Consider the following 144,179-nt stretch of genomic DNA (forward strand, 5'->3'; position numbering starts at 1 on the left):
AAATAAAAACCATAGTGGAAGAAATTAATTTTCTAGGAGTTAGTGCAATGAAGTTCCTGCTCTGTTTAGTTGCATAATATACATAAAAAGTAATCTAAACACACAAATCACAATGGAACACAAAAATAACACAAGATCCACCAACTTCATTAGCAAGACACGGCAACACCATAGGAATACAAGATTCCAAATTCAAGTCCAGCAACACAGTTCATTACTCAAGTCTAGCAACACACGGCACCAACAGTCCATATAAATACCTCTTTATATACCAAAAGAGTCAGAAAAGTTACCAAAACAATCCACAAATTACCAACAGAGTTCAGTTTCTAGTACAAAGATAATATCCACAGTCCACGCATTTAGTTGCTGCCCAGCCACATATTTATCCAGCCCACATGTGGCTAGGCAGCCACTAAATTCTCAAAAAATTTAGTTCTATAAATATTAAAAGTTAGATATCTACATAGTAAGGTATCGAAGGAGAGTTAGATCTACCTCCGGAATTGGACTTCGATTCCTCAAAAATTGCTAGTTGAATATTACGGAAATATTCTTATTGCATGGCATTCATGCCACGTAGATCTAGCATCATCATCATCTTGCCTTCAAATTTCTTATTCTCTAGTTCAAACTTCTTCTTCTTTAGTTTAAATACTTTCTCGCTTTTTTGGTCTGCCTTCAACGCAGCATTTCTCTGCTCTTTCATGGTCGTGGCTCTATCATCGGTCATTTTAGCTAAGGAAATGATGATCTTAGACTCTTTGTCTTCCATCGACTTCTGCTTCCTCTCCCTTTCTTTATCAGTTTTTTTGCCTAAAGGTCTCTCAGTAAAACCTCCATGTTCTCCTCCACCGTGTCAATAGCAACTTTACCGTGCGGTTTTTCTTGTGGCCTTCTCCTCATCCCAAGGGTGGAGATGTGTTGCTACCATTTTGGTTGATGTCTTCTTAGATACCAGCAGTGTTCCATTGTGAAGTTACTCTTCTCCATCTCTTTGTACAAAATTTTTGCCTTCTCAATCTACAAATCTATAGGAATATTGTTAGTTCATAAATCAGTCCTACATAATTGTGATAATTAAAGGAAATGTTACATACCTTGTCTTGCTCCGTTTCACCACTCAGATGCAATGACTCTACTTGTGCTAAAAATGCACAAAACTTATTTGTGCATTTCTAAATCGAGGACCACCGATTCATCAAAGAAACTACAGAACAGTTCACATTGTTCGGTTTTTTATATTGATGATAAAATTCTGAAATTTTGTCCCACATTTGAGTGGACTTTTGATCAGTACCCTTTATTGCATCAATACTAATGTTGAGCCAAGCTGAGATGATGGAGTTATTCTCCTCTGCAGTGAAAGATGTACTCTTTTGAACTTTTTTTGGAGGATGCCTATTTTCACAGTCATTGAATGTTGCTTGGAGCACAACATTAAAATGTTGCATTGGGCTGCTATTACAATCATTTCCTCCACTTTGTAATAGAGTGGTGAAAAAGGGATTATCATCAATTTGTGTGTTCATCCTTGAAAAATATTATATTTTCAAGGAGTCAGAAAAGTTTAAAAATTTTCAAGTCCCACAAAGCAACAAATCATGTTAATGTTCTAATTAATCTAAATCAATATTATCTAAACAATAATAGGCATGCTCACAAACCCTTTATCGTAGCAAATCATGTTATAGATCTCAAATAATAGGATTTAGCTTATGCACATAAAGAAATGCGTACATACCCACATACATATAATTTTTTTTTATTTTTTTATTTTATGAGTGTCTTAACGATGGTAACAAATAATATATGTGGTGTTTCCGGGATCAAATGACATTGAAAGAAACCACCGATCAGGATAGCCACAAACGTTATATGTAGCGTCCAAGCCATTACCCACATACATATATTACTACATACACACATAAATACACCTTAAATCATGCTTACATGAAAGGAGAGCTTAAATTAGGAAAAATCTAGGGCATTTTCAAGAAAAGGAAAAGAAATTAAGAGGCTCTACATGAAAGCATATAAACTAGTAAACAGGAAAATCCCAACATTATCTTTTCATGTTGAGTACAAGCTCAAATCAAAACCCTGAATTAATACAAAAACAACAACAGCTACAACAATACAAAACCAAGTAACCAATAGCGAACCAAAAAAAAAAAAAAAAAAGGAACAGAAAAAAACTCAACAAGATAAAAAGCTTATAGAAAGAGCTTTTGGACCACCACATCCTTAACTGAAAGTTAAAAAGAATTTTTTGCAATCCTTCTTATTGGTATAGAAATATCCTTTCCTTTCCTTTTGAATTCTGTGGAATTCTGTTGAGGCAATTTTACAAGTTTACATGCTTGGCCCTTTTATTGAAGTGGACATTTAATTGTTGATGAATGATAGGAAGAAGCTGGGTGATAATATAATATGAGGTTGCCGGTTCAGAAACTCATTCTTTTATGTTGATGAGATGCATTGAATTTCATTATCACATTTCTTAGTTGGAAGGATGTAGGAGTTCTCTCTTAGCATTTAAAGAAGTTTGACTTGCATTCTATGTCTACTGTGTGCCACATTAGGAGGATCATTCTCTAGAAGAATTAGCCTGAAATCCTTACAATAGCTTCATTACATGATTCACAAAAAAGGTGTTTTGATTCATGTGCACACATAAAAAAAAAAATAGGGGTGTGGTGATGCATACATAAAAAAAAATGAGGCTCTACATGAAAGCATATAAACTAGTAAACAAGAAAATCCCTACATTATATTTTCATGTTGAGTACAAGCTCAAATCAAAACCTTGAATTAATACAAAAACAACAACAGCAGACACAATACAAAACCAAGTAACCAATAGCGAACATAAAACCAATCGATAACCAAAATGACTACTAAAATAACAGAGTGAGACACGAGAAAATGGTCATGCACAAAAAGCAAACAAACCCAAAAAAATGAAAGCAGAAATAGCAGATTGTAGTTACAGAAAAAAAAAATATGGGGGCTCGGTTCTAAGACTCTGAGAGGAGGTTTGGCTGGACGCGATAATAACCAACTGAAGCAAAATCAACAACACTAACTTCAGAAAAATCAGCAACACCAACTGTAGAAAAATCAACAACGATAATAACCAGCTTACGCAAACAAATTCATACCCATTTCACAAATTCATACTCAAAATACTCAATACAAAGCTTACCCAAATAAAGTTTCGGTAGTTTTACCAACCCAAACCGAGAGAGACTGTTGCGTTCTTGAGCCAAGCCGAGAGAGAGAGAGAGAGAGAGGAAATTGCACAACCGTAGAAGATCGACCCAGGAATGGAGAGACAATCGATTGAGGAAGAGAGAAGAGGGAGAGGAGTTTCAGAAAAAAAAAATGGCAAACGGAGAGACGAGCGAGGGAGAGAAGAGGGAGAGGAGTTTCAAAAAAACAAAATAGCAAACAGAGAGAAGAGGGAGAGACGAGAGACGAGGGAAAACACAAGGGAAATATGAGGGAAAGAGAGAGGGGCAGTTGGATGGAAACAATAAAATATACCTTTGATCCTTCTATAGGAACTCGCCAACTATGACTAGGGAGGGAGATTTACTGTAGCTCAAATTAGGAAAATATAGCTTTGGCTACTCCAATGTAGGGATTTTATCTCAGAAAAGGTTAAAATTTAAACTTGGACCTGGCAATGGCTAGTCCATTGCCAAGTGCTCTAATTCCAAATCTGGTTGAAGTTAAGCTGCAAGGATCTATGCCAGTATGCATATTGTTTTGTAAATCACAATTTTGTTCTCTTTGTTGTGGATTTTTTTTTTATTTTGTGAAATATCTTTTCCAGCAAGTAAAATTGGCCGGAAATATTTTTTTTATATAGTAAACTTATTTCCAGCGATCGTATATCGTTGGAAATAATTTTATTGGCGATTTTTATAGTATTTGCGGCAACTAATAGTCACCGCAAAAAATTTTCCCAGCAATTCAATTTGACCATTGGAATAGATCTCCTAATTACCGCCTATTTTTATAGTATTTATGACAACTATAATTTGCCGCAGAAAGTTTCAAGCGATTTAATAGGCAAACTAAATGGGCATTTGCAGCGTTTTATTTGGAATTTGAGACGAAAAAAAATCGCTGGAAAAGATAACCTTTTAGCAGTGATTTTTGACTTTTGTTGAGATAGATCAAAAGTGGAGGGATAATACCAGCAAACATACATCGATTTGTAAATCGCCGAAAAAAGTCAATGGCGGCGATTTATAGGACTTTTCCTATTAAAAATAATCACTGGAAAAAGTGACTTCCCTTGGGGGTTACAAGATACATATCATAGATAAACTAAAAGGTTACAAGATACAAGATTCAATAGAGTGTGAGTCCCCAACAATCATCCCAAGATCAACAAATAAAATACAAGCAAAAAAAAAAAAATGATCTGGAGCCAGAAGTTTAGCTCCCACCCATTTTCCACAAAGGTAAGCCGCTTGAAGTGATTTTTATATAGTCTAATAAACAGACTATAAGACTACGACTAGAAGCCACAATGAAATGATGTGTGCTATATTTTGTTGGGCTAGACTGGCTAAAGTAGACTTTCACCCCCACTTTATCTTGATCATTGGTTAGGGAAAACAGGAACATAAAAAAGTAGCAATTGGAAAATGAGTCGAAAGACCGCCACTGGTTGTGGAGGGCACGTGTAGCTCACGCGCCACCCTTGGCTGTAAAGTATAGGTCAGATCTAATAGATCTGAAGCCTTTGACCCCGATGGTGCCGCACGTTGCAGCAAAAGACCTCCCCTGGGACGACGGCACGTGAGTCTCACACGCAGTGTGAGCTATGCGTGAAATGTACGTGCCGCTTTTTTGGTCAGTTTTCTTTTGCCGTCTAACAGATTGGCAGCTGGAGAATCTGATGGTGGGGTGTGTGGCTGTCGTAGGAGGCCGGTAGGCAGCAGATCGGTGCATTTTGATGCTATAGGCTGGAAACTAAAGGAAAACCAGAAAAAAAAAAATGGACAGGTTAGGAGAATGACGGACAAGGGTGAGAGGGTGGAGCTGACTCTCCACCCCCTCTTGCTGGAAGAAATGGGGTTATACCAAAAACGGTAGTGGGAGGATCATATATCGAGAGAGAAAAGTGGAGTAGAAAGACAATATTTCGTTGTATTGTTTTTATTACTATGACTGACCCACTCGATTTTTTAATATTAAGATTTAAAACATATATTTGCAGATAAAATATTTCCAACCAATTATGTTTCTAATCCAATACAAATTAAGGAAAAAAATATTTTCATCTTATAGTGGTTATTGGCCCTTCATTTCTTACCCATTCAACTTCTTTATCTCTAACTCGTTTATCGTTTTATTATTACTTTCTCAATAAATAATTAAAAAAAACGTTTTTGACAATTGTCAAGAAAATATATCATAAAAATAAACTCACAAACTGACGTGGTTAGATATGATACGTTAGATTGTAAAATTACTTTTACTATAAAGTAAATCTAACGTATAATATGAAGTCATGTCAATTTATGATATTACTTTTTGTAAGATGTCTTTATGACTGTAACAGTACTTCTAGATAAGAAAAGACTTCATCTTATTCTATTGACTCTTTGTTACTTATACTTTTGACTTGTTAGCCGCTTAGCTCTTCTACTTTGAAGTCTTTGTATTCTCTATGGTTAATTTTGATGCTTATTGAGATATCAATATTATCATTCCTTGAGATTATATGAATGTTCTTGCATTCCAGACTCATTGCGACATAAATTTGAAATAATTAATGCTTGATAGTTAGATATGTTGGGTTTGTGGAGTCTGATTTTATTGGCTTGTCGGCCGATTTGATGACCCAACCTAATAAGGATGCATTATGGTTTTTGGGTAGATTTTCAATGAGGCTTGGGCCTATTGAAGTGAAAGTTCGCCTGACGTTCGTCTAACAGGTGACTCGAGTGAATCTCAAGTAGAGATCAGTTCACTTGAGTCTCACTCGACTGGTGGCTCGAGCGAATAATACATAAAAGTAAAAATTAAGATTTTCGTTGTGCGACACTATAAATATGTATTTAATGAACAATTTAGTACACCTTGAATGTTCTAAACAGTGAGATTTTGTCCCAAAGTGTATTTTGTGATTGTTTAGTATAATAATATCATCTACAATTCTGTGGACGTAGGCACGTAGCCAAAGTACGTTAATTTGTATCGTATGATTGATTTGTTTGTGTTTACTTTTACTTATTTGTCATCGTTCTTTCGTTACAGGATAATTATAATTCTCATAGATTGCACGAGTCGCCAACTGGCGTAAAGGTCGAATATAGAAAAACAATCAGAAAAGTTCTATATTCGAAATATAGAGATAAAGTGTATTGATAAGTGAGTCGTTATGAAAAATTCCTTTCATTCCGATCAGTAGTCAAAAGCTTAAAATGTCACCAAGACACCAACCAACCACGTTGTCTAGCAATGCATACATATATGTACTAAGCATTAGGCAATGGTCTGAAAATGATGTTTTACCATCCCTCGATGTCTCTTTCTGTGTTTCTGGCCAACCCTATCTTTTGAAAAAACCCTTCAACTGAGCCATTGGTTTTTAATTTGGTTTGCTCAACCTCATAATTCATTCCCTTTGGCCCAGCCGAGCCGTGATGATGGGATTCTTGATCGACTTTGGTTTGCTTTTAATTTGAAAGGTTGAACAACCCTAATATATATATATATATATATATATATATATATATATATATATATATATATATATATATATATATATGAACCAATTCCGTCTATCTTTAACATGGGAAAAAATTCCAGACTAGAGTTGGTGCAATCTGATTGGAATAGAGTAATGATATACTTATAACTCTATCACAATTATTTTATAACTCATTTTCAATCAACCAATAAAATCACGTCACTCAATTAAAAATAAATTTAATACAAAACTACCCTTTATGTCATATAGAGTTCATGTAAAATAAGCGTGCATTTAAAATTTGGGTTGGACGCTTAAACCAAATCTATCAAGCTAGCTAGTTATAAATTGTACTCAAGATGTAACCCATTAGCTGTCCAATCTGCTGCAACCAAAATATGAATAGTCAAACACTAGAGGAAAAATTAATTAGGTTGAGTTAGTTGCATCAAACTTTGATAAAAACCTCCGAAGATTTTTTGTTTTGTTTTTCAAAAGACAGATTTGGTTAGAAACAAAGACATAGACATTGAGGAATGGTAAAACATCATTTTCAGACCCTTGCCTAATGCCTAGTACATATATAGATCGAGCATGTAGTAGTACTACAACTGCAGCATCCCCCTCACAATATTCCATGTAATCCAACAAATATAGCCACAGTCAAGTCATTTTCTTCATCGTCAATGGCTGTTGCCAGAATAATATTCATGGTCGTAATTGCAGTACTTTTTTTTTTGGTTTTTCATGGGAGTTCTGAAACCTTGGGTACTGCCGACCTTCCTGATCTAGTTCTTGACTATTACAAACAAACTTGTCCCTCAGTTGAACAGATTGTGAGACGCAATGTTGAGGTTGCTGTGTTTAAAGATCCTCGAATGGCTGCTTCTCTCCTCCGCTTACATTTCCATGATTGTTTTGTCATGGTAAATGGCACCTCTCTCTCTCTCTCTCTCTCTCTCTCTCTCTCTCCCTCTGGTTATTGCTTGGTGGCTTTGAGAGCTTGAGGTTGATATATATAATTGAATGATTACATCAAATATAAGAAGTACTACTACATTCTTGAGAGGTTTCAAAGCATAATTAACATCTCTTTTTTGGTATATGATAATACTAGTCTTAGAACTATATAAAGTATAAATCAGTGCCTCAAAAGTGCACTATAAATGTATATATCTATTTATGCACTAAAAAATAAAAATAGTTGCTCATTTGCTGCTTTTTTTTTTTTTCCCCATGTTGAGCTGCTTAGTTATAAGAAGGCTTTATAATGTTCCTACACCGAGATGATATATATAATGAAAACTATATGTTTTAAATGGCTTCATATATCCATGATCACTTAAATAAACAACTGTGCAAAATGTGTCACGTCGATAAATATCAGTGAGGATGACAAAATTTAGATCAAGATCAACATTAATATTGATTGACAATAAGATGATGACTACATTATTTTTTGGGTCCACATGATCTATTATCTATGATCTTAGTTTAAGCCATCTATTGATTCTCAGTGGTTTTAGTTTTAAATATATATTTTAATTAATTTGGCTTATAGGGGTGCGATGCTTCGGTCCTTTTGGAAAGCCAAGGGAGCATGGTTAGTGAAAAGCAAGCAGGACCTAACCTCAACTCCCTACGTGGATTTGAGGTCATTGATGAGATCAAAAATGTTTTGGAAGAGGCTTGTCCCTATACTGTTTCCTGTGCTGATATACTAGCCCTTGTTGCTCGTGATGCAGTTTTATTGGTACCTCTCTCTCTTTCTAATCTCCAATTTGAATATTATATATATATATATATATATATAGGATAATACTTTAGTTACAAAAGAATTACACAAAAGTAAAACTACAAACTAATGCGTCTTGATGCGATCAATATTGTAAAGTTACTTTTTGTTGAGGAATAATCTTACATTGCCTGTAGACAAGGTCTTGGGCGTGTTTATAATGAATGATCAATCCTGTCTTATAGAACTTATTTTATGAGATGAGTTAGGCTTATGAATTTCTTCATGGTATCAGAACCTGCCACAGGATGAATGGGGGCACACACTACTTACTTCGTGACAAGGACAAAAAAAAAAAAATACTAGCCTGCACATGAGGGTGGGTGTTGAGGAATAATCTCACATTGCCTGTAGACATGATCTTAGACATGTTTATAAGGAATGATCAATATTCTTTTATAGAACCGATTTTATGAGATAGGTTAGGCCCATGAATTTCTTCACTTTTATTGTAAAGTAGATCCAACAGATTTCATGAAATCACATCAATTTGTAAGTTTACTTTTATATAATTATTTTATATTTGTAGCAGTTCTCATATATATATATATATATATAAATATATATGTATGTGTTAGATCTACACAGAGATCTTATAAAATTAAACTTATACAATGGTGTGGTTTAATATGATACGTTAGATCGATCGACTTTACCATAAAAAATTATATACAATTTGACATACCAAATCAAGACATATCAGTTTGTAAGTTTTCTTTTACAAAATCTCTGCGGAAACTAAACATTTCTATTTCTAATATTTTCATCAATACTGGTATCATTCAAACTACATCTATATTTTTTGAGTTTTTCTTACAAATTAATATACAGTATTTTTATCTTAAAAGAGAGGAGGGCCAGGATGGAACGTCTTGCTAGGAAGGAGAGACTCCCTGAAAGCAAGCTTTAGTGGTGCCAACCAGTTCATCCCTGCTCCAAATTCCTCTCTGGAGACTCTCATTGCTAATTTTCAAGATCAAGGCCTCGATGTGGCAGACCTGGTTGCTTTATCAGGTGAGATTTTAGCACATCTACATCCATATAACAACAGACTAATTAATTGATACTATTTTCATTATAACTTTTTTTTTTCCTTTTTTATGGAGAAGTAAAGAACTGGAGCCACATGATCATCAGTATTTGGTATGACATGATGATGCTCGTTGAGGAAAATCATCTGCAGGATTCCATCACTTTCTTGGGAATCGAACAGAATCTTAATTCTCCAGATTCTTTTTTTTTTTAATATGTATATTCCCTGCAAGAAACGACTACATATATAACACCTTGCATTATTAATCTTCAAGGGCTTGTCAACAGGTAGCCATACGATGGGAAGGGCAAGGTGTTTAAGCTTCAGGCAAAGGGTATACGATGTGAGCACTGAACATGATTATGATCGTTACAAGAGACACACAACTTTTAGAAGAATCCTACGGTCCATATGCCCAGAATCAGGAAGAGACAACGAGTTTGCACCGCTTGATTTTATGACTCCGGCCAGATTTGACAATCACTACTACCTTAATATTCTCGAGGGAGAAGGTTTGTTAGGATCTGACAATGCGTTGGTAGCAGAAGACGATGAGGGGGAAATAAGAAGGCAGGTGTGGGCTTATGCCTCTAATCAAAAGCTTTTTTTCGAATCATTTGTGAAATCTGTGGTGAAGATGGGGAACATCAATGTACTCACCGGAAATGAAGGAGAAATCAGAAGGAATTGTAGGTTTGTCAACTCCTAGCTGCTGGAAATTGGCTTCTAATTATTAATTAGAACTTTGTATTTGGACCTACATTTTATTGTACTAAGTTAGTACAAGACCCGTACGATATGCAAGAATATTTCAATTTATTAACTAAAAATATTATCTATTAATTTCTTTTCTGTACTTACGATAAAAGAACGAATTTGGCCTCAAAACTCGTGTTTCAATAGGGGGTAGAGAAGAGGAAAGCACTTCAGTACACACCGTTTCTCACGTCTGGGAGTCCAAAGGAAGAGTTGTGAAGGGTGTAACGCTCCGGATGGTTGGAGAGTTACTTCCTTTTAACTTAAAATCATATATCACAGTACATATATAAACTCTAAATTCTCAATACTATAGAAAAATTATTGTTTCAAACCAACTAACTCAATATAATTAACCTCCCAAAATACCAAGTCACAAAATTACTTAATAAAATTTCTCAATACTCATAAAAATCTTTTATGCTTAATCCATTATGCTTAAATCATCTCATCCATGCTCCATAATTTTGATCCTCAGCTGAAATATTCAAATTATCTGAAAAATATTGTGGAGATAAGGGGTGAGTTATCAACAACTCAGTAAGCAGAGAACATATATTAGTATATACACGTGAACCTTTTCACAGAGTTTAGAATGCAGAACTCTGTGAAATGCAGATCCAAAAACATGAACATTTCGTATCAGAAATGCAGATCCAAAAACATATTATCAGAATATCAGAGTGAGTTTCAAATGTTCATATTTTAAAAAAAAATGTCCTTTTGCATAACATGACTAAACATCATCATCTTATCATATTTTATCATATCATATCATAATAGAGACTATGTTTAACCCCCGTGGTAGGGTTATGCATTCTACGGAAAGCCCAACAGAACATAAATCACCATGTTATCAAAGCGATTGCACTTAAAACAGTGACTGTTATATCCCGTGGTAAGACCAGAAGTCACTATTATATCTCGTGACAGGATTAAAGGTCACTATTGTATCTCGTAACAGGGCCAGAGGTCACTATTATCCCGTGACATGTCTAGAGGTCACTATTATATCCCGTGACAGGGCCAGAGGTCGCTATTATATTCCGTGATAGAGTCCGATATCAGAGCAAAATAGAATCAAAATCACCATATCATAATCAGAATCAGAGTCAGAACAAAATAAAAAAAGTCATGTCAAAGGTTTTTCAGATGCCACATCATATCAAAACAAAGTATTGAAATTCAGATCATTTTACATTTTTCAAAACAGATTCAAAACATCTTCACGTCACATGCAAAAATTATCAAATTATCATATTCGCTCATTTTTCTCAGTTCAATAATAGAATGCCAAAAATAAGCTCATGTTTACACCAGTCATGTCTGAAAATACTTTATTCTTATACAGAATATCATGAGTAAATAACTAAGGTCGTTTCAAATTTCTTTTCATAACAAAATATGTATATTTTCCAAAAAGCAACCTCATCATATTTTATTTTTATGCAAAATCTAGCATAGGAATCTCGCTTATCTGAATTTTTTAACTTTTCAGAAATTTTCCACAATTGTGACAAACAACATTAACCATCACCTATAAAATAGTTACGTAACTTTCGTAAGTTTTTAATTGAGCACGTATTTCAATACTTAAACCCGAAATGCTAAATTAACCTATTTTTCCTAAAATTCTAAAATTCTCGTAATCCTAAAATATCGTCACTTTCCAAATTCATCGTCATCAATCAACTCCAGCTTAATATTTACTTTACGAAATTATAATAAAATCTATTACAAAAGAAAAAAATAAAAAGAAAAAAGGACTTCGTTTAATAGAATAGACTTAATCCTATCTAAAGCATTCAAAATTATATTAAACACTTACTACTGAAATTCATTTATAAAAATTCTTATACCAAATAATATAATAATAAGTAATATACTTTAAAACCTAATTAACTTCTGTAATATATATATTAACCAGGGGTATTTTTTAGAATTAACCATAAATATGTATGGTTCTTTGGGAAGGCTGGAATTCAATAAAAACTTCAAAAACTATAACCGCTCCAGACTAACCTGTGCTTTAGAAAGTGAAGTTCTATATCGAGAGAGATGTGAACATGCAACAGCGCCAGGAGATGGGCTGAGGTCGACACTGGTGATGCGGCGGCAGGGCAGGCGCTGAGAAAAAGAGAGAAAGTGATGAGAGAGAGGGAACAGAGAGAGAGAGAGAGAGAGAGAGAGAGAGAGAGAGAGAGAGGGGGAGGGAGGGAGGGAGGGAGGGAGGGAGGGAGAGCTCCGTGAGAGAGACGGAGAGTGATAGAAAGAGAGAACACAGGGGAGGAAGATACAAAAGCTTACGGTAGTGAATGGTGATCGACCTGGCAATGCCTCACAGCTGGGCTATGGTGCACGGCGGCAAGTGGCTGGGAAGCTTCAGTCGTTGGCAGTGGAGGTGCAACGTTTGACTCTGTTTTTGGCCTCCTAAAACAGAGGCTCTGATCGGTTTAAACATGGTGATGGTGCAACGGTTTGAGGCTGTGTTTCCGAAAATAAAAACTGACCTACGGTGGCTTTATGGCTGAGGTAGGCGGCGACAACTGTGTAGTGGCTTAGACCTAGGTGATAGGAGGGTTAAGGGAGGCGGGTTGATGATGGAGGCTACGGTGGTTGGGCGTGCAGTTTTCTGTTTTTCCATGAAGCGTGGTGCGTGATGCTGGTTTACATTTGAGGACACGGAGTGGCTGACGGTGGTTGAAACTGCTGGGCTTCGTGTTTGGTGTGGAGGACGTGCGACAGTGGCTGGGTGACCCACCGTAAACTAGAATAATACCACGCACAACAGACCTTTGCTTTTTTTTTCACCAGCCACTGTCGCACGTCCTCCACACCAAACACGAAGCCCAGCAGTTTCAACCACCGTCAACCACTCCGTGTCCTCAAATGTAAACCAGCATCACGCACCACGCATCACGCACCACGCTTCATGTAAACCAGCCTCCATCATCAGCCCGCCTCCCTCAACCCTCCTATCACCTAGGTCTAAGCCACTACAGTGGTTGTGTGTGGTATTATTCTGGTTTACGGTGGGTGATGCAACGAACGGGAGAGACTTTGAGAGAGAGAACCGATAGCATGAGAGACATGGATATAGAGAGAGTTTGTTGAGAGAGAACTTGAAGGGAGAAACAGGTTGAAAAGGCGTGGGGAGGTGGAACTCGGGGAGGGAGAAAAATGGGGGAGGGGGACTCGGAAGAGGTAACCGTCGAGGAGAAATAAAGGAAAAGGGATCCCTTACCTACACGGCGTCGTTCACCAAAGGGGCTGGGTATTACAAAGAAAATTCTTCTTGCAGCCACATGGACTTCGTGAACAAGGGGTGCACGAAATCGCCTACCTTCAGCTTTTATCAAGTCCTGAGTTCAAATTTTTATTTTCTGCCTCGTCGTTCACTGGTTTTCATTATATTTTCATACAAAACAAGGTAATTTGTCAGGAAGACCGATCGAACTCCCAGAAAAGTTCTCATTGACTTTGCCTCGGGTTCCTTTCCTGGGAGCCAGAGTTATCCATAAACTTTGAGTTTCTGTACCTTTCAGCTTAGTTATTTTAGTGCATAGTAGGGCTTGCACCTTCATTATTTTGTGTTTAGTCAATTGGCTTCTTCTGTATGGTTGCATGTTATACAATTTGTGAGAAAGAAATGGCCGGCTGAGCATCTCTTTTTTCGTCCATACAAACTATTTATAAACAACTCCTTGTTAAATATATAATATAAATAATAAAATCTTTTTTTTTTTATCTGTTTAAACTTTTGAAATAAATTATAATTTAATGTGATATAAAGTCAAAAATCTTGTGTTTGGACTCCGATTTTAGACCTCATTAATTAAATACTCTGTGTTTTTGTTTCGATTAATTAAGAGATTTGACCCACAAATCATGGTGATTATCTTCTAGAGAAGCGGCTGGACCCGAACGCAGACAAAAGAAAGTATCTATTGCCGTCAAGAGCCATTGAATTTCCTTGATTTTGACACATAGACAGTCCAAATGTAGAGCATGTCATCCTGTTATTTACACAAGGTTGGAACTTGAAACATGGTAGGTCTCGCCCTTTCTCTCTCCCTCTCCCTCTGCTCAAACAGCTAGATCATTAAACTGTATCTATATCAGAGAAGTCAATATATATTATCCTCGTAAACATGGAGATCAGTGAGGTGGTTGGCAGAGTAGACTATGGTGGGTCTCTGCCTGTTGAGAATGTGCAAGCTCTTGCTTCCAACAACTTGGAGGAGATCCCACCCAGGTACCTCTGGCCTGAGATGGAGTTTGAGGATCAGTACTGTTCAATCGAAGAGAACCTCCATATTCCAGTTATCGATCTGGGCAAGCTTATTCATCATCAATTTACAAGTCCAGAAGATGAACTTGAAAAACTTGACTTGGCCTGCCGGGACTGGGGCTTCTTTCAGGTATATATGTGTGTGTGTTTCTTTCTTTACACGGTTTATGCTACATAAAGATATTGTTTTCAGTTTGCAGCCCTATAAATAATTCAGACAGGCTCAAAAGTCTGGCAGTTTAGCTCAAAAGTAGGGATTAAAATTATTTATAAAGCATAATATAAATCAATAAATAAATGATTTATACACTCCTAAAGTATGCATGCTCCTTCATTTAGAAAAAAGTAAGAAAAATTCAGAACTCGAGAGAAAAAACTAACTTTTTCACCGTGGATCCATTTTTTTTTAAAACAGAGTGCACGTGACTTGGAAAATTAAAAACTGTATCTAGTATTATCATATAAATATGTGTGTGTTGTATTTTTTTTTAATTTTTTTTTTGTTTTTAATAAAATTATTGATACCTTTATGAGTGAATACAGTAGAGAACAGCTTTTAGCACATTAACAAGTTTTTATGCCCTTTTTTTTTGTTTTCTCAACCATTTTTTTATACTTGCACCCTTTTTTTTTTTTTTTTGTTATTAATTAAGTTTCAAATTCTCATTATAATTTGTCTTCACATCTCAGTAGCCAAGAAGATTTCTTTGTCTCTTTTCACAATTTTTTTTTTTTTATTCATTCTTTTTCTTTGGTGCCTATGCAAGTGATACATTTTTCAGGGAAAGAAATCATCTCAAGACTTTTGAATATATCTTTAGTAATGTGCGCATACTCATAAAAGGAGATCACATGAATCTATATTCTGCCCTGTTTGTATGGGTGTGGTATATAAAGTTTCTAGATTGTATAAATTGAAATTAAATTAGATTATCTTTTTTTAAGTGATGGAATAATCAACTGTAACAGAAAATGATAAAAAGAAAAAGAAAAAAGAAAAGAAACGGCAAATGACCTTGAAGCTCCGAAATATTAGTTATTCTTCAAAGAGTGCTACATCCACAAAGGAATTACATAAAAATAATCTTACAAATTGACGCGTCTTCATCTTATGCGTTAGATCTACTTTACAATAAAAGTAACTTTACAATCTAAACAACCATATCAAGTCACGTTAATTTGTGAAATTACTTTTATATAATATTTTTGTGGCTAAAATATTTTCCTGGTTGAAAACCATGTATTGAGATATGAATTATGTAAGATGGTTCTTCCGTAAGGATTAAACCTAGTATGAGTAATTGTGATTGTGAACAAGAAGGTGATAAACCATGGAGTACCAGAAGAGCTGATTGAGCAAATGAAGACTGATACAGAGGACTTCTTCAAGCTGCCATTGGAGGAAAAGAAGGCTTATGCTCAGCTACCAAACAACATTGAAGGCTATGGCCAAGCCTTTGTTGTGTCTGAAGATCAAAAGCTTGACTGGGGTGACATGCTCTTTATTCTTCCCCAGCCTATCCCCCAAAGGAATTTGAGATTCTGGCCTTCCATTCCCACTTCTTTCAGGTAAACTAACCACAAAAGTCTCAATAAACTAATACAAATATCACCAGATGCAACCATTTGATGGCCACTTTCATATCAGAGCAACTTTGGACAAGTACTCAACAGAGCTGCAGAGAGTCACAATCTGCCTCTTGAGATTGATGGCGCGAAACCTGGGGCTCGAACCCATGAAGCTCGCGAGCATGTTTGAGGAGGGAGTTCAGGGGATCAGAATGAACTATTATCCACCTTGCATTCAGGCTAACAAGGTTATGGGGCTAGCACCCACTCCGATGCCACAGGATTGACTCTGCTAATTCAAGTGAATGATGTCCAAGGTCTGCAAATCAAGAAAAATGATAAATGGGTTCCCATTGAACCCATCCCTGGAGCCTTCATAGTTAACATTGGCGACATCATTGAGGTGATTAATTCAAAACTGAATAGAAAATAACATTGATCTTCACAGCAAATTAACACCTTTGTTATACCATATTTATTGTCCAAGTATACTTACTGTCAATGCAGATCATGAGCAATGGAGAATATAAGAGCATAGAGCACAGAGCTGTTGTGAACCCAAGAAAGGAACGTCTTTCAATTGCAGCATTTCACAGTACAAATATGAGGACAATGATTGGTCCGGTGCCCGATATTGTGAAGGAGAATACAGCAAATTACAAGACTATAAACCATGAAGATTACATAAGACTCGTTGTTGCCAGCAAACTTGATGGCAAAACCCTTTTAGGCCATATGAAATCTCAGCATTGCAAGAGTGATGAATAGTTTAGTTCAAGATATGCCGAAACTCGAAACCCACCATGGCAGAGGAATTGAAGACAGAAGAAGTTGTTTTTAAACTTAGAAATGATTAAAATATTTAATGTTAAGTAAAAAATAATATGAATCATTACTATTGTTCAATGTATTAGTTCGATTGTCTAGATTTAAATAAAAAGATGTCATGGTAACTTTAACCAATGAATGCCTCTTAGGGATATGAGTCTTAACGGCTTACCAACCAAATAAATGGTTGTGTCCTTCAGTGAATTAGAAATATTTTCAACGTATTCTCTAATATTTGAGAAGTTGTGACTTCTCAAAAGTGTTCATTCATTTTAGTTATAACTTTTTACAAATATCCTTTCATATATATAAGTTATGACTTTTCATAAGTATAATTTCATTCTCTATAAATAGGGAACCCCACCCATAAATTTATGAACTCAAAATTCTCTACAAAAATTAAAGAAACACTTCCTCTTTTTTGTCTTTCTTTCTTTGAACTTTGACTATTTTATATTAGATTCGAGGATTTCCTTTTGTGTGCACCGACAATAAGATTAATGGAAACCAACGTTATTGTATCTTGAGAATAAATTATCAAGAAACCTAGTACATGTTAACATTTAAAGGCAACAAAATCTAATCTAAGGAAAGCGTCCACCAGAATATGCCTCTAGCTGAAAAATGAGTAAGAATTGCTTTGTGGGTGGCTTGATGGTTTAATTGGGACCTTGGGACTAGGGGTGAACAAAAAGACCGAATACGCGGCCCGACCGAATTACCGATCCGACCCGAACTAACCAACCCGTGTATGTTTTAAAACGGAAACGGAATACCCGTTACCCGATTCTTTTGTAAACGGGTAAAACCCGTTTACCCGATTTAATCTAAAACACAGTTTCTTCTTCTTCACCGAAAGACTCTCAGCCTTCCTCTCCTTTCTCCCGCTCAACATTCTCTCCCTCGCAGGCGCTCTCCTCCTCGCAGCCTCTCTCTCTCCCTCGCAGCTCACTCTGTCCATCGCAGTTGACTCTCGCAGCTCTCACTCTATCCATCGCAACTCAGAATCAAGGTTAGTGGGTTTGTCGTTTGGTTTATGGGTGTTTGGAGGGTTGGAAACAGAATCTTGCTCCCTTGCATGAGATTAGTTTCTGAGTTTGTTAGTCGTGGGTTTATGGGTGTTTTGAGTATTTTCTGATGAAGGAATCGACTATACTGAATATTTTGGGTTTATGGGTATTTTGAGTTTATGGGTTTTTTGTTTCACCATCCTGGTCTCAAGAAACGTAAGTTATAGATATTGTTTAATTCTTATCATGATTAACTTTGTTGGTTGCCCCTTGTTGACTATGAGCAAAGGGAGGAGAGCGTGAGGGAAAAGGGAGGGGGAGGGGAGATGGTTCTGGTTTTGGTTCTGGTTCAAATGATTTAAGAGTCATGCATGAAAGATAATTTATAGAGTGAAAGTATGTTGTTGAGGAATAGCTACTTTTTTTCCGGCTTTGCTGATTAATGGTTACTGATTACTTACTGTTAATGATGTTGGAGTGGAAGAGAAGAGAGGTTAACAGCTAGAGGGAAGTAATTTTACTTAGTTATGAATGTATGTTAATTGACATTTAATTTCGTTGAAGTGGTAGCCAGAATATTGATTTCATTGTCGCTGACATGTTCTTCACTTTCTTTCTTTCTTTTTTTCTTTTTCTTTTTCTTTTGTTTCTTTTTGTGGGCATGTTCTTCACTTTCTTGCTTGCTTAGTTTCTGTCACCATTAGTTCAAGAAATGATTTGAGTGAAATTTGGTGGGTTACTGCTCATGATTTGATTAATCTTATCCGTTTTCAGCTTATCTAAGTGGTTAAGACAATAATATAATCCGTTTGCTAAACCAAAAGCTAGCTCCCAGATAGGTCAGAATGATCATCCCATGCTTATTTGTCCAAAAGGCTGTCCTCGTTCATTTATAGAGACAATGTCACTGGTGGTGATGGGGTTTGATGTACCTTGGAATGGGGCAGTAAAAACCTCTAAAATGGGGGACCTTATCACTATAATTATTTCACTCAAATCATTTTCTTAGATTAAAAAAGAGATAAATACACACATCATCATGAGTTATATAGAATCTTAGTTCCTAAACTCTTCTTGTCTCATCATCATCATCCTTTTCCCAATGGTTTACTCCTCCTCGTGTAAGTTACAATCTTGTTTGATTATCTCCAATAATTAGCATTAACTTAGTACCTTACTAAAGACATCTCCTTTTGTCCCAAGTTGTGGAGTTATATATATTTTAAAAGTTTGCATTTCTTTAACATCAGGAGCAACCTAAAAGACTCAAGTGAGAGCAAAGCAGGTGCCTAAATTCACCAAATAAAAGAGACTAGTGCTTTGCATCAATCCTAAAAACTACAAAACATTGGAGAAAATCTCATTAAATATAATCAAGTGTTAGACTTCTTGTCTTCCCTCTGCTGCTACTTCTTCTTCTGCCAATTTTCTTTCATTTTATGCACATTGGAGAACTATATTTGCAGCAGTAAATGTCTTCACATGTAAAGATATAAAAAAACTTTTACGATTGTTTGGTAATGTACCTTGATTAAGTTTTCTCCTTCTTCTTCAGAAGCTGAAAGGCCTCATGCTTCTAAAGTTTCATCTGCTCTTCCACTTCCTTTCTGAGGTTGACATCTTCTTCTTTTGATGTTAAAGAAATGCAAACTATTCCGCTACTTTTGGTTTATGCTATATATATATATATATATATATATATATATATATATATAATGCTAACAACTCTTCTAAGAACGTAAAACGATAAGGCATCACTTGGGACTCGTATAAGCTTATGACTTTTTCCTTTTTGGCCTGCAAAAGCCATTAAAAATTTCTTCAATGATGCTTGATAAGAAGAATTACAGCGTGATCTGGGTGCTGATTTGCCACCAACCTAATTCTTTATTTCTATTCAAGGTATTACTTAAAAAAATTGTGTTTCTCGACATTGATTGACTTACGCTTTCATTAGTTTTTTAATCTAAATATATTGGTGTACCTGTAACATAATTTATCTCAAATTGCAGTTGAACTCTATGGAACATAGTGCTACTATGCCTTCATCTGGGTCTGAGTCAATGCCCAATGTGATTCATTTGGATAGTACTCTACCTCCAACTTTGGATAGCTCTCTCCCAACAACTAGTCCTCAAGTTCGCCCTCTTATCACAAGAAAACAAGGAAGATCAGATGTATGGCAACACTTTACAATGATTGATAATATTGATGATCCCAATGAGCCCAAAGCCACGTGCGATTATTGTGGTAAGGTTTTGTTATGTCATCCTAAACAACAAGGTACTTCATCTTTGAAGTACCATCATCAGACATGTAAAGTCTTTAATGCTATTGGAGTTGGAAGGGATAATCCCCAATAAAAAATGACCGGGACTAGGAGGACGGGGGTGGATGGTACAACTAGCAGTCCTAGTGTTGGACTTGCTAAGTACAATGAACAGAAAATATTATTGGGTTGTAGCTAAAATGATAATCATGGACGAGCTACCATTTAGATTTGTAGAAAAACAAGGTTTTAAGGACTTTATGGCCGTAGTTGAGCCTAGATTTCCAATCCCTCTCGCATTACTGTTATGTGAGATTGTATGAAGATGTATATATGTTAGAAAAAAATAAGTTGAAGAACATGTTCATGGCATCTGATTATAAGATTTGCATCACTACTGACATGTAATCTTAACTATATGTGCATAACAGCTCATTTTATTGATGATAATTGGATCTTGCATAAGAGGATTATAGATTTTAAGAAAGTTCTTGATCACAAAGGAATAACAATAGGAAAAGAGATTGAGTCATCTGTATTTGGATGGGGCATAAAGAAGATATTTACAATCACAGTCGACAATGCATCCTCTAATACTACGGCCATCGATTATTTGAGGAAAATTGTCAAATTTAGGGATTGTATGTTATTAGATAATGAACTTATGCATATAAGATGTTGTGCACATATTTTGGATCTTATTGTCCAGGATGGATTGAAAGAAGTTGATAAATCAATTGTCAAGATTCGAAATGCAATTAAATATGTAAAGTCTTCCCCTACAAGACTTAATAAGTTCAAGTCATAAGCAGAGAAGAAAAATATTTTGGGTGGCGGGCTTCTTTGTCTTGACGTTCCAACTATGTGGAACTCAACATATCTAATGTTGAGTGCGGCTCTCAAATATTATGCAGCGTTTGAGGTGATGCAATATGAAGACGAGTTTGGCCTATATTTACATGTGATTGGACAAAGAACACCAACTTTACAAGATTGGGAAACCATCAAGGTTTTTGTACAATTTTTGAAGCTTTGTTATGATATGATTTTGTGGGTTTCAGGCTCAGTTTATGCAACTTCAAATTTATTTATTAAAAAAATATTCTAATTAATAGTGAAATTCGGGTCGGATCGGGTGAACAGTCCAAGTTGGGACCTTGTTTTAGAAATATAATTTTTTTCATTAATATAAATATATATAATCGTAAAAAATCATGAAATATTCTTCAAATATAAATTTAAACTCTCTAATCCTTTAAATCCTATTGTCAGGGCCACTTGAGACAAGTCCAGTGGCCTGCCAAAACTGGTATGCACCTAAATAGATTGCTTCAGTCACCACACAGTTAATTGGACTCCCAGGGCCAAAACCATAAATCATGGGTTCGTTTGTTTTATGAATAAGATGAAATGAATAAAAGGAAATGAATTGGAATTAAAATTAAAAAATTAAAAAAAATATTGTTAGAAAGTATTTTTTAATATTATTTTTATTTTAAAATTTAAAAAAATTGAATTATTTATTTTATTTTATATTAAAAATTAAAAAATTATAATAATTAAATGAAATAAAATAAGATAAGATATTTTTTAAAAATAAACTATCAGATGGCCCAGAATAAATACTCGGCGCATAAAACCACATTTCAAACTAGTAATAAATTAGTAATCCCCAACAGTCCCATCATCTTTATTTTTCCTTCTTTCTTTCTCGTCTGTTCATTTTGGATAGTAGCTCATGAATAGGATTACTGCCATCGCATGATGCCATGAACCAGTAACCTGACAAACCCTCCACAGACCTGATTAAACAAACGTTTCTCTCACACAAGCACAGTTGCTTTTTGAGGAGCTTGATGTAGTTTGCATTTTACGACTCTTTTTTACCCATTTTAAAGCCAATTTGGCAAGCCATGCTCTTACAAGGTACAGGCACCATGGGCGGAGTGGCTTTGGCAGAAGAACCTCCCGAAAAAAGCTGCAATCTGTATATGGAAAGCAAGGTCTAATTGTTTACCGGTGGATGAACGCATTCGTTCCCTTGGAATCCCTTTAGTTTCAAGATGTGATTGTTGTGTAGATAGGAAGGTGGAAACCTTGGATCATATTTTTAGCATGGGGGAGTTGGCGAGGGAAGTCTGAAAGAGGGCTGCATTGGCTCTGGGAGTAAATTGCTTGGGGTCGTCCACTTTGTGGAGCAGAGTGACCATGTGGTATAGTTGCGCCAAAAATTCCTCGCAAAGGAGCGTGTTAATTGGCTTGGTGCCGGGCTTGATTGTCTGGAGATTATGGGCGAGAAGATGCACGGCCCGAATGGAGGGAGTTTTGGGCTCAGTGGACTCAGTGTGGCTATCTATTAATACTGGTTGAGGACCATTTCTGATTCTCTCACGCAGGTGTCGGCTCTATCTCGTGCGGATAGGAAATTACTGGAAGAATTGCAAGTCCCAATTTGCGCTATCAAGTACAGGTTGCCTAGGTTGATTCGGTGGAAAAGACCAGCTGCGGGGTGGGTGAAGCTTAACATAGATGGTAGTTGTAAAGGCAATCCCGGGACGTGTGGTGGAGGAGGGGTGATTAGAGATGACGATGGCCGTTTCTTAGCTGGGTTCTCAGAAAACTAGGGATTCGGCACTAACACAGAAGCTGAGTTGAGAGCTTTACTAGGTGGGGAGCGTCTGTGTCTGGCTTTGGGGTACTCACAAGTAGAGATTGAAGGAGACTCAGCGGTGATTATAAAATGGGCACAAAGGCACGTTTGCACCCTGTGGTACCTCTGGGATTTTTGGAATGAACTGCAGGTGGTGCTTTCGTCGATCTCTTACTCAATCTCACATCAGTTCCGGGAGGCCAATCAAGCGGCGGATTACTTGGCTAGGGAAAGAGAGGTTGGGTTTGCATTGAGGCTTGTTGGTGGGGCTTCGATCCCACGGCGATTAAGGGTCGTTTGGACAGATTGGGTTTGCCTTCGTTTAGAGTCTAGAGGCTAGCTGTCTGATGTATTGCCTGTTAAGAGTGTTTGTATTATGTTTTAAAAGTTTTTGGTTTCGGGGGTCCCTTTTTGGTTTAGAGAGTCTGTACTAAGTTTATCTTGAATAAAGTTTGAAGGTTTTTTTTTTTTTTTTTTACTAAATGCTCTTACAAGGTACAAGGCAAAAAGTTGATTTCAGGGTTTTCCAACCCAAAAAATATATCATCAATCAGTTCAATCGATGATCTGGTCTTAGTCTGAGTGGTTCAAAGTTCAAACTCCCTAACTCAGAAGCATGCTGCATTAAACTAACGCTACGTGCCTTTACAAACAAGAAAAGAGAAAAACGATGATAAAAACAAAAATGAAAATTGAAGTAGACATTGAAGGAGACATTAACCCAAAAGGACACGTATCATAGGAAAAGCTTCACCGAAAAAATGTAGAAAACAATAGAAAATAGCCATAAAACAATTTGTAGATTGACTACTACAATCTATTTTCTCTTCCCTTTTTTTTTTCAGTCATTAAATTCACTGCCTACGGGCAATTAAGTAAAGTGTAAAGCTTTCTATTCCTTAAATTCCTCCTCATCCTTGGTGAATGCAGTACTTGATCCTTATCTCTGGTATGAGTTCAATTGACTTTTACTAGCTAAGCTAATGGATGCCTATGACTCTTCCAATATGATTTCACTGGAAAATGCTACTAACTGAACAATCATCGTGAACACGCCAGATAGTTTCACCCAACAGATTTGCCACTGAAAGAACGGTCAATTGGGGAAAGTAGTTCTTCTCTGCAATTGGGATTGTGTTTGTGATAATCACCTCTTGAAACAGGCCACTTGACAGCCTTTCAATTGCAGGAGGGCTGTAGAGAAAAAAAAAAAGTAAGCATAGAAGAGTCATATGATTGAGATGGTTATACTCAAATTCACTCACTTTTTAAATTTAAACTGAAGGTCCAGTAATAAGATGTTTAATATCTCAATAATCTCTAATCAAAGTGTAGACCACTGCTAATATTTTTGTGATTTTGACAAAAATGAGGATAAACACAGGTGGTTTGGCTGTTCAGTCTTTCTAAAAATTCACTGCAACTTCTGTTCAGCATCAAACTGAAGACCCCCCCCCCCCCCCCCCCCCCCCCAAAAAAAAAAAAAACGAGTAGAAAAAAGCCAGCAGTCAACCATTTCGCTGGGCCCATTTAGAACTGCTAGCCTTATCATAAAGAAGTTAACAAGTCCGAGGTAAACATCTAGGAAAAAAACAAAGGAAAAGATTAACTGCTACAAATGAAGCCAATACCTAAACACAGCGTGAGTGCAGCATGCATATACCTCCCTGGCCCCCTCTTCATGTAATAGAGCTGCACCTTTAGCAATGGTTCCTATAGCAAACAACAAATTCATTAGTTATAAGATGATCTAATTTAAAGGAAACTCGTACAACTAATTATGTCCTCTTTCTAATTTTATTTTTTACTTTTATATTATTTTTAAGCCTTAAAAAAAGAAAATCTCCTCTATGCTGCTCCCTTTAAACGAATTAATTCCCAGGGTACAGCCAAATCGATGATGGTAAACATCAACTCCATGGAGATGCCTAATAATTGGAGGGGAAAAAAATCTGCAATAATCAACCCATTGTATGAACAGAAAAAATACAAAATAAATTTGTCATGATTTCGATCAAAAGGACATAATTGCACACCAGCTTATCTATAAACTGCAAAGGATATAAAGATACTGAGGGAATGGAAAAGTTAGTCAGTCGTGCCTTTATTAAAAATAAAATGGTGAATATACTCACGCCAACCCACAAGGAGAGAGGTAACCCAAATGATAAATTTAAATAGAAAATCATTAGCAATTGAGATATTTTCCAATATTAACTGAACATTAAAGGCTCCAATCTCCATGTGCAGGAAGGTTTAGGATTGGAGTTTGGCACTCAAAGGTACTGACTCACCAGCAGTGTCAATCATGTCATCCAACATCACTGCAACCTTTCCTTTTACATCTCCAATCAGATTCATCACCTGCAATGTAAATATTAGACATGGTTTTAGGATGTGGAAGACAAAACGAACTATAAAAACAAGCTTCATGGGCGTTTAGGCCATGTTTGGTTTACTAGAATTTTCCAAAAAAATTTGAAAATCAAACCAAACATCCTTAAATCTCAAAAAAACAATCTATTTCTAGCTTTCAACTCTTCATCTAATCATACCTAATCAATACTCACACACAAAAATCAGTATAACTTTTATAAATTTCAAAACATAAATAATCTTAAAAAATTATATTCAACCAACTTTTTAACTTTATCTATCCACTTTCACAAACTCCAATACAATACTTATTTTAAAAACGATTTTTATTCAAATTTTTCTCTCTCCTCCAAAACCTAATCTCAAACAAATTCTCAAATATTTCTAACATTTTTGGTAACCAAACATGGCCTTAATTTAAAATAACATTCAAGTGAATAAAAAATTTGATCAAGGCAGATGTAACCTGAAAAATAGATAGTGTCAAAGAGTACTCATGCAAAATTACCTCGGCAACATTGTGTCCATGACGCCTTTTGTCTACAATGGCTAAAGGCGCATCAGATAACTTTTTTGCAAAAGCACGTGCCCTTGCTACCCCACCAACATCAGGGGAAACAACTACCAAATCTTGAGAGTTTATCCTCTTACTGGCAAGATAATCAAGAATCACGGGCTAGAGCACACAACAAACAATAGTATCAGAGACCAATAAACTAGTGAGAGTCAACAATCAAGGCTATGGACTAATTTACCTGAGCGTATACATGGTCCACTGGGATATCAAAGTAACCCATGGACTGCCCAGAATGAAGGTCACAAGCAAGAACACGGTTTGCACCTGCTTCTGTGATAAGGTTTGCGACTAGTTTGGCGGCAATCGATTCACGCCCTTGGGTCTGGAAAGAAAAGTCACAGATGAAGAAGACAATGTTAAATTAGCCTATAAAGAACACAATATAGTGCAAATTCTTATGAACCATTGATTTGCTTAAGATGCAATGCTCAAACCAATCATGTCAATTCGTTGTGTTCAATCAAATCAGATTCAGTCATATCCCCTTCATCGACAACTAGATCATCCAGGCTTTTTTTTTTTTAAATAGATAGAAAAATAATTAAAGGTCATAAAAGTACACTGTAATTTAGAACTTGCCTTTCTGTCAGCTCTGGCATATCCAAAATATGGAATCACGGCAGTAATGGTTTTGGCCGATGCTCTACGACAAGCATCTATCATTATCAAAAGCTCCATGAGATTCTCATTTGCAGGAGGGCAGGTAGGCTGTACTAAGTATACATCACATCCTCTGACACTCTCTCGCAACTGAACATATATTTCGCCATCAGCAAATTGCTTTATGTTGATATTCCCAAGTTCCAGGCCCATATACCAAGCAATTTCCTGGGGATAAAAAACAGAGATTGGCAATATAAGCACAGCATTCCAAGAATTATACACGTATCTTGTGTTGAGAATAATTCTAGAGGATTTTTTAAAAAAAAAACTCATTCTCAGACATGCATAAAGAACTACATTCATCATATTTTGGGAGAATAGTAGCCGTTCAAAGCAAAGATACAACCATTGGTTCTCAGAAAGTAGACATATGGTACCTGAACGGTGAAAGGTTCAATTCCATGTCATGATATAACGAAAAATTCATCCAATGATTCCAAATTTCATAAATTGAAGACAGTGAGCATGCCAGATCACTGGTGTGCAGATAATGTTCAGAATAATATAATCAAAGAGAATTGTGGCGCAACCATTAAAAAAGGGAAAGAAAAACTCTAGAAGCATGACAGAATAAACCATGGAGAACTTGCAAACCTTGAATGATTTATCAATACACTTATTTGTGAACAATCAGAATTGACAATAATATAGAACATGAAGACAAAACCCTTGCCCATTACCTTCTTTCACCACTTAAACAGAAAATAATTCAGTAACAATATCTTACTCGTCCAAAGAATAAAGTACTAATAGTACCTGAGAAAGTGTAGGATTTGCAGTGCCAGAAAATAGTTTCAGCCTGGTACTAGTCCTGTTGATTGTTTTCTCCATACGTGCAGTTTCCAAAAACTTAGGTAGATTCCGCTCGTTAAGGATGGGAACAATCGGCTTCCCATTTACACTTTTGAACGGTGGTTCAGATAGATCACATATCTAACACAACAAAGAAACACCCATATCAATTATATTTGAGGACCTAAATTACATGTACCTCAAAATTTGAGAAGAAAAGCTGCTGGAATAACCATGACAGAGTTTATCCATGCCCCATAATTTTAGTTTTTACTCATATATGTTGCAAAAGTATCACAAAGGATAGATTCAAAATACTTTATAGTCACTAACTTGAAGCTCAGGACAGTGAGGCCATGTTTGGTAGACCAAGTTTTTTCAAATTACAATTAGTTTTTTAATCAAACCAAACATCTACAAATCTCAACTTTTCTCTTTCAACTTTTTCTATTTCAACTTATAAACCTTTTATCTACTCATTACCCAATTATTAACTAAACAAAAAAATGAATACCCCTTTTACAAACTCCAAAAAAAAAAATACTCTTAAAAAATTATATTCAAATAACTTTTCAATTCTACCTATTCACATTCACAAACTTCAATACAAAATTTATTTTTTTAAAAAAGTTATTCAAAATTTTCTCTCTCCTTTCCTAAAAATCAATCTCCATTCTCAAAATATTTCATAACCAAACATGGCCAAAATTTTTTTAATTTTTTAGAATTCTTGAGAAGTTTTGAAATACTTTTTGTAATAACTTTGTAAAGAGTAATGCTCCTCATCATCCTCTCATCATCTCACGATGTAATATCAAATGATTGAAAAACTATTTGTTATGTTTTAATTGTTCCTTAATCCTTTGATGCCACAAGGTAGATAGAATGAGAATTTGTTAGGCCAAAAGTTTCTGGAGATATACTTTGTAATGAGATTTGTAGAAATTGGAAGGTAGAATTAAAATTTTTACTACGAATTATTTATGAGTTTTTGTAAATTTTTTTAACGGAAATTGATGTTTTTTAAGGGATAATATAAATATATATATATATATATATATTTTTTATAAGTAATATATATATATTGATTGAAATAGATTTAAAAAGAAAAAACTGAATTTTTTTTAAAACCAAACGTACACTTAATATCCCATCTTCAAACTAAGAAAATTATACAGCAAACCCAAGCCCACAAATTAAAACAAGGAGAACCCATTGATATTGCAACCACTTAAAAATCACAATTTAAAAATATGACAAAATTTGGCTTAAATTTTTTTCCCATTGGAATTAGACTGAAATTAAACAGAGCCAAAAAATAACCCAAAAACTCACATTTTGAAGCCATGACAGTATTTAAAAAATAAAAAATAAATCTATGCATGTATATATTATGGGGAGACAGAGAGAGTTTACGATGCTGTTAGGGGCTTGAATTCGAGAGAGAGAGTCGCAGGAGACGAAGCGCCTATGGCTGAGGGGGAAGCTAGAGAACAGAGACGAGGCAGCAGCAGAAGAAGACGCAGAACCAGAACCGGCGGCGTAAGAGGAAGAAGAAGTATATGGCAGAGTCAGCGAGGCAGCAGCCATGGCTATTGTATTATGTACGGCTGGGCACAACGAGAGAGAGAGAGAGAGAGAGAGAGAGAGAAAGAGAGAGAGAGGTTACTTTTTAATTCTATGGAGGCTGGCGCTCTCCTCTTTTGCCTTTATTCTTTCTTGTGTATCAATGGCGGGTCTTTGTGTTTTCCACGAGATTCGGATTTTCGCATAATTTACCAAGGGCGGTGCGGCGTGGTGTGGGGAACCAAGTTACGGCGCCGTTTTAAGGTGTTTTATTTATCGGTCAAAATGCGCTAGTAAAAAGTAGCCAAGCCAGACAAGTCTTCCACGTTAATTCACAATTACCGTTAATATAGAAAAGTTTTATAAAAATAAATTTATAAATTTACGATAAATTTATTTTATAATAGAAATAATTTGATAATTTAATATATTATGTTAAATAATATTAATTTATAAATTTATAAATTTAATTTTACATTAATTTATGAATTTAATTTTATAAAATTCTTTATGATATATAAATATATTCCACTAAACAAATCAGAATTCACGTCGAGCCAGACAAATAAGTTTCGTGACAATGAATTTTTATATTAAACTAATACCTTTTTCATTTTCCTTTTTTCAAACATCAAAAAGGATAAAAATATTTTAAATTCTCCCAGTCCACAAGAGTGTTTACTTTATAGAAGTCAATTTTCTTTTCTTAATTTTTCTTTGAGTTTAGATAAGGTTTGAATCATCTTGTTCTACTTTCATGTATACATTTTGGCTCCACCAAAATTAAATAATATTTAAAATGAAAAATACAATGGAAGTTAGATAAAGCTACGAATCATCTTGAGTTTCCTTGATCATGTTCAATGGTAGTATTAAAGAAAAAAAAATGATATTAATAACATTTTAACCCTTATCTTTTTTATATTTTTTGACGTGACATATCTAATCATTTAATGTCATATTAAAAGAAAATAAATAAAATAGGTTGGATTATAAGAATTGTATACTATCAATTGAATATGAGGCCTTTGTTTGTGTTGCAAAAAGGGATGAATGGTATATACAGCAACATGCTAATTCGTGCCACCATAATAATCTCTTTTCCATGTCCAAAATATGTTATGATTTAACATAAAACGCCAAAAATGTGTAATGAATGAGAAGAAACATTCCAAAGAAAGACGCTGTCCACATTCTATGTTCACAACTGAGAAGTGAACGTCACCAAGTCAACATAACTCAGAAGCTGTCTACATTCTATGTTCAGAATTTTTAGATTCTTAATCAGAAAATTTGGAAAACTAGAGAGAGAGAGAGAGAGAGAGAGAGAGAGAGAGAGAGAGAGAGAGATCAGGACCATACTAAGTGGGAAAAGGATGAAACAAGTAGAAAGCGTGACTGAAGCAACACGTTTCCTATTCAAGCCGTAAACGTGTTTCAGACGCTTGGAGAAGTCAATATTGCACATATTCCTCCTGGTTACATATATCACTGCCACAGAGTTCTAGAATATCAGGAACTGGAACATTGCTAGCTTCTTCTTATGCTTGATATCCACACGATTTTAGGTGATATTCAATGTTACACTGAGACTAGGGATAGATCAATGTTGCAATATATATATATATAACAAGTTGGTCATCCTGAGTTAGAATTTGATGGCCTGCCCATGACCATTCTTCTATCTTAATCTGTTATTTCAGGCCTTCGGCAAAGTTGGTTTGGAGTTCAGTCAGCTAAGGCACCTCTGAAGATTTTGCCAAGCCATGTTCCTAAGAAATCACAGAGAATAGAAACATGAATATTACTAACTCTGTGTCTACAAGCTTTCACTCTATTTGCTGAACTTTTTGTGGAGGCAGCTCTATACTCAGAAAAAAATAAAAATAAAAACTGTAATTAGTATGATATGAATTAGGACTCACTAGAGTTGCTGTCTGAACTCTAGGACCTCGAGTTTGAGAGAGATCACCAACACAGAGAGTCCTCATAGACAGCAATATATGTTACACTGAATTTATCTCGCCCCAACTAGATCCTAAAACTCAGTCAAGATGATGTGTGGACCGGGGGTGGTGGGGTGGTGGAAAGAAAGAAAGAGTATACCTCGTGAGAAAGACGAGCTTGAGAGAGAGAATTAAGCTGGCAGCTTTCCATATTTGCAAGTAACTGGACTACTGGTTGCAGATAAGGAACACTGCAAAAAGTTGTTACTTAAATAAGACGAGGTATAAAATATTGTCAACTTAAATATCAGAGTGGCAATCGTTCTCTCTTTTATTCCGTGATATAATTGTCGCTTATGTCCCAAGGCAGCATACATACATGTATGTAATACAGCACATTATTACAGCAATGGTCATACAATGGCATGAAGATTGCGCTGGATGGTTTGTGCTTGAGAATAATTACACGGAAGCTTACATCCAAATCTGAAAAAATGGGGTAAACTGTGTAAAATGGAAGCCTACTTGCCCACAAAAAAACAAAAACTTGAGGAATGCAGTCAACAAAATACAATTTACATTGCATTTTTCTGTCAAGAACAACTGTCAGTTTTGGATAATTCAAAATGCTTCTGTTTGACACACCCCAAATAAAAAATGGCCAAGCAGCTGGGGATGAAGCTGAATTACTCAGAAGGAAATCTCCAACTAATTCCGAATAAATAAGTGCTTTCTTCCAAAGCACAATTGTTTCTATGTTTAAAATTTCAGGATCTAAAATATAACATAAAAACTGCCCCCCTTCTCCAACAAGGAAAGAGACCAAAAGCTTTTCAAAATGTGTTCATGACCCAGAATATGTGCCACGTCTATTTACATGTTTCCTTTAAAGTGAGAGTGACATCAGAAAGTTATTGATGTATTTTAAAGGCCATGTCAAGACCAACTGTAATCTGAAATAAAAATGGTGTTCTACATGCTACAACCTGTGTAATCCATTCTCCATATGTGCATCCAAGGATGAAATGACATGAGGCATCTGCTCCAACACCTGCAGCACAAGAAAAGAAGAATAGAAATATCAGAATGTGGTAAAGATATCCTATTGTTAAGAAACAAAAGAATAAAATAGTCCATATTTATTTTGTGCAGCAGATCTACATACTTGCCCGGTATTCTTGATTATAGAGGTTTTTGCCAAAAGGTTCTTTGGAAGCTTTCTCAGTTGGGCCTGCATATGATACAATAATAATTTATGAGCAACCATGCATAATAAACTATAAAGGAATATCAGTTTTCATTTGACAATTTAAGATCCTTTTGACAAGCACCAATTATGTACATCGTTCACGAAAGACAGAATGTGATTCATGTGTGACCTTAAAAATTGCACCTGATGACATGACTGGTTTTGTTTTGATAAGTAACGATGACATGACTGTACCAGTAAACATAAATGAGGATTCTTCTTATTTTCTCTCTAGTAGATCACAGGTTTTATGTCACATATCTTTTTTTATGGGTAAATAAAATTTTATACAAATGAGGATTCTTCTTATTTTCTCTCTAGTAGATCACAGGTTTTATGTCACATATCTTTTTTTTATGGGTAAATAAAATTTTATTGATTGTAAGAATACGTAAAAGCCCAAGTACAAGGGTCATAGACAAGAGCAACACATAGGAGTGATGTTCTAATGATACAAGAAATTCATGAATGGTCATGCCATTAAAATCAAGTTCAATTGACCATTGGAACAGGTGTTAAAAAAGAAAGTTCTAAGTTCATCCAATGACCGCTCACGATCCTTGAAGCTTCCCTCATTCCTCTCCCTTCAAAGGCACCCCCATAGCCAGATCAGAACCATCTTCCAAATTGCGGCAATCTGCAAAGTGCCTTGAAGACCTCTCCATGAAGCTAAGAGGTCAATCACCCTTATTGGCATCACCCAAGCTACACCCACCCTAGCAAGAAAGTCATTCCACAAGGTCGTGGCAATTTCACAATGTATTAGTAGATGATCGACAGATTCTCCACTCTTTTTACACATACAACACCAATCCAATACTATGATATGGCATTTCCTTTGGTTATCAATAGTGAGAATCTTCCTTAAAGAAGTTGTCCATACAAAAAATGATGTCTTTAAGGGGGCCTTTGTGTTTCAAATGCTCTTCCACGAGAATGGATTGGCATTATGCTTAGGGATGGATTGGTAAAAGGAGCGTACTGTGAAGTTCCCTTTTGCCAAAGGGCACCAAAAAAGCTGGTCTTCACCTCCCCCTCATAAGGATAGAATAGACTAGGTTGTAGAATTCAAAGATTGCGTTAACTTCCCAATCATAGACAGCTCTAAGAAATGTGACATTCCATTGGGGGGTGCCGTTAGAATGGTCAAGGAGGTCCGCAATTGAGGCTTCCTTCATACTTGCTATACCAAAGAAGTCCGGACAGGCTTCCTTCAGTGCTATGTCACTATACTATATGTCATGCCAGAATTTGATTCGGGACCCATTACCCACCTCAAACCAAGTAAAACTAGAAAATTCGGTCCATCCACACCATATGTGCTTCCAAAGACCCACCCAATAAAAATTCACTCACCTCGTTCGAGCACCAACCTCCCCATGTTCTACTATACTTCGAGTCTAAAACCAAAGTTTTGAATTTCGTACCGTACTGGCCGATACAGCTGAAATATACCGTTTCTGTGGTGTAGCCAGTACAGAGAAGTGTATAGTTTCGTATCGGTCAGAAATTCGGCCATTTCAACCCCTACCAGACAATATTTCGACCCGTACCGGCCTATATTTCGGCCTTTACTTTTTCTTCTTTTTTTTTTTTTCATTTCTTCAAATTGCAAGCTCATTTTTTTACGCCCCAATTCAGACCAGATTATTTATAATTTATATATATATATATAATTTATTCATATATAGACTATTATTTTGGAATATAATTTACATATATCTATGTATATAATTTATTCATATATAGATTATTCCGAAATGGTATTCGAAACGGCACCGGTACCGAAATATCTCGTTTCAATGCCTCGACCGAAACGGTCATTGGTACAATGTTCAAAACATTGTCTAAAATTGATCACCACAAAGCTCCATGTTCTAGGGGATATCACCATAGCCATTTTCCCAACAATGCCTTATTAAAAAGCTGCAAATTTCGGATACCCAAACCTCTTTCAGAAATTGGAGAACAAACAGTGCCCATTTTACCGGATGAAATTTGAACTCATCATTCATCCCTCTCCATAGGAAATCCAGCTGTATTTTCTCCATGCGGTAAGCTACTTGTGATGGAAGCGGAAATATAGAGAGGAAATAGGTCGATAAGTTGGATAGAAAGATGAAGAACACCCCATTGGATTGGCAAAGAAAATAGTTGCAAGGGCTGCAAAGTGAAACTAGTTCAACATGTGGGCGAGCAAGCACCTTGTAGAAGGCCTGAAAAATATGTCCCAAAGCGAGGTGGAGATGAGTGTCTTGCCCATGGTAGGCGAGCTAGAAAAGTCGCTAGCTATGAAGATGAGAACGAGGAGCTGAAGAAGCTAGTGGCTCTGATGAGACAAGAGTTACCCGCCCAAGGCAAGCAAGGACTACTCGTCCAGGACGAGTGACGATTTAGGACAGACCAACCTAGACATGGGAACTTTCTGGAATAACACGGAAGTGCTCAGAAGAGTGGCATTGTCGTAAGCAGAATCCCACACTCCACCTGAAGGGTCACATCTGGAGTGGGTCTGCTGAAGGGAGTACAACCCTGGTGGCCATGCGAACTGAACTCAAAAGTATGGCTCAACACCACGTGGAGAACCCTCATTCAAGGAACGACTAAGGAGTTGGCAGACCGTAGGGACGTGCGAACCATACCCTGACCGTCTGTCCCTGTCATCCTGTAGTGTGACAGTCAAGGCGAAAGGACTCGTATTCAAGCATACCTGGAGTCAGAGATAAGTCAGAAGGATGTCTGACGGTCCCACCCTATATAAGAAGACATGGAACAAAATCTCACTTTTAAAATCTTAGACCACCTGAGACCTTGTGGAGCCAAAATTTTCTAAGGAAGTGAGGAAATAGTAGCGCATCGATCCAGCAAACCCAAGTTGTAAGGTAGGTTAGCTTCTAAGACAGGATTGGAAAATGTGGGGTAAATGTTGTATGTAAGAAGCACTTGCATTTTTGTAACCCCCTCGTTTCTGATCATAAATAAATCTATTTTGGATCATTATGTTTATCTTATGTTCATTCCTTGTTTTTAGAGACTTTGCATGTATTTTCTATTTTCATTGAATCATGATCCCGATATGTGTATCTATATCTCTATGTGAGTATGTGTACCCTACATCAACTTTCATGGGGCAGGATAGAGTTCCCTGTGTCCATTCCCATGAGACGTCACCACGAGTTTCAAACGGGTATTCCCTGTGAGGATTGGGGTGGGCTGGTATTGTGGTGCTTGACCACACCTAATAGTCAAGATATAGAATCCCCAGCGTATCATGTGGTGGTGTCCTCAAGTTGGTTGGCTAGGTAGACGTTTCCCTGGTGTGACAAGTGATCTCTGCCTGAGAGTCAACCTGTGTTAGGGTTCAGGGAAGCTAGCTTGCACAAGGCTTAGACAGGTAGAAGAGATTTCCCCGAGACCAATAGTGGAGGGGCTCATTCCCCTAATCGCATTAGGCAACGAATGTCAGTGTGACGAAATGTTTGTGTGATGAGCCTCTGTATGTCGGTTGTTGTACCATTGATACCGATGCGACTTTATGGATTTGACCTATTGAGGAAGGGTGATTCCTCACCATATTATATATTCGTGCTTTGAATAATATTTTGCATAAGAGGGTAACTCCTTAAAGGGTGATTCCTCGCCAAGCTTATATGTATGTGTGGGTGTGTGTGTGTGTGTGTGTGTGTGTGTGTGTTCCACTAAGAGGGTGATTCCTTGTCACATTCTACGGATTCATTAGTTTATACCTCAGAGGGTGATTTCTCGCCAAAGCATGCACATATGTGTCCTTTGATTATTTACATGAACTATTCATTACATCTTCAGGAGCATTATCCCTCATTAGCAGTTTTTGTCATGGTTGTCTAACCTACCCATGGTTTCACTTTCGAAATCATAGACTGTGATATAGAGTTAAAACCGGAGTGATGCCCGAGGAGGAAGAGCCAAACTTGCCCAAACCCTAAAGACGAAAGCCTATCTTTGTCGTAGGCGCCAGCAATAAGGAGATGTACTTAGCCTTTTAGAAGGAGGCGACCTTTGATTATTTACATGAACTATTCATTACATCTTCAGGAGCATTATCCCTCATTAGCAGTTTTTGTCATGGTTGTCTAACCTACCCATGGTTTCACTTTCGAAACCATAGACTGTGATGTAGAGTTGAAACCGGAGTGATGCCCGAGGAGGAAGAGCGAAACTTGCCCTAACCCTAAAGACGAAGGCCTATCTTTGTCGTAGGCGCCAGCAATAAGGAGATGTACTTAACCTTTTAGAAGAAGGAGACCAACTGTATTTGGTCTGCTGCCTATTAGGCGATGAACATATTATTTTGGTTGATTGTAATATTACAAGGAAGGACAGTAATGATTTCCTAAAATATGTCGTAGGCCCCGTTTGGATTAAGAGTTGATCTCAACTCATCCCATCTCATCCCATCTCATCTCATCTCATCTCATGTAATCATTACAACTTTTCCAAATTTTCACACAAAATATAATAAACAATTCAACTTTTTCAAATCTCAAAACAATAATAATATTAAAAAATAATATTCTAACAATATTTTATTTAACTTTCAACTTTCATCTCAACTCACTATCCAAACCTCACCTTAGACTTCTGGTATTGCAAGGTCTACTTACCGACTAGGGCTTGTTTGGAGAAAATTTCCATCCCAAAATTCTCATCTCATCTCATCTCATATCCTTTCCAAACATGACTCAAACACAAATAATTTCAAACTAATCATTACAACTTTTTCAAACTAATTATTACAAATTTTTCAAACTTTCAAACAAAAAATAATAAACAATTCAACTTTTTCAAATCCCAAAACAAAAATAATATTAAAAAACTCTATTCTAATAATATTTTAACTTTATAATATTTTTTATTCAACATTTTCTCTCCTTTACCAAAACCCCATAAAACATTAAGGCTTCGTTTGGTAACTAAAATCATCTCAACTCATCTCAATTCATCATTACAACTTTTTCAAATTACAATACAAAATATAATAAGCAATTCTACTTTTTCAAATCCCAAAATAATAATAATATTAAAAATAATATTCTAACAATATTTTATCATCTCAACTCAACTCAGTTCAACATCCAAACGCAGCCTAACTCAAACTATCTCACTACTATTCACAAACGATTTTATTACTATTCACAAAATTCTCATCTTACTCCCCAAGCTTGTCCTAACCTCTACATTTTCCATTACGATCTTATGATCGAAACCAACACGCGCACTTCCTTTGGATGAGGCACGCCTAACCCAATCAAACTCTAGATGTAGACTGCTTGACTAGCACCCTTGGCACCATGGAACCTCGCCATGACCTTTACACGAGGGACGGGGCACCACAACATCCGCTTCCAACTAGCGAGTTTCCACTCCATCTTTTCTAGGACATCATTTCAAATGGATATCGATTTGTAGTGAGCACCCAACGGGAGACCAATATATTTCATGGGTAAATGAGATATCTTACATCCCAAGATAGAAGTCATACCATCCACATTTTGCACTTGCCCCACCGAAACTACATCTGATTCAGCAAAGTTCACCTTCAATCCAGAAACGACTTCAAAGCATAAGAGGAGAGCCTGCAATGCACGGATATGATCATGGTTGGCCTCACAAAATACTAGGGTATCATCGGCAAATAAGAGATGAGATATATTGAGAGAGCTAGTGTTTACGTCCCCCACTAAGAAGCCGGATATAAAGCCACCCTCGACAACATCGTCGATCATTTTGCTAAATGCTTCCATTACAGAAACAAAAAATAATGGAAATAAGGGATCCCCCTGTCTCAATCCCCGCGAACTTTCAAAGAAACCACTTGTTTTGCTGTTAATCAAAATAGAGAAGAAGCATGTAGTAGAGATGCAATGTTTGATCCAGGAACACCACTTCGCCCAAACCTACATCTCTCGAGCATATAGAGTAAGAAGATCCAATTGACTCAATCATAGGCCTTTTCCATATCTAGATTGCAAATAAGCCCTGGCTCTCCCGATTTGAGTCTACTATCCACGCATTCGTTGGCAATAAGCACTACATCAAGTATTTGCCTCCCTTTCACAAAGGCAATTTACGGCTTTGATATTACTTTCTCCACCACCGTGCTTAACCTGTTCACCAAGACTTTTGAAATGATTTTATACATCCCACTCACCAAACTTATGGGGCAATAATCTTTAGCCTCAACCACCCCTAGTTTTTTCGGAATAAGAGTAATGAAGGTTCAATAAGGCTTTTTTCAAACCTTCCATTTTCATCGAACTCTTGGAAGACCCCCATGATATCAGCCTTGATCACTTCCCAACAGAATTGAAAGAACGCCATAGTGAAACCGTCTGGACCTGGAACTTTATCATCCGCCATGCTTTTTAACACTTTCCGAACCTCCATTTCTTCAAAAGGCCTCTTGAGCCATCCTTTTACTTGTGGGTCGATGGTATCAAATGTAAGTCCATCTATTCTCGGTCGCCAAGGAAATTGATCCAAAAGCAAATTCTCATAGTAGTTGACAATGTGATCTGACCTTGGTTTAATTAGAGATAGTCACCCCATCTACCAACAACATATCAATCACATTGTTTCTCCTGTGTGAGTTAGTCACCCAATGGAAGAAATTCGTACATTTATCCCCCTCCTTCAACCAGAGGGCTCTTGACTTTTGTCTCCAAGATATCGCTTCCATGAGAGATACCCTCTTAAGTTCTACAGACACTTGAGTTTTGCGAGCCCTTTCCCTTACCTCCAATATGTTCTCCAAACCCTTAAGTTCCTCCAAGAATGACTTCTTCTAGCTTTCCACATTACCAAACACCTGTTCATTCCAACTCTTCAAGTCATTTTTCAGTGCCTCCAATTTACACGTTAGGATATAACTTGGAGTTCCATGGAATTTATAAGAAGTCCATCATTGTTTCACTCGATCAATAAAGCCCTCTGTCAAAATGCCGTGATCAGAATAAAGCACTTCTTGCTTTCACTAGTAAACATCTGCAAGGGCATTTATGTGTGGACACTAACACTATGGAAGCCCATTACAAAAAAAAAAAAAAAAAAAAATCAACAGCATAAACGCGGGTAAGAGTAAAGCACTAGCAATGGTGGATGAACTCCAAAATTCCAATCATGTTCTATCCATTTCAAATCATATGACCTGCCTTCAAGACTTTTGGTCCTTTGCCATGTTGAATATTGATGGTCATCATGGCCTCAAGGGACCATCCATCACGTTACTAGATAATAGCTTCTTATCCAGTTCCCAAAGATAAGTCTCACTCTTCATGCTTCACCCAGGTTACCTACAGTATTTGGCTCCATTCCCACGGGCCACCAACATTCACATTTCTTTTTCAGTTAAGTTCCAGTGTATATTTTTATTCCTCTCTTGAACACATTTGCATTTTTGTTTTATACTACATAAGTAGTATATCTTTTGAATTGGTAAGCTACTTGACCTCAACCTTTACCCTGTTCATATAAGGGAGAAAGAGGTATTATTTGAACTAGAACTCACTGGCACATTTATACAAGTATTCTAGGAACCCTTTCATATGACCCAGGATTGATCAAATTATTCCCATACTATCAAATTTCACAATTTATATTAAAGAAATTGATCAGATTTTGCCTCTCACTCTAACTAGCCTCTCTTTCTGCTTCATCTACTTGTCAAACAGTTATTACTAGTTACATACATGCAACACATGGTCTTATAAGAAGAATGGAAGAGATTCAAAAGGTTCAAAAGACCTTGCATCAGAATCAACAGAGAAACAAATTCGTGCCTCTTAATCGCACTACATATGATGTATGCACAAAAAAAATATTGTAGTCGACAGGTCAATCGATCTGGCAAAACAAAAAATAAAAATAAGACAAATATTCGTACTCCGATTCGAATGCGAATTAAATTCGGTGTTTCAACATTCATCGACATGTGCACATATAGAGAGTTCTTTCCGAAGAGGATTCAATCTTTCAAATTTAACCAAAACCGACATACAAAACGGCTTTATTATAGAAAACAGGACAAACGCACTGAGCCACAATGCACTGTATCTTCAAGAACGTAAAAATTATAGAGAGACGGGGGGGAGGGGGATAGGGGGCTAATTGCCTGAGAAGCAGAAGTCTGTTGCATCAAGTGAAGGAGATTGGAGGTGGACTGAACGGTTTGAAAGATCTGATCGGCCACGGAGGCTTTGGCCGCGCCTTCTCTGCTGCTCCCGTGGTTCGCTAACTTCGCTGAGGTTGCCATTGTTTACAAAAAAGTTTCTCCGACCCAATTTGGAAGAAACCTCTAATCTTTAAATAACTGTTATTTAAATAATTGACATTTTAAATTACTAAGCTAATAAAAATAACTGAAAGTCAAAATTTATATAGCATAATTATTACTTTTTAGAGTTTCTGATTTTTTTTTTTTTTTTTAATCAAGAATCATAAAACTGTGTATTAACTTTGAGTAATGTCATCAATACATTATTTTTTCGTATCTATCCTATCAGAAATAAAAGTTGGCATATCTTCCATCCAAATAAGTTTTGATTCTAAACATAAAGCTTGCTTGGCTAATTTATGAGCCACTTCATTTGATGTCTTGTGAACATACTGCACCTTCCATCCTTGCTGCTGTTGAAGCATCTTCTTGGCATCGTGAACTATACTCCCATAGATTGGATAATCAGTATTGTCTTCATTGATAACTTTCACAATATTTTGTGCATCACCCTCGAACATTACTCTATGAAAACCAAGGTCCCTACTGTTCTCCATAGCTTTCCAAAGTGCCATACATTCTGCTGTTGCAGGGTGTTGCACATATTTCTTTTGATCACAGCAGGCTGTTAGTGCTTCCCCCATTTCATCCCTTATAAATATGCCAATGCCCATTTTTTTCCATTTTTTTATCAATAGATGCATCCCAATTAACCTTCACCTGTCCTTTATTAGGTTTCTGCCATCTCGTTGGTCTCCCTATATTGCTGCTATGAAGTTTCTTCTTTATCTCTGATTGAGCCATTTTGAAATCTCTAATCTGTGCTCTTGCTGCATTGATAACCTGGCCAGGGGATATGAATTTGTTTTCAAACACAAGCTGGTTTCTTCTTATCCATATGTTCCACATAATCAAAATCACTTCCTCCATTTCCTCTTTAGCTAATTTCTGCATCAGTTTCTTAAGCAGTTCCAGCAGGTTACCCTCATTGGTTTTCCACTTTTGGATTTTAGAGTAAGTCTCACACCAGACATCATTAGTAGCAACACACTGCCACAACACGTGTATGACAGATTCCTTTTGCTCCTTGCATATTGGGCATGCATCATTCTTTACTAGTTTCTTGCTCAACAAATTAGCTCTAGTGGCTAGAAAGTTGTTCCCAGCTCTCCACAAAAACTGTTTGACTTTCCCTGGTACATCTAGTTGCCATATCTTAACCCATCTTTGGTCATCTTCCATCTCCTTTGAAGATTCACCTTTAAGACTTCTCTTCCTTTCTAGTTCAAGATAATAAGCACTTCTTACTGAGAATTGACCTTTATTAGAAGGGCCCCATACCAGCTTGTCTTCACAATCCATCCTACTCAAATGTAAGCTAAGAATCTGGTTCACCTCATCCACACCAAATAAATCTCGGATCAAGGCTTCATTCCATACCTTCTCCTCTTGCACAATCAGTTCCTCAACATTTGCCTCCTCATTCAATCTTGAAACTGGGGATTGAACTCTGAAAGATGAAGGAGTTGTTAGCCATTTATCCCCCCAAATTTTAATACTTCTTCCATTTCCCACCCTCCACCTCAAACCTTCCTTGATCAGATCAGAAGCCTGCCAGACACTTTTCTAGATTTGTGAAGGTCTACTGCCTAACTTGGCACTTAGGAAGGATGAGTCTTTAAAGTATTTCTGCTTGTAAATCTGAGCCACTAAACTCGAAGGATTATTCAAAAATCTCCATCCTTGCTTGGCTAGTAATGCTAAGTTGAAACACTCTACATTTCTAAACCCAAGCCCTCCTTTTTGTTTTTGTTTTCCCATATTTTCCCAACTACTCCAATGTACCCCTTTTCTGGTTTTATGATTGCACCACCAGAATTTGGCAAACATACTATTAAGCTCATGACAGAGTCTTTTTGGGAGCAGAAAGACACTCATAGTATAGGTTGGGACAGCTTGAAGAACAGCCTTAATTAACACCTCCTTTCCTGCAGTTGATAGAAAGTTGTTTTTCCAATTTGTGATTTTTCTCCAAACCCTTTCCTTTATGCCTCTGAAAGTGTGGTATTTGGACCTTCCAATAACTGGAGGCAACCCCAAGTACTTCTCATAAGTCCCTACCATCACAGCCCCACCAGCTTCTCTTATCAACCTCTTATCAAGAAGGTTTGTATTTGAACTAAAATAAATTGCAGATTTCTCTTTGTTAAGCACCTTGCCAGAGGCAATCTCGTATATCTGCAACATTGCTTGAATTTTCTGCCATTCCTCAACTTTATCCCTTCCAAATAAAACACAGTAATCTGCAAACAATAAATGGTTTACTCTGCAACCCCCTCTTGCCACATTAACCCCTCTTGTATCCCCATGTGAGTCAGAAAAATTGAGAAGAGTGGATAAGCCCTCTGCACAGAGAATAAAAAGATAAGGAGATAGTGGATCTCCTTGTCTCAATCCTCTAGAAGGGTAAAAGTAGAACCAGGCTGTCCATTCACCAATACTGAGTAAGAAACAGTCTGAACACACCTCATTATCAAGTGAATCCACTTATCACAGAACCCCATTCTACCCATGACAGATTCAAGAAAATTCCACTCTATTCTATCATAAGCCTTTGACATGTCCAATTTAATAGCCATGGAACCAATCTTGCCCTTCTTTCTGGCCTTCATAGAGTGCAAAAGTTTATAAGCAACCATAATGTTATCGGTTATTAATCTCCCTGGAATAAAAGCACTTTGGTTTGGAGATATAATGAGGTTTAGAAATTTCTTCATCCTATTTGCCAGCACCTTAGACATGATTTTATAAGCCACATTGCATAAACTAATGGGCCTATACTCACTAACTTTACTGTGGCTCTTAACTTTGGGAATTAGAGCAATTAAAGTATGGTTTAAAGAAGGGTCGAAAGGATTACCATTCAGCCAAGAGAGCACGGAATTGCTGACTTCTTCTCCAATTATGTGCCAGTGTTTCTGATAAAAACAAGCTCCGAATCCATCTGGTCCAGGAGACTTTAAAGGAGTCATTTGGTGTATTGCTTCTTCAATCTCTACTCTAGTAAACACCTTTTCCAGCCCTTCATTCATTTGAGCACTAACTCGAGGTTCCATCTTCAGAAGGCAATTACTTATTTCTGTTTGACTAGGATTAGAAGAAGTAAACAATTTCCCAAAATAATTGTTAAAGGCTGCTTCTACATCTTCTTTTCTTGACCAGTTTCTACCATTTTCATCACTAATTTCACTGATCTTATTCTTGGCTCTTCTCTGGTTTGCACAGCTATGGAAAAATTTTGTGTTTTTGTCCCCTAGCTGATACCAATTTTGTTTTGCTCTCTGCCTCCACCTTAAATCTTCCTTCTCCAATAGCCTCTCCACCTCCTTTTGAATTGTTTTTATAACTTCTACATTACTACTGCATTCCTTTTTTTGTAACCTCCTCAAAACTTTTGTTTTTTCTTCTAACTCCCTTCCCACACTTGATCCCTTCTGTTTACTCCATCTAGTTAGAGCTTGTTTGCTGATTTCTAGTTTGGAAAGCCTCATTGGAGTCTCCTCTTCCCTTATTTCTCCACTACCCCATATCCTTCTCAATATCTCAGAACACTCATCCTTAAGACCCCAACTAGCTTCATATCTAAATATTCTCTTCTTGTTCCTCTCCCTATCAACCATCTGGTTCATAAACCATAATAATGGCCTATGATCAGAACATCTAGCTGCCATTACATCCACCCAACCTTCTTGAAACAGATTTTTCCATCTTTCATTTACAACAGTCCTGTCTAGCCTTTCTTTAGTGAAGGTCTCATCTTCATGTTTATTGCTCCAAGTGTATTTGTCCCCTCTCCATCCCATATCATAAAGACTCCCTTCCTCCAAAGCACTTCTGAATGCTGCCATTTGACTTTCTTGCCGCTGTCTTCCACCCTTTTTTTCATCCTGAGCAATTATTTCATTGAAATCACCAATAACTCCCCACCCAATGTTCATATCAAGTTTAAGGGAGGAGAAAAATCTCCAAGAGGAAGCTCTCTTGCTAGCTTCAGGTTCTCCATAATACCCTGTCAATAACCACTTGTTCAAATCTCCTTCATTGGTAATCCATAAGCTAATGTGTCTATGAGAGTAATTAGCCACCTTAGCTGTCATCGTGTGATCCCAAAACATAATTAAGCCACCCTTCCTACCAACTGGTTCCACTACAAAGAACCCCTCACACTTCAGTCTTTTTTTCATTTTTTCACTTTTATTTTTATTCATCTTAGTTTCCATTAAGAAAACTATGTTGGGCCTCTTCTCCTTCACCATATGGTAAAGGTCTTGAATTGTCTAAGGGTTCCCAAGCCCTTGGCAATTCCAGCTTAGCATTTTCATTGTGGTAGGTGGGGCTGTTCAACAGCCACCACTCATACATTTGTATCTGCTGTACTTTCTTCATCTTCCAGATAACTCATCTTCTTTCTTGCTTTTTTCCTCTCTCCCTCCTCCCCTTGGCTCCCTTTTCTTTTTTTCACTTGGATGAAATCCCCTCTCTGTTTCTGATTTTTTCTTTATATGTTTGCCTGTTGGAATTAAATACTCAAATTTCAAAAGGATGCATAATATATAGAAGTGTTATAAATATAAAAAAATTATACAAAAGTAAATAACTAAAGTGAGGTGTATTCAAGTAATCAGTTAAATTTATTTTATGATAAAAATAATTTTATAATCTAACGTATTATATTAAATCATGTTATTTTTTAATTTTATTTTATATTATTACTTTATGTTTAAAGTACATAGTTGTCGCACTAACATGGGCCGAACGTCACTTATGTGTCTCATTGAATCCATTCTAAACCAATAATAGGAAAGGATGTCATATGTCCCCCAAAGTTAATTTTGGATACTTCATTATGGGGATCAGATTTTCAATGCCTTTAAATACGGATAATTGCAATGCACACTGTCGGATTGATTGATGAATAATGATAGTATTATCACTCTTCTACTTCCCTTCTATTATTTTTTTTAATTTTTTAAATTTTTTTAAAAATTTTCTTTTACTTAATAGTTAAAAAAAATATCTATTAGCGAAATTATATATTTTTAAAATTTTTTTAATTATTAAAGATATTAAAAAAATACTTAAAAGAAAAAAAATACACTAACAATAGTAAAGTGGTGGTAAAAAGATTGTAAGTCTATTACTACCCTAGATAGATTCTCTTTTAATTGACAAAACTGTCTTCGTGATATCGTCTTTTCTTTATCACAAAGAGAGAAATTTTAGAACTCTAATGGCTAGATTTCATTTTATTTATTTATTTCTGTAATGTATTGTTTGTTTGGAATGTTTGTTGAATTTTCCCGCCTCCAATTATTATATATATATATATATATATATATATATATATTATTTTCATTAATTTTAAATTACCCAAAAAAAACTAGGAAAGATATCAACTCGAAATCCAAAAGAAATATATCTCAGTAATTACTGCTCTTAAGCTTAAGATCCTGAAGTTGAGCTGTTAAGCTATTTATGAAATTATCCTTTAATGAAAATTAAAAAAATATATATATGCATTGCAGTCTAACTAATAATAATAAGGGCCTGCTGGATTATCCTTTTCTTGTAACGGGTCTTCTCTTTTCGTATATATATTTTTTTTTCAATAAAATGTTGTTTTAGTTATAAAAAAAATTATTAATATATAATTAGAGCAAAGTATTTCTTGTTAATCACTAATCGGTATCAGAATGTGGTTTTGGGGTGGTTGCAAATAGTCAAATGAATGGATTAGTTAGAGATCTGGGTCTATAACTCATCAAAAGGGAACCTGAAAATGAAGTCTATGGTGAGTGGGGCTGGCTCTCCTTTAGCCCGCCCATGTAGACTTCTCAGCTCCAGTACGTTGCAACAATGGCATCAGATTATGAATAATGTCAGGTACATTCTTGAAACGTGTAAATAATATGTAGTCATTTTGAAATAGTCTATTATTAAAAAATTAATTTTTTTTATATGAGTTTCGTATTTATTTACTTGTTTTAAATTAATTATATGACGTTTACACACTCACAACTGCAATAATCATTTCTCCATATTATTTTTCAATCTACTTTATTTTTATCACTTCTTCTAGTTGTAACTATTCTATAAGTGCAACTTTGACTTTTTAGCCCAATATTCAATTGTAAAGATGTTAAAACATGATTAGGAAAACCGGTTTTATTGGTAATAGGTTTTAATCACATGAACATTTATGACTCCCTTGTATCTTCAGACAATCATATATTGGTGCTGCTATTGTATATGTCTCTGCTTGGATTATGGTTACTCTTCACATTTATTTTTTGTTTGTCTCTGCTTGGATCGGTTCGGGCGGGGGGGCGGGGAGGACATTGTTTTTAGGGCATAAATGGGATGGGACTTGCAAAGTTCTTGTAAATTTTCAAAGAAAATTTTCATTTACTCTTATTGGAGATGTTTTAAAGTTCTTCGAACTCTAAGACCCCATTTGGATAAAAAAATACTATCAATCCATCTCATTTTATCATTATAACTTTCTCAAAATTCCACACAAAATATAATAAACAATTCAACTTTTTCAAATCTCAAAATAATAATAATATTAAAAAAATAATATTTTAACAATATTTTATTCAACTCATTTAAAACTATCTCATCTCACTATCCAAATGAGCCCTAAGAAAAATCTGGTCTTATTGGCTAGCACACATCTTTCTGTGTATATTTAGCACATGCACATCTTTGTATACAAGTTATAAATCACAAAGACATTATTTAAACGCTTATTTGAGTCTCACACACAAGTTACTACTAATAGTCTTAGAATATTAAAAATAGGAAAACACTATAGACACAAAGAAATTCCACAAAGGGATCACACACACTGATGTGGCACGTTTCTTCCCCTTTTTTTTTCCTTACTTTTTTTCCTCCTCCAGTGCGAGTTCCCTCCCCTCCTCTCCCTTTCCTCTTTGTCTCCGCCCGTCTCCACCCTTCATGTCGTCGTCATGGTGGTCAGGGACCACCTCAGGGTCGGCAGAATCTGTCGGCCATCCAAGCGGGGCACCGTCCGGCGAGGGGATGGGAGTTTCCATGCACGGCAAGCTGCATGCAATGGCGGCAACGGGAAGGATGGAGATGGGCGGAGACAGGGAGGGAAAGGGGAGGACGGGAGGGAACTCTCACGGGAGAGGCACTGCCGTGAATAGGACGGTGCCGCTTGGACCACTGGTAGATTCTGGAGGCTCTGAGGTGGACCCCGACCACCATAGCAACAACAGGAAGGGTGGAGACGGGTTGAGACAGAGGGAAAGGGGGATGAGGGGAGGGGAGACACACGGAAAGGGGAAAAAATCAAAAAAAAAAAAAAAGTGGAGAGACGTGGCACACTGTGTAAGTGTACCATCAATGTGTAAGATTCTTTTGTGTTTGTAGCAACCCTCTTAAAAATAAGAGGTCATGACCACATGAAGTATGGCTGAGCTCGTGTATATTTTACAATCGTGTTATCCTGAATAACAAGATTCCATATAATTCTTGCGATGGTAACAAGAAATAAAGCAAATGTCAGTGTATGTAAATATATGAACATATATAATTAAGCTATTTATTTTCTTCTCTGGATTATGTCAGTAAGCTGGTGAACATGGTGCATATTTTAATGGCATTTACCTTACTGATCCGCAATTTTATGGCATATTGATTTCCTCCTACAATTGAAATATTTCCTATGGGCCAACCTAGAGGTATTCGAGAACCGAGTTGTACGTATGCAGGACATTGTTGATTAAAACCTTTTCTTCCATTCACCTAATAGAATTTAAAGTCAAGGAATAAAATATATGCGTCTATATGCAGAATTTTTCACGAGCTATATACATCTTTGGTAAATTCGAAAAAAATATTAATGTGTCTTTTGTTGCTCTTATTTCTAAGAAAGTTGGGGCTATAGAGGTGAAAGATTTTTGGCCTATTAGTCTCATTAATGAAGTGTATAAGATTATCTCAAAGATATGGAAAACGCTTATGACCATTTTAATTGGAATTTTCTATGTTATTTACTTGGGAGGTGTGGTTTTTGGGATATATGGATTTCATGGATTAGGAATTATATACAGTTTGTTATTTTATTCAGTTTTGGTGAATGGAACACCAGAAGGATTCTTTAACAGCTCTAGGGGATTAAGACAAAGGATCCCCTCTCCCCTTTGCTGTTTGTCATTGTTATGGAAGCATCGAGTCGTATGTTGAGAGCGGTGGTTAATGGAAGCTTCCTTGCTGGATTTTCTATGGGAGGTGTTACTATATCTCACATTCTCTTTGCTGATGACACGCTACTTTTTTGTGAGACAGACAACGATCATGTGCAGTACTTAAGAGCTGCATTACTTTTGCTTTGAAGCGGTTTCGGGCCTAAAGGTAAATCTCTCAAAGTCTAAAATGGTTCATGTTGGTGGTGTGAACAATATTCAAGGCTTGACGAATGTCTTGGGCTGTAAGGTAGCTTTGCTGCCTTTGAAATACCTCAATCTTTCGTTGGGGCTGCCTTCAAGACAAAATCTATTTGGGATGGAGTGTTAGAAAAAATAGAAAGAAGACTGGCTGAATGGAAATGGATATATTTGTCCAAGAGTGGTAGATTAACTCTCATCAAGAGCACTTTATCTAACATTCCCACCTATTTTCTACCTATTTCCCCTATCTGCAAGTGTGGCCTCTCGTATTGAGAAAACTTTTTGCAACTTTCGTTGGGGAGGCATTGAGGAGGAAACTAAGTTCCATATTTGTTGGTTGGGATAAAGTTTGCTCATCGATTCCATGCAGTGTGTTGGGGTGCATAATGTGAGGGTTTTCAATAAAACACTTTTGGAGAAATGGTTGTAAAGATATCATGGGGAAGGGGAGGGCTTATGTAGAGAAATTATAGATTCTAAGTATGGGAGCATTCGAGGGTTGGTTGGCATTCTAAGGAAGTTAAGGGACACATGGTGTGTGATTGTGGAAAAATATTAGAGCTGGATAAGGAAGATTCTCCAAGTTTCTTAAATTCACAATTGGAAGAGATAATAGCATTTATTTTTTACATGATGTCTAGTGCGATGAAAGGGCTCTAAAGCAGATGTTTTCCATGCTCTACCAAATTTATTGTGACAAAAAAGTTGTTATGACTGATTTATTAGTATTATTTAATGGTGTTGTCCATTGGAACGTAAGGTTTTTCGAGACCAACTCAAGATTGGGAGTTGGATATATTTGCTTATTTTTTTGACTCATTATATGCAATAAGACAAAGGATAGGATGATTTGGTATCCAAATGAAAATAAAAAATTCTCGATGTGTTCCTTTTATACGACTCTCTTGGGATTTTCTAATGATTATAGTTTTCCTTGGAAGGTTATTCGGAAGTGCAAGGTACCTCCTAAGATTGCTTTCTTTGTATGCACTACATCTCTAAGGCGAATTCTCACTTCGGATAATCTGAGAAAACGTGACTTCATCATCTTAGATTGGTGATTTATGTGCAAGAGAGATGGAGAATCTGTGAATTATCTTTTGTTACATTGCAAGACGGCCCGGTGTTTACGGAATGAGATCTTTAATCGGACCAGGATGGCGTGGGTTATGCTTGGAAGAGTTAGGGATATTCTGAGGTGCTGGACATGAATTAAGGGAAATGCCCACATCACTGCTGTGTGGAGAATAATCATTCATTGCATTATGTGGCGATTGTGGCTAGAGAGAAACAAGAGGTGCTTTGAAGACATGGAGCATTCTTGAATGAGCTAAACGATTTTTTTACAATACTATACTCTCTTGGGGGCTTCGGCCATTATTTGTAATACGGACAATATTCATGACTTGATTGTATCTCTCATTGGTGTTTAGATGTAATAAGGTATGTTAGTTGTATACTACTAGTGCACTTAGACGATGCATTTTATATCAATAAAACCTTACTCTTATAAAAAAAAAAGTTACTAATGAATGATCCATATGCATGAAAGTTTTCAATGTCAAGCCTAAGGTCAAGTTAAATTAAGTTTACAGTATGATGTGCTATTACTGAATCTTCGACTAATTTTTCTTTGTTTTTATGTTTTAATATCCCAGATGGTGATGGTATGGACACCAAGCAGGAGTGTCAAGAGTAGATTTATGTTCTAGAGTCTTGCCTTTGAATAAGTGTTATTGCCACATAAGACTAGTTTATGCTTACTTTATTATATTTTAGCCTTTGAGTTATGAAACTTTGCCATGCCAAGTAAGTTTTATGATTCAATAAATGAGATATTTTTATAATGATAAGTCTATTTACCGGGCATAATGTTACAGATGTACATGACATTCTTGACCCAAGAGAAGGGGTGTTACAAAACCACCCTCCCCAACACCTAAGATCATCTTGCAAAGAGCTTCTTCCATTATAAAAATAAAAAATAGACAGGATAGAGGATCATCTTGTCTCAAATCTCAGGAGGTTTTAAAGAAGCTTAGCGGTGTGCCATTCACCAAAATAGAGAAGCGAATGGTGGAGATACAATGATTGATCCCTGAACACCATTTAGTACCAAAAACACATTTCTTAAGTATTCAAAGCAAAATCTCCAATTGACTTGGTAATAGGCTTTTTCCATATCAAGTTTGCACAAGAGTCCTGTCTCTTCCCAACTTAGAGTCTACTATCCAAGCATTCATGGGCAATAAAGCACCAAATCCAAAATTTACCCACCTCTAAAAAAAGCATTTTCGGCTTGGGTATTAACTTCTTCTCGACCACTATGCTTAATCTACTCACCAAGACTTTTGAGAGAATCTTGTACATTCCACTCACCATACTAATAGAATAATAATCTTTTACCTTTACCACGCCAAATTATTTTGGAATGAGAGAAATAAAGATTGCATTGAGATTTTTTTCAAAACTTCCATTTTCATGGAATTGGAAGATCCCCATCATATTGTCTTTAATCACTTCCCAACAAGTTTGAAAAAAAGTCATAGAGAAGCCATATGAACCTGGAGCTTTGTCACCCGCCATAAATTTTTACCGCTTCACAAAGCTCCATCTCATTGAAAGGTCTCTCAAGCCATCCTACTTCTTGTGAATTGAGAACTTCAAAATTGAGTCCATCTAAACTTGGTTTCGAAGAGCAAATTCTCATAGCAATTCACAATGTTTCTATGACTATTTTCAGGTTGATTTGAGGTAACCACCCCATCCGCCATCAATGTTTCTATGACATTGTTTCTCCTATGGGAGTTAGCCACCCAGTGAAAGAATTTTTCTGTAACTTATGAGAGCTATATGCAGAGGGTGAAAGAAAATACACGGAGAAATGACACGCTTTGTTATTGACAGATCAATTAAAGTTATTCCTTTTTCTGTAACTTATCATGCTCTCATACTGTCAAACCCCAGTCTTTCAAGCATAATGTTCTCTAGGGATGCGTCAATGCCATGCAAAAAGATTTTATTAAAATCATTGAAAACAAAGGCCATTGATATAATGATATGATTGCATTATACAAGATATTTTTCATTAGTTTATGCGAATTACATGCATGACTCTTTTGTGAAAGACATTGTCTCAATTTTTAACGACTGGCCCCAAGAGGGGAGGAAACTGAGTTGTATTTTGAGGTTCCTACAGGGAAGGAATAGGAGAACGTTTACTAATTAGCTTCAAATCTTTGAATGAGTTTGAACAACCATAACAAGCATCAAAGTTCTCCTTAAACTGAGCTTCAGGATTATGATGTAAGTACTACGAACCTTCTTAACCCAGTTTTATGACACAAACAATTAAATCATTTGCAATGCCATCAATATATACACAAAACATGTACAAATTTTCAAACAATTCTCACTCAAGAGTATTGAGCTTTATTCTCAAGAATTATGCCAAGCATATCTAAAAGCTGTAACATCATTTCTTTCTCCCATCAGCTGTGATACATGCCAACATATCATAAAAGCTATAATTAAGCTTGATTCTTAAGATAATCTCTAAAACCTCATCAAAAGTAGCCTACGAGTTTCAAAAATCAAAGAGGAAAATGTGCAAAGAGCATTATGAATAGAAAAGGCTCGAAACATAATTATATGAACTTTTCCGGACATTGCCGTACTTGAAGTGAAGTTACATAGAATCAATTGTTTCGATCTCACAGCACATAGCAAATACCTCTCCAACCATGTTAGTATGTTACACTACTCTAAACAACCCTGCCATACTATCCATATTACTTATTCAGTGCATTGGGTAAGATGGACACGTTTTACACGGAACAAAATCTTGATTACTATATAATTACAATACAAAGCAAACGAACTCAAGGAAAGCAAATTTTCGAACCTTGTTACGAAGAAGCCGCCTTGATAGCTCTCTGCAATTCAGATTCTAAATCGCTCACCCGATTGGTCTTATTTGATTCCCTTTGCCCATTCTCTTCTCCGCCACTCTTCTTGCTCTTCCGCTGCTCAAACTCCCTAGAAGTCTCCTTCGATTCTCTACGCCCATTGTCTTCTCTGCCACTATTCCTGCTCCTCCACTGCTCAAACTCGCTAGAACTTTGACCGGGAGGCGGTGAAACGTTCTTCCCTAAACCATCACTCTCCCAACGAATATTTTTCACAGAACCCCTGGTTCTCATCTCCTCCAAACTCAGCTTCATCTCTCTATTTTCCTTCTCCAAAGCCTTCAAATCCCTTCTCATCCAGAAACACATTACCTTCAACAGTTCCGAATCACCCTCATTACTCTCACCACCGTTCACCACCTGCTTCACCTGCTTCACCTGTTCAACCCTTTCTATACCAATCTTATTCACCGTCAAATATGGCAATCCCTTTCCCCCATCAGCCGGAAAATTGACACCCCACCGCATATTCACCATTAACCTTTTGGTCACTGGAAATGACGTCTTTGCCATAACACCAACTCCAGACAAAAATCTATCTTTCCGACTAATCTTCCAAGCCAATTGCCTCTCCGGTACAAACCCAATTCCACCATTGGAATGAACACCGCCATTCTCCAAAGAACTCGGGTTTGTAACTCCATCTTTGCCACCAAAAGGCTCCAATTTCAGCTCCTGCCAAACAGATGACCCCTCTGACACAAACCCACTTCCGAACTCACCATTTGAATGTGACTCGGAACCCAAATTGACCCCACTGTTGGAGTAAGACCCATAATTAACTTTATCCCCACCATCGGAGAAAGGCCCAGAAATTTTATCAGAAACAGGGTCAGAAAAAGTTGATTTTCTGAGGGAAAAATGGCCGAATTGGGGCTTTAGGTGGAGAGAGAAAGTAGGGATGGGAGTGTTTGTCGGGGAGAGGGAGAAATTGGCAGAGAAGACGAGGGGGGAGCTGTTGGGGGAGCCAAAGAGGCCAAGGCCAGACTTTAGGGAGAGAGAAAAAGGAGGGGAAGCTGTGGAGGTGGAGGTGGTGGGATGGTAGGATAACCTGAGGGAAGGGCCAGAGAGGAAGTTGGTGGAGAGGGAGAAGGAGAGGTCAGAGGAGGAGGTGGTGGTGGCTGGGATGGTGGTGGAGGAGATGAAGGGCTGGTTGAATATGGTTAGGGGTATTTTGGCTTTGAGGGTTTCGATTTGGTGGTGGTGGTGGTGAGCGTGGTGGCGATCTTCTTGAAACTCGAGGGAAAGCTTCATATCTACCGGCTGTATCTGCGTGTAAAGGATTTGTGTAATGAAAGAGGAAGAGCAGATTGCTGATAATCTCTTTTGGATTGGAGCTTCGTGAAGTTCTCTCAGGTTGTCGCTACTTTGATGCTCAGGTTATACGCAGTGCTGTCAATGAACGAACTCATTTGTGAAGGCAAAAGTTCCCTTTCGATCGGAGGCTGCAGCTCAAAGGGCGAAAAGAAAAGTGGAAAAAATAAAATTCCGTACTCGTAAAAAATTTACTTATTCACTTATCCCTTATGTTAGGTTTGCATACTAAGTTGATGTGAAATAAATAAAATTAAATAAAATATTATTAAAATATTAATTTTTTAAATTATTATTATTTTAAAATTTAAAAAAGTTGAATTGATTATTATATTTTATATAAAAATTTACGAAAATTATAATGATAAGATGAGATGTAACGCCTCAAATTCGGGTGGCTTGGAAAATTATTACTTGTCACTTATAAACATGTTTCCCAACACAACTAAAATAAATCTCCAAAAACTTTATTAGCAAAACTCAATCTCATGTCTTCTAAATAGGCACTTTGATAGCTCCACAAAGTTATTACCGCCACAAAATAAAAATAAAAATAAACTAAAGAGTCCACAATTTCCAAGTAGTCATAACAAGCCAAACCGATAATTTCATAAGTCTTACTAAACCCAAGATATAATTAAATCTAAGAGACATTAAATCTAAAAGACATCAAAATTCCTTTTTTTAACAGCCTCTCATCAGCTTAATCATGCTCACCAATCTAATCCAGGTCCTCAGTTGGACTCTCCACATCATCTGAAAATATTATGAAAATAGGGGGTGAGTTATCAACAACTCATTAAACAGAAGACATATGCTAGCGTGCAAACATGAGCATTTACAAAGTACATTATGCATAACAAAATATTTTACAAAGTTATCATGCAGAACAAAACATGTTTTCAAAAATAACATAGCGATGATTTTAAGACAAGTAAAACCCGCAGTATTTTAGCATAACATAACCTGAGCATCATCATCACATTAAAACAAAGCATCTCACAGAACAGAGACCATGTTTCACCCCCATGGTAGGGTTGTGCTAATCCCGGTGGCCAAACCAGGCAGAAACAGAGGTGAAATCTTTCCCTTATTCTTCTCAGAGTCCCGAGTGTGCACACAGGAAATACCACAATAAAACCACTTTGTTTTCAAAGTGGGTGCACTCAAAGATAGAGAAGTTGGTACCAACCCAAACAGAGCAAAACATAACAGAGTAGAGCAGAGCAAAGTAGAGACAGAGTCAAATACAAAAATCAGTACACCATGCCAAAGGTTTTCAGATGTTATATCAAAATAAAACAGAATAACAAAACATAATCAGATCATTTTCACATAACGAAAACAAAAGTCAGAGCATCTTTCTAAATAAGTGCACAATTTTTCAGATTCTCAATATCACTCTTTTTCAAATTTCAGAAACCACATGACAGAGTTTAGTTCATGTCTACACAATGCATGTCAGAAAATATTTTTCCTTTTCCACACAGATTTCATAAGTAATGCAAATAAGCGACCGAAGTTGTTTTTGTTTTCCCAAGTTCTCATTTCATCACAAAATATGCAAGTTTTCATAAAATCAACCTCAGTCTTATTAACTCGTATAAAACCTAGTATAGAAACCCTGCTTACCTGACTCCTGCAGCGTATTATCTATGCCTTGAAAACGATCTCTATCAATCTCGTCACCTATTCATAAAAATGATATATATAACTAAGTATTAAAGACTAACAACAATTTCGATCTAAAGAATCAAAACCCAAGTTCTAGACCATATTTTAGCAAATGTAATCCAACTCAAACAGCCAAAAAAAAAAAAAAAACAATGTGGACAAGCCACACTTCAACCCAAAATATCACATACCAACTTCAATATTGTCCTATAGGCCCACCAACCAAAATCAACTCAAATAATCAATAAATGACACCCATTTCAGTAGCCCATAACTCCAAGCAACCACCAACAATTTAACTCAAAATAACATTACACATTAAACGTTTCTCTCCATTCACAACTCTACAAAAAAAATTCAACACTTCTAAATGTTAATTGGCACCCACGAGATTCACTATTTTTTTATATAATACTCCAAAACATGAATACAAATTCACAATTTATTCTTCTTAGAGAGGGAAAGGGAAAAGAGGAAAACTTACAGACATGAGGGCCACTCTGCAACAAGTCAAATTTTTGTTCTCCACCCAACAACGTAGCACCAGAAATTAGCTAGAACAAAACACAGGAGAGTGAGTGTGTGAACGGGAAAAGAGAGAACAAACTCAAAATATGTGTGTGGCGTTTGTGAAACCAATAGGATCTTACCTTCGCTCAACAGGGCTTGGCGTTAATCACTGAGATTATCCACTTCACAGACGGGAGAGAGCAAGAGAGAACCGAGCGTGAGTGAGTGACTAAGAGGAACACAGTGAAAGAAAGAAAAAGAAAAACCACTAAAACGCATCTGCACTACCTGTAACTCCAAGCAAAACACAGAAAAAAACATAGTAAGAGAGAGAGCGTCAAATTAGAGAGAAAAACGAGATGTGAGGGAAAAGAAAATGAAGAAAAATTAGGGCATGAAAGTCGGACTCACGAAATTGACCAAACGAAAAGAAGAGATGAAATCGGGATGGGAAGGTGGGTAACGGGAGAGAGAGAGACATCTGGAAATGGGGAAACCAGAAAAAAAACCGAAAGAGAAAGAGAGGGAGAAAGAATCGGAGAAGTTGAGGAAGAAGGGGAACTTATTCCAAAACGGCGCCGTTTCAAACTCTTCCAAGAAAAGGCTGGGCCTTTGTGCACGGGTCCGGGCCTCACATACACTGGGCCTTACATGAGATGAGTTGAAAGTATTTTTTCAATCTAATCCAAACCAAACCTTATTCACCTAGTTTTTTACAATTTTCTTTTATATTTTATTTTTGTAACGAAGGTAGTGTATTGATAGAAAGCCACGTAGATATATAATTTTTGTGAGTACTCAATAAGAAAATTATGAATGTCAATGTGACTATACGAGTTATACAAGCCTAAAACCTTAAAAAAAAAAATACATGACTATGAAAAAAATAAAATCTATAACTAATTATTAATATTTTGTGTAAATTGGATTCCAAAGTTAATATTTTGACCCAAATAATTTTCATTAATTATGAAAAAATATAAAACTTAAAATCAAGTTAATTTGAATTATATCATAAATGATTAGCTTCTTCATGTAACATCCTAATGGAATACTTCTTAATGATTGGCCATGTGAGATCTCATATTTTTGGTTGGGATAGGCTCCGATATCATTTATAACACCTCAATAGAAGGTCCAAATCACATAGCCTATACTCCAAAATGATTACTCAATGATACAATTGAAGCTCTATTAGAACATTATAAAGATTAAAAAATTCTCATTTCCAAATAATGTGAGATACCATACACCATCTATATTTTTCTCTTTTCATATGGGGTATCACACTTAATATGTCTCCAAACTTCTTAAACTCTTATGTCCTAAGTCCAAGTGTGTATGTCAATGCAGAATCCAAATATGTACAAACTTCTCTTTATCCAAACCTATGATTTCTATTTTTATTTTGGGTTTGTTAGGGAATGCTTGGTGATTAGATAAGATAAAAAATTTGTAAATAATAATGAAATGATTTGTGAATAGTAGTGAAAATATTTGAGTTATGATATTTTATAGATTTTAAGAAATGAGAGAAAAAAATTAAATAAAAATATTATAAAGTTAAAATCATATTTTTAATATAAATGATATTTGTAATCTTAGAATGTGTAAGTCTCGTGTACTCATTTTAAAAAAATATATGGAATCTATATAAGAAAATTATTTTTTTAATAATGGATCTCACTCTTTTTCAAAAAAAGTACGCAAGACTTGTACACTTTATGACTGCATCTAACATTACTCAAATAAGAAGTCGAATAATTGAGACTTAGTCATCTGAGTAATTTTAAACCAGCATATATATATATATATATATATATATATATATATATATCTAAATGTGTTATTTAAGTTTGAGTCATTCAGGCTCGTATCAAGTAGCACATTTTGGTTGAACAGAACTGGAAAAATGGATTTTGCCACTAGTGATGATTGGAAAAATGCACGAATTTTTGTAGAGTTACTGAAAATATTTTATGATGTTACATTGAACATTTCATGTTCTTTATATATGACAACTAATGTATATTTTGAGCAACTTTGCACAATTGAAGATGCATTAAATGCTCCTCAATCTCTCAAGAAGCTAAGAAAGGGCCCTTTCGCTAAAAACAGAGAGATAAGCTATCCATTTCTCTAAAAAAACTCAATCACTTCGAGTGCTGTCGTTGGAGAGGCTCCACCCTCCTCTCTTTTCCCTTTCCATTACTGCAATGTGTATACACTTTCATGGTATTGTTTTTTTTCTCCCCTCCTCCATTGGCTCGGTTTTAGTCAGATTTATTGCACTATGGCCGCCATCAGTCGACACGCGCCCCACCACACCATCCTACAACCGCTAATCTACTAGGACGGAGCAAAATCGCTCCAAAATGTTCAAAGCGTGGCTTGTTTCCGCGTGTGCAGTATAACACATTTAGTGTGGCTAGTGGGGGGAGTTCTAATGTGGCTCAAGAGAGGCCAAGCAGTATTAATACAAATATTGGCAATGAGCTGGCACAGCCTCCGACTAAATTTCGTATCATGTTCACTAAATACCTTGAGGAGCAAAGTGTTATGGAGTTTAGATCGGAGTTGCAGAGGTATTTGTCTGAGGCGTGTGTAAAATAGTCGCTCAGTTTTGATATCTTAGATTGGTGGAGAGTTAATGTCACCAATTATTATGTCCTTGCTGAGGTAGTACGTGATGTGTTAGCCACTCTCATTTCCATTGTTACCTCGGAGTCCGCATTCAGTACGGGATGACGCATATTGGATCTTTTTAATAGTTCATTGTCTCCAGAAACTGTCGAAGCCCTCATTTGCACCCAAATTGATAAAGAACCAAACCAATCGTCATTCGGGAGTTGGAAGAATACATACAGTCGATGGACCTTGAAGGTAAGTTTGAAACTTGAAATATATATTTTTTAATATCTATCTAACTTAGTTTATTACATATCTAACTTGGTTTTTAATATTTTTTTAGATGATTATGTAGTTTTATCTTCAACCGAGGCTGTTGTGAGTCTCTCTTCCCATCTATTCTGAAAAATTTAGAATCAGTTACAAGAGAATATGTTCATCATCAATGGAGGTATTAGTATTATATATGCAATGGCTATGTTTTGTTATAATAACTCAGTTTATTATATGTTTTGTCACTATGGAAAGAGATTATACTAATGAGTCTGGTTCTTCATAACTCATTGCTTGTATTTCTCACGGTCTTCTCCTACTCCTAGTTGTCCTAATTGTTCTGTTACGAGGTAAAAGAAGAGTTTTGTTTGCACGTTAGATATTGGATGAGTACAGCCCCTTGGTTTCTCAGGTTCAATTTCGAATTCTGCACTATGTAATTTGATATAATTATTTATATGAATTGGAATTATTTATATGCATTTGATAGAATTATTTATTTATTTATATGTCATTTTCACCTTCTAGATAGGTGTGTCTCTTCTATACTCCCTGTGCGCGTGGGTTGCACTAATTTATGAAGATTTATTACCTATCAAAAAAAGATCTTGCATTTTATTGTAAAATAGAGCTAAGGAGTACTTGGTTTGGACATAAAGTCAGATTGTGCTTTCTTAACTATTGCAAAATGTATTTTCAAAAAAAAAAAAAAAAAAAAAAAAAAAAAAAAAAAAAAAAACTATTGCAAAATGTAACTTAAAAAAAAAAAAAAAAAAAAAAGAGAGAAAAGAAAAGAAAAAGAAGCTATTGCAGAATGTTTTTACTCTTTGTTGTTTGTGAGTCTGAAAGTGTCATTTTCATGGTTTTTTGTAGTACCTCTCAGGTGAATATGGACAAGGGTTGTGAGCTTGTGATGGCAATAGCTGGGATTTGACATAAGCTTCCCCAATTAGCTATAGTTCTGTACATATCGCAAACTGTTGAGTAATAAGAGTACTAGGTAATTTATGCTCTACTGATGCTTGTGTTTTTCAAGTTGTCTACAATTAATTTATGCTTGTGCTGCACCTAAGCCTTTGCTTGTGTTTTTCAAGTTGTCTAACATCATAGATTATACTTAACAATAAATAGAAAATGACCTGTAATATTAATGGATGACTTTGGGTTCAACACTTGACAAACAGGGACATATGCTTGTTATATTCAGATTGCACGACTAGACATGATGACCTTGAATTTGTGATGTATGAATTTGAGATTGCACGACTAGACAATAAATAATTAAAGGAGTGCATGAATTGAGATGTATGCTTTCATGTGACAAGCAGAGGATGTAGCTTTGCCTGGTGTGAAATTTGAGAAAGGAGACGCAGATGACGCAGATGAAGGTTCTCAATACACGACTAGACATGATGACCTTGATTTTGGTCCGTGTATACCTGGGTACCCGGTCCGGAATCCAGATGTACAGTCCTAGATTATGGTCTAATGATGTAGTCGCTTAGCTACTGTATATTAAAATTCTTATTTAATTTCTTATTCAATATCTGAAGACATTTGTGGACGTTCTTTTGCAGAGCCAAAAGGGTGGAATGTTTGCTTTCCATGCCACGGCTATGGCTAGCACTCTTAAATACTCCAATCATTGTTTTCACGAGGACAGGGCCAATGGCTATACTTTTAAGCCATTATCAGCTATGCTCTGCAATCTTTGCCTTCACAGACGAGTGAGTTCATTGACAGCACTGCATATAACATTCTTTCGACTCACATGTATTGATTTCTTTTGTGATCTGTAACCAGGATAAGAGCATTTATGTTGGAAAATATTACATTACTAGCACCAAACACTTTTTTTCATGGTAATGTAGTGTACAACACTTATCTTTGGAATCATTCCATGCTGATATGATCTGTGCATTTATCTTGCTCTATTCAAATAAGCATGCAGTTTGATTAAACCAAAGCTCATAAATCATATATGCCCAGCAAAATGCACAGTATATATTACTGGACGAAGGCATTTCGAAGCAAAGCAGTTTTATGAAACCTCAGGCCATACAAGATTAGAAACATCTATGGACAACGTTGACAAAAATCTATCTGTTTATTTTTTGAATAAATATTAATCATCTTGGATGAGGATGCCATTACTTATTAAAAGGGGGATCGTATGCATTCTGATTTCTAAATTTATCCGAAATGACTTCATCGTCCCGTATGCAGAGAAAGGATTAAACAGAGACTGGTGCTTTGTCATGGTGTCATGCCCATATACATGCAGTTTTTTTTTTTTTTTTTTTCAGATGATGAAGATGAGACCTTCTCCAGACCTTCTCTTCCCCAATTACCGTAGCACTCCGTCACATTAGTGCCACTACGTGACATTTATACATGTGACAAAGCTGGACTGTTTTCCAGTAGTATTATGGGACTGTACTCATTTGTATGTATCATTTGTGGGAGGATATAGTTATGTTTTTTTTTTTTTTTTATGTACATATAGATTCTGTTAAGAAAACACTCTTTAACCTTCACTGTTCTATACAACTGTTGGAGTTGAGTGCAAAACGTGCAGGATTTTCTCTCTTTCCATGGATCTGAGGAAACTGTTACTGGGCATGCAGCGGCCCTTTATCAGTCTATACAACATCAAGTGCAGAGCTAATGCTAGTGCTAGGTTTACGAATGCTTTGGCATCCAGTATAAGCCAATCAATGAAACAAGAGAACTACTATCTTATTTTCCCCGTAATCCATAACTGCAATTCACATAATTATCACATTTGTTCTGGAAATCTTATTTTTGAATATCAAGGGACAGAATAAGGCAAAGCATTGGACATCTGAAGTCTAAAAAGAGTAAGCTCTCATGAACCCATATGATGTGAAATTTGTAGAGAGAGCCAAGGCATACATTAGAACTTCTGTCAAGCAAATGTTTTCATGTCCATTGTAGAAATGGAAGCAAATATCCTTAAGCCAAACTCTTCAGAATCAACTCTGCATAACCTAGCTTGCTCCAAGAGCATGGAGAGAAATAGCTGCACTGAGTTAGGTGTTGGAGAAACAGCAAGGAGCGAGTGTAAGACATTTAGATGAGAATGAGTTTCTCTTACTGCATCTATCTTCAAGCAAGAACATATGCCAGTGTTTAGGGCTATCCCATTCCTCTTATTCATAGTATAAGCTGGTACCACGAGCCATAATATGTCTTGCCGATGTTCTTAAATACATCATACTCTGAAGTCTTCTGCCTCATATTTCTCTTCATATCTTCCTTCCAACTTGATGGACTTGTACCACTTAGCACAACCAATATAGATAACCAAATCTATTGTTGTCAAGGCGGCTAACAGGAAGTAAAACCTGTCCAGGTGACCTTTGTTGAGGTTTCCTGGGATCCATCCTGGCATGTGATCCTCAGTTGAGATCTTCATAACCATAGTCACAAGCAAGCTACTCACATAATTCCCAAGAGAGATAGATGCCATGCAAAGTGCACTTCCAAAGCTCTTTAACCCATCTGGTGTCTGTGCATTAAAGAACTCCAGTTGTCCCACATACATGAAAACTTCAGAAGCTCCTATAAAGGCATACTGAGGAATTTGCCAAAAGATACTCAAGGAGCTTGAGCCTTCACAGTGTCTGCAGTCTTTTCTTGCATACTTCAGCCTATAGCATTCCAGTATCCCGGCTGAAACCATTGCCATCACTGCTATAATAAGGCCAATGCCCATTCTCTGAAGCTCAGTGAGTCCATTGGAATCTGATTTCTTAATTCTACTGACAAGTGGGTCAAGAACTCGCCGGTAAAGGAAGATAAAAACTGCCACGCTGATTATGTCAAAGCTAGACATGCTTGCAGGTGGGATTCGGAAGTTTGAGATGGTAGTTTTCATGGCAGCACCTTGCTCCACAAAGAGAGAGGCCATTTGTGTGAAGACTACAGAGTAGAGTATAGTGCAGAGCCAAATTGGGAGTAGTCTTAGAATGCATTTAACTTCTTCCACTTGGGTGATTGCGCAGAGCCGCCAGGGATTCTGAACACCCTGGTTCCGGTCCTCAAAGTCCCTCGATGAGATAAATGCTGCCCTATCCAAGAACCTACATGATAAATCAAAATGGGTTAGCATCACAATGGATAGTCAAATATTATATCCATTCAGGTGCAGTTTAATATTGGAGTCCTAAAAACCATCACGAAGTAAGCAATCTGATAAAGCTTCGGCCAAGTATTATGAGTCAAATGGACTAAATTATATGCCAATGATCATGATTTTATACTTACTTGAAGCCATGGGTGTGGAGTATCCTTCTACAACCATTAGTGGAAGACTGTTTTCCATCCACTTCATACAAGCCCTCTGCACTTGGTGGCATCTCGACCCCCCACTTCTTCACTGCAGCAACTATGACCTGGCAAAACCTGGAGAGAGGGTTGCCACTTGGCTTGAAGTGTCTGTACCTTGGGGTCCCAACAAGAAACAAGACTAATGCTGCAAAGGCAGAGCCGGCAGACGCCCAAAATCCTAAAACCCACATCCCTCCATCCTCAAAGTACCCCAGTATGGTATTTGAGAAGAGGGAACCAAGGTTTAAAGCCAGGTAGAAGTAGCTAAAAAAGGCTACCTTTGAGTGCCCTTCCTTGGGGTTTTCCTCATCAAATTGATCAGCCCCAAACGTACAAATATTAGGTTGATACCCTCCATTTCCCAGGGCAACAAGGTAGATAGATATGTAAAATAATCCAATCTCCAGGTTTGAAGGTGTACTACATAGAGTTTCTCCATCCCCACAACCTCTAGGTCTGACCAAGAATAGATATGACGATAGTGATAGTGATACCAAACCCTGTCGAAAAATGCACATAGCTACTATTAAATAGCGAAGACACATTCCTTTTTTTCGGAATTTGAAAAATAGGAAAAACAAAAAGAAGAGAGTACAAAAATAGTAAATCAAGATACTTACCGCGACAAAGATGACCTGAAATATGGCACAGGTTTTGTATCTCCCCCAGTAGGAATCACTAAGGAAAGCGCCAACCAGAGAGAAGATGTAAACTGTTCCAGTCCATTTGCTCACGTTGTTAGCAGCATCAGCATTGTTTTGCTGTAAGACCCTTGTCAAGAACAATACCAGGTTCACTCCTACTCCAAAAAATGCTAGGGTAGCTAGACCTTGGTTCACTGTTGATACAATGAGAAATAAATTGTGAAATCACTATTCCTTCCCAAAGTTTAAATTAATATTTATATTATGCTTGAACACTCGCGTCACATGTGATTCAGACATCCTCCCCTCAATAAGTAAGCACAATATGTATAATATTTAAATAATGAGATAAAATATAAAGTCAGTATTCGAGACTTCGAAATCACCGCTTATCTCAAAATGTCAAATTAATAAAAAAATCTTAACACTAATAAAGAGAGACGTGAAGAAATAACGAACGATCGATCGACATGCTTGTATAACACCTTCACGATGTCTTAACTTCTTATTCTCTGCAGAAGGAAAAGGCGATGCAGACACCTGGAATTAGTAGCCTAAGGCATTAAATGCACTCAGATTCTGAAAAAACGGTCGAAAGAGAGGCCAGGTTAGCAATTAAATCGATCGTCTCGAAACAAGAAATCAGATTGCATGCATGCCTGCAGGCATTTACTAATAAATATTATGATCGAAATGAACCAATAATCGGTCATTGGCCTCAAGACTTCTTTGCATGTGCAGTGACTTCATCTGCATGTAGATTACTCTCCCCTAGAAGATTTGGTGGCCGGCCATCAATAAAAGCATTATTCAGCATGCATACATATGCTGCTGCCAAACTACATTTATAGCTACAGCTCCTGATCTTTAAATGCATCACATGATGATTTGTAAAGAGAATCATCCAAAAACACATTATCTTCCGCAACAGTAAATTGCTACAGTTACTTTATCAAGACCATATATATATATATATATATATATATATATATATATATATATATATATATATACTTGATCACCTCCAAATAATCTGCGTTTCTTTTTTCTTTTTTCTAATTTTTCTAAATAAGGTCGTAATCTTTTTCCACTAATTATTAATACTCCATGCAAGTGATTTTCATGTCATTACTCATTAGCCAGTTAGTGGGACATTTCATGGTTGTAAAGGGAGAAAAAGAAACATCACTTTATATTTTGAAGCTTAATTTTAAAATATAGAAGAAATAAATTAAAATTTTGGCCTTTTAATATTATGATAACCAAACTTTCGTACAAATTAATGACTGCGACTAGTTTGGTCCTCAGTTTCGTACAATTAATTTGGATTTACAAATACAATTTAATAAATTTAATAATCAATCTCTTTTCATAATGATGGAAATACAAAAATTAAAATAATTTTGAAGCAACCCAAAAAAAATCTTTAAAAAAATTTATATTTCCAAACATCATTTTGATGGATCCCATTATTTTTTCCATGTATCTATTGTTCCGAACATGAAAAAATTATGCTTATCATTTTCTACATCATATATCAATATGTGACTTATCATTTTAATTCTTCTATTTAAATACATATTGATGTATAGTTTATAAATATGCAAATATGTATATTTAAATAAAATAATAAAAATGAAAAATTACATTTTCTGTGATAATGATAAAGACCTTCGGGTGGTCACGGTTAAAATATAGTGCTAACTGCTATTGTCACGAGGGGCTGGAGTGGGTTTGGCTTCTATTTTCAATTTTTCATGCACTTTTTCAAGTGTTGGTGACAAATATTACACGTGGGAAAGACCCACGTTATGCAAAATAAAGGCAAAGATTACGTGCCGGGCATGTCTTGCTTCATATGCATGCTTTCTTCTCTCTCTCTCTCTCTCTCACTCTGTGAATCGAGGAATGCATGTCGTCTAGTTCTCTCACTCTGAAGGGAAGAGAGGGGGGGGGGGGGGGGGGGGGGGGGGGGGGGGGGGGGGGGTGGTTTAGCTTTAGCTGGCATAAAAGCTCAGCATGCAACAAGAGAACAACATCTGGTTAGGTTTTCAGTGCCAAATATGAACACCAGATCAGCTTCATTTATACAAATGTCCATATCTGAACTTTGGTAACAAGAAGCTCTTATCAAAGCTACCTTTTTTGTAACTGCTTATCTGAATAGGTTACATCTAGACGAAAACCTCACTTTCCTCTTCCAAAGTCTTAAATATCACTCCTTTTTTTCCTGAGAGCGGCACCAATATTATAGAACTGCACGCGCGCGCGCACACACACAAAGCCATTATGGCTAGAAACTAGATGAATATGCCCCCATCATGCATCTTTACTACTAGGAGGAAGGATGTTAGCTGCAAGTTTTTCTGATGTGGGAAAAAGCAGAGGATTTTAGAGAGTAACTGTGCCATAACTCTCATAAACAGAGGAAATGAAAAGAGAAAAAAAGAAGAAGAAGAATGCATGAATTACGTTTTTAAGATTGTTAATCAATCAAATTTGGGCATAGTTTTGTCACATGAACTGGTTAGATAAATGAGAAATCAAATAAACAGTCGGAAAAGAAAAATAAACCAATAATTCTCTTTTTTGTTTTTTGAATTGTTCTCCTGATTTGCTTCTATTTTCTCTTCAAAAGTGAGGTCTGAAAGCTTACGAAGTATGATAATCCCAGCAAACCACCCTCCAGATTTTCCCCTGATTGCTGAGCGGCCATGCCAATCAACACTTCCATCCAGAGTGCATGCTTCTTGCCCTTCTTTGAATTCAACCTGCATATTCTTGAAGAAAAAAACAATAAGAATACTGCTATAATCACACTACAAGTTTGCCATATTGCAAGAATGCATGTACAATTCGTTCCTTATAAACAACAAAATCCAAAGAAACATATGACATGCAATGATATAAAAGGTACTTGAGAGTGAAAGGAGAGAGTTTGTGTGTGTCTATCAATCTATCTATCTATCTATCTAGAGAGAGAGAGAGAGAGAGAGAGAGAAGAATATGAAATGTTTACTTACCTCCTTACACAACTCTAAGCAAGCCATTGTTGATGTTGAAGAGGTAGAGTTTGGCAATAAAATGCAGGGGATGTGCTCAGCAGAGGAGTGTGGTGATTATTGTGGTTTTCGAAGAAGAGGAAGGAGTTGGGACAGAAAATGAAATGGGAGGTGGTATAAATAGAAGAAAGAGTGTGGGATGAACGGTGGAGATTTACAAATATAAAGTAGGCCAACTTTAGAAACGAGATTTTTTGAGACCCACATAAAATAAAGAAAAACAAAACAAAAAAATGACCCACATGACGAATATCAAAATCTTAATACACGAGTTACGGTCATAAAAAACTTCGAAAAAAAAAATCATAAAAATTGACATGTTTGATGCGGTATATGATATCTACTGTGTAATAAAACTAAATTTACAATCTAACAAATCACATCAAGCCATATCAATTTATGAATTTACTTTTATGAAATTTCTTTGTAATTTTAATAAGATGTAATTTGTTCAATAGAAAAAGGAATGGAACGGAAAGTCATCCTTTTAAATTTTCCCTATACATGGGTGCATAGGGGTAACTTATATATATATATATATATATATATAGGTAATCAGTTTTAATTTACATATTGACACATTTCAGCCGAGGATGCCCTCATGTGCATTAGCATGTTTTCATTCCAAATACAAAGTTCAAGCTAGCACGGCTACCGCATCATCATCGATAACAAATATACATTTGCAGGGATGATGGAAAGGAAGGGAAAAGAAAGACAGAACAGGAGAGTAGTGAGGCCTAGAAAGAAGGGCAGGAAAAGTGACAAAATAGAGAGTACCAATCTATATATATATATATATATATATATATATATATATTATGCCAAAATGGAGGTGAGTGCATGATCACTCTCTCTTGGGTAAGTTTGAAATCCGCGTTAATTCCCTAGATAAGAGAAAAAGGAGATAATCTAGTGCTATAATATCTATAAAATTAATGGTTTGAGGGTAAGTTATATACTAAAAGATGAGTACTACATGTTTTGCCTGAATTAGATTGAATTGATCAGACTAAAATTTTTTAGAAGCTTAGTGTGCAAATTAAAGAGATAAATATAAACAAAACCTGAATTTTACATAATTTATTAGTAATTCTGGTGTGAATTAATCTCTTAATTAAATAGTATTAAATGCTTATAATCATAAACATGCAATGATACATGCATGCATAAACAATGCGTATATAATACTACTCATGCATCTTGGAGATCAATGTACAACATGATCATGAGGTAATATATGCTAATTAATGTACTTTCATTCTTTACAGCAAGCTGCTGCATGGCCTACTCCCAAAGAAACATGCAAACACGTTCCTATTTTCGTCCACAAATTAATAGCGTCATTTTATTCATTATCCCTAAGCTAGCCCTACACAAAGCATCGATCGTTTATGATCCAAAACCTCGTGAGAATTAATATTCTACATGCATGTGCGTTAATCCTTTTATCAATTAGACTGACTAGCTGGATGTCCTCTGAAAAGCTCAAAAGAATACTGAAATGTTTTTTGGCCATCAAATGAAGCATATATATTATATGTAAATCTAGCTCTGCAGGAAGAGTATATTATCTACATATAGCAAACAATGAAAAAGATCATCATGTAGTACTATCTGGGGAATTGTAAAGTGCAATTATCTTATATTAATAAAGAGAGCAACTACAACTAGTGCATATATGCATGCCCTCCACAGAATGTGGTATCTCTCAACAGTTAATAGGACAGGCTGGTTGAGTTGTGTTTATTATTTATATTTATATATATATATGTATATATAATTATATATATATATATATATCATGCATATATATATTTGCAGGTTGCTCCAATCTTTTTATCACCACCCTGTTTCTGTTGTTCCAAACCTGTTGTCTCTTTGTTCATCCACTGCCCCAGTAACTTCAGAAAACTAAATTTAATTCCACTATTAGATTAGGAAAAGAAAAATGGAAATACTGGACTTTTTATCAATTATTTTATCACTTTTGAAGGATAATTTGCACAAAAAAATTATTTACTAGGAATAATAGTGCTAGAAAGTACTACACCACTATATATATATATCTCACAATAATCTCACCTTGGCTTATAAGTCAGCATTTAATTAGGTATTCACTTTTTCTGAAACAAGGATTAATTAATCAGTTGAAAGTTATTAAACACCATGATCACATTAATAAATATGATAATGGTGGGATAATATTATAGTTTACAGCATTTTCTTTATATAAAGTTAATAATTAGCTCAATTGTATGTCTAATGTCTGATTTGGATAAATGACTAATATAGCTTAAAAAGTACATATATTTGTATAAAATTCAAACACTCAAGTGGATTAAATATTTGTATAAAATTGTGTTAATTTTATGAGTTACAACACACTACTGATCCCTCGAGTTGTGACATGATGAACAGCTGAGTCATATATTTGATACTATTAAACATATAATACAACTAGTGGTGGATGATATAAAAAAGGAGTCCCATTGAGCTAGCTGGGTGGTAATTAATTAAACTTAATTCATTTTAAAGCTTATCCACTAGCTAATTTATAGATGTGTGATGCACGCTAGCTAGCCTATCCACTAATTTACAGAAGTATTACTAATTATTATACACAAATTTAATAAAAGGAAATAATCTACTAGTAACATGACTGCACGTGATAGATCATATATATCTACTTTACAATATAAATAACATTACTTACAATCTAACATATCACATTAAGTTATATTGTCTTCATTATAAGCTTACTTTTGAAAGATCTTTATGTAGACTGGTCTGTCACATCTCACCTATTTATCTCGTCCAAACTATATGAAACTATCGCTATAAGAAAAACGTTTATTTGTGACCAATTATTTGTCATGAAAATGATCATTTTCTATTAAAATAAGTTTATTCTCGTTGCAAATAACTCATCACATATACTTATTTTTCTTGTATACACATCTTATCTTGTTCATGTATAAGATTATAATTAATTTGTCCTAGCTTTGCAGGCTTCATATATATATATATATATATATATATAGTGCACCATGTCCCGTGTCAACTACACAAGAGATCACATGATCATGAATCTGACTCCAAATTAGACACGAGGCTTTGATGCTCTACGACGGTAAATTAAAAGTACCAAGTTTGAGTGACACCTTCGTCGGAAAAAAACAAAACAAAAGCACCTAATTAAAGTGACCAAAAGATATTCTAGCTCCCCCATGCACCGCCAAAAAGATAAATCTAATTAAAGATAAATCTAATTTCTTATAACCGGCCTTATAATCAGCTTTGCCCTTTATTTATATATATATATATATATATATATATATATTTTCCACCAAACTAGCAGAGGTTTTATAATCAATTTACTGAACATTACATAATGAGATTTCAAACAAGTGAAAGTGATCAACTTAAGCAACAAATTAAGCTAGCTTTCGTACGTCGCAGCTACGCGGTTGAGTACATGAGTAGTACTGAACTTATCTACAGATGATATTGATCATATATGACAGATAATTAGAAATCCGTTCTCATTATATATGTGTGTGATGTATGTATAATTCCCTTCATTTTATGCAAATTCAAGTAAATTCATGGCGTCTCTAAAGTGATAAGGTACGTGCCGATCGAGTTCTGTTCACAAAAGTTATAAATAGCAAAGAAAACAAAAAAAGTTAGCTTGTTAGTTGTTGCGATGACCTAACATTTTCCACAGCACTCCACCTCCCCTTTTTGTTCTTCTAGAATGAAATGAAAAGGCCAAAAGAAAAAAAAAAAAAGGCAACACCACAACAGCCATTCACGATGTGTGGGGGCAGGCAACAATCAATTAGAAATCATAATATTCTAGGCAAAGAGAATGCCATTTTTTTGTTGTGAAACACAAAGGCATATTGCCTTATATTGCCATTTCCAACCATTCTTATAGCTCTTTTAACAAAAGGCAAAATACACCAATTATATATAAATACAAGAGCAATCCAGCTAGCTAGCTAGTTGTGAAACTTTGAATATTAAAAAAAAGCTAACTGATGGAGAAACGCAATTGCTCGTATATTATGCCATTTGCACTAACTTATCATCATCATCAACATCTAGCAACAGCATGAAGATTATTCTGGATTTTTCTTACGCAAGCAAGCATACATGACCATTAATTTCATGTAATATTTTCCACACCAAAAAGTGATGTTGATTTGTGTCGAAGGGATGATGATGACATCTGTCATGTGCAACAATGTTTCCCAATATTAATGTTGTTCTTGCAATTCTTCAAGTCTATACATATATATATATATATATATATATATATAATTAAGTCTGTGTTCACGAGTCAGATCCCACTCATGATCATGATTCGCTGAAAACATCAACATCGTTACCAGAATTTAATATTAGTTAATCGAAATATCATTCTTGATTGGACAAACAACTTGGTGCTCATGATGTATCATATATCATATACCACATTATAAAATATTGATGCAGACAATAACCTGAATTTTCTCAAAATTTATAAGCACACTTCCAGAGAGATTTATTGGTTGCAGCTCTCTCTTGGTGCCCCAATGACGTAGCAATTTTTCTTCTAGCTAGTTGCATCATGAGTTCTTTCCCATACATATATTAATCATGTGTATGCATGTCTCCGGCCTCCTCTTTGAGTACTATACACAAACAGTGATCGATTTATATATTAATTGATCAACTACTGCCCAATTCTCGAATTCGCTTATCCCTCACCATTAATTTTTGGATCTGTAAACATATATATATATATATATATATATATATATATACCAAATCCACCAACCAGTACTTATCATCATTTAATTTGTTGATGAATTATGTCATATATAATATATATATATATAGAGAGAGAGAGAGAGAGAGAGATATTATTAGTCCGCTTATTAATTAATATTTAACAGTACACTCATATAAATAGCAGAAAATGATCAAGTGTTGTAATTAAGCTTAGAACTAGCAGAAAAATCAGTAGTAACAATTACAAATTAATTCAATTAGGTCATAATTAACAAGTGGTTACGGCCGGAAATAATGATAGATTAAGATATATTTGAGCAAGGTTAATTAGTCAATTATGAGATTTTTAGCCCACAAGGATTATGGTAGCAGCATGATCTTTTAATTAGTTAATTTGGAGCCACAAGAATCATAATTAGGTTGCATTGCTTCTTCTTAGTAATTATAAGTTTCCTTTCAAAAATCTCTCTCTCTCTCTCTCTCTCTCTCTCTCTCTCTATATATATATATATATATATGTTGTTAATGATTTCATTTGAAATGAACCTGCAAGCTGCAGGATCGAGCTGGGGATCAGGAAGTTATAATATTAAAGATTAGATAATGGAATTGGATATTGAAGCACTAAAAGATGGATATATTCATGATGCATGCGCATGCTTCTTATATTTGATCGATCGATCATCATAATTAGCAAATACTGTTTGGGATTCAACTTCATGAACTATAAAAGGGAAACATGGTCAACCTACTAGCTAGTACTTAATGTTTAATTTTCATGATTAATGACTTTAATGCAGTATAGCTCGGTCTCTTGGTTGACATATATCCACGTACACGGCCTCGATCTCTATCCACTATATATATCTATATATGATATATATGGCTCTAGGCCGATCGTCACCTGTCCTTGATGAGTATGATCTTTTCAGTTAGGTCATTCCACAAATATTGTTGCATGTTTTGATTCATCGACTTGGACTTTGGATAATGAGTTGATCTCAACTCATTTTTTAATCATTATAATTTTTTTAAACTTTTAAATAAAATATAATAAATAATTCAACTTTTTCAAATTTTAAAATAAAATAAATATTAAAACACTATATTTTAAGAATATTTTATTTAACTTTCAATTCTCTTTTCATCTTAACTCAATTCACTATCGAAACCTCCAATCATGATCAGTATACCTTTTGTTTTCTATTGCAGTAATAGTGAATTAGTCTCATTCCTAGTAGTGCCATCGATGTATTGCTTCTTTCCTGATCTACATTGGATAATTAAAAAAAAAAAAAAAAAAAAAAAGGAGGAAAGAAAGAAAGAATGAAGTCTGTATACAGACTTTACAATACCTTTGTCTTATATAGCTAGTGAGAAATGATATATATAAGTTCTAAATATACAAGTCTTACGCAAGTCTTAAATGTACAAATATCACGTAAGTCCTTTATAAATTAAAAAATAGACTCCACCATAAAAAAATGTATCATAAAAAAATGTGAAAAACTCACCTTTTTATAGGGCCCACATTTTTATAAAATACTTATACAAGATTTTTACATTTAGACTTGTACCTAGTATTAATCATAGCTAGTACAGTTAGTGGGTAAATCCCTGCAAGGAAGGCTAGCTAGCATGCATGTCTCCTAAAGTACTTTTACAATTTAGTTATAAGATGAATGCCGAATATATATATCTTCCAATATTTGAAAAGCTTGGTCGACCACAGAATTTAGAAACATATATAATGCTGCTTAATTATGCTTTTAATTATCCTTTAAATTATAATTATAATAACTTCTAGCCTGCAGCCACTCATGAGATGAAGGAAACAGCAGCAGCATATTATATATGCATGGGGGGCCATGAGCTATCATATCAAGAGTTAGGTCATCCAATAGAAAAATCAGAATTATATATTGATTTGCCTTATCGGATAATGCGTCTGATCTCCCACCTTCTACATTAATGTTTATCTTAATTTCTTCGTCCTACATTAAACCCAATAACCATTTAAATTTTTTAAAAAATAATATAAAAACCGGTTTGACAAATTATATATCAATCGTTATTAATTTATATATATATACTCGACAGTACTGAACCACGATATGACATCTGGTCCGTCAAGTTTTTAAACGATCGAACTCTTTAGGGGTTTATAAATTAGAAGACGACACAAGTTATCGGCAATGATAATATATATACGTGCGCGTTTAAAATTGTCCCGAAACAGGCCGGCCAGCAAACCTTTCCTCAAAGCTCCTGCAAATTACCAAACAAAATGGGAAATTAAACAAGACCGACTTGATCATATATATATATATATATATATATATATATATATATATAGGCCAGGAACTCCATTAAATTTGGATAAAAACCGCGTACGCTAGCGCTAGCTTTCATGGGGTCCTCATGATCATCCGTATAGCTTGTTTCCAGCAATATTTATTACGCACTATTATTATCATTAGTATATATATGTGTGTCTATATATATATATATATAGGCTTTAATTTGGTGCATGCATGTATCGTATCGGAGCTCAAGTTCAAAGTGTTTCTCAAAACTACTAGCTACTTTCGTATCTCATTTTCTTTAATTATATACTGGAATTCTTTTCCCATTTCGATCGATCTCTGCACATAATAATCTTTTTAATTACTACGCTTGTTTATTATCTATATTAATTGGTATGATATATCATAGAATATATATATATGCAGGTTATAACGTACATTTGCTATCCCTAATATAATCTCATCATGATGATCAGTTCATCATGATGGACTAAGATTTTTCTTAATATATAACAGTATTAATTATGAAAAAGATCATACCTAGCTAAATAGTAGTTTTGGGACCCCATTATATATATATATATATATATATATATATATATATATAAATAATATATAACCACTAGACTTTTAAGTAAGTACTACGCCTTGCATATGCACATTTTTCTATTTTTAAGTTTAATTCGGTTTTGGTAAGAAAATGTTGGGACAACATTTATATATGGATCAACTCTAAACAACATTCATTATATCATCAGACCGGATCTCTCGGCCAGTATATGCTTTTTTTTCCCCATTAGTTAATCTTCTTTAATTTCACTAATTCGTGTAGTACGTTGTGAGATTATATATATATATATATATATATATATATATATATATATATATATATGCACATCTGCGTCACCACAGATGATGATGAAGAAACCACAAGGAAACTACTTTAATGTATTAAACTATATTAATTTAGGTTTAGACCAATCGCAAAAGCTTAAAATAGGAACCCTAACAAAGATGTGGACAGAATAGATGACTAAGTTACCACTCAGAGATCCAATCTCAATCTTTGCCAAGATTCTGGCTAATTTGTAGGATTTCTTCTATTAATTAACCATTTAGATTAATCTGTTATTCCATTGAGGAAGAAAGCAAAAGGACTAAGTAAACTAGCACACTTCTATTATATATATATATATATATATATATATATATATATTTTATAACATTTATATATGTGGGTTTTACTAGAAGCTACGATTTCATAAACCAATCTAGAGTGTCATTGATACATTGCACCTTCCCCATAAACTGACAAAGAATGAGAGAAAATTATGCACTTCAAACGACCAAATTTGACACATTAATGAATCTCAAATAGCTCTGCAGTCTAGTTATGATGTTAAGAGCTGTGATGCCCTAGGCCACACTTATGATCTTGCAGGTAGCCGCGGTGTTGGTTATGTGAAAAATTGTGTGCTCGAATGTTTGACACACGGGTGTAAAAGATAATACTCGCAATGAAAGATTAAGGTATATATATGTCATAACTAAGTTAGTAGTACCAGATAAATTATATTAGAACATCAAATTCAACATCATGAACATCCAGATATAGGTCACAACTCCGCATTAATTGTTAGGGCATTATAGACTATATATAAATCGTCCATCAAATCACTTAAAATACTAAATAGACATAGTCAAATAGAGAATGATAGGCCAAACGGGGATAAGCCCCCGTCTTACTCCTCGGGCTGTCCCGGTCTTCGTGCTCGTACACACCCTTATCTCCTACATATGCATCGAAGTCTACAAATTCAAGGACCGAAATCGTAGTGAAACTATCATTTCAATAAGTTTCAATAAGTTTAAAGTCATGAGAATCTATACATTGCATGTAAGGACAGTGAATATGCAAATGTAAACATAAGATTTAAAGTCAGTAAAGAATATTTACATAATTGAGAGATTGAGTAGAGAAATACAATACTGTAGGATTAAACAAAGCTCGAGCAACGTGTATATATATATATATATATATATATATAGGAATTCTACTAACATCATCTCGAGCAGCTGGCTTGAAGCTCAAAAGCACATGTCCTAAATCCAAGCAACAGTTAACTTTAAAATCGCGAGTAATTTGAACACAAAACATTTAACTTAGTCGTATAGATTTCCCGTGCAACACAAATAATTCTCGTGAGTACTTTAAAAATTGCAACAACCCGAGCGAATAACATATATATATATATATATAAACATTCTTTAACACAACAATTACTCCGAGCATCCAATGCTCGAAGATGAGATACAAGGTTCATCACCCGAGAGCCCTAGGCTCCCCACAATAACCATAAACTCAGTTGAGGAGTCAGACTCTCCCATTTCCTTGAATACCTTCTTAAACCATTCCTTCTCTTTAACGTATACCATGGCCTCCCCTATCATTGTTGTACACACACCTTAGTTCCCTTCACCATATTGAGGGTAACGATCGTGCGTATGACTTTGTTATAAGCAACGCTTGGCTTTGTGCCCCATTCTTTACCACATCCTTTACCACAGAGTTCTCTAGCTAGCCCCTGCTTGGCTTGTCAACGACTTCAACTCGAGAGTGTTACCATGATCTCCCTCAAGGTCGTTGATCGCACAACAACAACTTAAATCCTTTTGATAAAGCCAAAGGCAACCTCTATAAATATACAAGGCGAGATCTAGAGACAAAGCCTTTACATAGTCAACATCAAGAGATAAATAAATGAACACAACATGGTGCAAGATAAAAACAGCATAATCATCAAGATACTTTTCTCGCTCATTGTTTGCTCGCCTTTTTCCTTGCTCCCCCAGCGTCGTGCTGCCCTACCCATTGCTCGCCCAATTTCACACTCCATCAAACCATGATCCTATTGAACAATGTCACTATGCTGGGTGTTCCCACCTACGTGGTATGCGATTTCTCACAAGATTGATAAAAAATACATGACACGATAAAATTTAGAATGTATAAATTTATTTTGTTATTTGTTTAGAGTTGCAACGTGTCAATTTTGATATTTTTCATAAAAATGCAAAATTTCCGATAGTTCAAAAATGAAAAGTATATTTATCTCATAATCTATTGGTGATAATTAGTATATACGTAGAAGAACTTAGAAACTATTTTGCTTTAGATTGCAAGAGCAAGTACATCATATGTAACAATTATGTAAAGGGGTCATACAACACACAAACATATAATATAAATTTAGATAACCTTTTTTATGCTTATTCATTTATTTTATTTGATTTTTTCTCTCTCCTCTACAGTAATTAACAACAAGTCTTGCTACAGTAAATGGCCTCTTAAGCCCATTCAGTACATTTTGAATAGCCCATTTGGCATTTATGCCAAAAACATGGCTTGGGCATTTTGAACATATACCAACAGGCCCATATTCTTAACTTTGGTAATTTTGTCGTAACATTCATGCATCATAGTCTCTGACCTAATTACCAAAATTAAAAACAAAAAATAATTATATTTATTATGTTGTCTGTTTTTTGGTAGCCTTAGAAATTAGGAGTCTGACTATTTGAGCAGTAACAACAACAATTCAGATGATATAAATGTAACTTTTTTGAGATAGTTAGAAGTTTTAAAATAGTTTGGCAACGAAATATATACTAAATTTATATGTCTAGGAAAATGGGGTCCTTTTTCTCTGCATTTTTAAGATTATGGTGCTCTAAGTTCACATGTCAGTTGGGTTACACAACTAGTTCTTCCAATTCTACATTACCCAGCATGCAGTTAATTCCATCATTTCCCCCTAAATATTACTTTTTGCGGGAAATCTTATGTTAAGTACTGGATTTAATGAATATGCTAAGTTGACCAAACAGATACTTTTTAATAATTGAAATATTGGAAGCTTTCTTTCATCGTATTTTGCTCATAATATTATAGGATAAAAGAAGATGTATAGTTTGGAAACAATGCAATTCTGATCATGTTGTGCGTGTTCAACATTTTTCTTTTTTCTTTTTAATTTCAATAGAACATTTTGGTTTTCAAGAGTTAAGAAATATACCTTGTGTTGCATAATCCATTTAACTAGGTTTGTATTTAGTTACAAAAATAGATGGAAAATACTTAATTAATTTGCACTTCGAGAAAACAAGAGTAATCATCATGACACACATTTCACACAACTATATATTAAATAATCTGTATTAATAATGAAATATTAATATTGTTAAAGATGTGTTTCACACCCTGTCGTACTCCGTCGGTCACTTAAGGCAGAAAAGCTTGAAGGGCCTAGAGTGCCAGGAAGACTTCGATACCTAAATTAGTTTGAGTTTCAGAATAAAAAGGGGGTTGAGCTCGGGACAAGAAGTAAAAGAAGCTTGTCATGAATTATACCTACAACGGGGCTTTTATACTTCCCTCTCTGTCCGAAGCATCTGTTCTTGCCTTAAGGGGGGACAGTTGCATTCAATGCAGTGGCTCCTATCAGGGATAGGATCCTTGATTGAAATCCCCATCTGACACCCCCAATTGGTGCAATTAATGTGGCTTCGTTTGTCTTTACTCTAGATGGTGGGCTTGTGATAACCAGACCATGGGCCTTGCCGACCATACTCTAGGCCTAGCCCAACTAGGGGGGAATATCTCCCTCCAGTTACCTTGAAAATTCTCGACAGGCATGTGTGGCGGAAATTTTATTACCCGTGGACATTCTGCATCCAATCCTTTTAAAATTCTCATTTTCGATGGTACACGTTCCCACATTTGACGATGAGTTCAACAATTTATTGCTTGCGACCTTCCGTTTCCGCAAGGATCATGGGATTTCGCTCCAGGTGCTTCTGTCTTGATGACGCGTGTTGCTCCCTTACTTGGAAAGTTTTGCCTTTATTCCTCAAGGTTCTTATTTTCTTCCTCTCGGCACTTTTGCCTAGGGCTGAGCACTGACCATGTCGGAGTTGGAGGTACCTCCGACTCAGACTCCGATTTTGTCGGAGGTCAAATCCGACCTCCGACTTCGACTTCGACTTCGACTTGTCGGAGCGGAGTCGGATTTTTTTATTTTTTATTTTTTGTCTTTTTTAACTTCATATTTGACCCACTTTTTAAAAAAAAAAAAAAATTGTGGGCTTTCAAATTTCAATTTTCTCAACATTACAATCTAAATTAATTAAACTTTTGATTATAACAAAAAATACAACTAAATTAAACAAGTAACATACTAACTTTTGATTAACCTTTTGCTATAGTGATTTTAATTTAGTATAACTATATAATAGTATTAGTATAAATATTATACTAACTATATCACTAATAGTATTAGTATACTAATACTAGTATATCACTATAGTTAATAGTACCCTATAGTAATATAACTATATTAGTATTAGTTATAGTAATTACCATAATTATATGTTAGTATTTGCTATAGTGATTTTAATTTAGTATAACTATATAATAGTATTAATATAAATATTATACTAACTATATCACTGATTGTATTAGTACACTAATGTCTAATACTAGTATATCACTATAGTTAATAGTATCATATAGTAATATAGTATTAGTAATTAATACTATAGTGATTTATATAGTAATTTATATATTAGTAATTAATACTATAGTGATTTATATAGTAATTTATATATACGCTTAAAGTGGTTTACTAATTTATATATAGTAATTAATACTATTAATAATTTATATGAATAATACTTTAGTTATTATACATTAGTATTATATGTTATTATGAATTTATAGATTAGTGTTTATCCATTAGTATTACAATATTACATGTTGATGTTATTATGCATCTTAGTGTTTATAGTATATTATATATACATTAGTATTACATGCTATTATATTTATACATTAGTAATTTAGTGTTACATGGTAGTAATATTGTAAATTTGTAATAGTATGATATTTACATATAGTCATATACTAAACTATTATTAGTCAATATGTTATAGTATAAATATATTATTTAACTAGTATATTACTGAGTTTAACTAACTATATAAGATATAGTTATATAAAATTTAAATAATTAATATATAGAAAAACACATCTTTTTATAAAATATGTATAAAATCAGAGTTAGAGGGCCACGTCGGAGGCAGAGGCGGAGGTGAAGTCAGAGGGTCGGAGTCGGATAGGAGCGGAGCCGGAGTCGGTTCATCAATGACTCCGACTCCGACTCCGACAAGTCGGAGTCGGAGCTGAGCCAATGCGGAGTCAGATTCAGAGTCGGATTGTCGGATTTTTGCTCAGCCCTACTTTTGCCTCTCTTATAACCCCTAACCATCCCTTTCTTCTTTTCACAAATAGTCCCTAAAAATACTTCCTATTCTTCATCTCACAATTCCTAGTCATTGCATCCGAAAGGATCTTCCTGGGACTTTGGGAGCTTCTGACTTTTCTAGGCCCCAGGAAAACCCACACTACTTTGAGGGGCACCACTGGGCCACGACCACCACCATGACGATTTGAGTGTAGTGAGGAACTCTTACAAGGTACTCGACTCTATCATCTTGGAGGTTCCGGGACCTAGCCACGACATTGTTGACTCGTAATGGTTTGTCCAAACAGTTGCCCTATAACATGCCATGTTTTCAAACAATTTGCGCCTTCCTTTATGTCGTCCTTCCTCGCACTGTCCCCGACGCAGCTTCACCCGAACAAATGGAGAGTTCTGATGTCCTATTGTATTGTATGGCATATGGTGTTGGGAACTTAGGGGGAGGAGTACCCTAGTCTGATGGCTCGGGAGTTCTTATTTACGCACAAGGTGCAACGTCTTGAGGGAAACTTATGTAGTTTTTGCTCTTACAACAAGTATACCATCTCTCATTTGGAAACTGACTTTTCCAGTGTCAAGGAATGGTTCAAGAGGGTTTTATTCGTATCTGGCTACGATTGGGAATTCCCTACGGGTGAGGTTGCCAGTCAAGAATTCCCTATCCGAGCAATGTGGGGAGTCATCCCCTATCTGCAAGGGGGCACACTCATTCTTCGTCCAGGATACGTCTTGCACCGTCACCACCTTTGGTGTCGCGTCCTACTCCACCAGGTGACCAGGGGCTGACCATGAGGAAAGAGAGCTTGAGACGGTATTTTTCTCTGCCTTCCTTGACCCTACTCCAAGGGGCTCCCAGGTGCCTATCGTGCCGTTTAAGGAGGTCTCGGAGACATTTGTCCTTAGCCCGAGAGGCATTCTTCATCGTCCAAGGCAGCCATCCTTCCTGTCATGAGGGTGACTTCGACTGGTGGTGGCGAGGTTTCCACCCCATTAAAGGGCCCAGGGGCTCATCGCAGGATGGCATCTTGGTCATGGATCTTTCCCGCCCCTTACCTTTCCGCTCGAGCCGTAGGTGACATCATCGAGCAAGCAACAAGCCGGTGTTGGCAATGTGGAGGTTCCAGCTTCGTCGGTAGCCGATGAGGGCAAAATGGGTGTCCCGATTATATTGGCACTAGCTGGGGGGAACATTTGGTCCCCAGATGCGTCGATACCCACTAGGGCCGAAGCTAAGGCCCCGACTGTGCCTGCGTCGGATGGGGGAATGGGGCCCTCTACCCGGCTCCTTCTCGTTCTCATTCTCCTTCCTTTCCTTCCTCATCTTTGCAGTTTGGTGGTATGAGGTGAGCTTCTTGGGAGGGAGGTCACAGTGCCCCCAGGGCTGGCTCGAGTATAGATAGGGCTCGGACTAAGGCCATGCGTCAAAAAGCTGATAAGTTAAAGGGGTTTTTGAACTCCATTAGTGTTCCCTCCGCTTTCCTCCACTATTTTCCCCTTATTGTCTCTTTTCTCACTAGTACTTAATGGGCTATTAGGGAATCAATGTGTTGGCCACTTGGATCATTGACAAGAGAAATGAGTTGGAGAAGGAAGTGCGTTGGTCGCAACCCTTTGTCATCTGCACCTATCAAGAAGTTGTTAAGGCGAGGAGGGAGAGAGATGAGTCAGGGACCGTTCTTCTCCTTCTTCTCCAAGAGGTGGCTGACCTACATGGAAATCTGGCAAATTTTGAGGAGGAGGTGGCTTATTGCAATACCGAGTTGTTGGAGGAGGAGCGAGACCACCTTGCTTGCTGGAGATGGCCTGAGAGGTATAAGTTGGTAGAAAGGGGACGTCATTTTTTGGAGGAGAAGCATCTCGAGCTCGGCGACTCCTTGCAGCATAAGTAGGACAAGGCTGAGTCCCAAAATAGGCATATAAAGGCCCTGTATTTCGAGTTGAGCACTGCTAAGGACGAAGTGGCCTCTCGGGAGCTGCGGATAGGGGCCCTGGAGTTCGAGTTGGTGGCTTCCAAGGAGAAAGTGGCTAGGCTCTCCTCCCAAATGTGAGCCACCAAGGTAGTCTGTACAAAGGCTTGGGGCTACAAGTATAGGGTGGGCTTGGTGACTTTAAGAGAACACTTGGTGGAGAATTCCAGGACCAACCTGAGGGCCCTTAACTTAATGACCCTTATGTTTGATAGCTAGGCCCTTTGGTTCCTTAGCTCTATGGGCCAAAACCTGAAGCCCAACGCATTCCTTGACACGTCAATAGACACAACACTAGACTTGCCTTCGGGCGCAGCCCCCAGTTCTTGCCCTTGTTATTGCACATTTGTGTTTTGCTATTTGGTTGTTGTTTGTTTGTTTTTTTTTGAAACTCGAATACTGTACATAAGCTTTTTGATTCTTATCGCTTTATAAGAAATGTATTTGTTCCAATTCGTGCCTTCAATGCTTTTAAATGATATACATTCACTCTGACTTGTATTTTAGTGGGTATTTGCACACACATGTTCTCTTGCTTCTTTCATCTTCTTTGTCCCTCCCTTTTGTGTGCAAATATACTTTCATTTGATTAAAGAGGTGGGTGACAGACTTCACTGCGTTGAGATGAGGAGGGATGAGACACTTAAGAGAGGTGTTCCCTCATTTTTTTGAGAGATGTGAGTGTGGAGCTTTGGCTTAAAGAAGTCAAGCGGGAGATGTGCTCGCCGCACTAGGTGGCAAGAAGGGATGCGACACTTAGGACAAGTGTTTTCTCCTTTGTTTGCCAGGTGCGAGCACGAAGCTTCGGCTTAAGGAAACCAGGCAGGAGATGTACTCGACCGCACTGGGTGGTGAGGAGAGATGATACACTTAGAAGATGTGTTCCCTCTTTTATTCACTAGGTGCGAGCGCAAAGTTTCAGCTTAAGGAAACCTGGTGGGAGATGTGCTCAACTGCGCTAGGTGGTGAAAAGAGATGAGATACTTAGAAAATGTGTTCTCTCGTTTGTTCACTAGGTGTAAGCGTAGAGTTTCAGCTCAAGGAAACCTAGTGAGAGATGTGCTCGATCGTGCTGAGTGGAGAGGAGAGATGAGACACTTAAGAGAGATGTTCCCCCACTTATTCATTGGGTGCGAGCGCAGATCCTTGGCTTAAAGAAACTATGCAAGAGATGTGCTCAACCGCTTTGGGTGGCGAGGAGAGATGAGAAACTTAGGAGAGGTGTTTCCTTTTTTGTTAGTCGGGAGCGAGCATGGAGTTTTAGTTTATGAAACCTGGAGAAAGATATGCTCAACTGCGCTGATTGGCTAGGAGAGATGAGACATTTAGGAAAGATACTTCCTCTTTTGTTTGCCGGGTGCGAACGCAAACTTTCGACTTAAGGAAACCTAGTGGGAGATGTGCTCGACCGAGATAGGTGGCGGGGAGAGATGTAACACTTAGGAGAGGTGTTCCCTCCTTTGTTCACTGGGTGAGAGCGCAGAGTTTCGGCTTAAGAAAATCTGGCGAGAGGTGTGCTCGATTGTGCTGGGTGGCGAGGAGAGATGGGACACTTACTTTTCTTGCATTTCATTTTTGCTTTCCTTTTCAGTATCATCAGATTGCTTGACTTCTGGTTTTGAGTTTTATTTTTTTATAATATATCAGCCGATTACCTGGTGGATCCCTACCGTCGGTTGTACGTAGCAGAACTGTATATTTATACACTGACGACAAAGGACAGTTGGCCTTGGGCTTTGTTTGGGTAACAAGATATTCTTATACACTCTCAAAATTCATAATTTTTAATTGCAAAACAAGTTTTTTGCTATATTTTTTAACAATTATAATAAAGAAAACAACTTTTTTGATATATTTCCACGATAGAATGATTGAATTGAAAGCTCAATCTGCTTCTACGACATGGAGATTTTATGGTTGGCCTTGAGGACCTTAAGGGAGGCTATTTGAAAGGGGCCTGGCACATTGTGGCAAGCCTATGACGACCTTTTCAACATTGGCTATCTCATTAAAAAGGCTGATCGCATGAAATCTTGATATTCATATGGTTATAATATTTAAACAATTATCCTCCATGATTTTTATTTTTAGTTTCTATTTATTTGGCATACAGTTTCAACGGTTTTTGTGTTTTTGAATACAATTTATAAACTATTACAAAAAATTGATCCATATTTCTACTATTTGACTTTATTTGTTTTTTCTTTTTTTCTAGGTTTGATAATGATTAGGTTAAACTAATGAATAGTATAAACAGTGGGGGAATGGACCCTAACAAATACCTCAAACAAGTAAAACAAAAAAATAAATTAAAAATTTCTGATAAGAAATGATTTAAAATGATAGAATTCAAGATAATGAATAAACTTAATGATATACAGCATTGGATTTCCCGAACAAATACCGGAGAGAATGAATGAAACAAAGTCCTGCATCTCTTTAAAGATTCAAATTAATCCCATCCCATCTTTATAAATAAATATATATTTTATTTTATTTTATTTTATCTTATTTATATTTAACATATCTTAATATTATTTACACATATTTTTTATCTTATTTTTGAAAGTAAACTAGATCACAAATAAAATTTTTTAAAATATATATAAATAATATTAAAATATGTCGATGAGATAACATGAAGTACTGTATATTTGTTTATAAAAATAAAATGAAATTAGTTTGACTTTTTTTTAAGTATTGATTCTAGTGAGACTCATAAATAATTATATTAATTTTTTATAATAAGTAATTGTAAAAAACCGTTGAAGCGCACACTTGAACGGTAAAAACCAATATCATCAACATTTTCGACGTTTTCGTTTATGTAAAACGTTTTGCCTTTTTTTTTCATCCTTTATTTAGCGATTATGTATAATTATTTTTTCTTTTTATCAAATATTTTATTGAGACATTAGAAATATTTGTTTAAAAAAAAAAAAACACAACCTCATTTACAAAATATATACATAAACTTTGAAGGAAAAATAAATAAATAAATAAATATATTCCAATCGTGTGTCGTTCGGCCAGTGGGGTCCAGTGGAGAGTGACAGAGAAATGTCTTTTTCTGCCAGCGGCTTCAAAAGCTAGATGAACAGTTTTGAAGTAAGATGAAAACCGAGTGAGATGAAAATACTAGAGGATTGATTATTTTATTTTTTAAATTTTGATTAATGTATAATTTTTTTATTTTTAACTAATCATTCAAAATTTAAATTATACATTAAATTAGTCATTATACTCTTTATAATAATAAAATATTATTATTTTATATTTTTATAATTTATTAATTCTATTTTCATAACTTCCTATAATCTCTTATAATCATATTTATTTTCATTTTTACAATTCAATAAATAAAATTTCATCACATGATATTAAAGAAAAGAGTCGTGGAAGAGAGGAGTCGAAATATAATAAACAATGAGTTTATACTTGCTACTTGACTTTTCATCTTTAAAAAGAAAAATGAAATTATTGTAACTCATACTTGAGATGAAAAATCTTTGACTAATTGAATATGAGTCAGTTATTGTTAAAATTCGTCAAATATAAAGATAAAAAGGCATTTGGCTAATCCAATGCCAATATTCTTACGAAGATTTGTTTTCGAAGAATATCTTATCATATTAAAATTTAGAGTAATTTTTAAAGTTTTGTATTTGATCCCCGAAAGCAAACGAGATTTAAATAAAATAAAGTGTTTTAAGTGATTTAAATTAAGAAATAATTTGAGATGAGTTAAGATGATTTACGAATAGTAAAACAAAAGTTAAATTATTTATTATATTTTATGTAGAAATTTAAAAAAATTATAATAATAAGATGAAATAAATTAAAATAAATTGAAATGAGTTTTGAATAACAGGACTAATCTAGGAGGATGGTTGGTGCGCGATTGGTGCTGGCTGCATTCAAAATTTTCCATAATTGTAAAGCAATGTTTTGTTGAGAAATATAACTTCTTCCTTATGTATTATGATATATTTTATATTAATAAAATATTTGTTCGAGACAAAAAAAAAAAAAAAAAAAAAAAAACATGGGTAGGCTGTACTTTACCTTTAGCAGCCACTCATAATTAGTCATCCCATTAATGCCCATAGTCTGTGTAGTCTGTACAAAGGTTTCGCTTGAGTTATCTCCCCCGACTACTGCTTCTTCTTAAAATGAGTTATGACTTTGTAAATAAATTTTTTAAATTATAAAATAAATATATTAATTGAGCATAGAGAAACAGCAAAGAGGAGAGTAGGGATGTAATTTTAAACTGAAAAATCGGACTGGATCGGATTGATTTTATCGGTTTTAAACTGGTCCGATCCGGAACCGGTTTCAAAAATCCTAAAACAGGCCGGTTCCAGTCCGGTTTCGGTTTTAAGATTTTTGGAACCGGACCGGACCGGACCGGACCGGTTCATAAAAAAATATACCAAAAAAAATATTTTTATATATAAGTTATTAAGTTTTATACAATATATTTTATATATATATATATTAATATATAAAATTATAAATTTATATGTGAAATTTTTATATATAATATATATAATTATATATATTCATATATGAAATAATTTCATATTATAATTTATAAATTATTACATTAAATGTTAATACTAATATATAAGTTTATAAATAATACTAATAGTCTAATATAGACTATATAGACTATAGTTATACTTATAATTAATACTAAAAGATTTTACTAAAAGTTTATAACTAATACTAATATTAAATATATAGTTTATAACTAATACTAATATATAACTTATAACTATACTAATAGTCTAATATTAATACTATTATATAGTCTAATATATTATTTAGCTTTACTAATATATAAGTCTATAACTATTTAATTAATAGTCTAATACTAATAGTTTAATATAGACTATAGTTATACTTATACTAATATAGTTATACTAAATCACTATAGACTATAGTGATACTAAATCACTATAGATTATAGTTATAGTTATACTAATATAGTTATACTAAATCACTATAGACTATAGTTATACTTATACTAATATAGCTATACTAAATCACTAAAAGTTTATAACTAATACTAATATATAGTTTATAACTAATACTAATATATAACTATACTAATAGGCTAATATTAATACTATTATATAGTCTAATATATTATATAGCTATACTAATATACAAGTCTATAACTATTTAACTAATAGTCTAATACTAATAGTTTAATATAGACTATAATTATAATTATACTAATATAGTTATACTAAATTACTATAACTAATACTAATATATATAATATAACTATACTAATAGACTAATATTAATACTATTAATCTATTATATAGTCTAATATATTATATAGCTATACTAATAATTTTTTGGACTTGTAATTTAGACTTTTGGACTTGTAATTTGTTGGACTTTTGGACTTCTAATTTAGACTTTTGAACTTATTTTATTCTATAGGCTCATAGGCTTGTTGATGTCTATTCTTGAATTTCTTGTGATTGCTCTAACTAAAAAATATGTGTAAGTACTAAGTTATTTCCTTTAGCATGCAAGGACTTATTGTAGATAAGGTAGTTTATTGCAGATTTTTTTTTTTCAGTTTTTGTAGTAGTTATATTCATAAGTTTGTAAAACAGTTTTTTTTTCCAGTTTTTTAGTAAAGCAATTTTTTGGAGTGAATCAGATTTTTTAGTAAAACAGATTTTTTATACTAAAACAGATTTTTTGTAGTAAAACAGATTTTTTATTGAAGTAATTTTTAGTAAAGCAGATTTTTTTATTTAAAGTTAAAACAGATTTTTTGTAATAATAGTTTATAAAACAGATTTTTTTAAATCAGTTTTTTTATTTTATAAACAAATTTTTAATGACAAACTATGAAATTTACATTTTTAAAAAATCGGAAAACCGGACTAAACCGGACCGAAAACCGATAAAACTGGAAGTACCGGTTTAGGAGGATAACCGGTACGTAATCGGTTTTGAAAAATATAAAATTGGTACATACCGGTTCAGTCTTAAATTTTATTCAAAATCAGATCGAACCGGACCGGTTACATCCCTAGAGAAGAGGCCCAGTCCCAAATGGGGGCAGCACGTGGCTTATGATAGGCCTACTCATGCATGCTTGACTTCCTCAGACCTTGCCTTTTACTTCTGTCTTACCAACTCAACTCTCTGTCTTTACCATATTTATTATTGTTTTCGTTTTCTTTTTCTTTTTCCAAAAAATGGCGTTTTACAATATTGCATTGTTTCCCGTGCCTGCCCTGGCCCTGCCGCAAGTGCTGGAAAATTCATAGCTCAACATTTTTCCGTTCGGTTTTGGTAATCAGACCTGACATTTCGGTCCGAAAAGCATCACCCGATACTCAACCTCGTCTACTTCATATCGTGTGGTGTCTTACTGTATCGTACCGGACTGAGCTGTCTATAGAGCTTGGGACGTTCCCCCGTTTTCTATGTAGAGCAGAGTAGTTGGTGATCAGTGATGGGTTGCTTGCACTCAAAAACCAGCCAACTTCACTCCCCGGACGACCCTTCCTCCCAACCCGACCCAGGTCCCTCCCTCTTTCTCTCTCTCTCGCGCGAGCACTTTAAATTTTTGTGGTTTTCATTTTTGGATTTTTAAGCTACTGAGATCAAGCTACTTCGTTGGTTTTCTTTAATGTTTTTTCTCCGTTTTTGAAGCTAATGGGCTTCGAGCTGGGTTTGTTTCTCCACTTTTTGATAGTACTAAAACGGGAGAACAAGCTACTACTTGTTTTCTCAGACTTTGATATTGATTTGAATGGGTTTTGTTTGGCTTTGGGGTTTTGAACATTCTGGGGATCAAGCTGATTTGTCTTGCTCACTATACGACTTTGAAATGTTAGTGGGTGTTGGCATTCCCTCTTTTTAAGCTAAAGGGAATGAAGCTTCTCTTGTTTTCTCATTTCCATGACATTGAAGCATTGATGGGTTGTTGTTTTGGCTTTATTTGGTTTTAAAGCCAATGGGGATCAAGCTGATCAAGACCTTCAAGTCCCGGCATTCAAAGAGTACGGTCTCAGTGAGCTCCGGAAAGCCACCAATGGCTTCAGCACCGATTACATTGTGTCCGAGAGCGGCGAGAAAGCTCCCAATGTGGTTTACAGAGGCAAACTCGAGAACAACCGCTTAGTCGCAGTCAAACGGTTCTCCAAGCAGTCCTGGCCTGACGCTCAACAGTTCGTGGTGAGACATTTACGAGTCTTCTTTCTGTTTTCTATATGAGAAAAATAAGGAAACGGGAAAATATTGCACGAAAAATAAAAGAAAATAACTTTTTGGTTTCTTCTTTGTTTGGTTGATTAGAAAGTGAAATAAAATAGGAATCGAGATGTGGACTTTTGCATGAGGCATCGATTGGGACTGGGAGAATTGATAGGAAACTTTATTCTAAATAGGGGTTTACTATTTTGTCCTTTGTTTTCATCTGAAACCAAGCTGGGTCTGGGGTTTTTATTACTTAAATTTCAACACTACTTGGTTTGATTCCTTTTTTTCTTTCTTTCGGACCTAATTTTTCTAGGTTTTGACCTTACTTTAATATCTCGTATTTATTTTTTGACCACTTAAATTTCTAAGCAAATGAGGAACAAAAGGAGTGATGTGTTTGGGCTTTATCTGGACTTTCGACGAAAATTTTTATATCTGTAAGTCTAAACAAACACATCTTTCCGGATCTTTGAGCAAATTTTGTTTTGAGTTTAATGCTGATGAAAATGCTTTTTCATCAGGCAGAGGCGGTGGGATTGGGGAAGGTGAGGCACAAGAGATTGGTGAATCTGATTGGTTGCTGTGCTGAAGGAGATGAACGCCTCTTGGTAGCTGAGTTCATGCCCCATGATACTCTGTCCAAGCATCTATTCCATTGTATTACTCATTCTCCTCCTTTGTTGTTCCTTTTTCAAGCACATGTTGAGTTAAAATCTATATGATAGCAGCTGATGAGCAGTTCTACTTTTATTATTCTAACTCTATATGATAGCAGCTGATGAGCAGTTCTACTTTTATTATTCTAACACTGGCAGTTTACCGATAAAAAATATTCTTCTAACAATGGCAGTGCACTAAGTTCTGTTTTTTGTTCGACCCTCTGGCTTTTCTTCCTAATAATGAACTATAATGACATGAACTCTCCACCTGTGAGTATGCCATCAGAAGCAACAATGATAAGTGCGTTGAGCTTGTGTTTTTCCATTTTGGCTAGGGGTGTAAATTTAAAATCTATATGAAAACCAGCCGGATCCGGTCCGGTTTCGGTTCCGTAGTTTTCGGGACCGGACTGAACTGGACCAGTTGGAAAAAATATATATATAAAAATTAATTTTATATATTATACAAAATATTTATATATATATATTAGTTTTATATATAATATATAATTATATATTAAATTTTTATATATAATATATATAATTATATATCATATATGAAATTTCATAATATAATTTATAAATTATAACATAAAATGTTAATCTTAAATATGAACATTTATAATTTGTTTGATCATATGTTATTAATATAATTATAAATAAGATAATATTATTATAATTTATAAAAAAAAGTTTAATTTTAAGGATGAAAATTTAATTTTTTTTATAAGTAAAAAGATGAAAATTTAATTGATCATATGCTTTAAACATAATATATATATTAAATTATTAATAACATTTTATCATAAGAAGTTACACTTTATTATATGTTTTTTACATTTTAAAAAAAGGGAAAAATGGGACCGGTCCGGAAACCGATAAAACCGGAGATATTGATTTAGGAGGGTAACTGGGGCGTAATCGGTTTTGAAAAATGCAAAACCGGTATATACCGGTTCGGTCCTAAATTTTGTCCAAAACCGGATCGAACTGGACTAGTTACACCCCTAATTCTGGCATTCTCTCCCAACAGAGAATATATGTTTTGAAAATGCATATACTCTGTGCCCATATATGTTCTGATTGGGGAACAGGTTTTAACACTTGAAAAATAATGCCATTTAGTATCTGGGTTAATTTAAGGGGGATTGGGGTCTAGCTTTCCTCTTGGACAGTGGTGTCAAATATCATTTTCATGTGCTAATGATTCTTTAACTTGAGTTTATTCAGTGTAGAACTGTTTTGGTGTACTTCAGCAACAATGTTTTCAAATTCTCTCGCTAACTGTAACTAGTCATATGAAGCTTAGGCATTTTAAGGGGATGATGTAAATTTTTGTTTCCCCGATTTTGTCTGAAGTCTGATATTAATAATGGTGTGAAGATTGTAAATAACCATCCTTTTCTAGCTAAATGCATTGCCTTGCCAATAGAGAAAAAATCCTGAAAGAAACTAATTTAATTGTAACTGTTCATGGTTTTTGAGATGCTCTAGATGCTATGCTATGTTCTGTTCAGGGTTTCTTGTAATGATTTTTGTAGTTATATCCTGCAGGGGATAAGCAGCCACTGCCATGGGAAATGCGTGTTAGAGTTGCATATAATATTGCACAGGCACTTGATCATTGTAATGCCGAAAATCGTAAAATTTATCATGATTTGAATGCATATCGAGTTCTTTTTGATGAGGTATGCTTATGACTGAGTATACAACTTCAGAATTTTTTTTTTCTTTTTCGAATTTGGAGTCTGCAGACTACCATGACCATTCTGGCCATAAGTATATACTTTTGTGGGAATAAGTAGGTAAAATAACTGTAATTTACTTAATCGTTAGGTTAAGTTACTGAAACTAATGGAATGACTTGATGAAAACTCTCCACTTTCAATAATCAGTACTGGGGCATTTTTCCTCAATGATGCCCTAAAGTTCCACTATTGAATTGCTTACTGAATGTTTGGACTTTAGTTAGTGATGGATAGTTAGGTTTTACCCAACTCACCTTAGAAGGACCCTGCAGTTAATGCTTGTGTTTTGTTGCTGTAATATTACCATGGCTCTTTAGATAAGTGCTGGCAAATACGTGAGGCTTGTAATTTATCATGAAATCAAATTGCTATAATGTTCATGGCCCTTTCAAGACTTGTCATGATGCTTTACGTGTTGCATGAACATTCCTGCTGCCTTGCCTTAATAATGATAAGGGTCTAGGATGTATTCCACTGATTCCTACAGAACAAGTGCTGTTAACATGTTACCTAGAATCCTAGATTACCCGCAAGAAAATGATTTGAGAGTGGGCCAAAACTTAAGGAAATACTCCCATTGTCTGAAATGGACAGTTGATCTTATGAAATTTATCTCATAAAGGAAACATCTTCAATTGCAATCACACTCTGTTATTAAAAATGAGGTCCCAGTAACTGACCTCAATTTCAGAAGCTTTCTAATTAGTTAAAAAGTTTGCTAAAAAAAAAAAGGTAATAGTATCTTCCAAAGTGGAGAACTAACATGAAAAGTCCAAAAAGGATATGGGCTAATTGGAATGGAAGGAGTAGGATTTATGCATCTGCAATAAAAGCTATATTTGCCCATTCCTATTTTAAGTCAGACCTCCATGCTTGCTTTGCATTATTTTTAGGCCTTGCTGATTCTTTCTGCAGGCGTACTAATTCCGTTTTGCTCATATTCCATGGAGTTCCTCTGACATTGCTTTTGATTGTTGCTGCCATAAACATCCTGAGCATTTTTTTTTTTATTTTTGTCTAATTCCATAAGTTTAGAGTCAGAGTTGTTGAATAACAACCCATGCTTGCAATCAAATGCACACATATGTAAGTACGCATGTATTTATGTCTGTACATGCATGTAGAAACTTTTATGCACATCAATATGGAATTTCTTTGGCAGTATTATGTAATACGGTTAATTTTTTTTGGTTAGATTATGACTAGCTCATTCATATTCAGGATGGTGACCCTCGTTTGTCTAGTTTTGGCCTTATGAAAAATGGTCGAGATGGAAAAAGCTACAGTACTAATTTAGCTTATACGCCACCTGAGTTTTTACGGACAGGTAATTACATAGAAAAAATGTATCCTTCTGAATGACTGAAAGTTGATTGTTGGATGTATTTCCTCCTTCCAATGCTATTTGCAACTTATTTTGATCAAGGTGAATTGCATCTTCGATGAATGGTCAGATTATCTTTAGTCTGAAATAGAATGGTATATAGGTTTCAAGTCATTAAAGCAGAATCCTTTTGTAACACTAAAAGCAATAAGCTTGGTTTTTTTTTTTTACAGTAATGCACTTCAAGTTTGAGTATATTATGTTGTAATGCCCCGTATTCGGAGGGTCAAGGAATTACTTCTTGTCACCTAAAAATCATTGAGAAATGATTTATGCAAGTCCCAAATAGACAAGCTCCATGCAAGCCCTTGTAAAAAGTGGACCCCACCTTAAAAAAGTGTAAAAAAAAACTATTATTTATTAGTGGGTCCCACTTTTTTACAAAAGGCTTGTCTATTGGGGCTTGTATCTAGCATTACTCAAAATCATTTTCCATAACACAAATATATACTCCAAGGCTCCATAACACATAAATTCATTTGTTCAAATCATATATATATATGTTCCTCTACAAGGACATCAAAGAAAGATCTCAACATAACAAATTAAAATCTCCATAAAGACTCAATATATGTATCCACATCTCGAAATACCCGAATGAACAAAAAGTAATAATCTATTGAAGAAACTCTCCAATAATCAAAGTACCCTCTTCTACTTAATCCACCATGCACACATAGCCTTGCCATGCTTCCTATTCTCGATTCTCAGCTGAAATATCCAAAACACAACACCTGAAAATATTGTGTAGATAAGGGGTGAGTACATATATCAATATGTAAACATGAGCCAATAGAGGCATAATACTGTATGTAAACATGAGCCAACCCACCATGAGTTTACTTAACTTATCGATTCTATCATACAAATAGAGGCAGAATACTTTCCCAGCAAACACCAAAATCAATTGTACAACACCCTATTAGGCTCTCCCATACACTTGGCCAACATCTAACAACAAGAATTTTCCCAACCATCAATTACAACCATCCACAAAATCAACAACCTCAATACAAGATTTTCCCAACCACCGATTACAATCAACAACCTCAATACAAGATTTTCCCAACCACCGATTACAACAGTCCATGCAAGCAACAATCTCAACACAAAAATTCATAGTTAGCACAACCCCTGAATTTCTAGAAATCAAGTGCAAGTTATACCTCTGTGATTTTGACCAACGAGAGTAACCGTCAGATGTGATGGAGATGTTGCTAGATTGTTTTGAAAATAGGGGATGTTGTGTTCGATGGAGGTTAGCAGCGGGTTGGATCTTTTGTGAGTGAGGGCATGGGTGTTTGCCGTGGTTTAAGTTGGAGTTGGGTGGTCTGGCTGTGAAGGCTGGTGGCTAGGAGCTGGACAACAAAGACACAGAGGGGCAAAAGACCCTGATCTGAACATCTATCGAGAGAGAGATCGACTGAGAGAGAGAGAGAGAGAGAGAGAGAGAGAGAGAGAGAGAGAGAGAGAGAGAAATGGAGTGAGTCCTACTGGCCAGCGAGACAGGCTTGGCATAGAGGAGATTGAGAGGGAGGTAAAAATTGGAAAAGGGAGCTTCCAGTGGCCTTGCTGCTGTGGGATGCATGACTCTAGATGGGCGGCGCATGACTTGCACTGGAGTGGTTCTTGGCCTGCCATGGCTTGAGGCTGGCGGTGGTAGCAGTGGGGAGAGAGAGAGAGAGAGAGAGAGAGAGAGAGAGAGAGTGTGGACAGAGGTAGTTGTGGAGAGTGAGAATCTGAGTGTGTGTGTGTGAGAAAGAAAAACTTACCGTCGTTCAGGACAGAGAGGTAGTTGTGGGGAGTGAGAATCTAAGTGGAGTTGGGGGGGGGGGGGGGGGAGTGAATTGGGGAGAAGTAAAAAAAAAACTAAATGGAAAAGAAAAATGAAGAAACCGTCGGGAAGATGAGAAGAAAAAGAGGGAAGAGGAGAAGAAACCAACTTACCAAAATGACACAGTTCCTACAGGTGGGTTGGGCTCCTCCATGGGCCTGGGCCAAGAATTGGGCTGGTTGTTTGTTCTTTCAAAGTTGCATTTAATAAGTACAGACTAATTTTTCTATGGGCTGTGAGTTGTGAGGCCTGCTAATAAGTTCTTGTTATGTAGTATTAACTCTTCACTTTTGGTGGTGATATGTTCATTTTAGAAAATTCAGTTGATGTTATTGGAGATATGAAGACCCATGTCCAGTGAATTTGATTATTGTCATACTCTGCAGGAAGGGTCATCCCAGAGAGTGTGATCTACAGTTATGGAACTGTTCTGTTGGACCTTTTAAGTGGGAAGCATATTCCTCCAAGCCATGTATGTTTGCCTCCATTCCATAAACCTTCAGATTGTTGTCTATTTATTTGTGTTGGAAGGGTTTTATTTTTCTTGTCTTCTTCTTTTATGTTATCTCCATCAACCTGTTTGATCTAACTTGAATGCATTCTGTTTTTCATTTCATTTCATTCCATTATATATGTATAATGTGAACTTCACAAGTGCTTTTTGGTTATTTGGTGTGTTCTGTGGATGCTTCCCGTGTACTAGGGCTATGCCTTTTACTATCAATAAATTTTTACTTATAAAAAAATGTATAATGGGAACATACTTTTAGTTATTTACGACATCAGCACTGCCTCAAATTACTGAGAACATCGGGTAATGAGAAAAATGGCTCCACAAAGAATTGTATGCTCATTACCTTCACTTGTTTAGTAGATAGTATCTTTAATATTCGTTTCATGCTTGCATTGCATAACTTTCTAAGGGCTGGTTTAGATAGTGAGATGAGATGAGATGGTTTTAGATAAAAGTTGAAAGTGGAATAAAATATTGTTAGAATATTATTTTTTAATATTATTATTGTTTTGAGATTTGAAAAAGTTGAATTATGATTTGAAAAAGTTGAATTGTTTATTATATAATCCTTAGGGGTTGGCTCAAGTGGTAAAGGCCTTGGGCTTAGGGGTATGCTCTCCCTAGGTCTAAGGTTCAAGTCCCCTTGGGTGCAAACAATTTCTAGGGGCCATCGGATTGGGGAATTTTCTCCTTGAATTACCCAAGGTGCACTTGCTGGAAACTCCTTGTCGAGGGCCTGTGCACCCCCAAGATTAGTTGGAACGTTGTTCCTGGACACCTAGTGCCAATAAAAAAAAAAAAGAATTGTTTATTATATTTTGTGTAGAAATTTGAAAAAGTTGTAATGATGAGATGAAACACTCTTTGAATCCAAACGAGCCCTATATCTCATTGGTATTTCTTTGTGTATGCATTTGGGTGACACCACACACACACACAAGTTGCATATAGTTGAATCAAATGATCACATGTGCTTTCCTAAATATATCATCGTCATCATCATCATCATTTAAGTGTTGTTATAATTCCAGGCACTGGACTTGATAAGTGGGAAAAATGTATTGTTGTTGATGGATTCCTCATTGGAAGGACAATATGCCAATGATGATGCTACTAAATTGGTTGAACTTGCTTCGAAGTGTCTTCAGTCTGAGACTAGGGACCGACCTGATACAAAGTTTCTTCTCGCAGATGTCGCACCGCTTCTAAAGCAGAAAGAGGTGGAATTTTATTTTATCCTTAATTCTTGCCACCTCACTTTATGATTTAACAATGCATTCCTTGGCCTATACTTGCTTTTATTCTGCTATTTAGGTAACATCACACGTTCTTATGGGCCTGCCTAAAAATACAGCTGTGCTGCCAACGTTGCTTTCCCCACTTGGGAAGGCTTGTGCAAGGATAGATCTTACTGCTGTGCATGATATTTTGTTAAAAACAGGCTATAAAGATGATGAGGGTGCAGAAAATGAGGTAGCAATCTTCTTGAACACATTACATGCAATGGATGCTCTTTTATTCTCTCAAAATATATCAATGTTGTTTAATGGATGTTAAATACTCAAATGAATGAATAACCTCAAATTCGAGAAATATACCGAGTTGCCAAAGAAGTTTTGGTAGCAATTGTAAAACTACGGATCTAGAATAATAGGGTGGTGAATGAGATATCACACTCCTTGGGAGGGAGAAGTTTTTGTGATTTATAATGATTCCAAGAAGCTCCAACTGTAACCTCAGCTAGTTATTTTGGAGTATCAACTCATATGTGGCTTGAGCTTTTCTTGGATTGTTACAAATGATATTAGTGCTAATTTCAACCAGAAGTGTGAGACTCGACTATGCCACCACAACACAATTGATTGATGAGGACGTCGGAGATTTAAAGAGTGAGAGATTGTAATATTCTGGATTTAGTATAAGAGGTGGTGAATGAAATCTCACATTACTTGAGTGGAAAAAGTTCTCGCAATTTATATTATTCCAAGGGTTCTAATTGCTACCTTAACTAGTCTCCATATGTGGCTTGAACTATCCTTGGGCTGTTAAGCAATTACTTGGAGAGTGGAGATGTGTCATTTACTTGTACATTTTAGTTTTAAAAATTTGTCTTTTTGGCATATACGTGTTGTGTCTGTTGTCATCTCCATGCAAGTTGTTTCCATGCAATCTGGATATATGATTGTTTTGAATCGCACAAGTCTTAGGCCCTGTTTGGATGTTGAACTGAGTTGAAATGAGTTAAATTATTTATAAATAGTACTAAGTTGAGATGGTGGAGTGAGTTTTGTGGGGCCCATCTAAGATGAGTTTAGATGTGTTTGGATGATAATATGAGTTTAGATGTATTTATGGAAAGTTGAAAAAGGTTGTGAGTCCTACGTGTAAAGAGGTCTTGAGTTGAAAAAGATTGTGGGTCCCACATGTAAAGAGGTTTTGAGTTGAATGAGTTTAGTGATTTGAGAGTTGGATGTTTGGATGTTAGACTCAGCTTAAAATTAGACTGATATCAGTTCAGTCTAAATTCCAAACGGGGTCTAAAACTTGTTTGGCAAACTGTGCTGATTTTACTTGTGATTTCCTTATTTTGGGCTCATTGTATCATGAATTCTATTTCACGGTATTCTTGAACCATATGCATGTGTAGCTGTCATTCCAAGAATGGACACAACAAGTGCAGGAGATGTTGAATACAAAGAAATTTGGGGATATTGCGTTTAGGGATAAGGATTTCAAGAGTGCAATCGAGTATTATTCCAAGGTAGATGCACTCTTTTCCTCTTCTTTTCTGTATTCACAATGGCATTTTTCTGTGCATATTTTTCTGGCAATCTAGGAAGTTTCATAATGATATTAACTCCATAGTTTAGTGTTTAATATGCTCAGGGATCAGAAATATGTTTTTAGCATATCTGAAAGGGTGATAACCTTGTAACCCACTGCCCACTTGAATAAAGTGTGCTTCTTATAAACGGTATAAACAGTAAAAATATTGCATTTATAATCTATGAGAAACGCTACAAGAAAGCCTTGTACCACACATCTCCACCTAACCAACATGTAATTTGTCATTTTTTCCATTATATTTAAATACACACATATTTAAGCATTAAGATAGAAGGACAAAAATGACAAATCACATGTTGATTAGGTAGAGGTGTGTGGTGTAAGTCTTCCATGTAGAATTTCTCATAATCTATCCGTCAATCAATGAATAAGATTTTGTGTAGTGGGTCCAATAACTACCGAGATGTCACTTCTTCTTCTTCTTCTTCTTCTTTATAAGCAGTTAGTTGCAATGATGTCCGTTCCTTCGGCCACTGTCTTTGCAAGGAGAGCCTTCTCCTACTTGATGAATGGTCAAGCAGAACTTGCCTTAAGGGACGCCATGCAGGCTCAGGTGTGCATACCAGAGTGGCCAACTGCATTCTACTTGCAGGCTCTTGCACTCTCAAAGCTAGGAATGCAAACCGATGCTCAGGACATGCTCAATGATGGGGCAACCTTCGAAGCAAAGCGGCAGAACAGTTGGCGTAGCTAAATTCCAAGCTCGATGCAAATACACTCGAGTTTCCGTTTCCATCTGTCCTTGACACCATGGTGGTGATGTGGTGAGGAAAAATGAGTAGTGTTAGCAGATGTTTTCAGGAAATTCCAACTGATAATGTGTTGCTTGAGCAATGTATAGATTAAAAAAAATAAGTCTTTGATTTATCAGATGGACATTTACCATGTGAAATCTAATTTACGTGGCCTCTCATTGGCCCGCAGGGCGGAATTATGGCAATGAGTTAGAAATAGTGAAGTAGCAGATTCTTGTTTCCTTTGAAATGTAATATTTTTTTTTTTTTTTTTTGGTTGGGGTTTCTGAAGGGCCCCGTATATTGGAGCAGTCAATGTTTTGCAGTGACAGATTTTGAATTTTGTTATTGGAACAGTCAATGGTTTGGCCATTTTTCTTATCCTAAAAAAATATTAATACGAAGTAATATTTAACTGAAGAAAGAAGGAATAAATGCAATGGCTTTGATGAATTACAAGCGTTTCAGGATTCAGGAATTGGAAGTTTTGATGCCAAGAACATTCCCTTTTCGTGCTCAAAGACTCTAGGCACCGTATGGATATTTGGATATTGAGCTGAGTTGAGTTCTTTATAAATATTAATGAGTTGAATGGTAAAGTAAGTTTTGTAGGGTCTACTTAAAATGAGTTTAGACGTATTTGAATGTTAAGATGAATTTAGATGTATTTATGAAAAATTGAAAAAGGATGAGTTGTGCGTGTAAAGATGTGAGATGAAAAAAGTTATGGGTCTCATATGTAAAAAGGTTTTGAGTTGAGATGAGTTTAGTGATATGAAAGTTGAGTGTTTAGATGTTAGACTCAGTTTAAAATTAGACTGAACTGAGTTGTTCAGTTCAAGTTCCAAACATGACCTAAACCAAAACAGATATGAAAACATAAAAAAAGATATGAAAACACCCATTAACATCATGTCGAATAATCTTTCTAAAATGTCGTCAAAACAAATCTGTCTTGAGATATGAAAATAATAATGCTTACTGTCTACTAATGGCCCATATTTCGTGGTTTTGATTGTTACGATTAGTCTACTAAAAAGCCTTTATGTTCTTGGCCGTATCGAATTTGGCATCATCGAAATTAAGGGAAAAAAAAAAAAAAAACATTTCTTATTTGGGAGTTCTGGTTCATGACATGAATTAAAATTCTAGATTAGGACATTCTAAGACTATAAAATATTATATAATGCTTTGTCATGGTAGTTGGATGAGAGACTTAACATGCTAGTGCACATGGAATACAATTGAAGTGTCTAGATCAATGTAAGGATAGATCCAAACTATATCTAGAGGGGGTGAATATGTGCCTCGTGACAATTATGATCAATATAAGTATTTAATTTTAACATCGAATCAATTGCGACTGATATTAAACTAAAGTCTAACAAATGGTAGTAAACTTTTCGTCTTAAAGTCTAGTTGGCTTGTTGTGGTAGTATGTGAAGTGTTGAGATATGTCAATAAAATAAAATAAAAAATAAAATAAAATGATGAGGTGGCTCAATGCTTCAAAAATTATATAGATAATAAAAGGTAATGAATCAATACAAAGTGCTAATAAGTGTGTTGATAGGCATTTTGGTTGGTGTAATGCAATGTTGTCTATTAGTGGATAAGATAGATAGGTCCAAGTACTCCATCTTCTATTTCTAGGGCATGCAAGTAATAAATACAAAGGCATCTAAGATGAGTCATGCATATGCTTGATATGTTGTCATGTTCTGAGTAATATAAAAGGGTAACCTGATAAGCATTACATTAACAATAAGTAGTTAAAAGTCAGCAAATAAAGTGATTGGAGACTTTGAGCAGTAGAGCTTGATTACAATATGCTTCCTTGCCATGTTGTTAGCAACATTGAACCTAGCTAGCTAGAAAGAACCTTTCAAACATAGGGTTTGGCACTGTATTTAAATTTGAGAGATTATTTATATTTTTAGAATAGTATGGTTTTGAGATTTCTTTTTATAGAGAAAATCTAACCAGCCTCCTTTTATCTTTTCAACAGCGCATGAATACACGTGTTACTTTTTTTTTTCTTTTTATTAGACTTTTGTGCTGTCCGCCATCTCTCTTTCAATTTTCTTTTCCCACCCACCCCCTATTTCGATCTACTCTCTCTCTCTTCCCCCCTCCACAATCTCTCTTTCGACCTACTCGCTCCCCCCTTTCGATATGTTGTTTCCCATTTCCTCTTTTCCTTCACTCACCCATCCCATTTTTCGTACACCCATAGAACATTCGGATCTCCTCTCCCCTGTGGGCCGCTCCTCCTCCGTGGGAATCTCCTCCTCTCCGTGCGTGGCTCCCCCACCGTGCGAAGATGTCCCCACAACATAGCAAACCTGTGAGAATCTGGCCCTCTCCCTACCCATGATTCTACCTTCAAAGCCGATAAGCATGCTTCCATTCGGTATCTTATTTTTACTCTCATATTTATTTTACTATTTTTTTAGGCAGTGGTAGCACGATTTGTCTGGGGTCATTCCTGATTTTTGTGTTATTTGAACATTGATTTTTTTGATTTGATATGGAAATTAGTATCTGGCAACCCATTATTTTTTGGATTTTTTTTAATACTATGATCAGTAAAATTTATGTGGTTTGTTGTAACGCCCCATACCGGGTGGATTGGAGAATTACGATCAGTCACTTATAAACATGTCTCCCAACACACCTAATAATCTCCCAAAAAAACCTTCATAAGGAAAAATCAATCTCATACCTTCTAAATAAACACATTAAAAATTTCATAAAGTCATTACTGCAAAAATAATAAACCAAGGGGCCCATAATCTCCTGATAGTCGTAACATATCAAACTGATAATTCCATAAGTCTTACTAAACTAGAAACATAATTAAATCTAAAAGACATCATAATTCATTCTTTTAACATCATTTCCTCAGCTTAATTATGCTCACAATTCCTAATCTAGGTCCTCAGTTGGACTCTCCACATCATTAGAAAATATTATGAAGATACTGGGGGTGAGTTATCAACAACTCAGTAAGCAGAGAACATATACTAGCGTGCAAACATAAGCATTTACAAAGTACAGTATGCATAACAAAATATTTTCCAGAGTTATCATGCAGAACAAAACATGTTTTCAAAAGTAACAGAGCGATGGTTTTAAGATAAGAAAAACCTAGAGTACTTTGGCATAACATAACCTGAGAATCATCATCACATCAAAACAGAGCATCTCACAGAGCAGAGACCATGTTTCACCCCCGTGGTAGGTTTGTGCTAACCACGGTGGCCAAACCAGGTAGAGACAGAGGTGAAATCTTTCCTTTATTCTTCTCGGAGCTCCGAGTGTGCACACAGGAAGACCACAATAAAACCACTTTGTTTCCAAAGTGGGTGCACTCAAAGACAGAGAAGTTGGTATCAACCCAAACAGAGCAGAGTATAATAGAGCAGAGCAGAGACAGAGACAGAGTTAGATACAAAATCAGTACATCATGCCAAAGGTTTTCAGATGCCATATCAAAATAAAACAGAGTACCAAACCATAATCAGATCATTCTCACATACTGAAAATAAAAGTTGGAGCATCTTTCTAAATCAATGCACATATTTTTCTGATTCTCAATATCGCTCTTTTTTAAATTTCAGAGACAACATGAAAAAATTTAGCTCGTGTCTACAAAATGCACAAATTTCCCAAGTTCTCATTTCATCACAAAATATGCAAAGTTTTCAAAAAGTCAACCTCAGTCTCAATAATTCATGTAAAGCCTAGTATAGGAATCACGCTTACCTGACTCCTGCAGTGTATTATCTATGTCCTGAATTCGACTTCTAATAATCTCGTCACATATCGATAGAAAACAAATATACAATAAGTGTTAAATGACTAATGACACGACTTCGATTTGAATAATTAAAACCCATAATCCCAAACCATATTACAGCAAAATAACTGAACTAAAACACAAAATACCAAATACCAATTTTGATATTGACCTATACACCCACCAAAGTCAACGTAAAACACAAATAATCAATATATCACCCTCACTTCAATGGTCCCTATCTCTAAGCAACCACCAACAACTCAACCAAAACAACGATAATATAACTCCAAATAATTTAGCCTCCACTCCATCGGTCGTATAAAAACCCGAATAGTACAAAAAAAAAAAAAATAGCCACTACTCAGCCCCAAGTATCCATTTGATTTACTGCACGTCCAACCCAATAATGCAAAACTCAAAGACCATTCCAACACAAGGTGTTTGCTTACACACAAAAATGCCCACGAACTACATATTTCAGATATTTCATTGGAGTGAAAAAAAACTGACTTGAAGTGAATGTGTGTGCGTGCGTGAGAAACAGAGAATGAGGATGGCCTACCAGTGAATGCTAGTGTCTCCTGTGATGGGCTTCAACGGTTACATAGAAAAAATTCAGGGACCCACGAAAATGCAGTGCCAACAATCACAAAGCAAAAAGAATCTGCAAGTGATGAGAAAGAGAGAGTAGGCTGAGAGGGTTGTTGTTCAGGGTCTTAAGTGAAGAAAGGATGAGATGGAGGGAGAGAGAGAGAGAGAGAGAGAGAGAGAGATGATTACCAGCGTTAGAAGCTTGGTGATTCAATCTGGAAATACCCAAAATCACAGCACCAAAAGACACTTCCAACAACAACCTCTAAGAGCAGAAAAAAATTGAAGGAGAGCAACGAAGTGAGGGTTAATCTGTTTTGAGAAAAAGAGGGTGAGGGAAAACCGCACGTAGATAATTGATAGGGGAGTGGGAGAAACATCGGGCATAAAACCAGGACTCACAAAACAGAAACCAAAAGGAGGGAAAAGAAAAGAATCGGGGAAGGAAAACTAAAATAGAAGAGAAACAGTGACATTTCAGGGGTTTTAGGTTGGCTTCAGCTGACACGGGCCTGGGCTTGACATCCTCTCCCCCTTACAAAAATTCTGTCCTCGAGATTCGCTACAAGCTACTAAAATTCTCGTCGAACAAGTGAGGGTACTTAACTCGCATATCTTTCTCGAATTCCTAATATGCTTCGTTGATAGCATGATTATTCCACAACACTTTAACCAAAGGGATAGTTCGAGTCTGTAACACTTGCTCTTTCCTATCTAAAATCCGTATTGGTTCCTCGGTGTAGGTCATATTCTCTTAAATCTGAAGTGGTTCATGATCTATAACTTGGGTGGGATCATGGATGTACTTTCTCAACATAGACACATGAAACACGTTATGCACTCCCGAGAAAGCCGGTGGTAAAGCCACCCTGTAAGCCATTAGTCCAATATGATCAAGAATCTCAAATGGTCCAATATATCTTGGGCTCAACTTACACTTCTTTCTGAATCTCATAACTCCTTTCATTGGTGCTATCCTTAAAAATACTTTATCTCCAACTTCAAACTCTAATTGGCCTTTTATCTGCATAACTTTTTTGTCGGCTCTGAGCTGGTTTCATTTTAGCTCGAATGGTATCTACTTTTTTGTCGGCTCTTAGCTGGTTTCATTTTAGCTCGAATGGTATCTACTTTTTTGTCGGCTCTTAGCTGGTTTCATTTTAGCCCGAATGGTATCTATCTTCTTTGTGGTTTGCTGAATAATCTCTGGCCCCAAAAGTTTCCTTTCACCTACTTCATCCTAATACAATGGAGATTTACACCTTCTGCCATACAAAACCTCATAGGGTGCCATCCCAATGCTAGCCTGAAAGCTATTATTATAAGCAAATTCGACCAATGGTAAATGTCGCATCCAAGTTCCCTTAAAATCCGTCACACATGCCCTCAACATGTCTTCTAAGATCTGAATAGTCCTTTCTGATAGCCCATCTGTCTGAAGGTGAAAAGCAATACTGAAACTTAACTTAGTACCCATTGCCTCTTGTAAGCTTTTCCAGAACTTGAAAGTGAAACGAGGGTCTCTATCCGACACAAAGGATACCGATACTCCATGTAACCTCACTATCTCCCGCACATACAGCTTAGCTAGTTTCTCTAGTTTATAAGAAACTTTAATGGGCACAAAACGAACAGTCTTTGTTAAGTGATCCACGATCACCCATATGGCATCTTGTCCGCTCAATGTCCTTGGTAGGCCTGTCACAAAGTCCATGGAGATATGCTCCCACTTCCATTCTAGAATCTGGAGTTGCTGGAATAATCCTGCTGGTCTCTGATGCTCCATCTTCACCTGTTGGCAAGTTAGGCACTGTTCCACAAATTTAGCAATTTCTCTTTTCATACCATTCCACTAGAAAGACTCTCTCAAGTCCCGATACATCTTAGTACTCCTTGGGTGAACTATGTACAAAGAACAGTGTGCTTTTTCAAGAATTACCCTTTTCAGTTCATCATTAGCAGGTATGCATAATCTACCTCTAAACCTCAAAAATCCATCCCCGAAAATGCTAAAATCAGATTTGTCCCCGTTCCTGACATCTTCCACTAGCATCACCAACCCTAAGTCCACTTGCTGAGCAGCTTTGATTCTATCTATCAAGGCTGGTTGAACTATCAAACTGGCTATGAAAGCATTTGTCTCACTAGCGATGACTTCAATACCGGCTCTTTCTAAGTCTATTAACAACCTATGTTGAGTGGTAAAGGCTGCAACTGCCGGTCCTATTGACTTCCTACTTAGGGCGTCGGCTACAACATTAGCTTTGTCTGGGTGATAATTGATGGTGCAATCATAATCATTGATCAACTCAAGCCATCTCCTCTGCCTTATATTTAATTCATTTTGGGTGAAAAAATATTTCAAAGTCTTATGATCCGTATAAATTTCGCACTTTTCCCTATACAAATAATGTCTCCAAATTTTAAGTACAAAAATGACTGCCGTGAGTTCCAGATCATGTGTGGGATAATTCTGCTCATACACTTTCAGTTGGCATGAGGCGTATGCTATAATCTTCCCATGTTGCATCAGCACGCACCCCAATCCAAGCCTTGATGCATCGCTATAGACTACAAATCCACCTCTAGCAGTGGGGACTATTAGCACCAGAGCTGTCACTAATCTCTGTTTCAACTCCTGGAAGCTTTTTTCACACTTTGCTGTCCATTCAAACTTATTATTTTTCCTAGTGAGTGCAATGAGAGGAACTGCTATCCTGGAGAAACCATCACTGAATCGACGGTAATAATCGGCCAATCCCAAGAAACTTCTAACCTCATGAACATTCTTCAGTGTCGACCAATTAACTACTGCTTCCACTTTTCCCAGGTCCACTGAAATGTCATCTTTTGAAACTACTTGCCCTAGAAAGGTGATTGAATCTAGCCAAAATTCTCACTTCTTTAATTTAGCAAACAACTTTTTATCTTTGAGTGTCCCAAGTACCAACTTCAAATGTTCTTCATGCTCAATCTTGCTTTTGGAGTATATCAGTATATCATCAATAAAAACAACCACAAACTTATCCAAAAATTCATGGAACACCCTGTTCATCAAATCCATGAATACTACTGGGGCGTTAATGAGGCCAAAAGGCATGACCAAAAACTCATAATGGTTATATCAGGTCCTGAAAGCAGTCTTAGCCACGTCTTCTGCCCTGATCTTCAATTGATGGTAACCTGATCGAAGATCAATCTTTGAAAATACCTGAGCACCTTGAAGCTGATAAAAAAAAATCTTCTATACGGGGTAACGGGTACTTATTCTTTATGGTCACCTGATTAAGTTCCCTGTAATCAATACACATTCTCATCGATTCATCATTCTTCTTCACAAAGAGAACTGGAGCTCCCCAAGGTGATACACTGGGCCTGATGAAACCCTTGTCCAACAAATCTTGCAACTACTCCTTGAGTTCCACTAATTCAGACGGCGCCATCCGGTAAGGTGCTTTCTAAAGGGGTGCTGTGCCTGGGACTAGTTCAATAGCAAACTCTACCTCCCGCTCGGGCGGAAGTCCAGATAAATCTTCTGGAAAAACCTCTGGATATTCACTCACAACAGGTATTTGTTCTAACTTCAACTCCTCTTTTGGTGCTTCTACCACGCAGGTTAAGAATCCCTGACAACCATCACGTAACAATTTTCTAACCTGAATGGTAGATATGATGGGCGGAAGCAACCTCACTTTTGACCCTGTGAACCGAAATTCACTTTCTTTTGGGGGTCTAAAAACCACTTCTTTTTTAAAACAATCAATACTGGTGTGGTAGTAAGCCATCCAATCCATATCCAAAATCACATCAAACCCGATCATGTTAAACACTATTAAATCTGCTGACATTAGTCTTCCCTCTAAAGATAAAGGGCACCCTGATAGAATCTCATTATAGACTACCGAATCTCCTGTTGGGGTTGCGACCACTAACTTGTGCTTCAACTTTTCTGTTTCTAAAGTGTAAAATCTAGAGTAAGTCGTGGAAACAAAAGAATGTGTCGCTCCCGAGTCAAATAACACAATAGCGTTATTAGAAAACAAAGAAAGAGTACCTGTGATCACATTCAGCCTTATCCATGAACTAAAATATTCAAAGTCTTAACCAAAACCAACAAATAAAATAAAATAAAATAAATAAAATCCTTAAAGCAAAACAAATGAGTCATACCAGTGATCACATCATTCCTATCCTTAGCCTCTCCAGGTGTCAGTGCAAAAACCCGTGCTGGTGCAGTAGGACGTTGGTTGCTGCCTCATGCTGTAACTTCATTTCTCTGAGGTGGCAGTATAGTCGCCTTGTTGCTACCCATTTGCAATGGGCAGTCCCTGATGTAGTGTCCTGATTTGCCGCAACGGAAACATAATCCTGCCCCTTTTCTACACTCTCTGAAATGCACTTGATTGCATGTCCTACACTGATAGGGCTGTCGGTTATCTTGAACCGGCCTCTTTCCTGAGCTACTACCTTTGTTCCTCTTTTTCCACGGTCCCTAGTCCATGCCAGAATGGTACCCAGTTGGAGTAGTCCTCTTCCTTTGTTCATGCAATGCAGTGCTTTTTTGAAGGTTTCGTTCAAAAACTGTGGTCTTATTCACCATTTCTGAGAAGTTTCGAATATAAAAGCCCACCACTCGTTCATAAATTTTCTCATTCAGCCCTTGCTCGAATTTATGCTCCTTCTTTTCCTCATTGGGGATCAGATACGCAGCAAAATGGGATAACTCAGTAAATCTAGCTGCATACTAGTGTACCGCCATTGTTCCCTGCACCAAGGTGGCGAATTCCATAGCCTTGTCATCTCGGACCGAGCTAGGGAAGAAGCGCTCAAGAAAAATATGCTTGAAATGCAGCCAACTGACTATTTCTGTCCCTTCTGCTTCTTTGATAGTTCTTTCAGAAATCCACCACCTTTTCACCTCCCTGATTAGCTTGAATGTGGCGTACGCCATCTTTTGTTCATCTGTACAAGTTAAGACCAACAATATCTTCTCAATGTCCTAAATCCAATCCTCCAATCCTTCGCCAAGGTTGGATTGCCTCTCCCATCAAATAAATAGGGGTGCATCCGATTGAATTGCTCTACGGTACAACCTCATTCATTATAATTGCGTTGGCAACTCGATGGATTCTGCACGAAGGCATCTATTAATTGATGTGCCGCTGCTCGTAGTACTTCAAAAGCACTCAGGTTTGTTTCCCTTTCGGTTTGCATTCAGATCTGACATACTTCGTTCTCGACGACGAGGTGACATCTTGACAAAAATAACTTGGATCTTAAATACTCGTTTAAAAAATTATAGAGTTCATATAAACATAATTAATTAGTAGAAATCGTAAAACAAAACATATATATAATACTTCAAAATTATAAAGGTACCTATAATAGAGAGAAAAGAAGTACACACAATGATAGTAATAGTCAATCTCCAAAATCTAAAACTTTACCCCATCTAACTATATAAGAAGTCTCTGGAATTAAAACAAACCTCAATCAACATGAATTTAGCTCATAGACCCGTAAAATCCTACACATGAAAATCATTTCTAAAGTTTGCGAATTCTAAGACTTTCAATACCTACAATATTCAGTCCTATAGTCCGCTCCACTATCACATCTTATCCGAAAATGATTTCTTAAAGACTATCTATACTCTGAAACCTCACATACTATAGTCTGCAGAACCTCAAACCAGACTCTGATACCAAATGTAACGCCTCATACCTGGGTGGGTTGGAGAATTACTACCTTCTCTCTTATAAACATGTCTCTCAACATACCTAATAATCTCCCAAAAAAACCCTTATAAGCAAAAATCAATCTCATATCTTCTAAATAAACACATTAAAAACTCTACAAAGTCATTACTACAATAATAATAAATCAAGGGGTTCAGAATCTCCCAGTAGTCGTAACATACCAAACTGATAATTCCATAAGTCCTACTAAACCAGAAACATAATTAAATATAAAAGACATCAAATCTAAAAGACATTAGAATTCATTCCCTTAACATGCTCTCCTTACCTTAATCATGCTCACAATTCCTAATCCAGGTCCTCAGTTGAACTCTCCACATCATCTGAAAATATTATGAAGATAAGGGGGTGAGTTATCAACAACTCAGTAAGCAAATGACATATGCTAGTGTGCAAACATGAGCATTTACAAAGTACAGTATGCAAAACAAAATATTTTTCAGAGTTATCATACAGATCAAAATATGTTTTCAAAAGTAACAGAACGATGGTTTTAAGATAAGGAAAACCTAGAGTACTTTGGCATAACATAACCTGAGCATCATCATCACATAAAAAAAGAGTATCTCACAGAGCAGAGACCATGTTTCACCCCCGTGGTAGGGTTGTGCTAATCCTGGTGGCCAAACCAGGCAGAGACAGAGGTGAAATCTTTCCTTTATTCTTCTCAGAGCTCCAAGTGTGCACACAGGAAAGACAACAATAAAACAACTTTGTTTCCAAAATAGGTACACTCAGAGACAGAGAAGTTGGTACCAACCCAAACAGAGCAGAGCATAACAGAGCAGAGTAGAGACAGAGTCAGATACAAAATCAGTACATCATGCCAAAGGTTTTCAACTGCACATCAAAATAAAACAGAGTACCAAAACATAATCAGATCATTCTCACATACTGAAAACAAAAGTTGGAGCATCTTTCTAAATCAATGCACATATTTTCCAGATTCTCAATATCGCTCTTTCTCAAATTTCAGAGACAACATGACAAAATTTAGCTCGTGTTTACACAATGCATGTAGGAAAATATTTTCCTTTTTCGTACAAATTTCATGAGTAGTGCAAATAAGCGTCTGAGATTGGTTTTTCCCAAGTTCTCATTTCATCACAAAATATTCAAAGTTTTCAGAAAGTCAACTTCAGTCTCAATAATTCGTGTAAAGCCTAGCATAAGAACCCCGCTTACCTGACTCTGGCAGCGTATTATCTATACCCTGAATTCGACTTCTAATAATCTCGTCACATATCAATAGAAAACAAATGTACACTAAGTGTTAAATGACTAATGACACGACTTCGATTTGAATAATTAAAACCCATAATCCCAAACCATATTACAGCAAAATAACTGAACTAAAACAACCATATAATAATCTGGACAGCTCACACTTCAACCCAAAATACAAAATACCAATTTTGATATTGACCTATACACCCACCAAAGTCAACGTAAAACACAAATAATCAATATATCACCCTCACTTCAATGGCCTCTATATCCAAGCAACCGCCAACAACTCAACCAAAACAACGATAATGTAACTCCAAATAATTTAATCTCCACTCCATCGGTGGTATAGAAACCCGAATAGGACAAAAAAAAAAAAAATAGCCACTACTCAGCCCTGGTATCCATTTGATTTATTGCACGTCCAACCCAATAATCCAAAACTCAAAGACCATTCCAACACAAGGTGTTTGCTTACACACAAAAATGCCCAAAGAACCCACGAACTACATATTTCAGATATTTCATTGGAGTGGAAAAAAACTGACTTGAAGTAAATGTGTGTGCATGCGTGAGAAACAGAGAATAAGGATGGCCTACCGGCGAATGCTAGTGTCTCCAATGATGGGTTTCAACGGCTACAAAGAAAAAATTCAGGGACCCACGAAAATGCAGTGCCAACAATCACAAAGCAAAAAGAATCTGCAAGTGATGAGAAATAGAGGGTCGACTGAGAGGGTTGTAGTTCAGAGTCTTTACTGAAGAAAGGATGAGAGAGAGAGAGAGAGAGAGAGAGAGAGAGAGATATGATGATTACCTGCGTTAGAAGCTTGGTGATTCAATCTGGAAATACCCAAAATCGCAATACCAAAACACACATCCAACAACAACCTCTAAGAGTTGAAAAAAATTGAAGGAGAGCAATGGAGTGAGGGTTAATTTGTTTTGAGAAAAAAATGGTGAGGGAAAACCGTACATAGATAACTGATAGGGGAGTGGGAGAAACGTCGGGCATAAAACCAGGACTCACAAAACAGAAACCAAAAGGAGGGAAAAGAAAAGAATCGGGGAAGGCAAACTAAAATGGTGAAACGGTGACATTTCAGGGGTTTTGGGTTGGCTTCAGCTGACACGGGCTTGGGCTTCATATTTGTGATTTATTGGGGTTAAGTGTTTGGGGAAATAAACAACTAGGATTTTTTCTTGAAAATAATTTTTTATTGAGTTTAGGGCGGCAAACAACAAACCATTCAACTAGTTTCTTTTGAAAAAACTCTTCAAGTAATCTTGGGTGATGGATGAATTGGTACATATTTTGACACAAAATGTCATAACATATGTCTAACAAAGTGCTGTCATTTGTGCTTGTAACTTGCCATCTGACGAAGTGCTGTAATTTTGCATCTTAAAACAATGAGTTCACTTTAAGCAGGAACAATATTTTTTGGGCAGGTGGGCAAGTGAACCCATTTTGTAACCATTCGACTTCTGATATGAAAAGCTTATATATATTGTTGGTCCCAGTTTCAGTTGTTTTAACCCTATCAACTTAAGCCTAAGGATTATTTGGGTCCATGCTTTGCACCTGTAATTCATTAGGCTATTAGGGTGTTTTGAAAGGGCATGGCAATGGAATAAGAAATTTTTATTTCCCTACTTTGTTCAAATGGCCATTAAAATTCTCTGCAAATTTCAGAAAAAGTTAGGGGAGTTACATAGGTCCTTATCTCTTTTACCTAAATTGCCTCAGTTTGTTGTGATCTTTTGACATGTAACAAGGCCAAATCAGTTTGCAATGCTAATCACAACCTTCAATATTTGCCACATATATTATAGTGCTGGAATTTAACCATTACACCCCTGGTTCGTGGTGGAGACCTACAATTATCAACAGGAAAGACCACAGGGAAGAGGGGAATGAGGTAGATGGGTTTTATGGAGGAATCAGAAAGCTTAAGAATGAGAATGAGATTTCCACATGGAAGCAACTTTGGCTAGCTGAAGTCTTGGAATAGCATGCATTGTAGGAAAAGGGCTTTGTAAACATCACCATGCTATGAACATAGAAGACTATTCTTTGGGATCAAGTGAAGTAATGAATTTTGAAATTTTGAAATCAGCTTTTTCTATGGGATCAAACTATTCTTTGGGACCATGCTACCTTTCATTCCCCCTCTCTTTTTTTTTTTCACAATTTTTTTTCCTAGTAGGTTTCAGGATTTCATGTAGTGCCAATCCATGAAAATGGTCTCCCATTTATGGCAAACTAATGTACAAAAGTTACCCCAACAATATGTTGTAATCAGTAGAAAATCTCTTCAAGTTTTGGCTGATATTATGTTAGAAGAATGATAGCTTTGAAGTCATACGACATCCAATCCATTTCTTCAGATTTCAGATTATCTATTTTTTGTCTGTCTTATTGACAATTAAATGGACATGAAATTTCGAAGTCAGAGATGCACACCTTTCAGAAAAGTTTCTTCTACATAGATGAATTTAATTTAAGTATCTTATTGCTTTGGGAGCCTGACCATTCATGCACTTCAACCATGCTCGGAACAACCAAACAAAAATATTTGTATCAGCCCCCTAACAATATGGACTGCCCATGATGGTTTACACCAATAAAGGAAGTGAAAGGCATATCGTACCTATTTGTTAAATACGTTGTATCAAATGTGATAATATCTCCGAAGTACTCATGCCGCTCGACTTCGTGTATCAACCTAGAACACATTTCTGACTCTGAACTCGTCATCCACGTCCATGACTGAAACAAAGCCATCATTCATTATACTCATTCTCTCTTCACTTTCATCAGGCATAGTTGATGATTGAACTGGGTGTTGGGAGGTCTCTTGGAATCGCTCCAGATTACTCGACGGAGGGTAGGACATAGTTGGAGGATGTTGCAATTACGGGAAAGACTTTTTGAATGAATCTAAAATGCATGTACCTGGATAGTCTCTTGAAATCATCTAAACTCTTTAGGATTACTCAACGAAGGGTAGGGAGTAGCTAGCGGATGTTGCAATAAGGCACGACGTTAGGAAAAAAAAAATTGCACGTACGAGAAAGATTTTTACAAAAATAAAAAGCATCTACATGGTTACCCCAATGATACGAATATCGATGTGGATACGTATATAAAGGCATCATATACACCGGGTGGTATGGATTTTCGGGACCAACATATCCCTATCATAAACAAATAAACAATATATTGAGTACTTGGAAATATTGAACACAACGACAGACATAACAACATATCCAAATGACGAACGTTTATCATACTTGGATGGGTGAAATCACGGTAGATGGCCTAGGCAAAATTCTATCTTCCTCTGTGCCTTCCATCTTGTAATATTCTTCTCTAACCTTACAATATTTACAACTAACCAACGCCATAGCGCCATTGCTCAGAAGTGAATCCACGACATCCACATAGAGAAAATTTGATATCAAAATAGCATGGCCAAACATTTAAGAAAGAGAAAAGCCCAAGACAATGAACAACTATCAAGTGGCTTACCATATTTGGCATCATCAAGATCATAAATATACAGGACATTGGCCCTTTATCTTTATCTCTCTACACAAGTCACTTCTACCTAAAAGGTAGATTTTATAGCATCAAATTATGGGCTAGTGAATTGTTTAGTGTTGTTATTGCCTTCTAGCTATATAGCAAAGCTTCAAACATGTGATTCAACCATAATGAATTTGATATGGATAATAATGCATTCTATATAGGAGATTGCTGTCACCAGACATATTAGTACTCAAAAACTCATGTTTCCTGTGGTTGATGTCTTGTATACACAGCACCACATTTTCAAGCTAAAAGGGTTTCTATTAGGATTTTTTTGACAAATGTGGGCAGTGAACAAAATACTACTTTCTAATTAAAACTAGACAAAAAGTTGTTGAAAATTACTACTTAATTGCAAAGCCACAGAAGCTTCTTCTACTTTGTTTTTTTTTTTCTTTTCTTTTAAAAAATCTTCTTTCCCTTTTTCCTTTAGAAGATATGAAATAAATTAACCAAAAAAAAAAGAGAAGCTTAGAAGCCAATAATTGGAAAGGCCATAACTTAGCCATAAATTTAGACATGCACAAAAAATGTATTTTTAAATGAAGCACAACACATCAAACTTACCAGTGGGGGAGGAGCTCGCACGGACTGGTATAGGTAGGGGGCTTTCGATCTAATGCAGGGGAGGGGGAAAATGAGAGGGAGAAGGTAGGGGGCTTTCGTCTGACGTAGGGGAGGGGGGCTTCTGTACGACGCAAGGGATGGGGAAAATGCCATGGTGGGACGGCAGAGTGGGGACATGGGGGGCTGGGAGGGAAATGCCAGGAGAGGGAAGGAGGGAGAGAGAAAATGAGTGGGGTGGAAAATAGAGATTTCGAATAGGATTAAGAGATATTAAAAAAAAAAGGTTGTCAGAAATTCATGCGGTGTAGATAAAATGGGGAGGCTGTATAGTACTACTCCTTTTTATAACCCCCAAGCTTCTCTATGTATAAAGTATTTCTGACGAGTTCCACACGCCACCGCAATTTGGCGACTCCAGCAAGCATAGGCACGTGCGACACCAATAGATTTTTTGGCATCAAAGTTTTAAAATATGTACCACCCTACCTTATTTCTGCTAGTACCTGAGCCTAAGGCCCAGTTTGGTCAACCAATATAGATGAAAACATCTTATCTGGAGCTATACAGTATAATAGTTTTGCCTATCCAAACACAATATTTTATTTTTTAAGTTTTGAAAACATCTACTTAGATGAACAGTAAATAAATAGTATAAGACATTGAGAACTGACATGAACAGTGCCAAACTAACTTGAACAGTGAAAAATGACATGAACAGTGCACAATTCTGGTACTCTATAAAATAATGGGACCTACACCTTTTTCAAATTCTAAAAATTAAAAGCTATATCATCTCATCTCGCTATCCAAACACATATTTTTTTTTACAAATTATTTTCTCTCATCTCATCTGAACCGTGTATCCAAACGAGGCCCAATGCTTCGGTAGAGTGACGGAGTACCACCAAATATTTAATTTCTTCGTCTCTAACTATCTACCTATGTTTATTCTTTCTGTTAATGAGAACATGAAAACAATAGAAGTAAAGTTCTCCAACGAAATGCCCTAAGATAAAAAATCACAGATCTTTCTATCGAAAATGCATGGCTTCAAGCCACAACTAATTGATCTACTTTTTGGATCAAAACAAATCGCCTTTGGTAGTCCTCTTCTTGACCTAGCTAAGAAACATGGACTTGAAGTACTGGTTAATTGCTCATTTCATTTTATTTTATCCCCTCCCTCTCTGTCTAAGCAATGCAAACAATGTAATAAGATTTTGTATGGGGGCACTCCACCCCCTCCTCTTATATCTCTAACTTAAACTCACTGCATCATTGATTAAAAGAAAAAAAGGGGTACAAGACAAAAACCTTGATCTTGCCAAATCAAATATGTATCATGATAAAGTCGCTCACTTAGTATCATTGTCTCTTAGGATTCTTTTAGGGTTAGACAGGAATATTAAATAATGTATAGACCAATGATATTTGCATGTGTCCTCATAATATAATAAAACAACATAATTTCTCTACACAGAAAATATATATTTATGTATGACAACTACTATTCACTACCCCACACCTTATACCATATGAAAAACGCCCCCACACCCTATGGAAAAAAAAAACCTATAGTTGTGGAGTGTGAAAGTAAATAATGGCTGATGCATAGAATTTCTCATTTATGTACATGTGTGTAATTTAGTGGCCTACCATGCTGGTCATGACTCAGTTTGTATTTTTTTTTTTTTTTTATAAGTTTGTTTAAGGTGGAAGATGGTTTTATAAGTTTTCTTTTTCAAAAATTGAGGGAAATGTAGGCACATTTTCCCCTTCATTTGAATCTCATAATCTTCATGGGTGAGCTATCACAAAGTTTGATGGTGTTTTTTTGTAGGGAATAATTTATCTTAGATTTTGGAGAATCATCCATTAACAAATTTAGGTATTCCCACGTGCAAAGTGGTGTCACCGTCCCACAAAGAAGAGCATCTATTTTCGTGTCTTGCATTATAGCAAACAGCATCAGATGGAGGGAAGGTGACAAACTTAACAACGTCATCATGTATGGATTTACGCTGTTCTTGAAAACATGTCAAGACTGCACGCACCGTAAATACAGACAGGTTTAGGCAGAGACGAGAGTCTTTAAAAAGCCTACCCTGGATTATTTTGGTATTGAGAGATCTTTCATTGGAGCCTTTGATCCAAGAAAAAGAAAAACAAAAAAGTGAAGATGGAATTGGGTTTTTGGTGGATTGTTTTCAGTACAGCTTTGATTGGTGGGTTTGTTGCAGTATGTTGGTTGCTAAAGAGTGTAAACGAGTGGTACTATGTTTCAAAGCTGGGTGGGAAAGGGAATACTCTCCCTCCAGGTGATATGGGCTGGCCTTTGATTGGGAATATGTGGTCTTTTCTCTTTGCTTTCAAGTGGGGAGACCCTGATTCATTCGTCTCCAGCTTCGTATCCAGGTCTCTCTCTCTCTCTCTCTCTCTGTATATATACATTTAGCATTTTTCATATTATATATATATATATATATATATATATATAGAGAGAGAGAGAGAGAGAGAGAGAGAGAGAGAGAGAGAGAGAGTAAGTTGGAAGAAAATCTGTTAATCTGCGAGAAAGATGAACTGCTCCCAAGAGAGTGAAAACAAGTACTACCATATAAACTAACATGCATGTTTATTAATCATATATATGACCTGAGTTGACCATGTTGTAGTACTTTTTATCCATGGCGCATGGGGATCATCGACATGAAAGAATCCACAAAATGCAAATTAATATCATATTGCAGAGCAAAATGAATATCCTCGACTTGAAACCAAACCTTATGGCTATCTATCAAATTTCTGTTGAATTTGTCTCTGCAGGCCTTTGTATTTGTGACAGTGGAACAAAACGGAGGACTTAGGGGAGATGGAGGGCCAGAGCCCTCATAGCTGCGGCACTAATGGTTGTTGTCATTTAGACTTATTAGTTCCTTTGCTCCTAATGAAAAAAAAAAAAAAAAAAAAAAAACAGCCTTAAATTAATATTCAGGTAATGTTCTTGCGCGCACACAGCAGAAATAACAAAAACTGACTATCCCAATCAGTAGAGCAGATATTCTCATTCAAATTCAGACTACAGTTCACCCCACTTTCTAGAGAGAGTCTACCTTTTCCCCTTAATTAGTATTCTCTGATATCATTTGTACCATGAAACAACTCGAACAAATATGGGTAATGTTCTCTGACACTCAAATACGCGACACTCTGTTGTGCTATATCTGATCTGCTAGAGCTGTCCTTTATCTTGTCTTGAATTATTTTCAAAATTTTTTCATGACACGCAATTGCTTGCCCACTAATACATACAGTTGCAATACCTTGTATAATTCTTCTTTCTGCTTGGGAACTAGCAGATTTGGCCGCACAGGAATCTACAGGGCCTATATGTTTGGAAATCCAACCATCATTGTCACCATGCCAGAAACATGCAGACGAGTCTTGATGGATGATGAAAGATTTAAACAAGGCTGGCCTAAATCCACTTGTGATTTAATGGGGAATAAATCATTTTTGGGTATTAGTGATGAAGAACACAAGCGGCTCCGCCGGTTAACAGCAGCTCCGATCAATGGACATAAGGCACTATCTGTGTACCATGAGCACATCAAGGATATTGTAGTGAATTCATTAGATAAATGGACTAAGGAAGAGAGACCAATTGAGTTCTTGACTGAGATTAAGAAGATCACTTTCAAAATTATAATGTACATTTTTCTAGGCAGTGAGATTGATCCAATGATGAAGACCCTGGAGAAGGAGTATGCTACTTTGAATAATGGACTAAGAGCTATGGCCATTAACCTCCCTGGATTTGCTTACCATGAGGCACTCAAGGTAATATCCTATACAAAAGTTTCTTTCATCCATTTTTTTTCTCAAGATCTTTAGCCTAAAACTGTCAAAGTTTTTGGACACTTGCTGCTGGCGTTTGTTCGAAATTGCCTCATCATGTGGAGTTGGCAGGGGGTATATCCTCAATACACAAGCATATTCCCTTTTTTTTGTTAGTGTGAAGCATCAAAATAAATAAATAGCTAAAAGAAGTTTTCTAGCTAGCTGAAGATTTAGTACAACAGGTATATATAGAGAATTTGCAGTTAAAGAATTGTTTCACAATTGGCATATTTTTTTTTCCATGTTGACAGTTGGATTTAGATCCCCTAGAGTGAGCAAGAACTCTAGACGTCGCATAGAGTGAAAGAGAGATAAACACATAAAATGGATTTCACGGCATTTATAGGGCCTACTTTGTGTGTCTACCTCACTCTCACTATAGACTCTAGAATTCGGGCAAGAACTCTAGGGGATCCAATCCCTGATCTCTATTTATTCTCTTTACTTTCAGGGAAATTAACATGCTAAATGTCCTCGTTTACTTAATTAAATCATCATGACAGAGGTGCTTTGATTACCATAGTTATTCTATTAGCAAGGAAAATAATTCTTGTGTCAGGCTCGGAGAACTTTGGTAAATATTCTTCAAGATGTTGTAGATGAAAGAAGGGCAAGAAAAGGAAGTGATATTTCAGAGACACACAAGAGTATGATGGACCTATTAATGGAAGTTGAGGATGAGAATGGAAGAAAATTGGATGATGAGGAGATAATTGACATAATCCTCATGTACTTGAATGCTGGCCATGAATCTTCAGCGCATGCCAAAATGTGGGCAACCCTTCTTTTACACCAGCATCCGGAATGTCTTCAGAAAGCCAGGGTGGGTGCAAAATCTGGTAGTATGCATTTGGACACAGCTTCTTCTATTTATAAACTTTCGGCATTTAAGGGAAGGGGACTAACTTTGAGCTTCACTCAAAACTATTAATAGTCAGAGAATACGGATGACGTGGTACTCACATCCTATTACAGAATGCCATGACATTAAAATTCCTTGATATAACTTGTTATCCTATGATTGAATAGGAGTAGTAAGTATTGGTACAATACAAGAAAAATGCTTATTTGTAACCAGTTATTTCTTGCAAAAATGATTATTTTCTGTCAAAATAAGTCTGTTTTCGTCACAAATAATAATGATTTTTTTCCGTCCTCCAATTCTTGTGGACGAGATAATGAATTCCATTAATGATTGGGTCAATCCGCCATTTTCCCAAACTATTTTTGAAACTCAAATACTATTTTAATTAACTTGATTTTTTCAGACAGAGCAAGTGGAGATTGTTAGAAGAAGATCATCATCAGATGAAGGATTGAGCTTCAAAGAAATAAAGCAAATGGAATATCTTTCCAAGGTACGTTTTGATTATCCTTAATGACACATCCGAGACCATGTATTTACATTCAGACAATATTCTATGAAATCGTATAAATTTCTCCAAGGAATAATCTTATTATTTAGATATAAATAACAATTTTTATGCTTTACTTGGATCAAAAGGTAATTGATGAAACGCTGAGAGCAATGAATGTTTCATTGTTTACTTGTCGGGAGGCAAAAACTGATGTTTCCATCTGTGGTTAGTGATTCATTCAACTCCATTAATTAATATTTTTTTTCCTTGTTGGTTTATTTCTTAATATTGAAATTTATGAACAATTATGTTTATATATTGAAGGTTATAAAATACCCCAAGGATGGAAAGTGTTAGTTTGGTTCAGGGGTGTTCACTTGGATCCACAATATTATTCAAACCCCAAACACTTTAATCCTTCGAGATGGGATGTAAGTAATTAGACAATATTTATATAGAGTAATGTTAGATACAAGTTTTAAATATACAAATCTCGTACATGTCTTTTGTACAAAAGTAGGCCCTACCAGAAAAATGACTTTTTTTTTTACGCTTTTTAATGATAGGATCTATTTTTTTACAAAGAATCTACACGAGACTTGTATATTTAGAGTTTGTACATATCGTTAATCGTTTATATATGTATGCTGCTGTTATTTCTTTGATCAGTAGATAGCTATTTATAAATGATGTTATGTTTAAGTGCAATGCACCATTAATGCAGGGACATAAATCCAAGGCAGGAACTTTTATTCCCTTTGGAACAGGGAGTAGGATTTGCCCCGGAAGTGATTTGACTAAGCTTGAAATTTCCACTTTTCTTCATTATTTTCTCCTTAATTATGAGTGAGTTCTCTCTTTGTTTTTCTTTGCTTTTCAGATAGTGGAAGAAAAAATAAATAAGGAATTAATAGTTTTAGATTTTACTTGATTTTTCTCTGGTCAAGATCAGATTTTATGAGAATACGATCAAGTCTGAAATTCAAGCACTCAGTCTTCTGAGCTTGCTGATGCAAATCATGTATTAGATAAAGTGGGCCAAAGTTTGGGCTAACCTATATAACCAACTCACCATTATTGATATTGACTTTTTCAACCCAGGTATAAGTGCTCAAGTTATGGCTGACAGACATAGATCAGGTGTTTGTCCAAATGTAATAGCTTTAGCACAATCTACTGTAAATGGTGTAGGTCATAGTAATGTAGTGTCTGTTCCTGTCCTGAATAACGTAATGGCTGAAGGCCATAGTGATGTTATTTGAAATGAAGTCTGAAGTTTCGAAAAGAAAAAAAAACAATTTTTTACAATTCTTTTGTACAAAACTTATTTAAAATTTTATTTTATGAAGTAACACTATCACATTTATTTATTATAAAATGTTGCAAAATAGTTGTATGCATATCATTATTTTTTTTAATATGCAAGAACATAATAATGAAAAATGATTGGGCAACCAACCCTGTAGAATTATATATATATATATATATATATATATATATTTTTTTTTTTTTTAAAAAGCACATAAGTTGCATACTTTTTGTCATGCATGGAAATGAGTCGATCATGTATTTTTGTAATAATCTATCTTTGCATGGCATAAAAATCCCAACAATTTAAGTTGGTGGAGCTCTCTAATCATGAGTGATTTTGGTTTAAATCCTAGCTTTGATGTGCATGCAGACTGGAACTGCTGAATCCGGGAAGTAGAGTGAGATATTTGCCTCATTCAAGTCCCATAGACAATTGTCTTGCCAACATCAAGAAGCTGATCTCGCCATCATCATCTACACAATCAACCGAATAGTCTGCCTACTTTTTCTTTCTCTGCTATATAATATGCTCGACCTCTTTGCTTTATCCTATATTATATGCAAACTTTCTTCTCTCTCTCTCTATCTCTCTCTCTCTCTCTATATATACTCTCTCTCTCTCTATATATATATATAGAGAGAGAGAGAGAGATGTAAGTCCATGACCATGAAAGAGGCCTCCTCAGGTTGTACTAGTAGCATGTTTTTTAATAAGAAAGGCCTTTCATTTTCTCCTGCTGCTTTATCATACTATACAAATCGATCTCAGGTCATGCAGTCCCCATTTCACCGAAAAAGCAAACATGTATAGTGTACTGCTGACACTGAACATTAGTATATATGTTTATGTAAAGGGTTGTGAAAAGAATTAATATTAAAATATAAATTAAATAATTAAATTTATATCTTCTTAGATCAGGAATTACATTTATTACTTTTCATCTTTTTATTATTATATTCTTTTATTCACTTTATTCATTTTTGTATCACATGCTAGTCACGTGTCATTTTTTACTTCCTCATGTATTTCTATAAATAGTGCTACTGTACACCGATGTAATTAACACTTTATGGAAGAATATTTTTTATTTCACTTCCAGAAGGTTCTTTTCCTTTCTCTCGACCCTTGGTCTGCTAGGGTTTTCACCCTTTGTGTGCTCTCCTAAGGTTTACTTTATATGGTATCAGACATCTTTTTTTTCTTGCTTCTATGGCGCCGTCTTATAAATCCGTCTCTGAAGATGCCACTTCTCTTTCTTTTCTTCATCCTAGTGACAGTCTTGGTATTTTATTGGTTACGCAACCTCTTCTCGGTGAGAATTATCATACCTGATCTCGCTCGATAACTATGGCTCTCTAGACTAAAAACAAGCTTGTATTTGTCGACAGATCCATTACTAAACCTTCAGATTCAACAGACTTCTCTCTCAATGGCCCCATTATATATTTTATTACTAAAGAATTGGAGTGGTGGCTACTCTAGCTGATATGAACATCTGCTATTAGAAAAAGTTAAAATACTTTTAATGTATATAAAGGTAAACGGATTAGGAATCACAAATAAAGTCAGCAACATTTTAGAACCTTCTAAGTCAATAGGTTAGGGTCAGGGTTAGGTTAGGGTATGATGGGTTAGGTTTCAAGCTCTGCCGTCTGTCTATGATACAAGGTTCTTCAATTGGACCACTCTTCTATTTTAGTTAACGATTTTTACCTACCCTAAACATATATATGTTTATCTATTTTTTATATTATTTAAATTTTTTCTTTATTTATTTTAAATATTTTTCTAACTACCATTAAATTTATTATATTCTTAAATCTTTCAATATTTCTCGTATATTAAGATGAACCCAATCTATTGCGACATTTGCCAAAATGACATGCATCAATAACCTAATACGAAATTAAAAAGAAAATAAAGATGAAAAAAACTCAATCATATTTTTTTTGAACTTTTTATCCTTTTAGCAGGTTTAGAAAGATTTTTAGCATAAATATTATAATAATTATATGATTTTTAGCATTAATAACCTAAGATAATTTTATATGATATATTATATTTAATTTATAATAAAAATAACGTTACATTCTAACGTGTTGATACCACATTAAATCAAATCAATATATAAATTTATTTTTATGTCATTTTTAAGACTAAAATATTTGAAAGAGCCAGAAGCTTATTTGACACAATTACGCTTAATGTACCATCAAGATTCAAAATTAAATATACATATAAAGCTTATTAATTAAACTTAGTTGTATCAAAGCAAAACAATATTATTGTTTTATATATTCTATATGTTGGCGCCATTAATTTTTCAATGGCCGGACTGGTACTGAAGATCGTCACTGCTGAAGGGCGGTTTTTCCTGTAAAATAAGAAAGCTTTCATTCAACTCCCTGGCGTACTCTTGGAAGCTGCTCAGGAATATTCTAATTTTTTTAAGATGTATATAACTTTTTAAAAAATTAGAGTAATGTTACATACAATCGTAGAATGTGTAAATATTGTGCAGTTATTTTAAAAAAGAGTGGGGTCTACTTTTTTAAAAAATTAATTTCTATTCATGTACGGATCTTATATTTATTTATTTTTTGCAAAATGACTACACGACACTTACACACTCACGACTGTAAGTATCATTTCTTATATATTATGTTTTAGTTTTAGAGATCAACTTAGGATATTTTTACGCGCATGGCAGACATTGAGCAATTTTTTTTTTTATAATTGATTTTTGTTACTTATAAATTTAGTCATGTCAACGCAACAACGTTTATCGTGAGACAATATTGTATAATTATAAAAATATATATATATATATATATAATTTTAGTTGTGTTTCAGAATTCAGATGTTGAAAAAAAAAAAGACTTTATAAATACATATTTTATCTTTCAATAATGGTGCATTTATTGTGGATTTTGTGGGGAGGGGATCCACTTGTTAACTTTATTACCCTAACGATCGGGGCTGTTACTTCAATTATCTTGCTCGGTTCAAGGGATGTTTAGGTAACGAGATGGCACGAGAATTATCGTGAATAATAGTAAAGTAGTTTAAATTAAAATATTTTATTAGATTGAAAGAAATTAGAAAAAGTTTTTTAATAAAAATATTATAAAATTAATAAATTATTTGAATATAAAATTTTAATTTTAATTTTATTTTAAAATTAAAAAGTGTTTGTGTGATTCTGTAATTTGTGTAAGCAACAATTAATTGACTATAGCCGTTGAAGCAAGCTGGCTAGCTGTATATGCTGCTTAAAGTTGTGGGAAATACTTTAATTTTCCATGAATGATGTATGAAATGAGATTGGATATGCTATTGATGACTTACATTTTTAGCATTGATTTGTCTATATGTAAATATAAAATCACATAATTTAGAGATTATCTTTATTATTTAAAAAAATTTTCATATTAGATTATGTATCTTTGAGTCAAAATAATAATAAAATATTAAATTTTTTTTGTAAAATTAATTCTTTTATATATTTTTTGTAATTAGCACCCACTACGTATATTTGACATTAATAATCAAATATAATAATAATAAAATATAATTTTTTTTATATATTATATAAAAAAATAAAATCAAATGATAAAAATATATATATAATATTATAATAATAAAATAAAGGTGAAGGTAAAGGTTGTGTTGTTGAGAGAGCAAGGAGAGAAAAAAAAAATTAAGCACATGATCATGTGCTTAATTGTCGCGTAAGTTTATACAGTATAATTAAGCACATGATCATGCCATGATCCCACCCTCATTTTGTTGACGAAAGGACCCCTCCTTCTCTAATATCCTATTGGTTCTGTATTTAAAACATGTGTATGCAGGCTGATTTGACTTTTATTGAACGCGATGAACATGATTATAAAAACAAATAAATAAATGTTATATTTCTGATTTCTTCATATATATATATATATATATATATATATATTATAGAATAAATTTATTTAAAGAGTTTTACATCACACATTATCTATATAATATAACTTGATTTAAAAAATAAATTTAAAGATCTTTATACCATATATCATTTACGTGGTATAATTTAATTTAAAAATAAATTTAAAAAATTTAAGTCTTACAACTACTGAGTATTTGAAACTTTGAATTTCATTGTTTTTATTGTTTTTGTATTACAAAGATCTTTTGTATTTCATTATTTTTTGGATTTTTGAAACTTTATTTTTCTTTGTCGCTGGATTTACTTTTTTTGCAATTGCAGATTTTTTTTTTTTTTTTGCTGCAAATTAGTGTTGTTTTTTTGCATTTGGTTGTATTTTTTCCTGGAACAGGTGGGAGAAGACCTGTGGAAAGTGTTTTTCATAAACCTTGAACACTTCACCACAAAGGAGAGAAAGCGTACCTCACTGTTCTCTTCATTAATGTTGAGAAAGATATCTATAACCAGATACTTTTCTCAACTACGTTCGCTAATCATTTGGTCAAAGATGTCTATTAGCTTACCAAAGTGAACCGCCGTGAGATGCCTTATGTTTTGGTGATCAATCTTCCTAAGCAGAGGACGAATTTTATGAGTTGTAGAAATCTGAGCAGGACGAAGGGTGGGAAGGAGAGAGAGAGAGAGATGAGGGGGAGAGAGAGGAAAAGTGATGGAAAAATAAAATATTATGATCATCTATATGTAATTTATTATTTATTTTAGTGCAACCTATACGTGAGAGTGTCTTATTTGTGGGTGTAAAAGAAATTATGCCACCCGACCGGCTCATCTTTTATAATCTCAGTCTCAGATAAAGCATATTCCCCCTCCTCAACCCCAATATCATCATCATGATAAGCATCAAGCAACTAGCTGAAACACGTGGCGACCTCACTTCCATCCCCACCGCTTACAACTTCTGTACTCTCAATAACGACATCCATCTACCAGTAGTTTCAGATGAATTATATGAGGACTCTGTCCCTACCATCGACTTCTCTCTCCTTACCTCCGGTACTCCCGAGCAACGGTCTAAGATCGTCAATGACCTTGGCAAAGCCTGTCGAGACTGGGGTTTTTTGGTGGTAATTATTAAATATGATATTGCAGTTGTCTTAGCTAGGGTTCTTTTGAGTACTTGTATTGGTTTTAAGGTTGATGATGATTATCAGGTGATCAATCATGGTGTGCCGGAGAGCCTGATGAAGGACGTTATGATTGAGACTTGTGGAGAATTTTCAAACTGTCGGAGGAGGAGAAGCAGGAATATGCAGGGAAGGACATTTTGGACCCAATTTTTTATGGCACTAGCATTAATGGTGCAACGACCCAAAGTGTTATTTTGGAGGGATTTTATCAAGTTTTTTGTTCATCCTAAGTTTCACTGTCCGACCAAACCCACTGGACTTAGGTAATGATATTAATGCCTCTTCCCTGTTCAGAATCTTCAGGGTCATCGGTCATTGGTTACTTTATAACGAGTAATACTAGTTGCAGCAGCGATCATGATGATATTAATGTTTTCGAAGCGTCAATAGAAACATAAAAACATTTCATAAAAATATATTTATTGACATGTCTTAATATGATACGTTAGATCTAGTTTATAATAAAAATAATTTTATAATCTAATGTAATACATAAAGACAAATCAATTTATAAATTTATTTTTATGAAATCTCTTTATAACTAAAACGTTTCTATACTTATTAGAGGTATACTTATTTGGGAAATTACACTTTTGCTGTTTTTATTGTTGAAACAGGGAGATTTCAATGGAGTACAGCAAAAGAACGCGGGAAGTAGCTAGAGGGTTGATGAAAGGAATATCAATGAGCTTGGGGTTGGAAACCTTTATCGCCATTCGTAGCAATTGGCTTACCTCCTCACTCAGATCACGGCCTCTTGACTCTTCTTATCCATAATGGGGTATGTGGTCTTCAGGTGCAGCATAAAGGGAATTGGGTCAAATTAAATTCCAATCCCAATGCATTCGTGGTTAACATTGGCAATCAGATGGAGGTGAATATCCCAATTATTCTAACATTATCAAGTTCATTAATTCTCACCTTTCTATGTGTATATATATATATATGTAGAGAGAGAGAGAGAGAGAGATCAGAAATATGCATAGTAATTGTATATACGTATATATTTTTTCTATTGCATGCATTGTTGAAGTTTATCTCACACCTTTATTTTTTCCTTTATGAGCAAGTCTGCAGGTTTAATTGATCAAATACAATTGATCATGTCAGTTCTTGGTGTTAAGAAGGGTAAATTATAGGGATTTTATTGTAGGGATTGACCGTATGTGTGTAATATTCAACATCCCGGTCGAGGGCATAGCTTACGATCATTAGCTTTAATCATGCCACTAGGCTTTTAATTAGGACATTGTAGAGTAATACAAACACTTCGCCGCATCTCTTCGATACAGATACATTAGCCACTATACGATCTCCTCTGTTACCAAGATAAAACATAAAATTTTTTAAATCAGTGATGGTGTTATATGGTATATATAGTAGATCAGGTCCTGATATTGAACTCTACATGAGAGTGAGGATTAAGATAAAATATAAAGAGAAAAAATATTTGCATTCGTGAATTGTGTAACTGCCGCATAATCGTTTTGATAAAAGTGAATAAAACGTGAATCTATATAAAAAATTAATTTTTTAATAGTAGACTCACTCTTTTTCAAAATAATTACATAGTGTTTATGCACTTCACGGTTGTATGTAGAATTACTCATAGCTAAAATCTACTTATTCCCATAAGAATTCAATTGGGGTCCTAAATCTGGTAAGGCGCTGCTTGCATGCTCTAATAAGGGTAATTATTATTAGGAGTTGTGTGTAGCCCTAATAAGGGTAATTCAGTGTCCTATTATTCTTTTAATTAGTATATTTGTCATCATGATCTTTTAATATTACCTCAAATGGTAATTATGCAGATGGTTGATAGGCTTATATATTATAGCCAGCCTAAGAAGACTGAAAAGAAAGGGAAGACCATGAAACTTCACGTGGAACAAAATGTTAAGGACAACAAGTGAGTAGATCGAGATGCAAGATGTCATGAACTGATTTAATTTATATATAATTTCATCGTATAATTAACTGTAAAATAGAGAAGACTACTATTTCGACAAACTATATGCAGTAAAGAGTGGCATCCTCGAGTGGTTTAATGTCACAGTTGGATAGTATAAAGGGAGATCCAACCGTATGGCCATGGGCCACTATGTGATTAGGTTATTTTCATTACTTGTTGGGTTGGGTTGGGTTATATCAATTTTGACTATAGTTGTATCTAGCTAATGGGCCTAGGCCATTTAATATCTTTTTATTACCGTTGTCATTTTAATGTTTTTCTTTAGCCGAGACCTGCGAGGGATAACTAGTATATGTACTAAGTCAAGGGACTCTAGGAGGATGTCAAGAATGATTAATGAAAATGTTTTCTTATTCTCTTTTATCTCTTCTTTTTGGAGGCTAGGTTAATCTCAAATTTGACTCATTTTCTCTATATTTTCTCTCACACTTTCTAATTATCCAAACATTATCTATCAAATGTGTTATAAATGGTATCCAGAGTTAGTCTTTCCTTAGATCGGCTTCATTAATCTATAAAAATAGAAGAAATTATTTCATCTTTGCTTAACATCAAAGAGCAAGTCAAACAATCACAACAACGTTTGGATGTTATTTTGCAGACATTCAAAGATGTCAAGAACCACATTAAAAATTTTCAGAACAATTTCAACGAAGAGTTATCAAATCTCGAAAACCAACTCTATTATCTGCAAGAAGAGGCAAAATATGAAGTAACAATGGAAGAAAATGAGGTAGTGATCCCCGCTAGGCTTACTCTTCCTCATGTTTCCATAAATCCTGTTAGAAACCAGAAATCATTTCCTCCATTCTCTAATTTCCCCTTCCGAATATCGTGTCCTTCCCTTCCTCTTAGAAATCGTTGTCTATTTTCTTCATTTCTTTCGGTTGTCCCTGGCAACAAAGACTCATTAACAGTAAGAAGAGAAGGCCTAGCCATCAGATGGAAATTTGATCCTGGTGGCGTCGAGTTTCAGATTCACGTCTCCTCACCATCAACCCGTAAACCCACACCATTTTCATTTTATCTATTCACTATTTTTTCCCATCTCCTAGGGCTAAGGTTTCACTCTCTCTCTCTCTCTCTCTCTCTCTCTCTCTCTCTGAGATTTGGTTCTTATTTTCGGTCTCTCCGGGATTTAATCACTCTTCTCTCGTTTATTTCATCTCTTCCTCGTGTCTTTCTTGGTTTCAATGGGATTCCATCTCGTGTCTTTCTCTCAGATGATAATGGCCGAAGGTTCATTAGAGTAAGGGCTGCATGTATCGTGTTTGATAAAATGCCAAATAAGAGTGGGGCTGGCTACGGGACTTCGTTGTCGGTTGGCTTTGATCAGTCAGGCCAGACTCAAGGGATTTTACTATTTTACGTTATGATGGATCAGTTGAACTTGCAACTAGAAACTAATACAAGACTCACAAAAGCTACGAAAGCTAGACTTGATCTAGAATGCAACTCGGCCACCAACACTAAAATTGATAACGCTGCAGAAGTCGGAACAATCAACAAGAACTCTCTTCACGATTTCAACCCAGACTTTATTGTCCCACGGTCTATTTCTTTTTCTTGTGTCTTGTGGTTTTGGCGTTTGGGTATAAGAGAGCCTTTAGGTGTCGGGTGTTATGCTAACAAGATTTATGAAATTCCTCTTGGTGGAGCAATAGTCAAGCAACCACTAACAGTTGGAGTATCCGACTCTAATGACTTGTGTGGATTTTTTGATGGAGGATGGGCGGAAGGTATGGTAACTTAGTTGTTTGAGGTAATCCTGATAACGGAACTGACATATACTGTAGGCACTATATGGTGGCTTTTGATTTCTATAAACATTCCTCTGTTGGTGGAAACTGATTGTGCAATTAGTGTTGCCATATTTTCTGTCCTGGCCTCATGGGCTACACACCCTCCAACTAAGGAATTTAAGGTTGTTGGTGTTGGAACTCTTTTAAATTTCAGAGCATGTTTTTACATGATTGGCTCTTGGGGAAGGTACACCTTTATCATTAACCTTATTCCGATGCATGTTTCTCTATACATAGCTACGGGTCACTACCTTTCCCAACGGCACATTGCATATGCCTCTCTTGTTGTCTTGGGAACCTTGCTAGCTTCATTAGTGTTTGTGGTGGGATTTAAAACAGTGATGACGTCAGAACCTTTTGCATCATTCTTGGTTTTCATTATGACCCATGTGGTGGCTCTTGTTTATTACATCAAAGGGATTCTCTCCCCAATGATATTCAAAGTTGTTGTCATCTTTGTTGTCTCTATTGGCCTGGTGGCGTGTGGTGCTATGATAGCTGTACTTATAGCTTTGGGGTGGCCTACTTCAAGTCTAGGAGACTTTGTTCTGTGGCGATCCAAGCTTCTATGTAATTCATGTGTGCTTCGTAGGCCACTTGTGGGATTTTTCATCATTGGAAGTGCTTCTGATGGGGGAACCAGGCATCAGAATTTCTTGAACTTGAAGCCTCATCTAGGCGTAACTTTGCAATTGCAATGAAAGACTTCCTAGCAAGGTAACTAGTGTGCGAGTTTACACAGGTGATGACAAATGCAAGGGAGAATTCTGTCGTCATTGATGAAAATAATAGGGCGGCGGTGGAGGCTATGGGGAGAGCCATTGCTGAGGAGTCTCTTATTAATGGTGTTGGAACTTTAGAGTTCCATTTTGCTCATTGGCACCATAAATTGGCATCTATGGATGCTTTACATGTTGGTGGGCGTAAGCAATGGATTTCAGGGTCACCAAATGATTGTGCATCAGCTTCTAATACAAATACTTATGCTTTAGGTGCTTCCTTGTCAAGGAGCAGCACACCCGGTAACTTGTGACAAGGGCACCAAGTCCTCGCACTACACCTGTTGAAGGATGGAGATTCCTGTTGCTAAACTCTTGTGATATACCCTACAGTGGAAATTATTGTGATCATGCTGGAATTGAACTCATGGTTCGTAACAACGATGGGGTTGGAAGCATCTATCATTGCTATTCTCTTGTTTGTGTTGCTGGGCATTTTTTATATGGTAGATGTCATCAATGAGTATGACGTCGGTCAGCTCAAAGAAATTGAACGCAAAAAGCTTGTCTCAGCTATAAAGAACGGGTTAAAGTATAACCGCACCTTGAAGGGGAAGGACTTGTCACAGTTCGATAGTATAAAGGGAGATCCAACTGTATGGCCATGGGCCACTATGTGATTGGGTTATTTTCATTACTTGTTGGGTTGGGGTTATATCAATTTAGACTTTAGTTGTAGCTGGCTAATGGGCCTAGGCCATTTAATTCCTTTTTATTACTGTTGTCATTTTAATGTTTTTCTTTAGCCGAGGCCCATGCAAGGGATAACTAGTATATGTACTGAGTCAAGGGACTTTAGGAGGATGTCAAGAATGATTAATGAAAATGTTTTCTTATTCTCTTTTATCTCTTTTTCTTAGAGGCTAGGTCAACCTCGAATCTGACTCATTTTCTCTATATTTTTTCTCACACTTTCTAGTTATCCAAACACTATCTATCAGGTGTGTTACATTTAATTGCCATTTGCCGACCATGATGATCAGCAGCATTAAGCATTAAAAGTTTGAGGTTCTAGAAGAGGGCTCATGCCCATGGTTTTATTATCCATTAATTGGCCAGTGAATGAATATTTTTTTAAAGGTAGATGACATGAGCCTGCAATTTTATTGATAAGCCTTCACTCATGGTGGAGAAATACATTATACAAAAGGAGCAAGGCACTTACAACATCTGAAACCTAAAAACCAGGCTCTTAAAAAAAAAAGAAAATCATTATTAGGAACGGAACAAAAATGAAGATACAAGAAGAAGCTAAGAATGTTATAATTAATGTCGGAAGTTTGGAATACCTGCATAGTTCAAAACAACAAGTCCAACCATATGTTTGAAAAATTCAAAAATAGAAGAGAAACTTACAGTGTTGCCCAAAACGCCATGATTAGCGAGACTATCTACTAAATTGTTCTCTTCTATGTAAATATGAGTAATGCTAAACGAAAAGAAATGATTAAAATGTAAGATATCATCCCAAAGATCAACATATTTTCAAGGGAGATGAGAATTCTTATTAAACCAATTCACAACAGGTAGAGAACCAGTTTCCACAAGTAGGACATGAATACTCAATTGATAGCACAAAGTAAGCCCCCAACTTTTAAAGCCGACAACTCTGCAAATGTGTTAGTACCCATACCAAGATAGCAAGAAAAATTAGCAACAAATGAGCAATCATGGGTTTGGAGAACCCCCCCCCCCAACAACCAGTAGACCCTAGATTAACTTTAGAGGCACCATCGATGTTGAACTTAAGAGATTTTTGAGAAGGAGCTAACCAACGAACAATGATGAGTTTTTTTTTTTTTTTTTTTTATCCAAATGGTGGTTGGGGGAATGTGTAGATAATGAATGACAGAAATATTAGCAGAGGATACGAGGAACAAGGCTTAATGAGAGAATTAAGGTCTCCTAACCACTTATTGATTTTATGAATGATAGTGGTAGCAGGGGTATAAGTATCCTCAAAATGAGATTTATTTCTAACAAGCCAAAGTTCTCAAAAGATAAGGGGAGGAAGAAGACGAGCAAGTAAATAGAGTTGATCTTAACCTCTAAAGAAGGACCACAAACGAGTAGTGACACGTGCATGAATATAGAATATGATTCTTAAGCATAAATACTGGGCCTAAGAGAGATGATACCGTTCGAAAATTGAAGTTATATATATATCGGACGGACCACTAAGGGTGGCCCAATACAAATTGGGCCTAAAGCAAAATTTAAATATATCCTTTTTTAGTTATAATACATTGAAATATAAATCATTATATTAAATATTTTCTAAAACCGATTATAATGAACTTTTTTGGTAAAGCATTAATATATCATAACCGCTTCAAGCTAGCTCTTATAATATCTTTAGAGCATTGGCATTAGTTTGTGTATATTTCTGGTTAAATTTTGGCTAAAGAAGGCATGCTAGCTAATTTAGTTAACTTATTTCAAAGTTTAGCCAAATTATATACTAATATTGGTTTTTGGAAGTTAAAGTGGAAGGAGTCCAATGAGATTGACAGCTTCTGATCAATGCTGAAGACTGATCAGTAAGAAATACTTCCCGTAGGGCCATATATACATATATATACATATATACATATTTATATGGGATACAAATAAAATTTGCAGTTCACTGAAAAAGTCATGAAATTTGCAAAGACGTTCATGTCGAGCCGTTTATATAATCTTCCCGATATTCAAATTGAAAGCTGGCCACTACAATAGATAAGGTCTTTTAGAACGAAAATTTTTATACCAAAATATTGGCATTTCGTCTGAAAACATATTTTAAAATGAAAAAAAAATTGTCTCAATTTTGTCCCTATAAAACCGTCTTAAAAGATATTTTGGGACGGAAATCACAAATTCATCTAAAAAAATATCTTTTGGGATGAAATTAAACTGAACCGTTCGATCGCGTTCGAATGGATTTTTTTTTTGGACCAATTAAATTCCTCTCGAAAATACGTCTGAACGTCTGAAAATAACGTTTGAACAATGAGGAACGGTTTGAACGGGTATTTCATGACTGTTCGATCGATACCAGTCCGTTCGACCAAATACACATGAAGAAACGTTCAAACAAAAAATTGATGATCGAACGCCCATAGTGAATTTCCTGTTCGAACGGCGTGAAATTTTTTACCGCTCGAACTCTAAATTTCAATATTCGAACGGTTGTGTCCGATTTATCTATGTTCGAACGTTTGATGAGAATTCGAATGGTTATTATTTTCTTGGACAATACTTAAAACCAAATAGATATTTATATTTCAAAAATACATTACAAATTATTCAAAATAAATAATACTAATCTAATAAGTCAGAACTAAATAAATAAAATACTAATAATACTAATAAAATTATCAGTACATGATATATAATTGTTCAATATGCAAAAATACTTATAATGAAATTCAATTGTTTGGAGGCCTGAATTGTTGCATAAGCATCTGCATTTGAAGCTGTATTTGTCTTTGTTGTTCTTGCATTTGGAGTTGCAACTCTCTTTGTTGATCTTCTTGTTGTTTTATACGCATCTCCATGTCTGCTTGTTTCGTCAATTGAGCCTCTAGCTCTTGCTATTTTGCCATCAATTTCGATCTTAGAATTTACATTTTCTAATGCAATGGCAGTAGTGCTTAACTTGATGAAGAGCTTGAAGGCTTTACACAGTGACCCAAACCCCTCAAGCAGCCCGAACGTTGACCCAAAACTTCTGTAAAAATTTCAACATCACTTGTTGATGAATTATGATCTGATGCAGCTTCAGCATAGAAGGCAACCATTTTATTTTACACACAACATATAAAATTAATATTGACACAATAATTTAAATATGATTAATTAAAAGAAATTATAATACTTACATAATTCTCACGAGCATCGGGATGAGTCCACTCTCTATTACTATCAGTATGTGATGAAGCATATAATTTTTTCAGATCAAAATTGGTGTCCGACTCTTTCTACAAGAGACATTGTTAAGATGTAAAGTCTATATTAAAAACAAACTACATATAATAAAAAAAATTAAAAAAAAAATTACATTACCAATTTATGAGAGAGTCGATGGAAAGATCTTGAGCCTGCATGATGATGAATCTTTAACTTTGATCTATTCATTTTTTTTTATAGAACTTCGCTCTTGCATAGAAGTTGTAAAAGTTAGTAAGTGAAAAATTACAAATATGACACATAAAGAATTCATTTAATTTATCTTATATGATGGATCCTCAAACATATCGCAAAGTTTTCCTCATTTTTCAGGTTGGACATCCTGAAAAGGATGCTGGCATGCATCTTCCTTATTCTCGTAATTCTTGTAATGCTCGTGACATCTCGTCTTATACTTGCGAAATGCATTACACATCAGCTCTTCGGCAGTCCTACGCTTATCTCTCCAACCAAAATTTAGTTCGAATTCATTCTTGAAAAAGTATATACACAAATATATTATCATTTAAAATATTAAATAATATCAATAAAAAATTATTATTTAAATATTACGTACCCAATGCTTCCTTATAAGCTCTTTCACATCTTGTTAGACTTTACGCCATGAACTTGTAGCCAAAAGTGCATAAGTCTGTGTAAGAGCACCCACATGTGAAGCAAGTCAAGCTATTTGTTGTCCCTCGCCTCGGGTATGTTCATCATGAATATTAACCTTAATCTTACCTACTTTATGATATTTCTCCAACGTCACACCTCTAGTAATGCCTCGTCCGTGACGAGATTGTACTGTTATCTCTATAAAATAATATTAGTTATTTACCTTGTATAAATTATCATATATCTTAATTAAAAAATGATTTATCTTGTTCCGTAGAGTCAGTCTCTAATGGTGAATCAGACGGAGAGTTAGGAACAGGTGGAGATGGGATGCGAACTTCTTTCCTCTTTGGTGGCATAATTGCGAGATATTGTATAATGTGAACACAAAATCGATCAATCATCTGTATCAATTTCATCTATAGATTCGCTCTCATAATTTGTAGATACTTCAAATGAGTCAACACTTTGATCAACTGTCACATCAACTATTTCAGCCTCAATATCTTTCCTATATAATGGGATCATCTCATATTGGCTCAAATCCACAAATAAGTTAAAGGCAGGTTGACTCTCTTGGTATACTTCTTGAGTAGAGGGATCATCTTCTTCTTCATCTTATCCCTCCGCCTCAAGAATAACGTCATAAATATTTCTAGGAGAAAACTTATGTACTACTTGCCATTGATTTCCTAACTGAGGATCGTCTAAATAGAATACTTGAGATGCTTGGGAAGCCAAAATAAAAGGATCATCTTCATACCATTTTTTTGATGTACTAATACTAAGAAAATATTCATCCTGGTATTTTCCCCTTCCAGGATTGCTTAAATCCCACCAATCACACTTAAATATATAAACCACAAGCTCCCCACATATCTCATTCCAATTATATCTATGATAACTCTATAGAAATCAACATTGTCTCCATCATGACTCCCTTCGATAAGGACACTACTATTTTGTGTTTTTCTATAAAGTTCTCGATTAATTGTGTGATATCTACTTCCTCGAGAAATACATGCAGAATATCGAGCAGCGTGTCTCGAGGGGCTGCTCGATAAAGTTTAATATTAATTATATTTTATTATTTGTATGATATATATAGTAAAGTATAATGGAATATATTATATGATATATATTAGTTAAGTATAAACTCATATCATATAGTACTATATGCTATCATATATATTACAATCTCATATATAACACTTTGATAGTAAAGTATTATGATATATTACTATTATACTATAATAAAATACATATAAGTTATTATGTTTTCATTTAAAGTATTATACTATCATAATATATATTATAATATATTATAATATTACATATATATTACGGTATATATAATCTACTATAATATTATATTAATTTATAGGATTATAAATATAATATATATTTAATATAAATTTTTACTAAACACAAAAAAATACCATTCGACCAGTAGTTTAAAACAGTTCGAACGGTAAAATATAACGTTCGAACGCTTATGCATATATAAGTTATCGATAGCAGAACTTTCTCTCACGCTGTCGTCCCACCGTTTGAAAATGAGAGAAAACGTTTGAACGCCCATCAATTGCTGTCGTATGTCGTCGTAATTAGCACCTACGTCAAACACATTTCCTCCCAAGTGAAAGTATGCATTTTAAAAGTTATTTTACCATTTATTTTATGATTTTATGGTTTTATTATTTTTTACTAGAAAAATTATATTTTTTCATCAATAGTCACCGTAGAACACCATAAATCCATCGTAGAATGTTTAGAAATGAAGAGTGGTATGTGTTTGTTGAAGAAACCACGGAATCAATGCATTTTTTGATGTTTTCATGGCCGCTGAGTTGACTCAGCCATAGTCGAGCTCGATCTAGTTTTCGTCCGAACGTGCTCGAACGATTTAACCCGTACGTTTGAACAGTTTTAAAGCGTTCGGAACGATTTTCAGTGTCCGTTAGACCATATATTTAATAGTTCGAACGCTTTATATTAAATTTGAACCATTTACTTTATATTAGCTTATTAAATTCTTTGCATCGTTTCATTGAATTGTTCTATGAATTAATTTATTAAATTGCTATTAGTATATAATTTTGTAAATATTTTTGTCGTAATTAAATTTTATCACCAATGTTGAATATATATTTTATTTTTAAAATTTTAGGTTCATAATAATGTCTTATAGGGGCCGTAAACGTGGTAGGTCAGGAGAGCCTTCCATCCAAACAGTTCGACAGTTGAATGTTTTACTTGAGCGACAGGTAAAACTTTATGGTTTTGTAGCTCTTATATGGGAGGGTCATTCCCTCCCATCAGTATTCAATAATCGTGGTTGGACACCAATCTTAGATCAGCAAGAAGAAGGAATGGAACTCATTTCCTACATTGAGATCGTTATTGAGTTCTATAAGGAACTCGGTGGTGCCAGTCCAAACGATGGAAGGGCATACAGGATCTGTGTCCGAGGAGTTCCTATTATATTTTTAGCGGACAGACTCGCTGCATATCTGGGTATTTTTAGCCTTCTTGATGCCAAATTGAACCTGCCGCCTAAAGAGTATGATCCTTCAAGTGATGCATAGTTGTCTCAAGACAAAGAACCAATTTACACAGATGAGATCGATACACTTGCTGATCATGAGGTCAGAGACTTAATTGTTGGTCCAGATGCTCTAGTGTACAATGGGACGAAGAGTACTAGGCAGACAGATTTATCTTCTTTCTTCAAGATAATGAACTTGATCATCGCCAACAATATTGATCATCGGCAGCACAAGATCGAAGTTGGCATGGATCGAGCGAAATTTATGATACGGGTGGCTCGTGGCATCTCGATCAACCTCGTGGTTTATATATTTGAGAGGATCCGATCAGAGGCAAGGTTCATTACGACAAATATACTGCCGTTTGGGATCTTCATCACTAGATTTTGGCTACATGCCGTGGTTGTGCTCTAGCCTGCCAAGCGTTCCCAAGAGCCGATGGGACCGATCAACAGCACCGCCCTGTCATGGAGCACAGGACACTCGAGATTTCATTTTTGTGGGGCTATTTCTGACAGGGCTGAGATTCAGAGAGATGCACAGCCGGGAGATACTGGAGTATCAGCTGGTGAAACATCTGCACAAGCCAAGGCATCACGCACATTTACTCGCCAAGAGATGGCCGACATATTGCGTGCTGAGATCGGCGTACACACATTAGCAATGATTGATGCAGTGCATACTGTCTGAGTTGCGCACAGAAATTATGGCTACCGTCTCTCGGTTACGTACATAGGTTAATGAGTTACATACAGAGATTAATGCCAATAATGCAACTCAGGTCACGCTTAGTACTTGACTGGCACAGGTAGAGAGACAATTAGCTGCAGTCGAGGATGTGTGTAGAGACTTTGCAACACAGTAGTTTCTATTTTTTATTTATACTTTTTTTTTTATAGTTATGGACAATATATATATATTTTTTTGATAGGAAATAGACATCATTTCATTCATTTATAAGGAAGTTACATATGTGACTCAAGGTACAAGCCAAACTAAACTCCTGTTGTAAGCTTCTCCGTACACAAATATTATGTGACGGACATTGTCTGAACTTCATAAAACTCTCAAAAAAGAGTATTACTCTCTGTATAAAACAGAGATTAAAAAACTAGCATCCAAACTCCATCCACCAAAAAGGGGGAGAAGTATAAAAAAACACCCATCCTTCTGACCGGAGGAGGGAGGAACCCACAATGCTATGGACATAGGTCCAATAGCCTATTTCACTTTATATTTCCTACAAACAAAAACAACAAGTACCAAACACACTGACATTAAATCGGAAACACAGAAATAGAAACAACAAAACAACCACCAAACATGCAGAAACTGAAAAGCAGTAAAGGGAATCGGTGATGGCGCGTGAATGACACGCGTCACCCTGGGGAGGAGCCAATCGGCCGGTCGAAGCAGTGCCAGTGAAATTGGGCCCTAAGCTGCCGCACATGGCACCGACGCAGTGTGATATGCGGTGGCTCGAGAGTACCACGCGTTCTCTGAGATCCGCTCGTGGGTGCGACACGCCGCTCCGAATGGCACCCAAAATGGAAGGTTGCAAGATCGGCGGGTGAGGGTTCTCTCGGTAGTGCGCGTGTAGGAAAATGGTCATCGGAGAAGTTCAGATCGACTACCCTCCCCTTATTCGGCCGAAAACTTGAAAAAGTAAAAAAATACAGAAAACTCATCGGAGACAATGGTAGAGAGGGAGGAGAGGGAGGGGAAGAGGGAGCCGAAGCTCCCCCTCCCCCAGCTGTGGTCAGACGAGAGAGTTTTAGAGAGAGGGTGTCTGGCTTTTGAGTTTTAGAGAGAGAGGGTCTATAAAACTTTCGTTGATTCCGTAACAAATGCTCTTGTTTATGGACAGTATATATGATGTTTTGATAATTTGCTTTATTTGTAAATTAAATATTTTATTTTTTCTAGAGTAATTATTGATTTATATTATGTGGTGTATGGTTGATAATATTTATTTAACTAAAAATTTTATTTAACATAAAAGAAATCATTAAAATATTTTTAAATTAATTACATAAAATTAATTAATGAATTTGTATATATGATATATATATTTTTTATATTTTGAATTTCGTACCGAGATTAATATTATACCTTCGAATGTATAAATGTGGTACTTGAATATGTTTTAACTAAATATATTCCGTTCGAACGGTTTAGAAACCTTGTCACCAGGTTTTACCAACAAATATTTTCCGTTTAAACACAACAAATTATCGTTCGAACGGTTGTGAACTTTTCCTGCCATAATAAATTACTTCATTGCCAATATTTTACTGTTCGAACTATTTTTTACTGGTCAAACAGAAAAAACTTTTTGAAACGATTTAATTCTTTACAGAAAAACTGTTTGAACAGTTATTTGACCGTTTGAACGATTTTGTAGAGTCATCACTTTTTTAGGACGAAATTTAAATTTTATCCCAAAAAATAACTTTTAGAGACGAAATTTTTTTCGTCCCTAAATAATTTCATCCCAAAAGCTCAAATTTGTTGTAGTGGGCAACAACAATATATAATAATACTATAATTAATATTATATTTTCACAACTTGATGATTACTTAATTCTTTGTAATATTAATGTTCTTAATTTGTTTTCTTTATCCTAATTTTCTCATGATCGATCTTTCAATACTTGCAACAATAAGTGACAAATTAAAATGTCTGTTCAAGGAGCATGACATGTTTGTACGTACCCATGCATAGCCAAGGATCATGACTAACTATCTATAATACTTTCATGCATGCATGCTACGCCAAATATAAATGGATTTCATGCATGGGTGCGTGGCCTGCATGGTTAGTTAATTTGGTAATTTAACAGTTAATCGTGGAGAACATGCAATATTAACTAGCCATGTATATATTAACCTCGGTTCTAAAATTGAATTACATTCTTATTGCAATGAAAATTTGATGAAATTTATAGCCATATATATATATATATACAATTCAAGAAAAATGATAGCCATGCATACAATTATATATTTTACAAATCTATTTTAAATGGAGGACATCTTGTAGAATAATGATGCTTATAAATTATTTTAAAAAACATACCCTTACTAAAATCACGTTTTAAAATTAAAACAAAAATGGTAATCTATCTTTATCGATCATCTCATAAATTTAATTATCACATCATATTAGATAAATGAAAAAGAAGATTAATTGGTATATATAGAAAATCAAAAACTGAAAAGTTAAGAAGCTGGCATATTATAAAGATAAATAATTTATACAATAATAATGGTAGTGATAGTTCTAGAGTAATGCAAGCTCCCTAAATTTTCTTAAAAAAAAAAAAATAGAGCTTACTATTAAAAAAATTATTATTTTTACTCAAATTCCAGATTTATCCATTTTAATTTTTAAAAAATTCATAAAACTTACACATTTTAAAATTAAAAATATCATTTCTTAAAAAATAATTTACACCAAACTTATCTATTTCGGCATTTACTTAGCAGTACTCTGTTAAGAGCAATAAATATATGCAGCAAATTAATACCGAGTCCAAAACTACCATCCCCGGTCAATCCCGGCCCCACTGCTTGCAGTACATGAACTTGAAGAAGTCAACAGCATTCCCTCTATAAAAGAATAAAACGCCTGCAAGCTGGACGTTTTACGTACAGACCGAAGAAAACAAAACTCCAATTACAAAATACTGATTCTAAGGCAAAAATGAGTCAGATCATCATGAAGACTGAAATCATTTCCAGAACCTGCATCAAACCCTCTTCACCCACTCCTCCCGATCTCAAAACCTTCAAACTCTCTCTTCTTGACCAACTCTCTCCCGCCATTCATGGCAACATGACCTTCTTCTTCCCCTCGGCCGTCTTCGACGTCGCCGTCGCCGACCCAGAATCTGAATTCGCACGTAAATCCCAACTTCTCCAGAAATCCATGTCCGAAACCCTCACCCGTTTCTACCCTCTTGCTGGGCGCCTCGTAGACGCCGCAACCATCGACTGCAACGACGATGGCGGTTTCTTCGTCGAGGCACGATGCAGTAGCCCGCTTTCGGACTTCCTTAGCAAACCCAACTGGGAGACGCTCGACCTCTTACTCCCCACTACGGACCCCGAAACCATGGAATTGTCCAAGGGTTCCATGTGGCTCCTGAGGTTCACCATGTTCACCTGCGGTGGTACCGCTATTAGTGTTTCCCTCACCCACAAGATCGCCGACATCGCTGGGCTTCTCACGCTCTTAAAGAGCTGGACTGCGGCTTGTCGTGGCTCGACCGAACCGGTCGTCCCGGATTTTACCGGAGCTTCAATCTTACCACCCAGAGAGATTCCGGGCATGTCGGGATCGCTGAACATTGCGGGCGAGAAGTTCATAGCCAGGAGGTTTGTGTTCAGTGCTCCAAAGATCGCGGAGCTGAAAGAAAAAGTTACAAGCACGATTGGGCGAGAAAAATACTATCCATCGCGGGTGGAGGTGGTACTAGCAGTTCTCTGGAAATCTGCAGCATCCGTCATCAAATCAAAAACCGGGACATTCAAGCCCACCGCGTTGTTCCAAGCGGTGAATCTCCGGCCCAGAATGGAACCGCCTTTGCCGGAAACAGCGTTCGGGAACTTCGTGTGGCCGTTCTGGGTGATCGCAGAGGAAGAGAGCGACATGGAAATACACCAGCTGGTGGAAGACATGCGGAAGAGCAAGAATGAGTTTCTCAACAACAAGGCGAACAAGTTCAAAGGCGAGGGAGGTTTCCCGGCGATAATAGAGGCTCTGAAGGAGAGGGGAGAGATCTTCAATAATAGGAAGGATCTGGTCATGTACAAATGCTCGAGTTGGTGCAAGTTTCCGTTGTTCGAAGCCGATTTCGGGTGGGGGAAACCGGCATGGATGACAAGTGTGAACAAGCTGGTGAGTAACACCATTTCTTTGATGGACACGAGCTCCGGTGGAGTTGAAGCTCTGGTTACCTTGGATGAGGAAGAGATGACCCTATTCGAACGCCATGAGGAGCTCCTGGAATTCGCTTCCGTGAACCCCAGCATTGTTCATTGATTTCACTGCCGCTGCTTGAATTTTAGGTTTATTTCCAGGGTGTTCAGAATCAAGGAATTAAGCATGGAAAATTAGTATTGTATTAATGGAAATTTGAAGTTTTATTTTGTGTCACAAGATCAATTGTTTCAGCACTGATGATGATGATCTCCAGATGTCGGGAAAATAAAAATATTTAATTTGATATCTTAATTTAAGGATACGTTTGAAATTTAAATTCTTCTCAATTTATCTTAATTTATTATTATAATTTTTTTAAATTTTAATATAAAATATAATAAATAATTTAATTTTTTTAAATTTTAAAATAATAATAATATTAAAAAATAATATTTTAATAATATTTTATCATTTCAATTCAATTCCATTTAATTCAATTAAACATTTAAATATACCCTAAATTGTCCAATTTTGACGCATGAAACTTTAATTTGTTAATTATTTTAGTATATAACGTGTCAACTCAGCTAGTTTCGAGGTAGGCAAAACATCATTTAAAAAATAAAAATAAAAAAAAAAGCATCTTTGGTAGTGAAAAACGTCTTGTCCATAAAAGCTAGTCTACTCCCATCTATAGACAACGAAAAATGCTAGAAACTCCTCCCCTCTCTATGTGATAACGAGAATATCGCTGATAATATTTATAAATAATTATGAATAGAGATTAAAAT

At 35.7% G+C, this 144,179-nt stretch overlaps 11 protein-coding genes and 1 pseudogene across 16 annotated transcripts; 6 read left to right on the forward strand and 6 right to left on the reverse strand.

The window, feature by feature from the left end:
* Positions 1 to 1,806: 1,806 nt before the first annotated feature.
* LOC121236281 lies at positions 1,807 to 1,917 on the reverse strand (annotated as a pseudogene).
* Positions 1,918 to 7,333: 5,416 nt separating this feature from the next.
* On the forward strand, positions 7,334 to 10,348 carry LOC121234108 (peroxidase 20). The gene is made up of 4 exons (XM_041129921.1): positions 7,334 to 7,644; positions 8,280 to 8,471; positions 9,362 to 9,527; positions 9,834 to 10,348. Exons 1-4 carry the CDS (start codon positions 7,405 to 7,407, stop codon positions 10,253 to 10,255), a joined length of 1,020 nt encoding a protein of 339 aa, XP_040985855.1. The 5' UTR covers positions 7,334 to 7,404; the 3' UTR covers positions 10,256 to 10,348.
* A 4,060-nt stretch (positions 10,349 to 14,408) lies between these two features.
* On the forward strand, positions 14,409 to 17,106 carry LOC121235216 (S-norcoclaurine synthase 1-like). Its single transcript, XM_041131515.1, is given in 5 exon segments — positions 14,409 to 14,723; positions 15,915 to 16,162; positions 16,242 to 16,423; positions 16,426 to 16,565; positions 16,670 to 17,106. Coding segments are annotated over 5 exon segments (1,101 nt in total). The 5' UTR covers positions 14,409 to 14,453; the 3' UTR covers positions 16,931 to 17,106.
* A 6,529-nt stretch (positions 17,107 to 23,635) lies between these two features.
* On the reverse strand, positions 23,636 to 29,052 carry LOC121235086 (ribose-phosphate pyrophosphokinase 1). Its single transcript, XM_041131315.1, has 8 exons — positions 28,744 to 29,052; positions 27,292 to 27,468; positions 26,452 to 26,700; positions 26,051 to 26,194; positions 25,804 to 25,971; positions 25,214 to 25,283; positions 24,551 to 24,632; positions 23,636 to 24,113 (listed from the first exon to the last, which is right to left on the reverse strand). Exons 1-8 carry the CDS (start codon positions 28,915 to 28,917, stop codon positions 23,933 to 23,935), a joined length of 1,245 nt encoding a protein of 414 aa, XP_040987249.1. The 5' UTR covers positions 28,918 to 29,052; the 3' UTR covers positions 23,636 to 23,932.
* Positions 29,053 to 30,292: 1,240 nt separating this feature from the next.
* LOC121235087 (tobamovirus multiplication protein 2B-like) lies at positions 30,293 to 50,889 on the reverse strand. 2 transcript variants are annotated; one of them, XM_041131317.1, is made up of 8 exons: positions 50,877 to 50,889; positions 45,493 to 45,496; positions 40,238 to 40,403; positions 32,005 to 32,070; positions 31,826 to 31,890; positions 31,259 to 31,325; positions 31,000 to 31,090; positions 30,293 to 30,665 (listed from the first exon to the last, which is right to left on the reverse strand). In XM_041131317.1, exons 3-7 carry the CDS (start codon positions 40,376 to 40,378, stop codon positions 31,031 to 31,033), a joined length of 399 nt encoding a protein of 132 aa, XP_040987251.1. In that variant the 5' UTR covers positions 40,379 to 40,403; positions 45,493 to 45,496; positions 50,877 to 50,889; the 3' UTR covers positions 30,293 to 30,665; positions 31,000 to 31,030. The 2 variants fall into 2 exon arrangements, with proteins under 2 accessions (XP_040987251.1, XP_040987250.1); XM_041131316.1 differs by lacking the exon at positions 31,259 to 31,325.
* Positions 50,890 to 52,727: 1,838 nt separating this feature from the next.
* On the reverse strand, positions 52,728 to 59,089 carry LOC121235468. Its single transcript, XM_041131818.1, has 2 exons — positions 59,006 to 59,089; positions 52,728 to 53,774 (listed from the first exon to the last, which is right to left on the reverse strand). Exons 1-2 carry the CDS (start codon positions 59,087 to 59,089, stop codon positions 52,728 to 52,730), a joined length of 1,131 nt encoding a protein of 376 aa, XP_040987752.1.
* Positions 59,090 to 61,928: 2,839 nt separating this feature from the next.
* LOC121234041 (protein NRT1/ PTR FAMILY 7.3-like) lies at positions 61,929 to 67,354 on the reverse strand. 2 transcript variants are annotated; one of them, XM_041129844.1, is made up of 5 exons: positions 67,207 to 67,354; positions 66,840 to 66,954; positions 64,160 to 64,377; positions 63,477 to 64,039; positions 61,929 to 63,292 (listed from the first exon to the last, which is right to left on the reverse strand). In XM_041129844.1, the coding sequence occupies exons 1-5, from the start codon at positions 67,231 to 67,233 to the stop codon at positions 62,422 to 62,424; spliced, it is 1,794 nt and encodes a 597-aa protein (XP_040985778.1). In that variant the 5' UTR covers positions 67,234 to 67,354; the 3' UTR covers positions 61,929 to 62,421. The 2 variants fall into 2 exon arrangements, with proteins under 2 accessions (XP_040985778.1, XP_040985777.1); XM_041129843.1 differs by having other exon boundaries at positions 66,840 to 66,963; positions 67,207 to 67,339.
* Positions 67,355 to 89,040: 21,686 nt separating this feature from the next.
* On the forward strand, positions 89,041 to 99,925 carry LOC121234043 (serine/threonine-protein kinase BSK2). 2 transcript variants are annotated; one of them, XM_041129846.1, is made up of 10 exons: positions 89,041 to 89,183; positions 89,615 to 89,838; positions 90,384 to 90,519; positions 92,076 to 92,209; positions 93,491 to 93,596; positions 95,874 to 95,959; positions 97,033 to 97,221; positions 97,316 to 97,474; positions 98,649 to 98,762; positions 99,291 to 99,925. In XM_041129846.1, exons 1-10 carry the CDS (start codon positions 89,114 to 89,116, stop codon positions 99,540 to 99,542), a joined length of 1,470 nt encoding a protein of 489 aa, XP_040985780.1. In that variant the 5' UTR covers positions 89,041 to 89,113; the 3' UTR covers positions 99,543 to 99,925. The 2 variants fall into 2 exon arrangements, with proteins under 2 accessions (XP_040985780.1, XP_040985781.1); XM_041129847.1 differs by lacking the exon at positions 89,041 to 89,183 and adding an exon at positions 90,232 to 90,299 and having other exon boundaries at positions 89,711 to 89,838.
* A 13,614-nt stretch (positions 99,926 to 113,539) lies between these two features.
* LOC121234044 lies at positions 113,540 to 115,460 on the reverse strand. 3 transcript variants are annotated; one of them, XR_005934283.1, is made up of 4 exons: positions 115,127 to 115,460; positions 114,500 to 114,578; positions 114,262 to 114,361; positions 114,103 to 114,165 (listed from the first exon to the last, which is right to left on the reverse strand). XR_005934283.1 is itself a non-coding variant. In XM_041129849.1 (3 exons), exons 1-3 carry the CDS (start codon positions 115,301 to 115,303, stop codon positions 113,694 to 113,696), a joined length of 453 nt encoding a protein of 150 aa, XP_040985783.1. In that variant the 5' UTR covers positions 115,304 to 115,460; the 3' UTR covers positions 113,540 to 113,693. The 3 variants fall into 3 exon arrangements, 2 of the variants coding, with proteins under 2 accessions (XP_040985783.1, XP_040985782.1); XM_041129849.1 differs by lacking the exons at positions 114,262 to 114,361; positions 114,500 to 114,578 and adding an exon at positions 113,540 to 113,879 and having other exon boundaries at positions 114,076 to 114,165; XM_041129848.1 differs by lacking the exons at positions 114,500 to 114,578; positions 115,127 to 115,460 and adding an exon at positions 113,540 to 113,879 and having other exon boundaries at positions 114,076 to 114,165; positions 114,262 to 114,492.
* A 1,721-nt stretch (positions 115,461 to 117,181) lies between these two features.
* LOC121234042 (ent-kaurenoic acid oxidase 2-like) lies at positions 117,182 to 122,422 on the forward strand. Its single transcript, XM_041129845.1, has 8 exons — positions 117,182 to 117,541; positions 118,483 to 118,963; positions 119,583 to 119,846; positions 120,292 to 120,381; positions 120,528 to 120,606; positions 120,706 to 120,812; positions 121,106 to 121,227; positions 122,063 to 122,422. The coding sequence occupies exons 1-8, from the start codon at positions 117,306 to 117,308 to the stop codon at positions 122,184 to 122,186; spliced, it is 1,503 nt and encodes a 500-aa protein (XP_040985779.1). The 5' UTR covers positions 117,182 to 117,305; the 3' UTR covers positions 122,187 to 122,422.
* Positions 122,423 to 126,470: 4,048 nt separating this feature from the next.
* On the forward strand, positions 126,471 to 127,588 carry LOC121235469 (2-oxoglutarate-dependent dioxygenase 19-like). Its single transcript, XM_041131819.1, has 2 exons — positions 126,471 to 127,074; positions 127,429 to 127,588. The coding sequence occupies exons 1-2, from the start codon at positions 126,515 to 126,517 to the stop codon at positions 127,586 to 127,588; spliced, it is 720 nt and encodes a 239-aa protein (XP_040987753.1). The 5' UTR covers positions 126,471 to 126,514.
* A 14,497-nt stretch (positions 127,589 to 142,085) lies between these two features.
* LOC121236021 (stemmadenine O-acetyltransferase-like) lies at positions 142,086 to 143,725 on the forward strand. The gene has a single exon (XM_041132509.1). The coding sequence runs from the start codon at positions 142,168 to 142,170 to the stop codon at positions 143,506 to 143,508; it is 1,341 nt and encodes a 446-aa protein (XP_040988443.1). The 5' UTR covers positions 142,086 to 142,167; the 3' UTR covers positions 143,509 to 143,725.
* The last annotated feature ends 454 nt before the right edge of the window (positions 143,726 to 144,179 follow it).

This window comes from Juglans microcarpa x Juglans regia, chromosome 6D, assembly GCF_004785595.1.
Source record: "Juglans microcarpa x Juglans regia isolate MS1-56 chromosome 6D, Jm3101_v1.0, whole genome shotgun sequence".
NCBI lineage: Eukaryota > Viridiplantae > Streptophyta > Magnoliopsida > Fagales > Juglandaceae > Juglans > Juglans microcarpa x Juglans regia.

Coding starts and splice junctions, on each gene's coding strand:
- LOC121234108 (XM_041129921.1), top strand. CDS start 7,405: ATGGCTGTTGCCAGAATAATATTCATGGTCGTAATTGCAGTACTTTTT. Junction 8,472..9,361: donor CTCGTGATGCAGTTTTATTG/GTACCTCTCTCT, acceptor TTATCTTAAAAG/AGAGGAGGGCCAGGATGGAA. Junction 9,528..9,833: donor AGACCTGGTTGCTTTATCAG/GTGAGATTTTAG, acceptor GCTTGTCAACAG/GTAGCCATACGATGGGAAGG.
- LOC121235086 (XM_041131315.1), bottom strand. CDS start 28,917: ATGGCTGCTGCCTCGCTGACTCTGCCATATACTTCTTCTTCCTCTTAC. Junction 25,284..25,803: donor ATGGACACAATGTTGCCGAG/GTAATTTTGCAT, acceptor TTTACATTGCAG/GTGATGAATCTGATTGGAGA. Junction 24,114..24,550: donor TGCACTCACGCTGTGTTTAG/GTATTGGCTTCA, acceptor TTTTCTCTACAG/CCCTCCTGCAATTGAAAGGC.
- LOC121235087 (XM_041131316.1), bottom strand. CDS start 40,378: ATGGCAACCTCAGCGAAGTTAGCGAACCACGGGAGCAGCAGAGAAGGC. Junction 32,071..40,237: donor AACAGACTTCTGCTTCTCAG/GCAATTAGCCCC, acceptor TATCATATGCAG/GCCCAACTGAGAAAGCTTCC. Junction 31,091..31,825: donor ATGGAGAATGGATTACACAG/GTTGTAGCATGT, acceptor AACTTTTTGCAG/TGTTCCTTATCTGCAACCAG.
- LOC121235468 (XM_041131818.1), bottom strand. CDS start 59,089: ATGAGGGCTTCGACAGTTTCTGGAGACAATGAACTATTAAAAAGATCC. Junction 53,775..59,005: donor TACTGAATGCGGACTCCGAG/GTAACAATGGAA, acceptor CTCTCCCTAAAG/TCTGGCCTTGGCCTCTTTGG.
- LOC121234041 (XM_041129843.1), bottom strand. CDS start 67,233: ATGGCTTGCTTAGAGTTGTGTAAGGAG. Junction 64,378..66,839: donor TGCTGGGATTATCATACTTC/GTAAGCTTTCAG, acceptor TTGTATCAACAG/TGAACCAAGGTCTAGCTACC. Junction 64,040..64,159: donor TTCAGGTCATCTTTGTCGCG/GTAAGTATCTTG, acceptor ATTTTTCGACAG/GGTTTGGTATCACTATCACT.
- LOC121234043 (XM_041129846.1), top strand. CDS start 89,114: ATGGGTTGCTTGCACTCAAAAACCAGCCAACTTCACTCCCCGGACGAC. Junction 95,960..97,032: donor AGCATATTCCTCCAAGCCAT/GTATGTTTGCCT, acceptor TTATAATTCCAG/GCACTGGACTTGATAAGTGG. Junction 98,763..99,290: donor CAATCGAGTATTATTCCAAG/GTAGATGCACTC, acceptor CTTTATAAGCAG/TTAGTTGCAATGATGTCCGT.
- LOC121234044 (XM_041129848.1), bottom strand. CDS start 114,450: ATGTTTGGCCATGCTATTTTGATATCAAATTTTCTCTATGTGGATGTC. Junction 114,166..114,261: donor CCGTGATTTCACCCATCCAA/GTATGATAAACG, acceptor TGTTTATGATAG/GGATATGTTGGTCCCGAAAA. Junction 113,880..114,075: donor ATTCGTATCATTGGGGTAAC/CATGTAGATGCT, acceptor TTCCCGTAATTG/CAACATCCTCCAACTATGTC.
- LOC121234042 (XM_041129845.1), top strand. CDS start 117,306: ATGGAATTGGGTTTTTGGTGGATTGTTTTCAGTACAGCTTTGATTGGT. Junction 117,542..118,482: donor GTCTCCAGCTTCGTATCCAG/GTCTCTCTCTCT, acceptor GGGAACTAGCAG/ATTTGGCCGCACAGGAATCT. Junction 120,382..120,527: donor AAATGGAATATCTTTCCAAG/GTACGTTTTGAT, acceptor TTGGATCAAAAG/GTAATTGATGAAACGCTGAG.
- LOC121235469 (XM_041131819.1), top strand. CDS start 126,515: ATGATAAGCATCAAGCAACTAGCTGAAACACGTGGCGACCTCACTTCC. Junction 127,075..127,428: donor ACCAAACCCACTGGACTTAG/GTAATGATATTA, acceptor TTGTTGAAACAG/GGAGATTTCAATGGAGTACA.
- LOC121236021 (XM_041132509.1), top strand. CDS start 142,168: ATGAGTCAGATCATCATGAAGACTGAAATCATTTCCAGAACCTGCATC.